This window comes from Equus caballus, chromosome 10 (assembly GCF_041296265.1).
Source record: "Equus caballus isolate H_3958 breed thoroughbred chromosome 10, TB-T2T, whole genome shotgun sequence".
Lineage (NCBI taxonomy): Eukaryota > Metazoa > Chordata > Mammalia > Perissodactyla > Equidae > Equus > Equus caballus.
The window spans coordinates 35486587-35630765 of NC_091693.1; the positions used below are offsets into that span (position 1 = coordinate 35486587).

Consider the following 144179-nt stretch of genomic DNA (forward strand, 5'->3'; position numbering starts at 1 on the left):
CTTCGAGTGTGACACTGCCCCATGGTGTCTCAGATTTCTTGTGTAACACTCACACTGGCTCCCTGATTCCATTTGTGACACTATGCCTGGCCTCTCTGAGTTGGATTTAACACTCTACATGGCGTCTCTGACTTCATGTGTCACATCCACCTGGAGTCTCTAACTTTGTATTTCACACTACCTCTAGAGTCTCTGACTTTTTGTGTAACACTACCCCTGACATCTCTGATTTCATGTGTAACACTCCCCCTGGTGTCTTGAACTTCATGTTTAACACTTCCCATTGAATCTCTGATTTCATTTGTTACATTCACCATGGCCACTGACTTTGTGTGTCACATTTCCCGTATCATCACTGACTTTGTGTGTCACACACCCCATGTCATCTCTGACTTCTTCTGTCATACACCAGCCAGTGTCTCTGACTTCTTGTGTAACAATACCCCTTGCATTTCTGACTGCTTGTGTCACATTTGTCCTAGTTTCTGTGACATTGCATTTCACATCTCCCCTCTTCTCTCTGAATTCGTGCATGACACTCCCCATGTTTTATCCTACATCTTTTGTCACAATCTACCAGGCTTCTCTGGATTCATGTGTAACACTCCCCCAGGCAACACTGATTTCACGTGTAACACTCCTCCTGGTTTCTTTGACTTCATGAGTCACAGACGCTGTGGAGTCTCTGATGAAATGTGTAACACTCCACCTGCCCTCTCTGACTTTGTGTGTAAGACTTGACTTGGCTTCTCTGACTTCATCTAACAGTGCAAATGCCATCTCTGACTTCATGTGTAACTCTCATATGTGACATCACTGAATTTGTCTATCACATTCCCCATCTCATCTTTGACTTTGTGTGTGACATACCCCCTGTGATCTCCATCTATGTGTGTAACACTCCCCCAGGCATCACTGACTTCCTGTGTAACATACCCAATTGCATCTCAGACTTCATGTGTCACATTTCCCCTAGCATCTCTGAGGTCATGTGTATCACTCCATGTACCCTCTCTGGCTTCGTGTGTAACACTCCTACTAGCCTCTCTGTCTCCATGTGTGAAACTCCCCCTGCTGTCTCTGACTTTGTGTGTAAAACTCCATGTGATGTCTCTGACTTTGTGTGTAACACTCCTCCTGCAATCTCTTACTTCATGTGTCGCACAAAACATGGCGTCTCTGAATTCATGTGTAATTCTCCTACATGGCATCTCTGATATCATGTATCAGACTCCCCTTGTTGTCTTTGACTTGATGTGTAACACTCCCACTGCCTTCCCTGTCTTCTTTTATCTCACTCCCCAAGGCCTCTGTGACTTTGTGATTCACAGTCATCATGTCATCTCTGAATTAGTGTGTAACACTCCATATTTCATCTCTGACATCATGTGTCCCTCTCCCACTGGCATCTCTGAATTCCTGTGTAATACTTGAGGTGCCATTTCTGACTTCGTGTGTAACATTCCCCCTTCTGTTGCTGACTTAGTGTGTAGCATACTTTCAGGCATCTCTGACTTCCTGTGTAACACTCCCCCAGAAGTCACTGACCTCGTGTGTAACACTCTCCATGGTGTCTCTGACTTCATATGTCACAGTCCCCCTGGAGTCTCTGAAGTCATGTGTAACACACCACCTGCCCTCTCTGATTTTGTGTGTAACACTTCCCCTGGAGTATCTGTGTCTAACACTCCCCCTGGTGTCTCTGACTTTGTATGTAACACTTGGCTTCTCTGACTTCATCTAACAGTGCCCTGCCATCTCTGACTTCACGTGTAATGCCCAACATGGCTTATCTGACTTTGTGTGTAACTCTCCTATGTGTCATCACTGAATTTGTGCATCACAGTCCACATGTTGTCTCTGACTTCGGTGTGACACTCCCATAGACATCACTGACTTCATGTGTAACACATCCATACTATTATAAGACTATTATACATGACAAGTGGAGTGTTACTGATGAAGTCATAGGCTACAAGGGGAGTGTTACAGATGAATCAGAGATACCTGGATGAGTGTTACATTTGATGTCAGAGATGACACTGGGGAGTGTTACACACAGAGGTAGAAAGGTGACTTGGTTTGTTACATAGTAATTCAGAGACACCGGGGGAGTGTTACACACCCAATCAGAGATGCCAGATGTTGTAATACACAGGAAGTCATAGACACCAGGGGAAGTGTTACAAACAAAACAAGAGATGCCTCAGTGAGTATTACACATGTGGTGTGAGATGCCAGGCAGTGTGTAACAGAAAAAGGCAGAGACACAAGTGGAGTGTTAAACACAAAGCCCAAGACACCAGGCACAGTGTGACACACGAAGTCAGAGATGCCATGTGGAGTTTGATGCATGAGTTCAGAGACATCATGTGGGAGTGTTGCACAGGAGGTCAGAAATGCCAGGAAGTGTGTTGCACAGTAAATCAGAGATGACAGGTGGAATGTGTCACACAATGTGAGAGATGGCATGGGGAGTGTGACATGTGAAGTCAGAGGCACCATGAGTAAGTGCTACACAAAGAATCAGAGATGAAAGATGGCGTGTTACACACATAGAGACATAAGGTAGCATGACACACAAAATCAGAGAAGCCAGGAGGTTTCTGATGCACCAAATCAGAGATGTGAGTGAGTGTGTTACACATGAAATCAAAGACACTAGGGGGTTAGTGATCCACGAATTCAGAGACAACATGCAGAGTGTAACACACAAAGTTAGAGAGGCACCAGGTGTGTGTTAGGCACAAAAACAATGATACAAGAGGGAGTGTTATGCACCAAGGCAGAGACGACAGGGGGAATGTAAAACACGAAGTCACAGATGCCAGGGGGTGTGTGATACACGAAGTCAGAGATGTTATTGGAAGTGTTATACACAAAGTCAGAGATGCTGGTGGAGTGTTACACACTAAGTTATAGACAGCAGGGGAGTGTGACACAGACTCAGAGACACAAATGGGAGTATGCCACAAGAAGTCATAGATGCCACAGGGTGAGTCACACATGAAGTCATACACACCAGGGGTATTTGCGATACTGGAAGTCAGGGCTGCCTGAGGGACTGTGACACAGAAATTCAGAGTTGCCACAGGGAGTGTCACACACGACGTCAGATATGCAAGGTTGAGAGTGACACATGAAGTCACAGACTCCATGTGGAGTGTTACACACGAAGTCAGAATTGCAAGGGATATTGTGACACATTAAGTCAGAGCTACCAGTTGGACTTTTACACACAATATCAGAGATAGCATGGGGAATGTTACATACTAATTCAGAGACACAGGTGGATTGTTACAAATAAAGTCTGATGTGCCTGAGGGTGTGCAACACACGAACTCTGAAATACCAGCTGTAGTGCTACACAGGAACTTAGAAACGCCAGGGATAATTATACTCAAGGTGTCACAGACAACAAGGTATGTGTGAAAGATGAAGTCAGAGACACCATGGACAGTGTGACACACAAAGTCAGAGATGCCAGAAGTGTGACACAGGAAGTCAGAAGTGCCCAGGTGAGTGATAATCTTGAAGTCAGAGACGCCAGGGCAAGTATGACACACAAAGTCATAGACCCCATGGTGAGTGTTACACTCAAAGTCAGAAATGCCACAGGGAAATGTTACATATGAAGTCAGAGACAGCAGAGTAAGTGTAACACATGATGTCAGAGATGACAGGGAGTGTGTGGCACACAAGTCAGAGGCCCAATGTGTACTGTGCCACATGAACTCAGAGACCACAGGAGGAGTGTGATGCATGAATTGAGTCAAAATGGGGAGTGTGACACACAAAGTCAGAGATGACAGAGGAAAGGTGACTCAAGAATTCAGAGACACCATGGGGAGTGTGACACACCAAGTCAGAGACACTATATTACATTTGAAGTCAGAGAATTCAGGGGGTAGTGTGACACAATAAATCAGAGATGCCAGTGTGTGTGTTACAGAAGAAGTCTGAGAATCCATGGGGAAATGTTACACTGGATGGCAGAAATGCCACATGGAGTGTTACACATGAAGTCAGAGACACAAGGGGGACAGTGAAAAACCAAGTCTGAGATGCCATGTGGAGTGTTACACACAAAGTATGAGGCAGCACAGGTGAGTGTCACACATGTATGCAGAAATGCCATGTAGAGTGTTCCACATGTAGTCAGAGATTCCTGGGGGATTGATACACACGAAGTCACAGATGCCACATGGAGGGTAACACACAAACTGAAAGACACCAGGAGGAGTGTTAAACACGAAGTCAGAGATGACAAGTAGAGTGTTATATATGAAGTCCTTGATGCCACAAGGATTGTGACACACGAAGTCACTGCCACCAGGGGTTGTGTGACACAAAGTCACAGACAACTTTGGGAGTTTTACATACAAAGTCAGAGAAGAAAGTGGAGTGTGTGACACCAAAGTAGAGAGTTGCACAAGAAGTCAGAGACTCCATGTTGGAAGTTACACATGAAGTCAGATATGACAGGGTGAGTGTTACACAAAGTCAGAGACACCACAGGGAGTGTGACACAACTCAGAGATGCCAGGGTAATTGTGACATGAAGTCAGAGGCACTACTGGGAGTCTTACACACAAAGTCAGAGATGCCAGAGGGAGTATGACACATGAGGATAGAGACTCCAGGCTTATTGTGACACATGAAGTCAGAGACATCACAGTGAGTTTTACAGTAATGGTCAGAGACATCAGGGAGCGTGTACCACATGAAGTCCAAGAGGGCACATGGAGTGTGACACAGGAAGTCAGAGACACCAGAGGAAGTGTTATAGAGGAAGTCAGAAATGCCAGGGGGAGTGTTACACATGACATCTGATATGTCACTGGAGTGCTATACTTCAAAGCAGAAAGTCTACATGGATTTTAACAAATGCAGTCAGCAACATCAGGGTGTGTGTACCACATGAAGACTGAGATGCCACATGGAGTGTTATACAGGAAGCCAGAGACACCAGGGGGAACATTACAAATGAAGCCAAAGACACAACATGGAGTGTTATACACAAAGTCTGAGATGCCAGGCAGAGGAACACACAAAGTCAGAGACTTCACAAGGAATGTTACACATGAATTCCCAAATGCCAGAGGGAAGTGTTACACATGAGGGGAGAAGTACCATGGGGAATGTAACACACAGAGTAAAAGACAACAGGGGGAGTATTACACACGAAGCCAGAGATGACACGTTTAGTGTTATACAGGAAGTATGAGACACTGGGGCACTGTGACACATGAAGTCAGAGACACCAAGGGGTGTGTTACATATGAAGTCTGAGATGGCAGGGGGAGTGTGACACATGGAGTCACAGACACCACATGGAGTGTTACACAGGAAAGGAGCGATACCACTGTGAGTGTTATACACAAAGTCAGAGATGACAGTGGGATTCTTAAGAGGATATATGAGATCCCAAGGGACTCTGACACGTGAAGTAAAAGACGCCACATGAAGTGTTACATATGAAGTCCGAGGCCCCAGGGGAGTATTACACATGAAGTGAAGCTACCAGGGGAATTGTGATGCACAATATCAGAGACAACGGGAGGAGTGTGGCACAGATTCAGAGGCACAATGGGGGTGTGTTACACATGAATCAGACATGTTACATGAAGTGTTACGAGTCAGATACAACAAGGGGAGTGTGGCACAGGACATCAGAAATGCTAAGAGTAGTGTTACACAAGATCTAAGAGATGCCATGGGTAGTGTTACACTCAACATCAGGGATGCCACAGATAGTGTCACATACGAAGTCAGAGACATCACGGCAAAGTTTTACACACGAAATCATAGACAACATGAGAGTGTTACACCTGAAATCAGAGATTCCACTAGGAGTGGCACACACAGAGAGACACCAGGTGAACTGTGACTCACAAAACCAGACACAATAGGGAGATTGTGACACACGAAGTCAGAGACAAGAAGAGGAGTGTTACACACAAAGTCAAAGACACCTGTGGGAGTTTGACACATGAAATCAGATATGCCAATTGGAGTGTTACACACGAAGTCAGAGACAAAGAGGGGACAGTTACACACAAAGTCAGAGGCGCCATGGAGAGAGTTACACTCAGAGTCAAAGATGCCAGGTAGAGTGTGACACGTGAAACCAATGATGACAGTGGGATTGTGAGACATGAAGTCAGAGATGAGACGGGGAGTGTAACACAGAGTCCAAGATGCCAAGTAGACTGTGACACAAGAAATAAGAGACAAGGGGATTGTGAAACACGAAGTTAGAGATGACATGGGGAGTGTTACACACAAAGCCCAGGACGCCAAGTTGAGTGGAACACATGATGTGAGAGATGCCAGGGATTGTGTGACACAAGATGATAGATAAGCCAGGGGTATTGTGAAGTCAAAGGACAAGAAGCAGATTGTTACACATGAATTCGTGTCCAACAGTCACCATGGCATCTCTGAATTCATGTGTCACACAGCACCTGGTCTCCCTGATTTCGTGTCTCACACTCCCCCTGGTGTATCTGACTTCATGTCTAACACTCCCAGTGGTGTCTCTGACTTCGAGTGTCACACTCTCCATTGTGTATCTGAGTTCGTGCCTCACTCCCTCCGCCATCTATAACTTCATTTGTAATACTCCCACTGGCTTTTCCAACATCTTGTATTAAACTCCCCCTGGCGACTCTGACGTTGTGTGTAACATTCCCCATGGCATCTGACTTCAAGGGGCATACCTGACCTGTCATTTCTGACTTCTTATGTTACACAACCCCTGGAATCGCCCATACAGCATGTAACATTCACCATGGTGTCTCTGAATTCATGTGTCACAATCCATGTGATGTGTCTAACTTCGTGTGTCACAATCCCCCAGGCATCTATGACTTTGTGTGTAATACTCCCCGTGGCACCTCTGACTTTGTGTGTCACAATTCCCATGGCATCTCTGACTTCATGTGTCACACTGCCCCTATTGTCTCTGACTTCATTTGTGACACTGCATGTTACGTCTTTGACTTTGTGTGTAACACACTCCCTGGCATCTCTCACTTCCTGTGCAACACTAAAATTGGCATCCCTGACTTCATGTGTAACATTCCATGTGGCATCACTGACTTCGAGTCTCACACTCCACCTGGTGTCTCTGATTTTCTTCCTATCAATCCCCCGGGTTGTCTCTAACTTTGTATGTGACACTCCCCCTGGCATCTCTGAATTCCTGTGTAACACTCCACGTGGAGTTTCTGAAATCATGTGTCACAATCACCTTGGCGTCTCTGACTTCCTGTGTCACAGTTGCTGTCTTCTCTGACTTGGTGTATCACACTTCAGTTGTCTCTGACTTCATGTATCACACTTGCCATGGTGTCTGTGACTTCCTGTTTCACACTCCCCTCTCCTCTCTGACTTCATGCATAACCCACCACCTGTCGTCTCGGAGTCCATTTGTAGCACTCTACCTAGCCTCTCTGACAATGTGTATCACTGACTTCTTATTTCACACATCACCTGTGGTCTCTGATCTCATGTGTCACAATCCCCTTGGCGTCTATGACTTCGTGTGCCACACTCCACCTGTCATCTATGACTTGGTGCTTAACATTGCTCATGGGGTCTCTGAATTCATGAGTAACACTCCCTCTGGTGTCTGTGAATTCGTGGGGAATACTTTTCTTGGCATCAGTGACTTCATGTGTATAACTCCCCCTGGCATCTCTTACTTCATGTTTCACACCCCCTGGCCTGTGTGAGACCATGTGTAATACTTCACGTGGCATCACTGACTTCCTGTGTAACACTTCCCTTTCTGTCTCTGACTTCATGAGTCACAATCTCCCTGTCATTCTCACCTCGTGTGTCTCACTCCACCCTGCTGTCTATGACTACATGTCACACCCAATGGCATCTCAGACATTGTGTACAACCCTCTCTTTGATGCTTCTGTATTTATTTGTCACACTTCCCTTGTCATCTGTGACTTATTGTCACACATTCCCTGTTGCGTGTCTGACTTTGTGTGTTACTCACCCCCTGGCATCACAGACTTCATCTGTAACACTCCTCGGAGCAAGGTTGGTTTCATCTTTAAAACTCACTGTGGTATCTCTGACTTTGTGTCACAATCCACCTGCTGTCTTTAACTTCTTGTTTCACACCATCACTAGCATCTCTGACTTTGCCTGTAACACTCCCTGTGGCAGCTATGACTTTATTTGTCACTCTTCCCATGGTACCTCCTGCTTCGTATTTCACAATTCCAGTAGTGCCTCTGACTTCATGTGTCACACACTCACTGGTGTCTATGATTTCCTGTGTAACACTGTCCCTGGTGTTTCTGGCTTCATATGTCATGCTCACCCTAGCATCTCAGACTTTGTGTCTAACACTCCATGAGGTGGCTCTGACTTCATGTGTGACACTACATCTGGCATCACTCACTTCGTCTATCATACTCCCCATGGTGTTTCTACTTTGTGTGCAACACATGCAGAGGCATCCATGAATTCATGCGTCATACACCACTTGTGTTTCTGACTTCATGCATCACACTGCCCCTGCTGTCTACAACTTCCTGTGTAACACTCCCTCTGCCACCTCTGACATGGTGTATAATACTCCCACTGGCACCTCTGAATTTGTGTGTAACCATTCCCCATAGTGTCTCTGACTTTGAGGGCCAAAATGGACCCATCATATTTGCCTTCATGTGTCACACTACCTCTGGGATCATGACTCCGTGTATAATGATGCCTGTGCCATCTCTGACTCTGTGTGTCACACTCCGCCTGGTGTCCCTGACTTCGTATATCACACTCCCCTTGGTGTTTCTGACTTTGTGTGTAACACAACCTGCACCTCTGACTTCTTGTGTCACACTCCTCCTTTTGTCTCTGAGTTCATGTGTCACACTTCCCACGCCATCTAAAATTTTATGTGTGACACTTCATGTTGTGTCTCTGCCTTCATGTGTCACATGCTACCTGTCATCTCATACTGAAGGTGTAACACTCACTGTGCATCTCTGATTTTGTTCATAACAATCCCCCTGGTGCCTAAGACTTCATGTGTAACACCACATGAGACATTTCTGACTGGGTGTGTAAGACTCCCATTGGTGTCTCTGACTTCATGTGTAGCACACTGAATGATGAGTTTGCCATCGTGTGTAACACTCTGCAGTGGCATCTCTGACAACTGTAACACTCCCCTTGGCATCTCTGAATTTGTGTGTAACACTCGCCCTGGTGTCTCTGAATCATGGGTAACAGTTCCCCTGCAGTCTATGACTTCATCCTTAAAACTCTACCTGTCATCTCTCACATTGAACAAAACACTCCCCTTGGCGTTTCTGACTTTGTGTTTAACCCTTCCCATGGCATCACTATTTTCGTGAGTCACTCTCCCCCTAGAGACTCTGACTTCGTGCTTCACAGTCCTCCTGGCCTCCCTGACTTCATGTATCACACTCCCACTGGCGTCTCTGATGTTGTGTGTAACGTTCCACGTGGCATCCGACTTCTAGGGTCACACCCAAGACTTTTGTTAATGACTTTGTCTGTCACACACCTCCTTATGTCTTGGACTTGGTGTGTAACATTTACAGTGGTGTTTTTGAGTTTGTGTGTCATAATCCACATAGAATCTCTAACTTTGTGTATCACACTCCCCGTGTCTTATCTGACTTCACGTGTAATACATCCATTGGCATCTCTGACTTCATTTGTCACACACCCCCATTGTGTCTCTGAGTTAGTGCATCACACTCACCCTGTTTTTTCTGACACCGTGTGGCACACTGCACCTTGGGTCTCTGACATCATGTATTACACTACATGTGGCATCTCTGACTTCCTGCATAACACTCCCACATGTGTCACTGACTGTGTCACAGTCCCCTTGTATTCTCTGACTTTGTGTGTAGCACTCCAGTTGGCATCTGTGACTTTTGGTGTAACACAACCCATGACATCTCTGTCTTCATGTGAAACACTCCACGTGGTCTTTCTGCCTTCATGTCTAAGACTACCCTGTGGCGTCTTGGATTCACAGACACAATGTGGTGTCCGTGAATTCATATGTCACACTATGCCTGGCATCTCAGACTTCGTGTGTAACACTTCACATGGTGCCTCTGTTTCATATGTAACAGTTCCCCTGGTGTCTGTGAAATCGTGTGTAATGCTCCACATGTCATCTCTGAATTTGTCTCATACACTGCCCCAAGCATCTCAGACATTGTGTGTAAGACTCCACGTGTTGTCTCTGACTTCATGTGTAACAGTCCCCTGTCATCTCTGACTTCGTGTGTAACACTGTGACATCTCTGACTTCAAGTTTCACATCACCCTGGCCTCATTGAGTTCATGTGTCACACTCCCCCTTCATCTCTGACTTGGTGTGTAACACTCCCCCTGCCGTCTCTGACTTCATGTGTAACACCCAATGTGGTATCTGTGACTTCATTTGTAACTCTCCTATATGACATCTCTTAGTTTGTGTATCACACTCCCCTTGTCCTCTCTGACTTTGTGTGTAACCCTACTTCTGTCTTCTCTGACATTACGTGTCACACACCCCCTGGTGTGTCTGAATTTGTGTGTCACAGTCCCTGTGATGTAGAGGACTAACTGTGTAACACTCCACACGGCGTTTCTGCCTTCATGTTTAACACTCCCCTGTTTTGTCTCTGAATGCCTGAGTAAAACTCACTCCTGTGCCTTTGTCTTCATGCCTATCACTCCCATGTGGCATCTCTGACTTCGTGTGTAACACTCCCCCTGGTATCTGTGACATCATGTGTAACACTCCATGTTGCATCTCTGACTTTATGTACTTCATGTATGACACTCCCCATATCATCTATGACTTCATGGGTAACACTGCACGTGGCATCTCTGACTTCTTGTTTAACATACCCACATGGCATCTATGATTTTGTGAGAAATACTGCCCATTGTGTCTGTAAATTCATGCACAACACTTCCCCTGGAATCAGTTACTTCATGATAACACCCTCTGCCATCTCTTACTTTGTGTTTCACAGTGTCCCTGGCATCTCTGCCTTCGTGTATAACACTCCTCATGGCCTCTCTGACTTCATGTTTAACATTCCACATGGTGTCTCTGACTACTTGTGTAACACCCACCCTGGTGTCACTGACATCATAACAATCCACGTGTTGTCCCTGTCTTTGTGTGTCACACTTCCCATGGTGGCTCTGCCTTCATGTTTCACAGTCAACCTGGCATCTTTGACTTCGTGTGTCATGCTCAATCTGTCGTCTCTGACTTGGTCACTCTACCCATGGTTTCTTTGACTTCATTTGTAAAACTTCCCCTGGCCTCTTTGACTTGGTGTGTCATAATCCCCTGGGCATCTGTGAGTTCATGCATGACACTCCCTCTTCATATCTGACTTGGTGTGTAATAGTCCCCCTGTTGCCATTTACTTCATGCATAACACTCCCCCTTGACATCTCTGCCTTCATAACACTCACCATGGCGTCTCTGACTTCGTCTGTTACACTACTTGTGGCATCTCTGATTTCTCATGTCATACTCCACCTGTCATCTCTGACTTCATTTGTAACACTCTCCCTGGACCCTCTGACATCATGTATAAGAAACCTCATGAAGTTTCTGCTTTTGTTTGTAACACACTCCCATGGCATCTTTGACTTTGAGTGTAAAACGACCCATGGGGTCTCTTACTTCGTGTGTAAAACTCACCCTTGGGTCTCTTATTCAAGTGTAACACTCCACCTGTAGTCTGTGATTTCACTTGTAACACTCCACCTTTCACCTCTGAGATCATTCAAGACAATCTCCCTGGTGTTCCTAACTTCATGTGTCACAATCCTTCTGGCATCTCTGTGTGTCACACTCACCCTGGCATCTGTGACTTCGTGTGTCAGAATCACCCTGGCATCACGACTTCATCTATAACAATCTCCATGCCGTCTCTGACTTCATATCCCACTCTGCCTGCTGTTCCTGACTTTGTGTACCACACCCCACCTGGCATCTCTGACTTCATGTATCATACTCCCTCAGGTATCACTGTCTCCATGTGTCACAGTCCCACTTTCATCTCTGCCTTCATGTGTTTACACTTCCTCATAGTGTCTCAGACATGTGTCACACTCCACGTGGCTTCTCTGACTTCGTGTGTCACACTCTGCCTGGCATCTCGAACTTTGTGTCTAACACTCCACGTGGTGTCTCTGACTTCATGTGTATCCTACCTCTGATGTTTGTAACATTGTGTGTAACTCTCCATGTGGCGTCTTAGACTTTGTGTGGTACACTCCACCTGGTGGCTCTGACGTTATGTCTTACACTCCAAGTGGCTTTTCTGACTTCAAGTCTAACACTCTCCAGTGGCAACTCAGACTTTTTGAGTTTCACTCACCATGGTGGCTCTGATTTTGTTTGTCAATCTCCCAATGGCTTCTCTGACTTTGAGTTTAACACTCACCATTGTGTCTCTTATTCGTGTATCACACTCCCACTGGCATCTCAGACTTCATGCCTCACATCCCCTTGGCCTATTTGACTACATGTGTCACTATCCCCAGGATGTCTGTGACTTCATGTGTCACAGTACCCTTGGCATTTCTGACTTCATCTGTAACACTCCCCATTGCATCTATGAATTCCTGTATCACACTCTGCCTGGCACCCCTGACTTCATATGTCACACTCCCCCTGGCGTCTCTGACTTTTAGTGTAACTCACCACACGGTCTCTCTGACTTCATGTTTGACACTTGCTCTAGTGTCTCTGAGTACGTGTGTCACACTGCCTCTGCAATCTGTAACTTCGAGTTAACACTCCCTTTACCATCTCATCCTTTTATATAACACTTCCCCCAGTGTCTCGGACTTCATGTGTATCTTTCCGTCTGGTGCATCTGACTTTGAGTGTCACACAGACCTGTCATCTCCGACTTTGTGTGTCACATTCCCCATGGCATCTCTGACTTCCTGCATTACACTCTCTTGGTTTCTCCAACTTCTTGAGTAATACTCCCCCTGAGTTCTGTGACTTTGTGTGTAACCCTCCCCCAGGCATCACTGACTTCATAATTAACACCCCCCCGTCATCTCTGACATTGTGAGTCACAGTTCCCCTATAGTCCTGACGTCATGTTTAACACTCCATGTGGCCTCTCTGACTTCATCTGTAACACTCCCATTGACATCTTTGACTTCATGTGTAACACTGCCACTGCCATCTCTGTCTTCATGTGTAACACTCAATGTGGCATCTCTGAATTAGTGTGCAACATACCTCCATGGCATCTTTGACTTTGTGAGTCATAATCCCCTGACATAGTGTGTCACACTTTGCCTGAGGTCCCTGACTTCATGTGTCACACTTCCTCTGACGTATTTGATGTCTTGTGTAAGACACTCAGTAGCATATCTTCATGTGCCACACCCCCGTTGTTTCTCCTAATCGTGCCTCAATCTCCCTCTGCTGTCTATAACTGCATGTGTAATACTCCCACTGGCATATCTGACTTTGTGTGTCACAATCCTCCTGTCGTTTCTGACTTTGTGTGTAACACTCCCCCTTAGCATTTTGGTCTTCTTCTGTAACACTCCATGTGGCAGCTCTAACTTTGTATGTAACATTCCCCCTGGTGTCTCTGACTTCATGTGTAACACTCCATGTGGCCTTTCTATCATTGTGTGGAAAACTACAATGTGGAGTCTGAGGCTTTCTGTGCAACAATCTCACTGGTTTCTTTGATTTTGTGTGTCACACTACCCCTGGTGTCTCTCCCTTCTCATGTAGCACTCCACATCGTGTGTCTGACTTCATGTCTCAGAATAACTCTGGCATGTCTGACTTCATGTGCCACACTCACCCTGGTATTAACACTTCATGTGTAACATTCCACATGGCATCTCTAATTTCATATGTAACACTCTCCCTGGTAACACTCTCCCAGGTGTCTCTGACTTGGTGTGTAATGCTCAATGTAGCTTCAGTGATGTTGTGCGTAACACTCCCCCTCCCTTCTGTGAATTTATGTGTAACACTCCACATGTTGTTTCTGCCTTCGTGTGTAACACACCCCCGTAACATCTCAGAGATCTTGCATCACACTCCACATGGCTTCTCTGACTTCATGTGTCACACTCCACCTGGCATCTCTGACTTTGTCACACTCCCTGTGGTATCTGTGATTTTGTCTGTCACAAACATACTGGTGTCTCTGTCTTCCTGTGTGACAGTACCCCTGGCATTTCTGACTTCATTGGTCACACTCACCATGGCATCTCAAACATAGTGTGTCACAATCCACCTGTAGCCTCTGAGATCGTTTGTAACACTTCACTTGGCATCTCTGACTTTGTCTCTAACACTCCCCTGAGCCTCTCTGGCTTCATGTCTCATACTCCGGCTGGCGCCCCTGCCTTCATGCATCACACCCCCCATTGCAGCTCACACTTCTTGTGTAACACCCAATGTGGCATCTGTGACTTCATGCTAAACACTCCCACTCGCATGAGAGACCTCGTGTGCCAGACACCCTCAGATGTCTCTGGGTCCCTGCATAACATGACCCCTGTCATCTCAGACTTTGTGTTTAACACTCCCACTCATCTCTCTGACGTCCTGTGTGACTTCTGCTGGTGTCTTTTACTTCATGCCTGACACTAACACATGGCATATCTGACTTCATGTCTAAAAGGCCCCTGTCGTCTATGACTTCGTGTGTAACACACCCCATGGCATCTCTTACTTTGTGCATATGTGTCCCTTGTTCTCTCTGATTTCATGCATAACAATCCCTCTGGCACCTCTGATATCACGTGTAACTCTTCCTGTGGTTTCTCTGACTTTGTGTGTCACATTCAACATGTCACCTCTGAATGCGTGTGTCACACACTCCCTTGTGTCTCTGACATCCTGTTTAAAATTCACCTTGGCGTCTCTGACTTTTAGTGTAATAACTCCCACGGTGTCTTTGACTTTGACTGCAAAACTCTCCCAGGTCTCACTGAGGTCCTGTGCAACACTGCCCCTGGTGTCTCTGACTCCTTGTGTCACAGTGCCACCGGCATCTCTGAATTAGTGTGTCCCAATCCTCCTGTACTCTGACTTGGTGTGTAACATTTCCCCTAGCATCAGTGACTTCATCTGTCACATCTCTCTCACATCTTTGACTTCATGCATAGTACTCCACCTGTCATCTCTGACTTTTTGTGTAACTCTCCCACTGGCATCTCTGACTTCGTATGTCACACTCCCCCTTTCATCTATGACTTCGTGGGTAACACTGAACATAATGTCTCTGAAGTCATGAGTAATACTCTCCCTGGTATCTGTGAACTCGTGCATAACATTTCCCCCGGTGTCAGTGACTTCATGTGTAACACTGCCTCTAGTGTCTATTATTTTGTGTTTCATACAACCCCTGGCATTTCAAGACCATGTGTAATATTCCCCATGGCATCTCTGACATCATTTCACATTCCAGTTGCATCTCAGACTTGTGTCACACTCCCTTGACATGACTGGCTTCATGTGTTACACTTCCCCGGTGTCTTTGACTTCTTATATAACACTCACCCATGGTGTCTATGACTTCCTGTGTTACACACACCATGTCCTCTGAATTCGTGTGTCACTCTTTCCCTGGTGTCTTTAACTATGTGTGTAAAACTACCTCTGGCGTCCCTGACATCATCTCACATTCCCCCTCTTGTCTCTGACTTGGTGTGTGTCACTCCCAATGGCATCTGTGACTTCGTGTTTCACACTTCCTCTGTCATCTCTGATGTCATGTGTCACACACCCCCACGTCATCTCAGAATTCGTATATTACTCTCACCCCTGTGTCTTTGAAATCTTATATAACACCCCCCCTAGTGTCTTTAACTTTGTGCATAACTCTTCCCCTGGTTTCTTTGACTTTCTTTGTCACACTCCCCCTGGCATCTCTAACTTTGTGTTTAACACTCCACCTGCTGGTTCTGACTTTGTGTGTCACACTCTGCATCATGTCTCTGACTTTGTGCATCACATTCGCCCTGTCTTCTATAACTTCATTTGCAAACTTCCCTCTGGTGTCTCTGACTTTGTGTGTAACATTCCCCTAAGCATCTCTGACATCGTGTGTAATATTCCCTGGTGTGTGTCTGACTTCCTGTGTCACACCTGAACTTTAGTCTCTGACTTCATGTGTAATATTCCACAATGCTTCTCTGGCTTCTTGTGTAACACCCCCTCTGGTGTCTATGACTTCGTTTGTAACACTTCCCCAGGCATCTCTTTCTTTATGTGTATCATTCAAATTTGTTTTTCTGACTTTGTGTGTAACAGTTCACATGCAATCTCTGATGTAGGGTGTCATACTTACCCTGGAATCTCTGACATTGGGCATATCAATCTGCCTGGTGTCTCTGACATTGTGTGCAACAGTCCTCCTGGCATCTCTGACTTTGTATGTAACACTCCATATGGCATAAATGACTTAGTGTATCACATTCTCCCTTGTGTCTGAACATTGTACATAACACTACCCCTGGCATCTCTGACTTTGTGGGTAACACTCACTGTGGTGCCTCTGACTTTGTGTGTCACACTCCCTCTGCTGTCTACAATTCTTGGTGTAATACTCTCACAGGCATCTGTGACATCGTATATAACACTCCCAATGGCTTCTCTGATGTTGTGTATAACATTCCCTGTGGTATCTTAATTTGATGGTCACAGTTGACCTGTCGTTTGTGACTTCATGTGGCATATAGCCCCTGGCATCTCCACCTAAGTGTGTAACATTCACCGAGGCATCTCTGACTTTGTGTGCCACAATCCCCCATGTGTCTCTAACTTCATCTGTCACAATCTCCCTGGTGTCTCTGACTTCCTGTTTAACACACCCACTGGTGTCTCTGACTTCCTGTGTAATACTACCCCCGGTCTTTCTGACTTCTGTCATATGCCCCTGGCTTCTTGGATTTCATGTGTAACACTCCCCTGTCACCTCTGACTTTGTCAAACTCTGCCTAGCATCCTTGACTTCATGTATCACACTACACCTGTCATCTCTGACATTGTGTGTAAGATTCCTGGTGGTGTCATTGATTTCATTTATCACACTCCCCTTTATCAGAGTCTGGGCTTCACTCTCACCCTGTTGTCTCTGACTTTCTGTGTTGCACTGCACCTTGGGTCTCTGATTTACTGTGTCAAAATCCCCCTAGCATCTCTGACATCATGTGTCATAGAAACCTTGGAGTCAGACTTTGTGTGCAACAGTGTGACGTTTCAGCCTCCATGTGTAACACTCCCCCTGGTGTCTGTGACTTTGTGGGTAATACTCTGCATGACATTTCTTGTTTCATGTGTAACACTCTCCCTTTGTGTGCCAGACTTTGTGTTAACACTCCAAATGTCATCTTTGAATCATGTTGTACACACCCCCTGGTGTCTCTGAGTTCATGTGTAATGGTCAACCTGACCTTTCTGCCTTCAAGTGTAACACTCTCCCTTGGAGATTCAGATTCCTTGTTTAACACAGTGGAGTCTCTGATTCGTGGGTCACACTACCCTTGTCATCTCTGACTTTGAGTGTAACACTCACTGTTGCATCTCTGACTTCCTGTGTAGCATTTGCCCTGTTGTATCTGATTCATGTGTAACACTCCCCCATTGTCTGTGACTTCGTCCATAACACTCCGCCTGTCATCTCTGACTTTGTGCCTCACACTCCACATGGCACTTCTGAGTTCCTGAATTACACATTCGATCTCATCTCTGTCACTGTGCATAACACTCCCCCTGTTGTCTCTGACATCATATGTAAGAAACCCACTAATGTTTCTGACTTCATGTGTAACACTCCCCATGGCATCTCTGACTTCATGTGTCACACCTCAAGTATAGTTTCTGCCTTTGTGTGTCACACTCCCAATGTTGTCTGTGTCATCATATGAAACAATATGCCTGTAGTCTCTGACATCATGTGTAACACTCTCCTTGGTATGTTTGACTTCGTGGGTAACACACCCCCTTGGTATCTGTGACCTCGGGTGTCACACTCCCCCTGGCATCTTTGACTTCATGTATAACAATCTCTGTGCCTTCTCTGACTTCTTGTGTCACACTCTGCCTGGTGTCCCTGATTGTATGTATCACACTCCACCTGGCTTCTCTGACTTCCTGTGTAACACACCCCATTTAGTCTATGACCTCGTGTGTCACACTCCTTCTGTTGTCTCTGAGTACCTGCTTCACATTTACCTTTCCACTTATAACCTTTCCACTGCCATCTCAAACATCATGTATAACACTTCACCTGGTGTCTCTGATTTCATGAGTAACACTCACCCTGGTGTCTTTGAGTTTGTGTGTAAAACTCCCCATTGGCATCTCTGACTTCGTGTTTCACACACTCCATGGTGTCTCTCATGTGCTGTATATCACTACCCCTGGTATCTCTGTCTTCTTTTGTCAGTCTCCACATGGCATCAGTGACATCGTGTGTCATACTCTCCCTGGCATATCTGACTTTGTGTCCAACACTCCCCATGGCCTATCTGAATTCATGTTCAACACTCCACCTACCATCCCTGACTTCATGTATCACACTTTTCCTGGCGTTTATGACTTCCTGTGTAAATTAACCCATGGCATCTATGACCTTGTGTGTGACACTCCCAGTTGTTTCTCTGAGCATGTGTGTCCCACTCACTCTGCCATCTATATCTTCTTGTGTAACTCTCCCAATGGTATCTCTGACTTCAAGTATAATATTCCCACTGGCTTCTCTGACTTCATATGTAAAATTCCTCATGGCATCTCTGACTTCCAGCATCACAAATGATCTGTCTTCTCTGGCATCATGTGTCCCAATTGCTGTGGCATCTGTGCCTTAATGCAAAACACTACCCCCAGCCTTTTTGACTTCGTGCATAACACTTCCCATGGAATCTCTGACTTCTTGTGTAACATATCCTCATGGCATCTATGACTTTGTGTGCAGCGCTCCCCAAGACACCACTGACATCTTGTGTTACACACCTGTTCACTTCTCCCAATTCCAGTGTCACAGTAACCCTGCTGTTTCTGACGTGGTGTGTGACACTCCACATTGCCTCTGTGACTGTGTGTGCAATACTCCCTGTGGCATCTCTGACTCTGTGTATAACCCGCCACCTGGAGTCTGTGACTTCATGTGTAACTCTCCACCATGGCATCTCTGAATTCATGTGTCACACTATGCTTGTCATCTCTGACTTCATGCATAACACTCCCTCTGTAGTCTCTGACTTCTTATGTCACATATCACCTTGTGTTACTGACTTCATGTGTTACAACCCCCATGGCATTGAGGACTTCATGTGTAACACTCTAAGTGGCATCTCTGTCTTCGTATGTAACACTCCACCTTCTCTCTCTGACTTCATATGTAACACCCAATGTGGCATCACTGACTTCATGTGTAATACTCCACCATGGTACCTCTGACTTCATGGGTCACAATCAGCCAGGCATCTCTAACTTTAGGTGTTACACTCCCTCTGGCATCTCTTTGTGTGTAACACTTCATGTGTCACACTTTCCCTGGCATCTCTGATTTCTTGTGACACACTCCCAGTGGTGTCTTTGACTTTGTGTGCAACACATTCACCCTTGTGTCTCTGAGTTCGTGCATCACACTGCTCCAGCCATCAATATCTTTGTGTGTAACACTCCCAGTGGAAACTCTAACTTTGTGTATAACAACGCCCCTGGAGTTTCTGAATTTGTGTGTAAGAATTCCCCATGGCATCTCTGACTTCGAGGTTCACACTTGGCCAGTCATCTCTGACTTTGTGTGTCACACTCACTTTTGTGTCTCTGAGCTCCTGATTCACATCCACACTTCCACCTCTAACTTCGTTTGTAATTCTCCCACTGGCATCTCGAACTTTGTGCATAACACTCCACATGGTGTCTCTAACTTCGTGTTTAACACTCACACTTGTATCTTTGACTTTGCACATAACACTCCTCATTGGCTTCTCTGACTTCATGTGTCACACACTCCCTGTTGTCTCCGAGGCTGTGAGTAATACTCACCATTGCACCTCGGGCTTCCAGCATACCACTCACCCTGGTGTCTTTCACTTAGTGGGTAACCCTCCTCCGTAGCTTCTTTGGCTCAGTGTTTAACAGTCCCCTTGTTGTCTCTGACTTCATGTGACACTCTCCCCATGGTGTCTCAGACTTCATTCATCACACTCACCCTGGCATCTCTAACTTCGTTCATAACTCTCCCACATGTGACTCTGAATTCATGTGTAACACTCCCCCTGGCATCTATGAATTTGTGTCAACACTTCTCTTGGCCTCTCTGACATGTGTCACTCTCTCCCTGTCGTCTTTGTTTCATATGTCACTCTCCTTCTGGTATCTTTAACTTTGTGTGTCACACTCCTCTGTCATCTCTGATGTCATGTGAACCACACCACGTGGTGTTTCTTCCTTCAAGCATAACACTCCCTGGTGGTGTCTTTGACTTCTTGTATCACACTCCCCGTGGCATCTGTGACTTCATGTTTCACTCTTCGCTTTGTGTCATGAACTTTGTGTGTAACACTACATGTGGCATCTTTGTCTTCATGTGTCACACTTCCCGTGGCATCTATGACTTCGTGTACAACATTCCCTGTGGTGTCTCTGACTTCATGTGTGACACTCCTCCTTGCATCCCTGACTTCATGGGTCTCACTACCCCAGCTGTGTTTGACTTCGTGTGTAACACACCCTGTGGGCTCTCTGACATCATGTGTCTTTCTCCCCTTGTGTCTCTGAGTATGTGCATCACATTTCCCCCACCGCCTATAAGTTCACGTATAGCACTCCCTTTCTAGTCTCTGACGTTGTGTCTAATATTTCCCCTGGCCTCTACGACATTGTAACATTAATCATGATGTCTCTGAATCTGAGTGTCACACATGACTTGTCTCTAACTTCATGTGTCACAATCCCCATGGCATCTCTGAATTCCTGTGTAACCTACTTCCAGATGTTTCTGATTTCCTGTGTAATATTACCCCTGGTATTTCTGACTTTGTGTCACTCTCCCCAAGTCATGTCAGATTTCATGTCTAACACTCCATGTTGTGTCTCTGTCTTCATCTGTCACACTTCAGATCACATTTCTGATGATGTGTCACACTCCCACTGGTGTCTCCAACTTGATGTGTTATACTAAACATGGCAACTCTGATTTCATGGGTCGCAATCTGCCTGGCGTCTCTAACTTTGTGTGTCAGACTCCAACAGTCATCTTTGACTTTGTGTGTTACACTCCCCATGTTGCCTACACTTTGTGTGTCACACTTCTCCTAGCATTCTGACATAGTGTGTCATACAGTCCCAGGTGTTTCTGGCTTCCTGTGTAAGAATAGCCCTGATGTTTCTGACATGTGTCACACTCACTCTTGCATCTCAGCTTTCCTGTGTAACACTCCACCTGCTGTTTCTGACTTCGTCTGTCACACTCTGCCTCATGTCCCTGACTTCATGTATCAAACTCTCCATTTCATCTCTGACTTCATGTGTAACACAACCCGTGGTACCTCTCACTCCGTGTGTCACACTCCTTCTGGTATCTCTGAGTATGTGTGTCACATTCCCTCTGACATCTATAACTTTTTGTATAATACTCCCACTGACGTCTCAGACTTTGTGTATGGCACTCCATGTTGCATGTCTAACTTCATGTTTAACACTCACTCTGATGTCTTTGAATTTAGGCGCAAAACTACAGATTGGCATATCTGACTTTGTGTGTCACACGCTCCCTTCTATCTGTGACTTTGTGTGTCAGACTCCCCCATAGTCTCTGACTTCGCATGGAGCACTCCTCCAGGCATCACTGACTTCAGTAGTCACAGTCCCCCTGTCATCTCTGACTTTTGTGTAAAACTCCCCATGACATCTGCTACTTCATGTTTCCCAATTCCCCTGTCTTCTGACGTCATGTGTAACAGTCACCCTCTCATCTGTGACTTCGTTTGTCACACTCCCCTTTGCATCTCTCACTTCGTCTGTCACACTTCTGCTGACGTCTTTGAATTTGGGTGTCACTCTCTCTGTGGCATTGCAGACTTTTTGAGTAACTCTCTATGTGATGTCTCTGCCTTCTTGTGTAACAATCACCCTGGTGTCTCAGACTTCGTTTGTAACACGACCCCTGCTGTCTCTTACTTCATGTGTTATATTTCACATGGCACTTCTGCCTTCATGTTTAACACTCCCCCGTGGCATCTAAGACATTGTGTGTCACACTCCATGTGGTGTCTCTGACGGTGTGTTACACTACCCATGGTGTCTCTTAGTTAATGTGTAAGACTCCACGTGGTATCTCTGACTTTGTGTGTCACAATCTGCCTGATGTCTCCAACTTCGTGTGTCACACTCACTCTCATGCATCTGTCTTTCTGTGTAACACATCCTGCAATGCCTCTGACCTTGTCTGTCCCCTTCCCCTGGTGTCTCTGACTTCCTGTGCCACACTCCAAGTGGCATCTGTTACTTCTTGTGTAACACATTCTCTGGTGTCTTTGACTTTGTGTTACACTCCACCTGCATCTCAGATTTCATGTGTTAAGCTCCCCTGGCATCTCTGTCTTCGTGTGTCACACTCTACGTGGTGTCCATGACTTCATGTATCAGAGTCCCCATGTCGTCCTGACTTGGCATATAACACTCCTCCTATTATTGTTGTTTTCCTGCATAACACACCTTGTGGCATCTCTAACATCATTTGTCACACTCCATCTGTCCTCTCTGATTTCATGTGTCACTAACCTCCTCATGTCTTTGACTTCATGTGTAACACTCCACCTTATATCTCTGAATTAATGCATCACAATCCCCCCATCTTCTTTGATTTCGTGTGTCACTCTCATGCTGGTGTCTCTGACTCTGGGTGTAACACACCCCATGGCGTCTCTGACTTCATGTGTAAAATGCCCCCTGTCATCTCTGACTTCGTGGATAACACTCCCACTGGTCTCTCTGACTTTGTGTGTAACACTCTCCTTTGTTCTTTGACTTTGTGCATAACATGTCCCCATGGCTTCTCTGACATCTGGAGCAACACACCCTCCAGCATCTCTGACTTTGTGTGTCAAACTTCCTGTGGTGTCTCTGACCTTGTTTTTCACACTTCACTTGTTGTCTCTGACATCGTGTGTCACACTTCCTATGGCATCATTGATTTGCTTGTAATTCTCCCGTGTCATCTCTGAATTCGAGCATAACACTCTCCCTGGTGTCTCTGACTTCATGTCTAAAACATCCTGTGGTGTCTCTGACTTTGTGCATAAAACTCCCTATGCCATCTCTGACTGTGTCTATCACACACACTGCTGTCTCTGACTTCCTGTGTAAAACTACCACTGGATTTGTGACCTTGTGTGTCACACTCCCCATGGTGTCTCTGAATTCGTCTGCCACAATTCCTCTAGCGTCTCTCACTTTGTGTTTCACACTCCCCCTGACATCTGTGACTTCATTTGTCACACTCCCCATGGTGTCATGGCTTCATCTATAACAATACCCATGCTATCTGTGACTTCAGATGTCACACTCCACCTGGTATCCCTGACTTTGTGTATCACACTCCCCTTGTGTCTCTCACTTCGTGTGTCACACATTCTGTGTTGTCTCTGACTTCATTTGTCACACTCCCTCTTGTGTCTCTAAGTTGATGTATCACACTCCCTATGCCATATATATCTTCACGTGTAAGACATCCATTTGCATCTGTGACTTCATGTATAACACACCCTGTGTCCTGCCTGACTTTTGTGTAACATTCCCCATGGCATCTGGGTCTTCAAGTGTTACACATGGCCTGTCTTCTGTGACTTCATGTGTCACAGACTTCATGGTGTCTCTAACTTCCAGCATAAAACTCTCCTTGGTGTCTTTGACTTCATGAGTAACACTTTCTCTGTTGTCCCTGATTTCAAGTCTAACATTTCACTGTGGCATGTCTGAGTTCGTGTGTAACACTTCCCATGGTATCACTGACTCCCTGTGTGTCACTCCCCCTGGAGTCTCTGACTTCATCTCTCACAGTTCCCATGGCATCTCTGATGTTTTGTGCAAGAAACCATGTGCCCTCTCTGACTTCATGTGTAACACACCCCCTGGCATCTCTGACTGTATGTGTAAGATTCCCCCTCTTGTCTCTGCCCTGGTGTGTAGCACTCCACCTTGCTTCTCTTACCTCATGTGCAACAATCCCCCTTCCATCTGTGACTTCATGTGTCACACGCACTGCAACATATCTGAATTCATGTGTAACTCTCCTACGTGGCATCTTTGAATTTGTGAATCACACTCCCCTTGTCTTCTCTGACTTTGTAATACTCCCAGTGACGTCTGTCTTCTTGTATCACACTCTGAATGGTATCTGTGACTTCATGTTTCACACTCCCCCTGCCATCTCTGAATTCATGTGTAACACTCCTACTGTCATCTCTGACATCCTGTGTCACACTCCACCGGGCATATCTGGCTTCATGTTCAAAACATCCCCTGTCGTCTCAGAATTCTTGTGTAATACTCCCAAGGCATATCTGACTTTGTGTGTCACAATTCATCTGGCGTCCCTGACTTTGTGTCTCACACTCCCTCTGGTGTGTCTGACTTCGCGTGTAACACACCCTGTGGCATCTCTGACTTCATGTAACATGTCCCCTCATGTCTCCAAGTTTGTGTGTCACACTTCCACTGTCATCTATAACTTCGTATGTCACACTCCCCTTGGCATTTCTGTCTGTGTATAACATGCCCCTGTCATCTCTGAAGATGTGTGTAGCATTCACCATGGCTTCTCTGACTTCATGTGTCACAATCCCCCTAGCATCTCTAACTTCATGTCACATTTCCCTGGCATCTCTGACTTCATGTGTCACATTCCTATGTCATCTATGAATTTGTTGGTAAAAATGCATGTGGCGTCTCTGACTTTCTGTGCAACATCCCCTCTGTGGCATCTCTGAAATCATAGCAGAAACACACAGATTTCTGCAAATTCGTGAGTAGCAGTTCCCATTGCATCAGTGACTTCATGTGTAACACTCCCCTTCACGTCTCAAACTTCATATTTCACAGTCCTCCTGGCCTCTCTGACTTCCTGGATAATGCTCTCCATAGCATATCTGACCTTTTGTTTAACATCACACATGGCGTCTGGCATCGAGGGTCACACTCGACATGTCATTTATGACTTTGTTTGTCACACACACTCTGGTGTCTCCAACTTTGGGTGACATTTACCCTGGTTTCTCTGAGTTTGTGTATGACAATGCCCCTGGCGTTTTTAACTTCGTTTGTCGCAATCCCCCTTGCATCTCTGTTTGTGTATAACACTCCCAGTGGCACTTCTAACATTGTGAGTCATACTTGCCTGGCATCTCTGTCTTCATGTGTTACACTTCCTCTGGCATCTCTGACTTCATGTGTCACACTTCCCGTGGCATCACTGACTTCATGAGTAACACACTCCCTAGAGTCTCTGACTTCCTATGTAACACTTGCCCTGGGGTTTCTGATTTGTGTCACAACCCCTGTGGTGTCTCAGATTTTTTGTGTAACACTCCTCCTAGCATCTCTGACTTTGTGTCTCACACACATGCTGGTGTCTCTGATGTCTTGTGTAACTTTACCCCTGGTGTTTCTGACTGGTATCACACTCCCCCTGGTGTCTCTGAACTCATGCACAACTCTCCCACAGGCGTCTCTGTATTCTTATATCACACTCCCTATGGCATCTGTGACTTCCAGGTTCACATTCCCCCTGTCATTTCTTAATTAGTGGATCACACTACCCCTCTTGTATCTGACAAGGTTTGTCACACTCTACCTGGTGTCTCTGACTTCGAGTGTAACAGTGACCTTGGCATCTCTGAATTCGTGTCTCACTTTCCCTTTCATCTCTGGCTTGGACTGTAACACTCACTGTGTGCCTTTTTGTGTGTCACACTTACCTGGGGTCTCTGACTTCATGTGTCTCACTGCCTGTGGTGCTTCTGACTTCATCTGTCACACACAACATGGTGTCACAGAGTTCCTGTGTAACACTACCTTTGGCATTTCTAAATTCATGTGTCACACTCCCTCTGGCGTCATAGTCTTCATGTGTAACAATCCCCCTAGTGAATCTGAGATTGTGTGTAACACTACCCCTGTTATATCTGACTTCATCTGTAACACTCCAACTGGCGTCTCTAAATTCGTGAGTCACAATGCCTGTGGCATCTCTGACTTTGTGTGTCACACTCCACTTGGCATCTTTGACTTCATGTATAACAATCTGCATGTTGTGTCTGACATCATGCGTCACACTATGCCTTGCATCCCTGACTTTGTGTATCACACTCCCCCTGGCGTCTCTGACTTTGTGAGTCACAGTCCCCATGCTGTCTCTAACTTTGTGTGTAAAACTCCACATTGGCTCTCTGACATCATGTGTAACACCCAATGTGGCATGCATCTTCGTGTGTAACTCTCCAACATGATGTCTCTGAATTCATGTATCACACCTATGTCATCATCTCTGACTTTGTATTAACACTCCCCTGTCTTCTCTGACATTGTGTGTCACACACCCATTGGCTTGTCCGACTTCGTGTATCACAGTGCCTGTTACATCAAGGACTAATTGTGTAACATTCCACATGGCGTTTCTGCCTTCCTTTTTAACACTCCTGTGTGTTGCCTCTGACTGGCTGAGTAAACTCACCCTTGTATCATTGACTTCGTGCCTAGCACTCCCATGTGACATCTCTGACTTCATTTGTAACATTCCCTTTTTGTCTCTGACTTCGTGTGTGACACACCCCTTGGTGTCTGTGACATTTTGTGTAACACTCCATGTTGCGTGTCTTACTTCGTGTGTAACACTACCCCTGGAAACTCTCAATTCACGTGTAACATTCCACATGGTGTTTCTGCATTCATTTGTTATAAACCCCATGCCGTCTCAGCCTTCATGTGTAACACTCCAGGTGTCGTCTCTGACTTTGTATGTCACACTCTACCTGTCATCTCAGCCTTCGTGTGTCACAAACATGATGACATGAAGGCTTCGTGCATAACAATCCTCCTGGCATCTCTGACTTCATGTGTCACACTCCCTGGTGGCTTCTCAGGCTTAGTGTGTAACAGTCCCCTGTTGTCTCTGACTTCCTATGACACTCTCCCCCTGGGGCTCTGACTTCTTGCATCACATTTCCCCTGGCATCTTTAAATTCGTTTGTTTTAATCTCACTGGGGTCTCTGAGTTCACGTGACACACTCACTCTTTCATCTCTGACTTCATGCATAACAATCTCACTGGGTCAACTGACTGTGTGTAACACAACCCCAGGAGTCTCTGAGATCGTGCATAACACTACCCCTGTTATCTCTGACTTTGTGTGTAACACTCCCACTTGTCTCTCTGACATCCTATGTAACACCACCCCTGGTGCCTTTGACTTTGTTCATAACACTCCCCATTGGTGTCTCTGAATTTGTGGGTAACACTCCACCAACATCTCTGAATTTATGTGTTACATTCCACCTGCTGTCTCTGAATTCGTGTTACACTCGACCTTGCATCTCTGTCTTCTTGTGTCACACTGCCCATGGTGTCTTTGACTTTGTCTTTTACCCTTCACCTGTGGTCTCTGACTTCGTGTGTCATATTCCCCATGGCTTCTGTGACTTCGTGTTTCACACTGCCTCTGTCATCTGTGACTTTGTGCATAACACTCCCCCTCTTGTCTCTGACATCATGTGTCACACTCCTGCAGTCTCTGACTTCATCTGTCACCTTCCTCCTGCTGTCTCTGACTTCATCTGTCACACTCCACGTTGTGTCTCTGAGTTTGTGTAACTCTCCCCCTGATGTGTCTGACTTCTTGTGTAAAACTCCACCTGGCATCTCTGACTTCGTGTGTTGCAATCACTCTGATCTCTCTGTCTTTGTGTCACAATCCCCCAGCATCTGTGATTACCTTCTGTCATACTACCACAGCAACTTTGACATTGTGTATAACATTCCTCGTGCTGTGCCTGACTTCATGTGTCACACTCTGCCTAGCCTCCCTGATCCCATCTATCACACTCCCCCTTTCATGTATGATATTGTCTCTAACACTCCATGTTGGATCACTGACTTTGTGTGTAACACTCTCCCTGGTGTGTCTTCCTCTTTCTGTAAATCCCCACCTAGCACATCTGATTTTGTGTGTCACACTCCCCCAGGCATCTCTGACTTCTTGTGTCTCACTACCCCTGATGTCTGCTACTTCGCGTGCAACATTCCCTGTGGCATTTATGATTTTGTGTGTAAAAACACCCATGGCATCTCTGACTTAGTCATCACAGACACAATTCTGTCTCTGACTTCCTGTGTAGCACTACCACTGCCATTTCTGACATCCTGTGTCACACTCCCCATGGCATCTCTGACTTCGTCTGCCACAATCCCTTTTGCGTCTCTCACTTTGTGTGTCATATTCCTCCTGGCGTCTGTGACTTTGTGTGTCATACTCCCCATGGCGTCTCTGACTTCATCTGTCACAATCCCTTTTGCATCTGACTTTCTGTGTCACACTCCCCCTGGCATCATGACTTCATCTATAACAATCCACTTACCCTTGTGACTTCATGTGTCACACTCCACCTGATGCCCCGACTTTGTTTATCACACTCCCCCTTGCATCTCTCACTCCATGTGTCACACATTCTGTGGTGTCTCTGAATTCTTTTGTCTCATTCCTTCTGGTGTTTGATTTCGTGCATCACACTCCCCCTTCCATTTATATCTTCATGTGTAACACTTCCACTGGCATCTCTCACTTCATGTCTAACACACCCCATGGCACCTCTGACTTGTGTAACATTCCCTGTGGCATCTCAGTCTTTGAGTGTGACACACGACCTGTCTTCTCTGACTTTGTGTGTCACATTCTTCGTGGCAGCTCTCACTTCTTGTGTAACACTACCCCTGGTGTCTATGACTTCATCCGTAACACTCATTCTGGCATCTCTGATTTCAAGTTTAACACTCCAACATACCGTGTCTGACTTCATGAGTAACACTCCCCTGGCATCTGTGGCTCCATGGGTAACATTCCCCTGGTGTCTATGATTTTATGTATAACACTCCACGTGGCATCTCTTACTCCATATCTAACACTCACCCTGGTATGTTTGACTTTGTGCATAACTCCCCATTTGTGTTTCTGAATTCATGCGTCAAATGCTCCCTTATGTCTCTGACTTATTGTGTAACACTATCCCTGGTGTTGCTGACTTCATGTGTTACACACCCCCTTGCATCTCGGACCTCGTGTGTAACTATCTGACTTGTGTCTCTGAGTTCATGTGAAACAATCCCACTGAAATCTCTGATGGCATGTGTAAAACTCCACTTAATGGCTCAGACTTACCATTTCACAAACCCTTAGCCTCTTTGACTTCGTGTGTCACAATCCCTTGGGCGTCTGTGACTTCCTGTGTCACACTCCCCTGGCATCACTGTCTTCACGTGTAACACTCCCAAATGCATCTCTGAAATCCTGTGTCACATTTTGCCAGGAGTCCCTGCCTTCGTGTATCACACTACCCTGGCATCTCTGAATTCCTGTTTAACACTCCATGTGGAGTCACTGACTTCGTGTATCACCCTCTCCCTACTCTCTCTACATCAAGCATAACTCTCCCCCTGGCATCTCTGACTTCCTGTTTCACTCAGCCCATTGCATTTATGACTTCGTCTGTCACACACATCATTTTTTTCTCTTACTTCATGTGTTCACACTCCCCATGGCTTCTCAGACTTCGTGTGTAACAATAAACCTGGTGTTTCTGAGTTCATGTGTAAGCCTCCCTCTGACATCTCTGATGTGGTCAGTAACAGTGCACCTGGCACCTCTGACTTTGTGTGTTACACTCCCCTGGTGTCTCTGAATCAAGTGTCACACTCCCCCTGGCATCTGTGACTTTGTGTTTCACATTCCTCTAGGTGTCTCTGATGTTGTGTGCAACACTCCACATAGAGCTTCTGACATCCTGTTTCACATTCCCCCTGGCATGTTTGACATCAGGTGTAACACACTCCATGGCGTCTCTTACTTCATGTGCCACAACGCCCCTTGTTTCTTTGAGTACGTGCATCACACTCCCCCTGCCATCTATAACTTTGTGTGTCTCACTCCTAATGTCTTCTCAGGCTTTGTGTACAACACTCCCTCTGTTGCCTCTGACTCTTTGTGTCTCAATTCTGATGGCATCTCGGACTTTGTGTGTCACATTTCCCATTATATCTCTGGGTTCGTGCTTCACACTCCCCATCATCTTTGACTTCGTGTGGCACAGTGTGCCTTGGGTCTCTGACTTTGTGTGTCAAACTCTGTCCTGTATCTCTGACTTCATGTGCAACACTCATCATTGTATTTCTGCCTTCGTGTGTCGCACACTGCCTGGCATCTTGGAATGTCACTGTGTTGTCTCTGATTTTGTTGTAACTCTCCCTCTGGTATCTACGACTTCCTTTGTAACACCACACGAGTCATCTCTGACTGGGTGTGTAACAGTCCCCCTGGCATCTTTGACTTCATGTGTAGCAAACCATGTGATGTTTCTGCCATCGTGTGTAACACTCCCATGTGGCATCTCTGACTTTGAGTCTAACACTCCCTGTGCTGTCTCGGACTTCCTGTGTTTTTCATTCTCCTTGGTGTCTTTGATTCATTTGTAACAATCCTGCTGTAGTCTCTGACTTCGTCCATAATACTCTCTCTGTCATGTCTGACACCTCGTGTAACTCTCCCCTTGGCGGGTCTGACATCATTTGTAAGAATGTTGATGGTGTCTCTGACTTCATGTGTGACACCTCAAAGTTTGTTTCTCAAGTCATGTGTCACACTCCCCCTGCCCTCTAACCCTTAATGTGTAACTCTCCCACAGGCTTCTCAGACCTTGTGTATAACAATCCCCCTAGCATCTCTGACTTCCTGTGTAAAATTTACCATCACATCTCAGACTTCAATTGTCTCACTTTATATATGGTCTCCAAATTCGTGTGTCATACTCCCCATGCAGTCTCCGACTTCCTTTGTAACACACGTGCTGGCTCTCTGACTTCGTGTGTAGCATACCCCATGGAATCTCTGATGTTGTGCATAACAGTGCTCAGGCGTCACTGGCTTAGTGTGTAGCACTCCTGGTTCTGTCTTTGACGTCTTGCATAACACTTCACCTGGTGTCTCTGAATTCATGTGTCATAATCCCCCTGGCATCTCTTACTTCGTGTGTCACACTCTGCCTGGCATCCCTGACGATCTGTATCATACTACCCACGTCATCTTTGACTTTATGAGTAACTCTCCAGGTGACATCTCATACTTCATGTGTCACACTCACATTGTGTCTCTGGGTTCGTGCATCACACTCCTTCTCTTGTCTTTGACTTTGTATGTCACACTGCACCTTGGGTCTCTGACTTCGTGTATCAAACTCAACTTGGCATCTCTGACTTCGTTTGTAACACTACCCCTGGCAGTTCTGACATCATGTGTAACACTCCACGTGGGATCTCTAACTTTGTGTTTAACACTCCTAGTGGTTTCTCTGAGATCGTGTGTGACACTACATGGCCGGTCTTGGACATTGGTCCCACACCCTGGTGTCTCTGACTTCATGTGTAACACTCATCGTGGCCTTTCTGCCTTCGAGTGTAACATGCCACCATGGAGTTTGGAACTACTTGTGTAACACTGACACTGGTGTCTCTGATGTGTGTCAAACTTCCCCTGGAGTATCTGACTTTGAGTGTAATGCTCCCCCTTGTGTATTTGACCTCATGTGTAACACTCCACGTGGTTCTGTCTTCATGCATAAAACTCCCCTGATGTCTCTGCCTTCATGTGTAACACTCCCCAGTGACATCTCGGACATAGTGTGTCACACTCCATGTGGCTTCTCTGACTTATTTTGTTACTCTCTGCCTGGTATGTCAGACTTCATATGTAACTCTCCATGTGGCATCTCCGACTTCATGTGTAACACTCTCCCTGTTGTCTGTGACATCTTGTGTAACACTCCCTGTGGCATCTCTGACTATGTATGTAACTCTGACTGGCATCAAAAACTTCAACTATAGCAGTCACCATGGCATCTCTGACTTCACGTGTCACATTTCCTGGGGCATTTTTTACTTTGAGTGTAACACTCATTGTGGTGCCTCTGACTTCATTTGTCACACTTCCCATGGTGTCTCTGACTTCCTGTGTCACACTGCCCATGGTATCTCTGACTCCATCTGTCACACACACCCTGATGTCTCTGACTTCTTGTGTAACAATCCACCTGGTATGTCTGATCTCGTGTTAAACACTCCACCTGGCATATCTGACTTCTATAACACTTCATCTGACATCTTTGACTTCATGTACAACAATCCATGTGCCATGCCTGACATCATGTCACACTACACCTGTTATCCTGACTTCATGTATCACATCCCCCTAGCATCTCTGACTTCACATGTCACACTTCCCCTAGAGTCACTGATGTCATGTGTAACACTCCAGATGCCCTCTCTGACCTCATGTGTATCACTACGCCTGGCATCTCTGGCTCTCTGTGTATCATGCCCACTGGTGTCTCTGACTTCATGTGTAACACACCACTTAGTGTCTCTGACTTAGTATGTAACATTCCCTCTGTCATCTCTGACATCATGTGTAACACCCAAGGTGATGTCTGTGACTTCATGTGTGACTCACTTACATGGCGTCTCTGAATTCATGTAACAACCTCCTTATGTCGTCTGTGACTTTGGTGTAACATTCCCCCTGGTGACTCTGTCTTCTTGTGTCATAGTCTACATGGCGTCTGAGTCTTCATGTTTCACACTCCCCATGTCATCTCTGACTTCGTGCATATCACTCCCTCTGTCATCTCTGGCACCCTGTCTAACACACCCCCTGCTGTCTCTTACTTCATGGGTAACATGCCACTTGGCATCTCAGGCTTTGTGTGTATCAATTCACTTTGGGTCTCTGAGTTCATGTGTAACACACCCCCTGGAATCTCTGCCGTGTGTAAAACTTCACCTGGCAGTTCTGACTTTGTGTGTCACACTCCATATGGCATCTGTATCTTCGTGTATCACACTCAACCTCGCTTACCTGACTTTATGTGCAACAGTATGGCATCTCTGAATTCATGTGTCACACTCCACTTGACACGTCTGACTTCGTTTATCACACTCCCCTTGGCGTACATGATAACGTGCAATTCACCCTATTGCATCTATGAATTCATGTGTCACACTCCCATTTCTGTCTCTGAGTATGTGCATCACACTGCCCCTGCCACCTATAACTTCATGTGACACACTTCCAATGGAGTCACTGACTTCGTGGATAACACTCCGACTGGTGCTTCTGACTTCATGTGTAACATTTCCCATGGTGTCTCTGACAGGGGTGCAACACATCCCCAAGGCATCTATGACCTCATGTGTAACATGCACAAAGACTTAACTGACTTTGTGTGCTATACTCCCCCTGTTCTTTCTCAATTACTGTGTGACAATCTCACTGACTTCTCTAATGTCATGTATAGAACTCCATGTGGCCTCTCACATTTCATGTGTAACACAACCCCTGGCATCTCTGGCTCTGTGTGTAACCATTTGCCTGGCATCTGTGACATCATATGTAACACTCCACGTGGTAACTCTCTCTTCATGTGTAACACTTCCCCTGCCATCTTTGACCTCCTTTGTAACACCCAATGTTGAGTCTCTTCCTTCATGTATAACTCTTCACTGTGGCATCTATGATGTTGTGTCTAACAGCCATCGTGGTTCCTCTGACTTTGTGTGTCACACTCTGCCTGGCATCTCTGACTTTGTGTATCACATTCCATCTGGTGTCTGACTTCATGTGTAACAATCAACCTGGTGTCTGAGTTTCTGTGTAACACTCCCTTGGCATCTCTGATTTCATCTGCTATACTCTACATGGCATCTCTCACTTAGTGTGTCACAATATCTCTGCTGTCTCTGACTTCCTGTGTCACACTCCCCCTGGCATGATGACTTCATATATAACAATCCCCATGCTGTCTCTGACTTTGTGTGTCACACTGATCCTGGAGTATCTGAAATTGTGAAAGACACTGCCTCTGGCATCTCTGACTTCATGTGTAACAAAATCCATGGTGTCTCTGACTTCATGTGTCACACACTCCCTCGTTTCTCTCAGTAAATGTGTCATACTCCTCAAGCCATTTATAACTGCATTGGTCACATTCCCACTGGTATCTCTGATTTCATGTATAACACTACCCATACTGTCTCTGACTTTGTGAGTAACATTCTCCATGGCATGTCAGACTTCATGTGTCACACACAACCTGTCATCTCTGACTTCATGTGTCACACAAAACATGGAACCTCTGGATTCATGTATAATTTTCCTATGCGGCATCTCTGGTATTGTGTATCACACACCCCTTGTTGTCTCTGACTTGGTGTGTAACACTCCCACTGGCTTCCCTGTCTTCTTTTACCACACTCCCCATGGCCTCTGTAACTTTGTGATTCACAGTCCCCATATCATCTCTGAATTAGCGCATAACACTCCATCTATTGTCTCTGACATCATGTGTTACTCTCCACCTGGCATCTCTGAATTCTTGTGCCACAAGCCCCCTGTCATTCCTGAATTCATGTCACACTTCTGCTGGCATCTCCAACTTTGTGTGTAACACTCCACATGCTGTCTCTGACTTCGTGTATAACACTCCCCCTTGTGTCGTTGAACTTGCATGTAACATTCTTTCAGGCATCTCTGACTTCCTGTGTAACACTCCCCTAGAAGTCACTGACCTCGTGAATAACACTTCCCATGGTGTCTCAGACGTCTTGTGTCACAGTCCCCCTGGAGTCTCTGAAGTTATGTGTAACACTCCACCTGTCCTCTCTGACTTTGTGTGTAACACTCCCCCTGGGGTCTCTGTCTCTGTTTCTAAAACTCACCCTGATGTCTCTGACTTTGTATGTAACACTCAACTTGGCTCCTCTGACTCATCTAACAGTGCCCCTGTCATCTCTGACTTCATGTGTAACTCTCATGTGTGACATCACTGAATTTGTGTATCACATTCCCCATCTCATCTTTGACTTCGTGTGTGACATACCACCTGTGACCTCTGCCTATGTGTGTAACACTCCCCCAGGCATCACTGACTTCCTGTGTAACATACCTAAGTGCATCTCAGACTTCATGTGTCACATTTCCCCTGGCATCTCTGAGGTCATGTGTATCACTCCATGTACCCTCTCTGACTTCGTGTGTAACACTCCCACTGGCCTCTCTGTCTCCATGTGTGAAACTCCCCCTGGTGTCTCTGACTTTGTGTATAAAACTCCATGTGGTGTCTCTGACTTTGTGTGTAACATTCCTGATGCTATCTCTTACTTCATGTGTCACACAAAACATGGCATATCTGGCTTCATGTGTAACTCTCCTATGTGGCATCAGTGAGTTTGTGGGTCACGTTCCCCATATCATCTCTGACTTTGTGACAGCCAACTGTCATCTCTGCCTATGTGTGTAACACTCATCCAGGCATCAGTGACACCATTATGTGACTATTAGACATGAGAGGTGGAGTGTTACCAATGAAGTCACAGACTACAAGGGAAGTGTTACACATGAATCAGAGATATCTGGGTGAGCATTACATTCAAGGTCAGAGACAACACTGGGGAGTGTTACATACAAATACAGAAAGGTGACTTGGTTTGTTACACATGAAGTCAGAGACACCAGGGGGTGTGTTACACACCCAGTCAGAGGCTTCAGTTGTGGTAATACACAGGAATTCATAGACACCAGGGGGAGTGTTATAAATGAAAGCAGAGATGCCTCAGTGAGTATTACACATGCAGCCTGAGATGAAATGAAGCATATAACACACAAAGAAGAGACAAGTGGAGTGTTAAACATGAAGCCTGAGACACCAGGCGCAGTGTGACACAGAAAGTCAGAGACACCAGGGGGAGTTTGATGCGTGAAGTCAGAGACACCATGGAGGTGTGTTACACAGGATGTCAGAGACACCAGGGGAGTGCTGCACAGGAAATCAGAGGTGACAGATGGAGTGTGACACACAATATGAGAGATGCCACAAGGAGTATGACACATGAAGTCAGAGACACCATGGGGAAGTGTTACACACGGAATCAGAGATGACAGAGAGAGTGTTACACACAGAGTCAAAGACACGAGGTACAGTGTGACACACAAAATCAGAGAAGACGAGGGTTTCTGATGCACCAAGTCAGGGATGTGAGTGAGTTTGTTACATGTGAAATCAAAGACACCAGGGGTTTATTGATATATGAATTTAGAGACAACACAGGGAGTGTGACACACAAAGTTAGAGAGGCACCAGTTGTGTGTTATGCATGCAAACAGTGATATCAAGGTGAGTGTTACACTCCAAGTCAGAGATGACAGGGGCAATGTGAAACACAAAGTCACAGATGTCAAGGGGTGTGTTATACACAAAGTCAGAGATGCCATTTAGAGTGTTACACACAAAGTCATACATGCCAGGGGAATTGTGATAGTGGAAGTCAGGTATGCCTGAGAGACTGACACAGGAATTCGGTGATGCCAGGGAGGTGTTGCACATGAAGTCAGAGGCAACAGGGTAAGTGTTACACATGAAGTCAGAGATGATGGGGGAGTGCAATTCATGAAGTAAGAGTTGGCACCAGGTGTCTTGCACATGAAGTCAGAGATGACAGGGATAGTGTGATACATGAAGCCAGGGAACCCAGGCAGAGCATTACACACAAAATTGGAGATGCCATGGCAAGTGTTACAAAGTCAAAGACACCAGTGGGAGTATTATGCAGGACATCAGAATGTCACAATGCCACAGGGAATGTTACAGATGATGTCAGAGACGCATAGGAGAGTGTTACACATGAAGTCAGACACTTGTGAGAGTGTTACACATGAAGTTATATATGGCAGGTGGTGTGTGATGCATGAAATCAGAGACACGGTGGGGAGTGTTACACATGAAGTCAGAGATTAGAGATAGATAAACACGAACTCAGAGTTGCCAAGGGGAGGGTTACAAGCAAAGTCAAAGACACTGGGGGGGGGGGGAGATGTGACACCTGAATTCACAAACACCAGAGAGAGAGAGTGACACACGAATTCAGAGACAACATGGGGTGTGTTACAAACAAAGTCAAAGAAACCAGGGGTAGAGTGACAAACGTAGGCTGAGATGACAGGTGGTGTGTGACATACGAAGTCAGAGACACCTGGGAGAGTGTTACACACAGATTCAGAGATGCAATGAGCAGAGTTACACACGAAGTCAAAGAGGTCATGAGGAGTGTTACACATGAAGTGATTGACATGAAGCAAGTTTTAAGCATGAATTAACAGAAACAATGTGGGTTATTTCACATGCATTCAGAGACACCATGGGGGTGTGTTACATACAGAGTCAGGGAAGCCATGTGCAATGTTACCCACGATGTCATACATGTCATGGGGATTTTGACACACTAAGTCAGAGAAGAAGGGGGATTGTTACACAGGAAGTCAGGGACAAGAGGTGGAGAATTAAATACAAGGTGAGATTCACCAGAGGGAGTGTGACACTCAACATCAGAGACACCACAGGGAAGTGTTACACACAGAGTCAGAGGCAGAAGGGGTACTATTACACATGAATCAGAGATGCCATGGGGAGTGTTACATACAGAGTCAGAGACACCAGGTAGAGTGTCACAAATGAAATTAGAAAAGAAAGAAGTATTGTGACACATGTAGTCAGAGATGTGAGGGAGAGTGTTACACATGAAATCAAGACACCAGGGGGTTAGTGACACCCAAAGTCAGAGACACCACACGGAGTGTGACACAAGAAGTCAGAGACAACAGGCTGAGTGTTACACACAGAGCCAGTGACACCAGGGATAGTATTAAACAGGAAGGCAAAGAGGGAAGGTGGAGTGTTACACATGATGTCAGAGACTCCAGGGGGATTGTGACAAACGAGGCCAGAGTCTCCAGTGAGAGTGTTACACATGAAGTCATTGATGCCTGGGAGAGTGTTATTCACGAATTCAGGGATGCCATGAGGGAGAGTTACACATGAAGTCAAAGACGTGAAGAGAGTGTTATGCACAAAGTTAGAGTCACCAGGGAAAGTGTTACACACAAAGACAGACAACAGTGGGAGTGTTACACATGAAGTGCCAGATGCCACTGGGTAGTGTTACACATGAAGTTCCAGATGCCACTGGGTAGTGATACACATGAAGTCAGAGACGCCAGTGAGAGTGTTACAAAAGAAGTCTGAGACTCCACGGGAAAGTGTTACTCTCAAAAGCAGAAAGTCCAGGTTGGGTGTTATGCATGAAGTCAGAGACACCAGGGGTGTGTGTACCACTCTAAGTCTGAGATGCCACGTAGAGTGTTGCACACGAAGTGAGAGACACCAGGGGGAGTGTTACACACAGAGTCAGAGACCACAAGTAAAGTGTGAAAGATGAAGTCAGAGATGCCTTTGGGAGTATTACACAAAAAAGTCAGAGAGGGCACGTGGAGTGTTACCCACGACTTCAGAGCCTCCAGGGGCACTGTGACACAGGAAGTCTGAGACACCAGAGGGAGAGTGACACACGAATGCTGAGATGACACAGGGCATGTGATGCAAGAATTCAGAGATGCCAATGGGAATTGAAATGCAAGAATTCTGTCACGCCATGGGGTTTGTGACAATCAAAGTCATAGACAACATGGGGAGTGTAATGCATGATCACAGAGACACAACAGGGAATGTGACACCCAAAGTCAGAGATGCCACAAGGTGTGTTACACACGAAGTCAGAGATGACAAGGGTATTGTGATACACAAAGTCAGGGATGCCAGGGGGAGTGTGACACAAGAAATCAGAGACAGCATTGGGATTGCTATAAACGAAGTCATGATGCCATGGGGAATGTTGCACATGGAGGCAGAGATGCCAGGGGGAGTGTTATACAAGACGTCAGATAGGACATATGGAGTGTAACACACAACGTCGGAGACTCCAGGGAGACTTTGACACACGAAGTCAGAGATGCCATGGAAGAGTTACCCTCAAAACCTGAGACATCAGGGGGAAAGTGACACAAATTAGAAATCCCAAAGGCAGTGTTACACAGGATGTCAGAGGACCAGGGAGTGTGTGAAACACGAAGTCAGATATTTCACAGGGAGTATGACACACAAAGTCAGAGACGCCAGGGGAAGGGTGACTCAAGAAGTCAGAGGCACCACGGGGATTGTGACACACGAAGTCAGAGACACTGTGGTATTACTTTTGAATTGAGAGAATTCAGGGTGTAGTGTGACACAAGAAATCAGAGATGCTTGTGTATGTGTTACAGAAGAAATCCAAGAATCCACAGGGGAGTGTTACACTGGAGGTTTTTAAGGACACATTGATTGTTACATATGAAGTTAGAGACACAAGGGGGACAGTGAAAAACCAAGTGCAAGACCCATGTGGAGTGTTACAGACGAATTCCGAGATACCAGGCAGAATGAGACCCACAAAGTCAGAGACACCACGTGGAGTGTAACACACAAACTCAAAGAAACTGCGGGTAGTGTTAAACACAATGTCAGAGACAACAGGTGGAGTGTTACACATGACGTCTTCGACCCCACAGGGAGTGTGGCACACGAAGTCAGAGATGTCAGGGGCTGTGTGACAGAAAGTGACAGACAGCATGGGGAGCTTTATGCAGAAATTGAGGGAGGAAAGAGGAGTGTTTCACACAAAATCAGAGATGCCACGGTAGAGAGTTACACAGGAAGTCAAAGACTCCATGTTGGAAGTTACACATGAAGTCAGACATGACAGGGTGAGTGTTACACAAAGTCAGAGACACCAAGTGTAGTGTTACAAATGAAGTCAGATACACCACAAAGAGTGAACATTCGGCCTCAGACACTACAGGGGTATTGTGACATGTGAAGTCAGAGACGCCAGGGAGAGTGTTACACATGAAGTCCGTGATGCTTGGGGGAGTGTCATACACGAAGTCAGAGACACAATGGAGGAGTGTGATGCATGAACTTAGAGTTACCAGAGGGAGTGTGACACAGGAAGTCAGACACACAAGGGGTAGTGTTACACAGGATGTGAGAGACACCAGGGTGTGTGTGACAGATGAAATCAGAGATGCCACAGGGAGTGTGACACACAAAGACAGAGATACAATTAGAAGAGGGACACATGAAGTTGGAGGCACCATGGGGAGTGTTACACACCCAATCAGAGAAGCTAGGCATAGTGTGAAGCCAGAAGTTAGAGATGCCATGCAGATTATGACATGAAGTCAGAGATAACATGGTGAGTGTTACACATGAAGCCAAAGATGCCACATGGAGTGTTAAACAGGAAGCCTGTGACACAAGGCAGAGGGAAACATGATGTCAGAGATGACATGGGGAGTGTTACACACGAAATCACAGACACCAGAAGGGAGTGTTACCCACAAAGGAAGAAACATCATGTGGAGTGTTACACACGATGTTAGAGACACCAGGGGGAGTTTTATGCACAACGTTAGATACGACAGGGTCAGTGTTACACATGAAGTCAGAGGCGCCATGTGGAGTGTGACACACGAAGTCAGAAACACCAAGTATAGTGTTACAAATGAAGGCAGAGACACAAGAAGGATTGTTACACATGGAGTCAGAGACTAAGTGAGAGTGTTACACACGAAGTCAGAGAGGCCACTTGGAGTGTTACAGAGATGCCACAGGGAGTGTGACACACCAAGTCAGAGATAACAGTTTGTGTGTGACACTTGAAGTCAGAGACACCCTGGGGGATGTTGTACACAAAGTCAGAGATGTCTGGGAGAGTGTTATACACGAAGTCAGAGATGTCAGTGGGAGTATTACACAGGAAGTTATAGATGGCTGGGGCATTGTGACTCACAAAATCAAAGAGACCAAGGTGAGTTTGACACATGATCTCAGAGTCACCAAGGGGTGTGTGACAGAAGAAGTAAGAGATGCAAGGGGGAGTGTGATACACAAAGTCAGGGATGCCATTGCATTGTGACACACGAAGTCAGACATGGAACAGGGATTGTTATACATGAAGTCATGATGTCAGTGTGAGTGTGTCACACAAAGTCAGAGGCGTTAGGGGGAGTGAGAGACACAAAGTCAGAGATGCCAGAGGGATTGTGACTCATGAAGTCAGAGACACCAGGTGCAGTGTTAAAGATGAAGTTAGACAAGCCAGGGGTATGTTACACACAAACTGAGTTACACCAGATAGATTGTTAGAAAAGAAGTCAGAGATGCCATGGGTAATGTGACACACAAAGTCAGAGATGATATGGGAAGTGTGACACACAAAGTCAAGAGATGCCATGGGGTTTGTTAAACATCCAGTAAGACATGCAGGGGGAGTGTAAGACACGAAGTCAGGCATTCCAGGCTAAGTCTGACACTCAAAGACAGAGATGCCATGGGGAGTGTTGCACACAAAGTCAGAGATGCAAGGGGGAGTTTGACACACCATATCAGAGACTCCAGGGTGTGTGTTACACAGGGAGCCATAAGTGCCATGGTCAGTGTTACACATGAAGTTGGAGATGCCAGAGGTAGTGTGATACATGAAACAAGAGATGCCGGGGGAGTGCTACAAACGATATCAGAGATGACATGTGGAGTGTGACATATGATGTAAGAGATGATGGGGGTTTGTTATGCATGATTCAGAAATGACATGGGGAGTACGAAACATGAAGTCACAGACACCATGGGGAGTTAGGTACAAGAAGAGAGAGAAGCCACAGGGAATGTTATACACGATGTCCAAGACAACAGGGGGAGTGTGATACACGAATTCAGTGACAGCTCCTAGGAGGATTATAACCAAATTCAGAGACGCCATATTTGGTGTTACACATGAAGTCAGAGACAGCAGGGGGTGTGTTAAACATGAAGTCAGAGTGCTATGTGGAGAGTTACACAAGAAGTCAGAAACACCAGGGGAGTGTTACACACAGAGCCAGAGATGGCAGAGAGAGTGTTAAACCCGAAGGATTAAATGACATGTGGAGTGTTACACATGAACTCAAAGACACAAGGGGCTGTGTTATACTGAGTCAGAAATGCCACATGCTGTGTTACACATGAAGTCCTCGATGAAAGGGGAAGTGTGACACATGAAGACAGAGATGACAGGGGCATGTGAGTCATGAACACAGGAATACAAATGGGAATGTGACACACGAAGTTAAAGATGCCACTGAGTGTGATACACACGACGTCAGAGATGACAGGGCGAGTGTGATACACAAAGTTGGGGATGACAGGTGGAGTGTGACACAAAGACTGAGATTCCATGGCATGTGTTACATATGAAATCTGAGACACCAGGGGGAGTGTGACACAAAATCAGAAACACCAGGTGTAGTGTTACACAGGAAGTCAGAGACACTAGGGGTTGTGTTACACACAAATTCAGACGTGTCACAGGGAGTCTGACACACCAAGTCAGAGACAGCAGAGGAAGTGTGAAACACGAAGTTAGAGATGCCAGGCAGATTGTGACACATGAAGTTAGAGACGTCACACTGAGTTTTACATATGAGGTCAGAAAGGCCGGGGTAGTGTGACACACAATGTCAGAGACACAAAGGGGAGTGTTACACATGAAGTCTTAGATACCAGGAGTACTTTGACACATGATGTCAGAGATGACAGGTTGAGTCTGACCATTGAATTCAGATATGCCACAAAGTATGTTACACACAAATTCAGAGACAGCAGGGGTACTGTTTTAAATGAAGTCAGAGACACCAGCGGAAGTGTTGTACACGATGATATAGACAGCAGGGTCAATGTGACACGCAAACTCAGAGGCAAAAGTGGGAGTGTGACACACAAAGTCAGAGATGCCAGGTGGATTCTTACACATGAAGTCAGACATGCCATGGTTAGTGTAACACAAGTAGTCAGAGACACCCGGGGATTCATACACAGGACATCAGCAATCCCAGGTGGAGAGTGACACACGAAGTAGGATAGTCCACGTGGAGTGTTACATACAAAGTCAGAGACACTAATTTGAGTGTTACACACGAAGTCAGAGATGCCAGGGAAAGTGGTAAAAACGATGTCATAGACACCAGGGGGAGTGTTACACAGGGCATAAGAGACACCATCTGGCATGTGAAACACAAAGTCAGAGACAAAAGGTCTAATGTGACACACGAAGTCAGAGACAATACAGGAGTGAGTTATACATGAATTCGGAGATGCCACATAGAGTGTTACACATGAAATATGAGACAGCATGGGCAGTGTTACACACAAAGTTATAGATGGCAGGGGGAATGTGATGCATGAAGTCAGAGACACGAGTGTGAGTGTGACATATGAATTCAGAGAATAAAGACAGAGAGATAAACATGAAGTCAGAGAGGCAAGGGGAAGTTTTACGCAAAAAGCCACAGACACCAGGTGGAGAGTTATGCATGAAGTCAGTGACAATATGGGAAATGTAACACATGAAGTCAGAGATGACAGGGGGAGTGTTACACATGAATCGAGAGATGCCAGGTTGAGTTTTACATATAAATTCATATAGAAGATGGAGTGTTACACAAAACATCAGAGAGACCCAGGGATTGTGACACGAGAAGTCAGAGATGCCATGGGGGTGAGTTACATATGAATTCAGAGATTCCATGTTGAGTGTTACACATGAAGTAAGAGATGGCATGGGAAGTTTTACACGTGTCACTCGAGTTGCCACATGGTGTGTTACACACAACAGCTACACCAGAGTTACTGTGACACATGAAGTCAGAGACATCAAGGGAAGTGTTATGCACAGTGTCAGATGACATCGGGAGTGTGACACATGAAGGCAGCTATGACACGAGAAGTGTGAGGGAAGACATCAGAGACAACAGATGTAGTGTTACAGACGAAGTCACAGACTAAAGGGGTAGTGTTACACGTGAATCAGAGACACCAGGGTGAGTTTTAAACATGAAGTCAGAGATGTGATGGAGAGTGTTAAACTAGAAGTAAGAGAAGCCATGGGGGAGTGTTACACACAATGATGGAAATCTCACCTTGTTTGTTACACACAAAGTCAGAGATGTCAGGGAGAGTGTTACACATGCAGGCACAGATGTCAGGTGTAGTGTTACACAGGAAGTAATAGACACCAGGGGGAGTGTTACAAACGAAATCAGAGAAGCCATGGTGCATGTTACACACACAGTCCCAGATGCCAGGCAGTGTGTGAAACATGAAGGTAGAGACAAAACGTGGGGTGTTACACATGAAGTCAGAGACACCATTGGGAGTGTTACACATGGAGTCAGTAACACCATGTGGTGTGTTACACATGATATCTGCAATGCCAGTTGATGTGTGACACATGAAGTCAGAGACATAATGTGTAGTGTGCCACACGAAGTCAGATATGACATGGGGAGTGTGACACATGAAATCAGAGATGCCACTGGATAGGTTGCACGTGAAAACATAGACAACAGGGGTACTGTGATACATGAAGTCAGGGAGGCCAGGCAGAATGTGCCAAATGAAGACAGAGATGCCACAGGGATTGTTACATGTGAAATCTGAGATGCCAAGGGGAGTGTGACACAAGAAGCAAAAGTGGTAGTGTTACACATGAAGTCAGAGATGCCTCAGGGAGTGTGACACATGAAGTCAGAGACACAAGGGCTAGTGTGACACACGGAGTCAGAAACACAAGGGATAGTGTTACACAAGAAATGAGAGACACCAATGTGTGTATGACAGCCGCAGCCAGAGAGGCCACAGGGATTGTTGCACACAAATTCAGAGACACCATGGGGGCATATTACACACGAAGTCATAGACAACAATTTGAGTGTCAGAGACACCATGGGGAGTGTAACTTAGGATGTCAGGGACACCATTGGGGAGTATGACACACAAAGTCAGAGACACAAGGGAGATTGCAACACACGAAGTCAGAGATGGCATGGTGAATGTTACACAAGAAGTCAGAGACTCCAGGGGTGTGTCAAACTCAAAGTCAGAAATGACAGTTCGAGTGTGACTCTCGGGGTCAGATGCCATGGACACTGTTACACACATCAGAGATGCCAAGGGGAGTGTGATACAGGAAGTCAGGGAAACCAGAGGCAGTGTTATAAAAGAAGTCAAAGACCCCAGGGAGAGAGAGACACATGAATTCAGAGACCACATGGGGTGTGTGACACACAGTCAGAGATGCTGCAGGGGAGTGTTATGCAGGAAGTCAAAGACTCCAGGGGAAGTGTATGCACAAAGCCAGTGACACCACAGAGAATGTGATGCACAAAGTAAGAGACACGTTACACACAGTCTCAGACACATCAGGGGAGTGTGAAACCTGAAATAATAGATGCCAGTGGGAGTGTTACAAATGAAGTCACTGACGCCAGCGAAGTGTTATACATAAATTCAAAGACACCAGGGGGAGTGTTACCCACGAATTCAGAGGGATTGCACACTGTATTACCCAGGGAGTCACACATGAAAGGAGAATTGTGACACATGATGTCAGAGATGCCAGGGGAAGAGCTACACAAGAAGTCATAAACAACAGGGGGAGTGTTACATACGACATCAGAGATGCCTCAGGGAGTGTGACACTGGAAGGCAGAGATGCCACTGGGAAGCATTACACATGACGTCAGTGAAAACATGGGGAGTGCTATGCACGAAATCAGTGATGACAGGGGAGTGATACAAATGAAAACAGAAACACCTGGGTGAGTGTTACACAAGGTGTCAGAGAAGGCAAGGAGAGTGTGACACACACCGTCAGGAACGCCAGGGGTTGTGTTACACAGGAAGTCAGAGGCAACAGGGAAAGTATGACAGATGAAGTCAGAGGCAGCCGGGGATTGATACACACAAATTCAGAGGAACCACAGGGGAGTGTTACACACTAAGGAATATGTGCCACATGAACTGTTACACATTATTTCAGAGATGCAAGGGGGAGAGTTAGACATGAAGTCAGAGACGCCACTGATTGTGTTACACATGAGGGCAGAGATAAAAGGGGGATTGTGACACACAAAGTCAGGGACGCAAGGCAGAGTGTGACATACTAAGTCAGAGATGCCACACGGGATTTTTACACAAGAAGTCAGAGAGGCCTGAAAGAGTGTGTCACACGAAGTCAGAGATACCACGGGGAGTGTTACACACGAAGGCAGAGACAGCACATGAAGTTTTACATACAAAGTCTGAAATGCCAGTGGAAGTGTGACACACTAAATCAGAGATGCCAGGGGAAGTGTGACACACGAAATCAGAGATGAATTGTGGAGTGTGAAAAATGAAATTAGAGACGCCATAAGGAGGGTGATACAAGAAGAAAGAGAAGCTAGGGGGAGTGTTACACACCAAGTCAGAGAGAGCATGGCTATTGATATACACGAAGTCATGATCCCAGGGGGAGTGTGATATACAAAATCACAGAAACCAGGGAGAGTATGACACATGAAGTCAGAGATGCCAGAGGGGTTGTCATAGAAGAAGTCAGAGATACCAGGAGGATTGTGACACAAGAATTCAGAGTCGACAAGTCCTTTTTGAAACTTGAGGTCAGAGTGGCCATAGGGAAAGTTACACAAGAAGTCAGATACCCCAAAGGGAATGTTATACACAATGTCAAAGACGGCAGTGTGAGTGTTATGAAGTTATAGACATTCATGGGATTGTGATGCATGAACTCAGAGACACTAGAGGGAGAGTGACACACAAGTCAGAGGTGACACATGGATTGTTATACATGAAATCATGATGCCAGGGGGAGTTGCCACACAAAATCACAGATGCCAGGTAGAGCATGATACATGAAGTCAGAGAAGCCAGAAGTATTGTCACATAAGAATTCAGAATTCAGAGACACCAGGAGGATTATGAAACATGGAGTCAGAGACACCAGGTGGAGTGTTACAGATGAATTCAGAGGTGCCAGGGGAGTGTTACACGGGATCTCAGAGACATCAGTTGGATTGTTTTACAAAAGTTTGAGACACTAGGGGGAGTGTGACACACGAAGTTGGAAATGACAGGGGTAGTATTACACAGGAAGCCATAGACACCAGTGAGTGTGTGACACACGAAGTCAGAGATGCCAAGGGGAACATTGTACACAAGGTCAGACACAAAAGGGGCAAGGTGACACAGGAAGTGAGAGACTAAAGCTCAAGTGTGATCCCCAAAGTCAGTGACACTTGGGGAATGTTCCACACAAGTTCAGAGATGCCAGGAGTAGTGTTATAAATGAAGTCAGAAATGCCAGTGGGGGTGTGAGACAGTAAATTATAGACGACAGGGTGAGGGTGACACACAATGTCAGGGAGGCCAAAGGAATTCTGACACAAAGTCAGAAATGGCAGGTAAACTGTTGAGAACAAGTCAGAGATGCCAGGGGGAGTATTACACAAGATCTCAGGCTACACCAGGGGGATTGTTTCACACGAACTCTGAGATGACAAGGGAAGTGTGACACATGAAGTCAGAAACTCAAGAGGTAGTGATATACTTGAATTCAGAGACAAGTGTGTGAGACAGATGAAGTCAGAGATGCCAAGGGGAGTGTTACACATGGAGTCAGAGATGCCAGGGGAAGTGTAACACACGATATCAGAGGTGCCATGTAGAGTGTTACACACAACGTCACAGACACCAGGGTGGATGTTACACATGAAGTCATACATGCCACTTGGAGTGTTACACACGAAGTCAGAGACACCAATTTGTCTGTTACACACGAAGTCAGATATGTGAGGGGAAGTGTTATGCAGGAAGTCAGAGATGCCATAGACACCAGGGGGAGTGTTACAAACAAAATCAGAGATGCCTTGGTGAGAGTTTTATACACACAGTACGAGATGCGATGCAGCATAGGACACATGAAAGCAGAGACACAACATGGAGTTTTACACGTGAAGCCAGAGGTGTCAAGGGGAGAGTTACACATGAATTCATATATGAACGGGGGAGTGTTACTCACATCAGAAATGCCACAGGTATTGAGACACATGTAGTCAGAGATGCCACAGGGATGAGTTACACACAAATTCAGAGACACAAAAGTGAGTATTACAATGAAGTCAAGAGAGCAAGGTCAGTGTTACACATGGAGTCCGAGGTTCCACGTGGAGCATTACACAGGATGAAAGATGCAGCATGGGGACTGTGACACACAATGTCCAAGATGCCATGGGGAGTGCTATGCAATAAGTCAGAGATGAGTTGTGTGACACATGATGTCAGAGACACCATGGTGAGTGTTACACATGAAGTCAAATACATCAGGGAGAGTGTTACAAAGGAAGTAAGAAACACTACGTGGAGTGTTACATGCAAAGTCTAAGATGCCAGAGGGAGTGTGACATACGAATTCAGAGACGCCAGTGGCAGTGTGACGAATGAAGTCAGATATGCCACAGGGTGTGTTACACACAAAGTCAGAGAGGTCAGGGAATGTGTTGAGCAGGAAGTCAGAGTCGACAGGGGGAGTGTTACACACAAAAAGAGAGATGCCTTAGGGAGTGTGACACATGAAGTCAGAGACACCAAGGGGAAGGATTACACACAGAGTAAGAGATGAAAAGGGGAGTGTTACACACAGAGTCATAGACAGCAGGTTGAGTGTGACATGATATCAGTGAAGACAGGGGGATTGTGATGCACGAAGTCAGAGATGCAAGTGGTAGTATTACAAATGAACTCAAAGACACCATGGGGTTAGTGATACTCAAATTCAGAGATGACAGGGAGAGTGTGACACACGAAGTTAGAGAGACACCAGATGTGTGTTATGCACGAAAACAATAATACCAGGGGGAGTGTTATGCAACAAGTCAGAGATGACAAGTGGAGTGAGAAACATGATGTCACAGAGGCCAGGGTGTGTGTGTGAAACATGAAGTCAGAGACATTATTGGGATTGTTACACATGAAGCTATAGATGGCAGTGGGAATGTGGTGCACATACTCAGAGACACAATTGGGAGTGTGACACATGAAGTCATAGACACCATAGGGTGAGTTATACACGAAGTCATACACACCATGTGTAGTGTGATACAGGAGGTCAAGGACACCAGGCAGATTGTGAAACCCGTATTCAGAGCTGACATTGGGAGGGTAGCAAAAGAAATCAGATATGCCAGATTGAGTGTGACACAAATTCAGAGTCATCATGTGGAGTGTGACACAGGAAGTCAGAGCTGCCATGTGGAGGTTTGCACATGACATCAGAGATGATAGGGAAAGTTTTACACACTAACTCAGAGGCACAAGGTGGATTGTTACAAACGAAGTCTGAGGTACCAAAGAATGTTTGACATGAAGTCTGAAACACCAGGGGTAGTGTTACACAGGAAGTCAGAAATGCCAGCAATAGTGATAGACGGGAAGACAGAGACAGTAGGGTTTGTGTGACAGATGAAGTCAGAGACGCCACAGAGAGTGTGACACATGAAGTCAGAGATTCCAGGCTGAGTGTTACACTCTAAGTCAAAGATGCCAGGTGGCAGTCTGACACACAAAATCAGACAGGCCACTGGGAATGTTACACTCATCGTCAGAGACAATGGGGGACTGTTAGACATGATGTCAGCCATGCCACAGGGGTATGTAAGGCACAAAGTCACAGAGAATGGGAGAGTGCTACTCAGGCAGTCAGAAGGGTACTGGCAAGTGTGACACACAAAGTCCAAGATGACAGGGGGAGGTTTACGCACAAAGTCAGAGACGACAGGGGGAACATTATGTACAAACTAAGAGACAAAATGGGGAGTGTGAAACATGAAGTAAGAGATGAAACCACCCGGTTTCATCATATTGCACACAAAGTCAGAGACAAGAGTGGTAGTGTGATATCCGAAGCCAGAGACACCAGGTGGAGTGTGAAACATGAAGTCAAAGATGACATGTCCTTTGTGATACTCGATATCAGAGATGCCACAGGGAATGTTACAACTGAAGTCCGAGATGCCATTGGGAGTGTTACACACAAAGTCCAAGATGGCAGGGGGAGTGTGATGGACAAACTCAGAGACCAGAGAGAATCTGATGCACGAAATCAGAGATGAGAATGTGACTGTTATACAAGAAGTCTGAGACATGATGGAATAGTATTACACTCAAAGGAAGAAAGGACACATGGTGTCTTACACATGAATCAGAGACAATCAGAGTGTGTAACACACAATATCTGAGACACCAGGGGGAGTGTTGCACACCAAATTAGAGACATCACTTGAAATGTGACTCATGAATTCAAAGACAACATGGAGAGTGTTATTCACGAAGTCAGAGATTGAGGGGGAGTGTGAAACACGAAGTCACACACACAACAGGGAGAGTGAAAAAAGTCAGAGGCCATAGGTGAAGTGTGAAACACGAAGTCAGAGACACCATGGGAATTATGATACAAGAAGTCAGAGACACCACAGGGACAGTTACACACGGAATCAGAGGTGCAGGGAGAGTGTTACACACCAAGTCACAGAGGCCATGTGGAGTGCTACACACGAAGTCAGAGACACCATGGGGAGTGTTACACATGGTGTCAGTGATGCAAGCCTGAGTTTTATGCATGAAGTCACAGACACCAGGAGGAGTATTACACACAGAGCCAGAGATGCCAGAGGCAGTCTTACACATGAAGTCAGAAGCAACAGGGGGAGTGTGATACACGAATTCAGAGATGACAGCGTGAGAGTTACACATGAGTTCAGAGACGGCATGGGGATTGTTAAACACGAAGTCATGATGACAGGAAGAGTGTGACACACAAAGTCACAAATGCCAAGATGGAGCATGACACACAAAGACAGTGATGCCAAAGGGATGGTGACACATGTAGTCACAAACGCCAGAGGAATTGTGACAAAAAAAGTCAGAGAAACCAGTTGGTGTGTGACATAGGTAGTCAAAGATGACAGGGAGTGTTACACACGATCTCAGAGCCATCATGGGGATTATTACACAGGAAGTGTATGACGACAAGGGGAGTATTACACACGAAGTCAGAACCACCAAGGGTAGTGTTATAGTATTACACAAGAAGTCAGAGACATCAGTGTGTGTGACAGACATCAGACATGCCATGGGGAATGTGACACATGAAGTTAGAGGGACCAGGAGTGTTATACAAGAAATCTGAGACATCACTGGAAGTGTGACACATGAACTTATGGATGGCAGGGGGAGTGGGATGCATATACTCAGAGAAACAAGCGGGAGAGAGACACATGAAGTCAGAGATGCCAGAGGGATGGTGATACATCAACTCAGAGAAGACAGAGGGATTGTGACACATGGAGTCCGAGATGCTATGTGGGGTGTTACAGACTAAATCAGAGATGCCAGGGGAGTGTTACAGAGGAACTCAGAGACACCAGGTGGATTGTTCCACACAAAGTCTGAGACTCCATGGGGTGTGTTACATACCAAGTCAGAGTTGCCAGGGGTGGTATAAACCACATTGTCAGAGACACCAGGGGGAATGTGAGAAGTGATGTCAGTTATGCCATGGGGAGTGCTAAACACGAAGTCAGAGACGCTAGTGAGATTGTGCTACATGAAGTCAGAGACACCCAGCAGATTGTGACACAAGAAGGTAGCCATGAAATGGGGAGTGTTACACACGAAGTCAGAGATGCCAGAGGAAGTGTGAAAGAGGAAGTCACAGATGCCCAGGGAATTGTATCACACGAAGTCAAAGAGGCAAGGGTAATGTGGCATATGAAGTCAGAGATGCCATGTGGAGTGTTACACACAAAGTCAGAGATGACACAGGGAGTGTTACACGTGAAGTCACAGATACCATTGGGAAAGTAACACACGATATCAGTGATGACAGGTGTATTGTAAAACACGATGACACAGACATCAGGAGTGTGACACACGATGTCAGAGATGACATTTGGTGTGTGACACACAAAGTCAAAGATGCCACAGGGAGACTTACACATGAAATCAGAAACAAGAGAGGGAATGTTGCACACAATGTCAGACATGACAGGTGGAGTGCTATGGATAAAGTCACAGACTACAAGGAGAGCATCACACTCGAATCAGAGACACAAGGGTGAGTGTTACACTTGAAGTCAGAGATGCCACAGAGGAGTTTTACACACAAAGACAGAAAGGTGATGTGTTTTTTTTGTTTGTTACACATGACTTCTGAGATGCCAGGGGAAGTGTTACACACCCAGCCAGTGACTCTAGGAGTAGCAACACAGGAAGAAATAGAAACCAGGGAGAGGGTCACAAACAAAATCAGAGATGCCTCAGTGAGTGTGACACACGAAGTCAGAGACACCACGGGAAATTTAACACATGATGCCAGAAATGCTCTGACACAAAGTCAGAGATGTTAGTGGGAGTGTTACACACGAAGTTAAAGATGGCAGAGGGAGCATGATGCACAAAGTTGGAGACATAATGAGGAATGTGATGCATGAATTCAGAGACTACAAGTGGAATGTTAAACACAAATTCAGAGATGCCAAGGGCAGAGTTATATACAAAGTCAAAAACACCAGGGGGACTGTTACACATGAAGTTAAAGACACCAGGGGGCATTTTACACTAGAAATCAAAGACACCAGGGAAAGAGTGACACATGAATTCAGAGATGACATGGGGTGAGTGACACATGAAGTCAGAGATGCCATGGGTGATTGTTATGTATGAAGCCTGTCATGCCATGGAGTTTGTGACACATGAAGTCTGAGACGACAGTTGGAGTGTGACACACAAAAGCAGAGACACCACTGGGAATGTTACACATGATGTCATTGACAATGGGGCACTGTTACAGACAAAGTCAGAGATGCCACAGGGGAATGTTAGGTATGAAGTCAAAGACACAGGGGGACAGTTATTCGGTCAGTCAGAGATGCCACAACACGTGTGACACATGAAGTCAGAGAGGAAAGATTGAATGTGAGACACGAAGTCAGAAATGCAACCTGGAATATTACACACGGACTCAGAGATGCCAGAGGAGTGTGACACATGATATCAGAAACAATAGGAGGAGTGTTACCAACGAAGTCAAAGAAACAGGGGTAGAGTGACAAATGAAGTCAGAGATGACAGGTTGCATGTGACACACAAAGTCAGAGATCACAAATGGAGCATGACACATGAAGTCAGAGACACCAGGGGGTGTGTTACACATGGAGTCAGAGACACCAGGGTGAGTGTTACATAAGAAGTCAGAGAGAACATGTGGATGGTTACACACCATGTCAGAGATGCCAGGTGGGCTGTGAAACACGATGCATGAGTAACCATTGAGAGCATTACACTCGAGGTCATTGATGCTCAAGGAACAGTTATGCATGAATTCACAGACTCAGGGGGAGTATTATACATGAATTCAGAGATGACAGGTGGAGTGTGGCTCAGGAAATGAGAGATGTCACAGGGAGTGTGACACACGAACTCAGAAATGAGAGGTGGAGTGTGACGCACCCAACGGGAGACACCACAAGGAGTGTAACACAAGAAGTCAGACAGTAGAGTGAGTGTGACACACAAAGTCGGAGATGCCATGGGGAATGTTATGCATGATGTCAGAGACGCTTTGAGCAGTGTACAACACAAAGGCAGAGATGACATATGGAGTGGTACGATTTCATAGACACCAGGGGGAGTGTTACACATGATCTCAGAGATGCCACGTGGAATATTAAACATGAAGTCCGAGATGCCAGGTGGAGCGTGACACACGGAGTCAGAGACACCATGTGGAGTGTGACACATGAAGTGCAAAATGCCACAGGAGAGTCTTACACATGAAGTCTAAAATGCCACGTGGAGCATTAGATGTGAAGTCAGAGATGCCAGAGGGAGTGTTACACATGAAGTCACAGATACCAAGTGGAGTGCTACACATGAAGTCAGAAACACCAAGGGGAGTCTTACACACGATGTCAGAGATTCCACATGGAGTGTTACACACAAATTTGGCAACATCACTGAGATTATGACACACAAAGTCAGAGATACCTGGGGAAGTGTGACAAACGAAGTCAGAGATGCCAGAAGTAGTGTGATGCACAAAGTCAGAGACGATAGAGAGAGTGTTCCCCACGAAGTCAGAGATGACAAGGGAAGCATGAAACACGAAGTTACATACGCCATGGGGACTGTTACACATGAAGTCAGAGATGACAGGGGAGTATTACACAAGAAGTCAGACAGAACAGAGGCAAAGTGAAATAAGAAAACACTGATGCCATGGGGAATATGATACCCGAAGTCAGAAACCACAGCTGGAGTGTGAAACATGAAGTCAGAAATGCCATGGGGAGTGTGATACAAGATGTCATACATGGCTTTGGGAGTGTTGTACATGAAGTCATAGAAGCAACGGTGAGTGTTACACTGGAAGTCAGAGACATCAAGGGGAGTTTGACAAACTAAATCAGAGCCATCCCGGTGAGTGTTACACAAGAAGTCCAAGACACCAAGAAGGAGTGTTACACTCAAAGGCAGAAATGCCACATGGAGTTTTACACATGACATCAGAGATGCCAGGGGAAGTTACCACACGAAGTCAGAGACACCACATGGAGTGTTATACACAATGTCATAGACACCAGAGGGAGTGTTACATCTGATCTCTGAGATGCCATGGGGAGTGTGACACACGAAATCAGAGGCAAGAGGTGGAGTGTGACACACCAAATCAGACACTATGGAGAGTGTAAGACAAGAAGTCAGAGATGGCAGGGTGAGTGTTATGAAGTCAGATGTGTCAATGAGGAATGTTACACATGAAGTCAAAGACAACAGGTTGAGCACTACAAACCAGGATAGAAATGAGAGAGGCAGTGTGACACACAAATTCAGAGATGCCACAGGTGAGTGTTACACATGAAGTCAAAGACACCAGGGGTAGTGGTACACATGAAGTCAGAGACACCAAAGTGTTTGTTATACACAAAGTCAGAGATGCCACACTGAGTGTTACAAATGATGTCATAGACACCAGGTGAAGTGTTACACATGATGTCAGAGATGCCAGGGGATGTGACACAAGGGCTAAGAAGCGCCACAGGGAGTGTGACACATGAAGTCAAAGACAACAGGTGGAGTGTTACACAAGAATTCAGAGAGACCAGGGGGACTGTTATGCATGAATTTAGCAATGACTGGGGTAGTGTATGCACGAAGTCAGTGACGCCATGGGGATTGTTACACTCAAATTCAAAGATGTCAGTGGGAGTGTGGCAAACACAGTCAGAGACAACAGGTGCAGTGTTACACGTGAAGTCAGAGATTACAAAGAGAGTATGACACATGATGTCAAAGTTGCCACAGCGGAGGGTTGCACACAAGGGTAAGACACTAGGGGGAGTGTTATGCACTAATTCAGAGACGCCTCGGGGAGTGTTACACATGAAATCAGAGACGCCAGGAGGAGTGTGATATAGAAAGTCAGGGACGATGGGCAGAGTGTGACACATGAAGTCAGAAACGCCATGGGGAGTGTTACAAACTAATTCAGAGATGCATTGGGAGAGTGTTACAAACAAAGTCAAAGACACCAGGTGGAGCATTACACATGAAGTCAGACACACCAGGGCGAGTATTACACATGAAGTCAGAGATGCCATAGGGAATGTTACACACAAAGAGAGAGAGGCAAGGTGATTGTTACACACAAAGTCAGGTACCACAAGGGGAGAGTGATGTACAAAGTTAGAAATGCAACAGGGAGTATGACACACGATGTCAGAGATGACAGGTTGTGTGTGGCACTAGAATTCAGAGATGCCATGGGGAATGCTGCAGGCAAAGTCAGAGACACCAGGGGAAGTGTTATACACGAAGTCATAGACGCCAGTGGGAATGTTACATACAAAGTTATAGATGGGAGGAGTAGTGTGATGCATAACTCCAAAACACCAGAGGGAATGTGACAAAGGTAGTCAGAGACGCCATGGGATGTGTTACACATGAAGTCAGAGATGCCAGGGGGAGTGCGAAAGATGAAGTCAGTGACACCAGGTGGAGTGTGACACATGAAGTCAGAGACACCACAGGGACTATTAGACACGAATTTTGAGTTGCCAGGTGAAGTGTTAAAAACGAAGTCAAAGACTCCAGAGGAAGTATGACACGTGAAGTCAAAGATACCAGGGGGAGAGTGACGTGAATCAAAGATGACAAGGGGTGTGACACATGAAGTCAGAGAGACCTTGTGAAGTGTTACACAAGAAGTCATAGATGCCAAGGAGAGTGCTATATTTGAAGTCATAAAGACCAGGGGTCATGTTACACAGGAAGTCAGAGATGCCATAGGAAGTGCAACACATGAACTCAGAGATGACAGGTTGTATGTGGCACTCGAAGTCAGAGACACCATGTGGAATGTTACACACAAAGTCAGAGACACCAAGGGAGTGTTATACATGAAGTCAGTGATGCCATTAGGAGTGTTACACACGAACTTATAGATGGCAGGGGGAGTTTGTTGCACATACTCAGAGACATAATGGGGAGTGTGACACATGGGGTCAGAGACAACAGCTTGAATGTGACACACAAAATCAGAGACAACAGGTGGATTGCGACACACGAAGTCAGAGATGCCAGGCAAAGTGTTACACTCGAAGTCACTTACACCAGGGTGAGTGTCATGCATGAATTCCTAGACAACAGGGTGAGTGTTATGCACGAAGTCAGAGAAGACAGTGGGAATGTTACACACAAATCCAGAGACTCAGGGGAAGGTTACATATGAGGTCAGGCACGAAATGTAGAGTGTTACACAGAACATCAGAGATGCCACTCCTAATGTGACACAGGAAGTGAGAGACACCACGAGGTGTTACACACAAACTCGGAGATGACAGGAGAGTGTTATACATAAAGTCAGAGACATCAGTGGGAATGTTACAAAAGAACTCAAAGGCACAGGGAGGAGTATAACATGTGAAGTCAAAGTCACAATGGGGACAATGAGACGAATTCTGAGATGAAAGGCGGAGTTTAACACAGGAAATGAGAGACACCACAGGTGAGTGTTGCGCACAAAGTTACAGACACCATGGGGAGTATTATGCAAGAAGTCAGTGAAGCAATAAGAAATGTGACACACGAAGTCAGAGACGACAGGTGGAGTGTGACAGAAGAAATCAGAGACACCACAGAGATTGTTACACACAGAGTCAGAGATACCATTTTGAGTGTGACACATGAAGTCAGAGACACCAAGAGTGTTCCACACCAAGTCATTGATGCCAGGGGGAGTGTTATGCACAAAGTCAGAGGTGCCACAGGTAGTGTTACACACGAAGTTAGACACAAGGTGGAGTGTTAAACACAAACTCAGAGGCACCAGGGGGAGGGTGACACATGAAGTCAGAGACGACGAGGGGAGTGTTACAAAAGAAGTCAGAGATGATGGGGAAGTGTTACACACAACATCAGAGACACCACAGGGAGTGAGATACACGAAGTCAGATATGCCACTTGGAGTGTTACACATGAAGCCAGAGATGCCATGGGGAGGGTTACACTGGAACTCAGAGACACAAGGGGTAGTGTTACACACGAAGTCATAAATAATAGGGGCTATGATACCTACGAAGTCAGAGATGACCATGGATATGTGACACACGAAGTGAGAGACAGCAGGGCAAGTTTTACACACACAAAGTCAGAGACACAAGGAGAGATTGACAAACGAAGTCTGAGAAAACACACAGGGAGTGTGACACACAAAGTCAGAGATGGCACAGAGCAGTGTTAGGCATGAAGTTGGTCACTCAACAGGGTGTGTGACACACGAAGGCAGAGACCACAGGTGAAGTGAGAAACGTGAAGTCAAAGACACTATGGGGAGAGTGACACACAAAGTCAGAGACACCACAGTGAGTGTTACAGACGAAGTCAGAGATGCTGAAGGGACTTTGACACACGAAGTCAGAGATGCAACAGGGAGTTTGACACACGATCCAAGAGATGCCTGTTGTACTCAACAAAGAGTTCAAACAAAATATCATGAGGATGCTCACAGATATGCGGAGAAGAATGGATGAACACAGTGAGCACATCAGCAAACAACTGGAAGATATGAAAAAAATCAGAAATGAAGAATACAATACTCGAAATGAGAAATTCACTAGAGGGGCTCAATAGCAGAGGAGAGGAAGCAGAAGAATGGATCAGCAAGCTAGATGGAAGACAGAGGAAATCACCCAAGCAGAACAGAAAAGAGAAAAAAGAATTAGACAGAATGAGAACAGTGTAAGGGAACTCTGGACAATATCAAGCGTGCTAGCATTCGGATTATAGGGGTCCCAGAAGGGGAAGAGAGACAAAGGGGCAGAAAATGTATTTGTCAAAATAATAGATGAAAATTTTCCTAACCTGAGGAAGGAAACAAACATCCAAGTTCAGGAAGCATAGAGAGCTCCAAACAAGAGATGCCCAAAGAGGCCCACACCAAGACATATTATAATCAAACTGTCCAAAATTAAAGACAAAGAGAGAATCCTCAAAGCAGCAAGAGAAAGGCGACACATGACATATAAAGGGAAGCCCATCAGGCTATGAGCGGACTTCTCAGTCGAGACCATACAGGCAAGAAGAGAATGGCACTACATATTTGAAGTGCTAAAAAGAAAAAACCTACAGCCAGGAATACTCTATCCATCAAGGTTGTCATTCAGAATTGAAGGAGAGATAAAGAGCTTCCCAGACAAGCAAAAATTAAAGGAGTTTATCGCCAAGAAACCAGCTCTGCAAGAAATGCCACAGGGACTTAAGTTGGAAAGCAATGACCACAAATAGAGATTTAAAAAATTATCAAAACAAAACAAAACAACAACAAAAAACCAGGCAATAAAATCACTTGTAAGGTAAAAATATAATAAAGGCAGCAGATGAACTACTTGTGAAGAAAATATGAAGGTTAAAAGACAAATGTACTAAAATCACCTATTTCAATGATAAGAGGGTAATGAATAGACACACACTAAACAGGAGACTATATATGATGTGAAAAACATATAATGTGGGAGGAAGGGACTGAAAAAGTAGAGCTTTTAGAAAGAGGTCAAGCTGAAGAGTCTATCTACTCAATATAGACTGTTATATGCATAGTATATTAGATGGGATCTTCATGGTAACCACAAATCAGAAACCTATAACAAGCAGGAAAAAAAGTAAGACAAGAGAATTCAAACATATTGCTAAAGATAGCCATCAAACCACAAGGGAAGAGAGCAAGAGAAAAAGAAAGGAACTGAGAAGAACTACTAAAACACCTAGAAGAAAAAAGTGACAAAATGGCAATAAATACATATTTATCAATAGCTACTTTAAATGTCAATGGACTAAGTGCTCCAATCAAATGCCATAGGGTGGCAAATTGGATAAAAAAACAAGACCCACATATATGCTGCATACAAGAGACTCACTTCAGACCAACAGACACTCACAAACTGAAAGTGAAAGGATGGAAAAAGATATTCCATGCAAATGGCAAAGAAAAGAAAGTGAGGGTAGCAATACTTATATCAGACTAAATAGACTTTAAAACAAAAACTGTAATAAGAGACAAAGATGGGCACTACATAATGATAAAGGGAAGAATCCAACAAGAAAATATAACACTTGTAAATATCTATGCACCCAACAGAAGAGCACCTAAATATATAAAGCAATTATTAACAGACATAAAAGGAGAAATAGACAGTAACACAATAATAGTAGGGGACTTTAACACTCCACTTACACCAATGGATAGATCATCCAAAGAGAAGATCAATAAGGAAACACTGGCCTTAAAGGACACATTAGAGGAGATGGACTTAGTAGCTATATACAGAACATTCCATCCAAAAACCACAGAAGACACGTTCTTTTCAAATGCCCATGGAACATTCTCCAGGATTGATCACATATTAGACCACAAAACAAGTCTCAATAAATTTAAGAAGATCGAAATAATACCATGCATCTTTTCTGACCACAAAGGTATAAAACTGGAAATCAACTACAGAAAGAAAACCAGGAAAGCCACAAAAATGTGGAGATTGAACAAAATGCTACTGAACAACAATTGGGTCAATGAATACATCAAAGAAGAAATTAAAACGTTCCTGGAGACAAATGAAAATGAAAACACGACATGCCAAAATCTGTGGGATACAGCAAAAGTGGTTTTATGAGGGGCATTTATAGCAATTCAGGCCTACCTCAACAAAGAAGAAAAATCCAAAATACACAATCTAAAAGCGCATCTAAAGGTACTGGAAAAAGAACAAGCAAAGCCAAAATCAGCAGAAGGAAGGAAATAATAAAAATCAGAGCAGAAATAAACAAAATAGAGACTGGAAAACAATAGAAAAAAATAATGAAACCAAGAGCTTGTTCTTCGAAAAGATAAACAAAATCGATAAACCCTTAGCTAGACTCACCAAGAAAAAAAGAGAGAAGGCTCAAATAAATAAAATCAGAAATGAAAGAGGGGAGATTACAATGGACACCTCAGAAATACAAGAGACAAGAGAATACTATGAAAAGCTATACGCCAACAAATTGGATAATCTAGAAGAAATGGATAAATTCTTAGAAACATACAACCTTCCAAAACTGAACAAAGAAGATGTAGAAAATTTGAATAGACTGATCACCAGTAAGGATATTGAAACAGCAATCAAAAACCACCCAAAAAATAAAAGTCCAGGACCAGATGGCTTCCCTGGTGAGTTCTACCAAACATTCAGAGAAGAATTAATCCCTATCCTTCTCAAACTCTTCCAAAAAAATTGAAGAGGAGGGGAGGCTTCCTAACTCCTTCTACGAAGCCAACATCAACCTGATACCAAAACCAGATAAGGACAACACGAAAAAAGAAAATTACAGGCCAATATCACTGATGAACATCGATGCAAAAATCCTCAACAAAATACTAGCAAATCAAATACAACAATACATTAAAGAGATCAGACATCATGATCAAGTGGGCTTCATTCCAGGGATGCAGGAATGGTTCAACATCTGCAAATCTATCAACATGATACACCACATTAACAAAATGAAGAATAAAAATCACATGATCATCTCAATAGATGCAGAGAAAGATTTGACAAGATACAGCATCCATTTATGATAAAAACTCTAAATCAAATGGGTATAGAAGGAAAATACCTCAACACAATAAAGGCCATATATGACAAACCCACAGCAAATATCATTCTCAATGGAGAAAAGCTGAAAGCTATCCCTCTAAGAACAGGAACCAGACAAGGATGCCCACAGTCACCACTCTTATTTGACAAAGTATTGGAAGTCCTAGCCAGAGCAATCAGGCAACAAAAAGAAATAAAAGGGATCCACATTGGAAAAGAAGTGAAACTGTCACTCTTTGCAGATGACGTGATTTTATATCTAGAAAACCATAAAGATTCCACTAAAAAACTTTTAGAAATAATAAAGGAATACGGTCAAGCTGCGGGATGCAAAATCAACGTACAAAAATCAGTTGCATTTCTATACACTAAGAACAAAGTAGCAGAAAGAGAAATTAAGAATACAATCCCATTTACAATTGCAACAAAAAGAATAAAATACCTAGGAATAAACTTAACCAAAGAGGTGAAAGAGCTCTACACGGAAAACTATAAAACATTGTTGAAAGAAATCGAAGAAGACACAAAGAAATGGAAACATACTCCATGCTCTTGGATTGGAAGAATTAACATCACTAAAATGTCCATACTTCCTAAAGCAATCTATAGATTCAAGGCAATCCCTATCAAAGTTCCAAAGACATTTTTCACAGAAATAGAGCAAAAAATCCTAAAATTTATATGGAACAATAAAAAACTCCGAATAGCCAAAGGATTCCTGAGAAAATAGAACAAAGCTGGAGGTAGCACACTCCCTGATTTCAAATTATACTACAAAGCCATAGTAACCAAAACAGCATGGTACTGGCACAAAAACAGACACAGAGAATTGAGAGCCCAGAAGTAAACCCACATGTTTATGGGCAGCTAATATTCGACAAGGGAGCCAAGAGCTTACGATGGAGAAAGGAGAGTCTCTTCAATAAATGGTGTTGGGAAAACTGCACAGCCACATGCAAAAGAATGAAAGTAGACCAGTCCCTTACACCATGCACAAAAATCAACTCAAAATGGATTAAATACTTGAATGTAAGACCAGAAACCCTAAGACTTCTAGAAGAAAACATAGGCAGTACGCTCTTCGACATCAGTCTGAGTAGCATATTTTCAAGTCCCATGTCTGGCTGGGCAAGGGAAATAAAAGAAAAAATGAACAAATTGGACTACATCAAACTAAAAAGCTTCTGCACAGCAAAGGAAACCATCAACAGAACGAACAGACAATGTAACAATTGGGAGAAGATACTTGCAAACCATATATCAGATAAGGGGTTAATATCCAAGATATACAAAGAACTAATACAGCTCAACAACAAAAATCCAACAATCCAATTAGAAAATGGGCAAAAGATCTGAACAAAGATTTCTCCAAAGAAGATATGTGGATGGCCAACACGCATATGAAAAGGTGCTCAACATCATTAGCTATAAGGGAAATGCAAATCAAAACTACAATGAGGTATCACCTCTCTCGGTCAGAATGGCTATAATTAACAAGACAGTAAACAACAAATGTTGGAGAGGGTGTGGAGAGATGGGAACCTTGCTCACTGCTGGTGGGAGTGCAAACTGGTGCAGCCACTATGGAAAGCAGTATGGAGCAGCCTCAGAAAATTAAGGATAGATCTACCATATGATCCAGCTATTCCACTGCTGGGTATTTATCCAAAGAACTTGAAAACACAAAGGCGTAAAGATACTTGCACTCCTGTATTCATTGCAGCATTATATACAATAGCCAAGACTTGGAGGCAACCTAGGTGCCCATCAAGGGACGAATGGATATAGAAGATGTGGTATTTATACACAATGGAATACTGCTCAGCCATAAGAAATGATGAAATCCAGCCATTTGTGACAACATGGATAGACCTTGAGGGTATTATGCTGAGTGAAATTAGTCAGAGGGAGAAAGTCAGATACCATATTATCTCAATCATAAGTAGAAGATAAAAACAACGACAAAAAAACACATAGCATTGGAGATTGGATTGGTGGTTACCATAGAGAAGTGGGGGGAGGGCAAAAGGGGTGATTAGGCTCACACGTGAGGGGTGGACCATAACTAGTTTTCGGGTGGTGAACATGATGTAATGTACACAGAATTTGAAATATGATGTACATCTGAAAATAATTTTTATAAAATGAAGAAAAAAAAAGAGATGCCTGTTGGAGTGTTACTCACAAATTCAGAGATACCACAGGGAGTGTAACACACGAAGTCAAAGACCCCAGTGGCAGTGTCATGCACGAAGTCAGAAATGCCACGAGGGAATGTTATGCACAAAATCAAAGAGAACAGGGGGAGTTTTACACACAAAATCAGAGACGACAGTGGTAGTGTTACCCACGAACTGAGAAGCACCTGGGAGTGGATTACACATGAAGTCAGTTATGCCAGTGGGAGTGTTATGCATGAAGTCACAGATGACAGGGTAAGTGTTACACATGAAGTCAGAGACACAACGGGGAGTGTGATACACAAAGTCTGGGACGCCAGGTGGAGTGCTACACACGAAGTCAGTGATGCCAGTGGGAGTGTGTCAGACAAAGCCTGAGATGCCAGGGGAAGTGTGACACACGATGTCAGAAACACCAGGGGTAGTGTTACACAGGAAGCCAGAGATATCAGGGTGTTTGTGACAGATGAAGTCAGAGACACCACAAAGAGTGGGGCAAACAAAGTCAGAGGTGCCACGTAGAGTGTTACACACAAAGTCAGAGATGCTAGAGGGACTATGACACACAATGTTAGAGAGGCCAGGTGAATTTTTGCACACTAAGTCAGAGACACAATGGTGAATGTTACCTTTGAAGTCAGAGACTCAAGGCGGGGTTTGACACACGAAATCAGAGATGCCAATGTGAGTGTTACACAAGTAGTCCAAAACTCCATGGGGAGTGTGACATTCAAAGGCATAAACGCCACATTGTGTTACACATTAAGTCAGAGACACTAGGGCATATGTACCAAAGTCTGAGGTACCCTGTGGAGTGTTACACATGAAGTCAGAGACCCAGTGGGAGTGTTACACACAAAGTCAGAGATGCCATGTGGAGAGTTACACACCAAGTTCAAGATGATATGGGGTAGTGTTGCACAAGAAGGAAGAAATGCCACATAGAGTGTTACTTACAAAGTCAGACATGCCAGCAGCAGTGTTACACACAAAGTCAGAGATGCCGCATGCAGTGTAACACACAAACTCCACGACACCAAGAGGAGTGTGACACACAAAGTCAGAGATGCCAGGCAGAGTTGGAAACGATGTCAGAGTACCAGAGTGCAGTGTGCCACACAAACTCAAGGACAAGAGGAGGAGTGTGATACACAAACCCAGAGACATATGAGGAGTGTGGCAAACAAAGTCTGAGATGCCATTGGGAGTGTGACACGTCAAGTTATATATGGCCGGGGGAGTGTGATGAACGTACTAAGAGAAACAAGGGGAGGTATGAGACACAAAGTCAGAGATGCCACTGGGTGTGTTACATATGATGTCAGAAATGCCAATGGGAGTGTGAAACATGAAGTCAGTGACACCACGGGGAATTTTGCCCATGTAGTCAGAGACGCCCAGGTGAGTGTGACACACAAAGTCACAGATGCCAGGGGGAGTGTGACACAAGACTCAGAGACACCAGTTGGAGTGTGACACACGGAGTCAGAGATGTCAGGTGGAGTTTTACACACGAAGTCAGAGATGTCAGTGGGAACGTAACACACAAAATCAGAGACGCAAGTGGGATAGTTACACAAGAATTCTGAGACACCAGGGCATGTGTGACACACAAAGTTAGAAACCACAGGGGTAGTGTTACACAGAACGTAGATGTAAACGATGTTGATATTTGGGCTAGAAAAGAGTCCATTTGCATTTATTATGGTTGCAACAATCCTTAAGAAAGATATAGAGGGTGACCTGGTGGCTTAGTGGTTGTTTCACACTCTGTTTCAGCAGTGCCTGGTTCGTGGGTTCAGATCTTGGGTGCAGACCTACACACCACTCCTCAAGCCATGTTGTGGCAGCATCCCACATACAAAATAGAGGAAGATTGGCATGGATGTTAGCTCAGGGACAATCTTCCTCAAGGAAAAAGAGGAAAATTGGCTACAGATGTTAGTTCAGGAACAATATTCCTCAGTAAAAAAGAAAAGAAAAGAAAAAGATATAAACATCCCTGCCCTGACTGCTAAATAGTTAAGGAAGACCTAGTTCTGGACCCCAAACCAGAATCTTCCAGTTGTCCAAAACCTTGCAAGGCCAGAGAATCATGAGGAGATTTCTACTCTGGAGAGGAGAGAGTGGATGACGCAACTCGTTTGGAAACACCACAAACTTCACCTGCATGTAGAGAAGCAACACATAAATGAGAATGTCCTAGTCCTATTTTGTCTCACACACACATTTGGGACTCACAAGGGTACCCTGGTCTCAGCCCTGCCCTAGTTTTCCTTGCCCAGCTTGCAGAGGCCTCCACAGAAGTTGTGGAGGTCATTTATCTTCCCATCCAGCACCTTCAAGAAGTTCTTCAATTCTGCCTTCAAGTGGCATGGTCAGTAGTTACTTTCCTCAATGTCTGTCTTTAGAGAAAGCACTTTGTCTCTCTGGTTTTGATTATCTCTCTTTGCTGCCTCTAGCTTCTCAGAAATGTATTCATACTCTGACATGAGCTGAGGTCTGAGTTTACTTTGTTTTTGGAGGTCTTTTAACTCTATCTTCTTTTCTCAGAGTTCTGACTCCAGCTCCTCAATTCTTTTCTTCAACTGGGTATGCTTCTCCTTCTCTTTGTTATCTCTTTGCATTGTTCTTCCAACTCCTCAGGATTGTTCCACAGCCAGTCATTCTCTTCAGGGCAGATAGAGAACTTCCTCTTTCACTGCTCCATGCTGGCCACTGACTCCTGCAGTGCCATGGTCAGCCAGACATTGCTCTCCTGTAGGGTCTGCAGCTTATTCTCCTATTTCTTCACATTGGCAGCACTCTATGTCACAGATCAGCTTGTCATGCTCAGACTTCAACTCTGTGTCAGTAGGGGTGAGGTGAGAGGTCTTTTCCTTGTGTGTCCCATTGACACTGGATGCCTCAGTAGAAGGTGAAGTTTCACACCCAGATTCTTGGGAATGATTACTCAAGGTTTTGATTTTCTCCTGGGACTTGTCTCTGGCTAGTTTTGCAGCTTCATTTACCTCCTAAAATTTCTCTGTAAAGTTTCTCAGCTGCTGTTTGAGGAAAAACCCAAACCAAACACCACATTGGCTCTGCTGTTGGTTCACTGCTCAAGCTTCTGTGATATTTTGATTAAAGTCATATAGAGTGTGATTGTTTTGTTTATGATCACTTTGGCTCCTTACAAACTAATGATCCAATAGCTGTTTTCTGTGGAATCTAGAAGTAGGAAATGGTGGCTGCCTGCTCACTTCTTGGCACTCAGTTCTTGGTGATGGAGTCAATCTGGAAGATATGTGCTTGTGTAGTGAAGACGGGTTGCTCTCCCATTTCCTGCACTGCTCTCCAAAGCTACTCCCTATGCAGCACGTAAGGTGGCCTGTGCCTGTCAAGCTCAGCCCTGGCCCCTCTCCACTCTGCCAAGCTGCTTCTGCTGCCTCCAGGTGCAGTGGGGAATGGGCCACCAGGGGCAGGGTGACTAAGCTGTCCAGCTCCCCCACCATGCTACTTAAGTAACCTCATGGCTTTCAACCCCAGGGTCCCTGACTGTGGTTATTTTTTTGATATTTGAAAGTCATTCATGTTTTGTACAAATATGTGAGTGTTAATGGCTCATTTTAGTGATGAGTGACAGAAAATGTTCAGAACCCATGTATTTCCTGTAAGACTAAGCTAGTAATTGGTGGAATTAGTTACCTGAATTCAGGCCCTTTGATTCCTTTCATTATGCTTCCACTTAACAGTTCCCTGACTCCTTAAAAGTAACCTTAGTTTAGCTATTTTATTCAATCTAGAAGCTATTTAAAAGGATGTTTTAAATGAAATTAGCTTGTGGTCATATTATTACTTTTTGTTTACACTTTGATAGTTTCTATTGTCACTTCACAGTGGTTACAAAATATGGCCTGCAAGAGATATGCTTTCATAACACTGTTGACTTTTTTTTGAAGCCTTAAAACCTTTCCATTTTTAAAGAGATTTACCTGGGTATTCAAACATAATGTGAATCCTCTGTTTACTTGTTAAAAATACTGTCCATCTCTCTATCTTCCCAACTACAGTAGTAAAACTCTTTAATAAATTTGTATAACAATCTTTAAGATCATTTACTCATTAACTCTGCACAATATAGTTGACATAACAGGTCTACTTTCTTATCATTAGAAAATCCTGATTATTAGGATGGCCCTTGGCTACTGTCTGGGAACTTAGTTTTTTGTCATTTTTTTGATGAGGGAGATTGGCCCTGAGCTAACATCTGTGCCAGCCTTCCTCTATGTTATATGTGGGACACCACCACAGCATGGCTTGATGAGCAGTGTGTAGGTCTGCACCTGGGATCTGGACCTGAGAACCCCAGGGCACCAAAGCACAGCATGTGAACTAAATCACTACACCACTCAGCCAGCCCCTGGGAACTAAGATTTTGAAATTGGGTTGCTTGTTTTATTATTGTCGAGTTTTACATTTTCTTTGAATATTTTGAAAAAGAGCCTTTTATCAAATATGACTTCTGCAAACATTTTCTCCCAGTCTGTGGCTTCTCTTTTTATTCTCTTGGTAGTGTCTATAGGAGAATAAAAAAATTTAATTTTAATGAAGCCTAGCTTATCAATTCTTTTATTCATGGATTGTGCCTTTAATGTCATATCTTTAAAAACATTACCAAATTCAAAGTCATCTAAATTTTCACTAGGTTGTCTTCTAGGAGTTTTATACTTCTGTGATTTATATTTATGCCTGTGATACATGTTGAATTATTTTTGTGAAGGATATGGAGTCTCTGTCTAGATTCATTTTTTTCCTGCTGAGGAAGATTAGCCCTGAGCTAACACCTGTAGCCAATCTTCCTCTGCTTTTTATATATGATCACTGCCACAGCATGGCTGATGTGTGGTGTAGGTCTGCGCCCAGGATCCAAACCAGTGCTGCAAACCCAGGCCACTGAAGTGGAATGTGCTGAACTTAATGACTATGCCCCGGGGTCGGCCCCCAGATTCATTTTTTTAATGTGGATGTCCAATTCCAGAACTATATTTTGAAAATATCTTTTCTCCATTGAATTGCCTTTGCTCCCTTGTCAAAATCCGTTCACTATATCTATGTGGGTCTATTTCTGTCCTTTCTATTGTCCTAACACAATAATGTTAGCTAAGACCTCCAACATGTCACATAATTACTTTTTATTTTTTGTGGAGAGAACATTTAAGGTTCTAGTCCCTTGTCAACTTTAAAATATATAATACTCTATTATTAACTATAAGCATCATGCTGTACATTAGATCCCCAGAACTTATTCATCGTATAGCTAGAAGTTTGTACTCTTTGACCAATTTTTCCCCATTTCCCCCACTCCCCCAATCCCTGTTAATGGACATTCTACTCTAGTTCTCTGTGAGTTTAACTTTTTTTAGATTCTACATATGAATGATAGAATACCATATAGTCATGCATTGCTTAACAACAGGGATATGTTCTGAGAAAAGCATCATTAGGTGATTTTGTCAATGGGCAGACATCACAGAGTGCACTTGCACAAACCTAGGTGGCATAGCCTACCACACATCTAGGCTATGTGGTACTAATCTTCTGAGACCAACTTTATATATATGGCCCATCATTGACCAAAATGTCATTGTACAGCACATGACTATATTTTCTTTCTGTGTCTGACATATTTTATTTAGCATAATACCTTCAAGATCCATCAATGTTTTCACAAAAGGCAGAATTTCCTTCTTTCTCTTGGCTGAATAATAGTCCATTCTATATGTATACCACATCTTCTTTATCCATTCATCCACTGATGGACAGTTAGGGGTTTTTTAATATATTGACTATTGTGAAAAATGCTGCAAAGGACATGAAAATGGAGATATCTCTTTAGGATCCTGTCTTCATTTCTTTTGGATATGTACCCATAATTATGATTCCTGGATAATATGGTAGATGTATTTTTAGTTTTTGAAGGAGCTTCCATAATATTTCCATAGTGACGGCACAAATTTGCAGTCTCACTGACAGTGCACAAGGGTTCCTTTTTCCCCACATTTTCACCAACACTTATTGTCTTTTGTCTTTTTGATGACAGCCATTCTAACAAGGGTGAGGTGATGTCTTATTGTGGCTTTGATTTGAAAATTTTTATTTGTGATTGCTCTATTTTGTTTATTTTCAAATATGCCTCATCACATATCTCCTACACTTTACTTACTCTTTGAAAAACTTAAATTATTTGTGATTTTTCTTAATCTGATATCCAATATCTCACATCACTTCAGTTCTAATTATGAAATTTTTTGTTTCAGATGATTATTGTTACATACTTTGTAATTTAGTTATTGACACTTATGTGCCATAGTAAAGTTAACAACAAAACAATGTGGAACTGTTTTGCTCCTTGAAAGGTCTAAGTAGATTTGTGGTAGATTGGTAGACAGAAAAATTTGTATTTACTTGTTCCAGGAGCCTATGCCTATAGCTGAGAATTGTTTTGTTTTGTTTTGTTTTGTTTTGTTTGAGGAAGATTAGCCCTGAGCTAACTACTGCCAATCTCCTCTTTTTGCTGAGGAAGACTGGCCTTGAGCTAACATCCATGCCTATCTTCCTCTACTTTATACACGGGATGCCTACCACAGCATGGCTTTTGCCAAACGGTGCCATGTCCAAACCCGGGATCTGGACCAGCGAACCTCGGACAACTGAGAAGCGGAACATACGAACTTAACTGCTGCATCACTGGGCCGGCCCCTGAGAACTTTTAAAAATAAAGCCTTTGTTTAGGTTTTCACAAACTATACACAATGAATACATATAACTCAAAACAAAGATGAAGTCAGGTCCTTTTTTTCTCTTACACAGATCAAGAATCAAGAATAAAATAGATTTGTTCCACTGTCTAATATTATTGCCAATTTGTTTTCACACATATTTTATCTTAAAGTAAAAACCCTGAAAGTACCAGCATCATGTAGGTATCGTCAGTTTCCATTCTCTGCATTATATAGATTGTGATATTTCCCTTTTACCTAGACAGTTGACATAAACTCATATTTCACATTCTTATTATCAGGCAATCCCTTCAGTGGAACCCAGGCTTCATGGTTATATTTCAATCTGACTTGAGGGTTCCCTTGATTTTAATCCCTAGAGTATTCTCTTATTATCTTATGGACTCAACTGGACATTTATATTTTTTCCCATTTAGTGGGCTGGTTTTTTGTTTCAATCCTGTTTTCCCTTGCATTGAAGAAGCTCTTTAGTCTGATGAAGTCCCATTTGTTTATTCTTTCTATTGTTTCCCTCATCTGAGGAGTTATGGTGTCCGAAAAGATTCTTTTGAAACTGATGTCAAAGAGTGTACTGCCTATATTCTCTTCTAGAAGACATTGTTTCAGGACTAATCTTTAAATCTTTGATCCATTTTGAGTTTATTTTTGTGAATGGTGAAAAAGAATGGTCAATTTTCATTCTTTTCCATGTGGCTGTCCAGTTTTCCCAGCACCATTTGTTGAAGAGACGTTCTTTTCTCCGTTGTAGGCCCTCAGCTCCTTTGTTGAAGATTAGCTGTCCATAGATGTGTGGTTTTATTTCTGGACTTTCAATTATGTTCCATTGATCTGTGCACCTGTTTTTGTACCAGTACCATGCTGTTTTGATTACTGTAGCTTTGTAGTATGTTTTGAAGTCAGGGATTGTGATGCCTCCGGCTTTGTTCTTCTTTCTCAGGATTGCTTTAGCAATTCGGGGTCTTTTCTTGCCCCATATGAATTTTTCAAGTGGACTTTTAAATACATTTTATTTTATACATCATTTATCATTTGTTGGTATTGAAAATTATTTTAGTGTATAAAATTACTTATTGCCTGAAGCACCAGTATCACAAAACATAAACTAGGAGAGCCTTGCCAGACTAACTTCAAAAAACACTTCTTGCCAGATATCAGATCCCATAAAAAGTACTAGCTTTGTGAGTCCAGAATGCTGTAGGTTTTTTCCTCTTCTATTCTATTCTCATAGCAATTCACTTGTGTTTTTGTCTAGTAGTTTTATAATTTTATTTTTTAAGCAAGAATATCTAATCCATTTGTGTTTTTTCCTTATTCATACAATACAAAAGAGATCCAATTTTCTCACGCTAATTCTTTTCAAATCTATTGTTCCTCACTTTTTTGAGATGTCACCCTCATCATACATTAAATTTCTTTATTCAACTGGGTTTATTTCCAAACTTTCTATTCTTTACTGTCTTTCTTTTCATGTCCCAATATAAGATTTAATTAAAGTCCCTTTAGAGTCTATTTTAAGGCTGATAGGACTAGCTCACTCATTGTTTTTGTTTTTAGAAATTTTTTAAATTCTTGCTTGTTTATTCTATTTTTATAACTATAGAGACAGAAACTTCAGCCATATATTTATGGATACGGGCTTGTTTTGAAATTGGTTTAGAAAAAACTGATCTTTTTTATCTAGAACCTTACTAATCAGAACATGGTTTGTCATTCCATTTATTTAAATCTATTTTGTTTCTTTCAATGCATTTCAGAGTTTTATAGACTGTCCTCATATTTTTTTATTCATTAATTGTTTCTTTTCTATTTTGTTATTGCAATAGGAATCTTCTGTCTTCAAACTGGTTTTTGTTTGCACATATCAAGTATATTAATTCTTGTATGTTAACCTAATGACATTCTAATTTACAAAAATTCTCTATTTATTTTAGTATTTTCTTAATTTTTAATATTTTCTAATTATTTTTAGTCTTTTCAATGTCTAAGTATCTTAGACATTGGGGAAATAGAACACAGAGAATTAAATATTGGTATATCAATATCTGTGCAGTCAAAACAGAGTAGCCAATATATCTACTTTAATGAGTGCTTACAACAGTGATGGACACTAGCATCTTTTTGTTGAAAAAGGAAATGTTAACCAAGATGGTAAAGCTATTACTTGGGTTGTGGAAAAATGTCTTAAAATCTTTAATATTTAAAAAGAAAAGGGAACGTATTATTCTTATCAACTTGACAATAGTACAGACCTTCCTCATTGTATGATGGTGTTACATTCCAATAAACTCATTATAAGTTAAATATATTGTAAGTGTAAAATGCACTTGATACACCTAACCTACTGAACATCAAAGCTTAGCCTACCTTAAATGTGCTCAGAACACTTACATTAGCATACAGTTGGTCAAAATCTAACAAAAAGCCCGTTTTATAATAAAGTGCTGAATATCTCAAGTAATTTATTAAACAGTATCCTAAAAGTGAAAAACAGAACAGTTGTATGGGTACTCATCAAAAAACACTGGCAACGCTGTACACTGTAAAGTATCATTTGTTTACTCTGGTGATTGTGTGGTTGACTAGGAGCTTCAGCCTGCTGCAGCTGCCCAGAATCATGAGAGAGTATCATGCCACATATCACTACCCAAGGAAAAGATCAAAATTCAAAGTACAGTTTCTACTGAATGCATATCACTTTTGCACCATCGTAAATTTGAAAAACTGTAAGTCAAACCATTATAAGTTGAGTACCATGTATAAATAATTTGTAAATTTTGAGCTTACATTAATGTCCTTTGTTTACTGCTTAAATATCTAGTTTGTAGCTTACTTTTATAGTAAGCTTCCAAGACAGTTGGAGTGAGTTTTCCTATTATATATCCCTATTGAACTACCTGGTGTAGGCTTTGTTTTCCAGATTGAATCCTGACTAATACACCATTTTCAAGATAGAATTTTCCCAAATTAATTAACAGGTCATTAGTGACCATTGGATGATAGCATACCACTAAGGACATGGGGTGAATAAGACCCAGGCCTATTGACACCCTAAAGGAAGTTAGCCTCATGGGAGACAAACAAATCAATGTGTGATTACAGCATGGTGTTTTGAATAACTATGTGGGTTCTGGAAGCAAGTGACAAGGGATGAGTTGGCTTTAGACTTACTCGCTTTGTGAACATGGGCAAGTTAGGCACCCATTGAGAAGGACATTGTGCAACAGGCTAAGTAACTAGATTGAAGGGTGCTCTTTGCACAACAAGGATATACTTAGGAAGAATGCCTCACAAGCATATTTAGGATAAAGTAGGGCGATCTGAATGAATGAATGAAAGATACCATTTAGTAAGATATTGCCATGGTTCAAGATGATGGCAGTAGAAATAACAAAATAGAGACAGAAGTTACTTGACCACTTGAATCATCTGTAATTATTGGTAAATTGCAGAAGAAAAGGGAAGGATAAACAAATAAGTGACAAATTTTATGGTCTTGCGGAAATTCCAGGGCAGGATGATCATTTTTCTCTCTGAATTCCTGTTGAGTAATGGTTAGCTTCAAATAGCAACCCACTTCATTATCTCTAATCCTTTAAGGTGTTCAATTCTGTCCTCTTCCCACCTAGAAGAAATGATGGGTCTTTAAAGAAGAAACAATGACAATATATTTTCTATCCCCCAGAGTTTTCCATATATCTCACATGTACAGATACTTAAGAGATTTATTTGATAAATCTGGATATATTTTTAAATATTCTTCAAAAAATGATATATTGTCACAAGTCAGATTAAGAAATATCTTTAAGAATTTAATAACTAATTCTAACTAAATTCTTTAGCTTTCCAAAATATCAACTTAATAAATATTAGCTATTAAGTAGAATAAAAATGTAATCTTACCTGCAAGAATTTGATCTTCTATAGTGTCAAAGTAGTAAACATCTTACTCATCATCTTTAGATTAAAGAGTGATAGCTTGATGATTTGAATTCAGAGATTCATTTAATTTGATTTTATGATTAAGTGGACTAATATGAAATATACAGTATAATTCATAATAATACATGAAACTCCATTTTTTTATTCTCCTCTAATGGAAGGCTTATTGCATGATTAGAAAATGAAAGTGCAGGGAGATGTCATCATCATGGTGTCATAACAGGATACTTTTGTGTCTCCAGTGACAATCTACAGTGAGTAAAACATCCATAAATCAACAAAGGCTACATTACACAACACTTCAGAATTCCAGAAAGATACATGTCAGTACATACAAAGGAGGGTGGATTCAGCACATACAGGAAGCTAAATGAAGGAACAGCAGAGGCAGAGCCCAGTATTCCAGATATCTAGCCGTGGCAACTAAATCAGCCACCCCTAGCCCCTAAAGGACTTGGTGGACAGCAACAGAGCCACATGTGTGGCTCCAGCCAGCTGGCTGCTGTGACACCTCTAGCCACAGGAGGAAGAGGCAGATACAGAAATGGAGCCCCATATCCAGGCCTCCCAGCTGTGGCTCAGAGATGGGTAGCAGTGGCAAAGATACATATAGGACATTTACATCCCAACTGCAGTGGCGCCTGTGACCACAAAGTAGTTGGCAATAGCTGAGATGGTGCCCCACATACCCAGCTCCCTCCTCCCCCATCCATGGTGGCAGAGCTTCTGACTCAAGTGGTCCTGGATGTGGTCAAAGTGTCAGCCATTCCCATGCTTCTGGTAGCAAAACTAGTGACCACAGTGACACAAAAAACAGCAAGGCATCAGTGAGCCACAGAAGTGCAGGCAGTGATGATGAGAGATACAGCAATATGCAAAATAGAGGCAGTGGAGGGTAGAACATGCAGATATTTAAATATAGCCAGAGGCAGCTCAAGTAAGAGAAACCAAAAACTAGTGCTATAGCACCACCTACTGAAAAATAAAAGGAAAGCTTCTAATCTGCAAGTTATTGAGAAATTTGAATCAAAACGAAGCTATACCTAAATAAAAAACATGTTTGCTACAACAAATGTGCTTGCAGAGGAATAACTCAGCAAGCACCACAAAGAACCAGAGTACCATGACATCACAGAAAGAAAGCAACTCTCCAGAAATGAAACATAAAGTCACAGAAGACTGTGATCTGATAAAGACTTCAAAATAGCTTTCATGATGAAACTCAGAAAACTACCAAAAAGCCTCAGAAAGATAGTTCAATGAGCTCAGCAAAAAAATCAATGGACAGAAGGAATACTTTACCAAATAGATTGAAAATCTAAAACGAACTGAATAGGAATTCTGGAGCTGAAGAACTCAATAAGTGAGATGAAGCAGGCATTAGAAAACATTGGAAATAGATCAGATCATATGGAAGAGAAAATTAGCAAGCTTGATGAAATAAACCTAGAAATAATGCAAGTAGAAGAGGAGAGAGAAATAAAACTTTTTAAAAATGTAGAAATTCTGATAGAATTATCTGACTCCATTAGAAAGGTCAACAGAAGACTGTTGAGTATCCAAGAAGCAGAAAAGAGAGAAGAAACAGAGATATTATTTAAAGAAATAATAACTGAGAACTTCCCAAACCTGGGGAAAAAACTATATGTACAAATTCATGAAGCAAGTAGAACACTCAATTATCTCAATGTAAAAAGACCTTTTTCAAAACACATGATAATAAAACTGTCAAAAATCAATGACAAAGTCAGAGATGCCATGTGGAGAGTTACACACCAAGTGTATCTGTAAAAAAATAAAAGAAAAAATAAATAAGTAGGAGTTCATCACACTAATGAGCTTCTGCAAGGCAAAAGAAACTAGGATCAAAACTAAAAGACAACCCACCAATTGGGAGAAAATATTTGCAAATCATATATCCTGTAAGGGTTTAATCTCCATAATATATAAGGAACTCACCCAACTGAACCACAAAACAAACAGACTGATCAATAAATGGACAGAGGAGATGAACAGACATTTTTCCAAAGAAGATATACAGATGGCCAATAAACACATGAAAAGATGTTCAACGTCATTAATCATCAGGGAAATGCAAATCAAAACTACACTAAGATACAACCTTCCTCTTGTCAAAATGACTATAATCACTAAGACTACAAATAATAAATTTTGGAGAGGGTGTGGAGAGAAGGGAATCCTCATACACTGCTGGTAGGAATGCAAACTGATGCAGCCACTATGGAAAATAGTATGGAGATTCCTCAAAAAACTAAAAATAGAACTACCATATGACCCAGCTATCCCATTACTGGGTATCTACCCAAACAATTTGAAATCAACAATCTAAAGTAACATATGTACCCCTGTGTTCATTGCAGCACTATTCGCAATAGCCAAGACATGGAAGCACCTCAAGTGCCCATTGACTGATGACCAGATAAAGAAGATGTGGTGTATGTATACAACGGAATACTACTCAGCTGGAAAAAAGACAAATTCATCCCATTTGCAACAACATGGAAAGACCTAGAAGGAATTATGCTTAGCAAAATAAGCCAGACTGAGACAGAAAAACACCAGATGATTTCACTCATATGTGGAATATAAGCAAGCACATGGACGAAGAAAACAGTTTAGTGGTTACCAAGGGAGAGGGGTGGGATTGGGCACAGGGGGCAAAGGGGAGCACCTATGTCGTGACAGACAAGAAATAATTTACAACTGAAATTTCATAATGATGTAAACTATTATTAACTCAAATAAAAAAATATGTTAAATTAAAAAACCAAAAACAAAAAAAGACATAGTGGCTGGAAGAATTAAAAACTGAGACTCAACAATGTGCTGCCTCCAGGAGATCCATCTCAGCTCTAAAGACAAACACAGGCTCAAAGAGAAGAGATGGAAAGTTGATACTCCAAGAAAATGGCAAACAAAAGAAAATGAGTGTAGCCATAGTCATATCAGACAAAATAGACTTCAAGATTAAAAAGGTAACTAGAGACAAAGATGGGCCTTACATAAAGATACAGACAATTCAACAAGAAGACATAATATTTATTAACTTATGTGCACCTAACATAGGACCACCAAAGTATATAAAGCAATTATTAACAGATATAAAGGGAGAAATTGACAGAAAAACAATAATGCTGAAGCTCTTAGTACCACACTTACATTAATGGATAGATTGTCCAGATAGAAAGTTCACAAGAAATCTTCAGCCTTAAATGAAACAGACCAGATGAACTTAATAGATATAGTATATAAAATGTTTCATCCATAAGCAGCAGAATACGCATTCTTCTCAAGTGCACATGGAACATTCTCAAGATAGACCATATGTTGGGAAGCAAAAATAGTCTCATTAAATGTAAAAAGATTGAAATTATATTAAGAATCTTTTCTCACCACAATGATTTGAAACTAGAAATCAACTACAAGCAGAAAGCTGGAAAAGTCACATATATGTGGAGACTAAACAGCTTGCTACTGAACAACTATTGGATCAATGAAGAAATCAAAGGAGAAATTTTAAAAAAGAAAATACCCAGAAATAAATGAAAACAATGTACCAATATCTGTGGAATGCAATGAAAGTGGTACTAAGAATAAAGTTAACATAAATGAAGGCCTACCTCAGAAAACAAGAAAAATCTCAAATAAACAATCTAACATTACACCTAAATGAACTACAAGACAAAGAATAAACAAAGCTCAAAATCAATAGAAGGGAGGAAATAATAAAAATAAGAGTAGAAATAAAATACTGACTAAAAAACAACAGAAAAGCTCAATGAAACTAACAGATCTTCAAAAAGACAAAAAAAAAAAAAAGACAAACCTTTGCTTAGACTCCCTAAGAAAAAGAGAAATAAGGATCAAATAAATAAAAGAGGAGAAATTACAATGGGCACCACAGAAATGCACAGGATTATAGGAGAATACTTAGAAAAGTTATACGCCAACAAACTGGATAACCCAGGATAAGTGGATAAATTCTTAGTATACTAGCTTCCAAAAGGGGCCCCTTTACTGCTTTTGTCCTCCCCACACCTCCTTCCCCTCTGGTAACAACTAATCTGTTCTCCTTCTCTATGGGTTGTTTATCTTCCACACATGAGTGAACTCATATGGTAACAGTCTCTTTCTGTCTGACTTATTTTGATTAGTATAACACCCGGAAAGCCAATCCATGTTGTTGCAAATGGCACAATTTCATCATTTTTATGGTTGAGTAGTATTCCATTACATATATATACCACATCTTCTTTGTTGATTCATCAATTGATTGACACTTGGGTTGCTTCCACTTCTTGGCTATTGTGAATAATGCTACGACCCACATAAGAGTGCATATATTTTTTAGAATTGTTGTTTTCATATTCTTTGGATAAATACCCAGTGGTGGAATAGCTGGATCGTACATTATTTCTATTTTTAACTTTTTGAGAAATCTCCATACTGTTTTCTACAGTGGCTGCATCAGTTTGCATTCCCACCAGCAATGTATGAGGTTTCCCTTTCCTCTACATCCTCTCCAACACTTGCTATTTCTTGTCATTCTGATGGGTATGAGGTGATATTTCATTGCGGTTTTGATTTGCATTTCCCTAAGAATTAGTGATGTTGAACATCTTTTCATGTGAATGTTGCCCATCTGTATATGTTCTTTGGAAAAATGTTTTTTCAGATCCTCTGCCCATTTTTTGAGAGGGTTGTTCATTTTTATTGTTGTTGAGTTGTATGGACATTTTGATTATGTTAATTATTCCAATCCAAGAGCATGGGATACCCATCTATTTCTTTGTGTCTTCATTTCTTTCAACAATGTTTTATAGTTTCAGTGTAGAGGTCTTTCACCTCCTTAGTTAAGTTTATTCTTAGGTATTTTATTCTTTTTGTTGTGATTTTAAATGAGATTATATTCTTGATCTCTTCTTCCTAGTTTGCTGTTAGTGTATACAAACACAACTGATTTTTCTATGTTGTTTTGTATGCTACAACATTACTGTTTTTATTCATATATGGCCTTTAATATGTTGAGGTACTTGCCTTCTATATCCATTTTATTTAGAGTTATCATAAATTAATGTTAGATCTTGTCAAATGCTTTCTCTCTGTCTATTGAAATGATCATGTAATTTTAATTCTTTGTTTTGTTAATTTTGTGTATTGCATCGATTTGCCAGTGTTGAAAGATTCCTGCATCCACGGAGTAAATTCCACTTGATTGTAGTGTATGATTTTTAATGAATTGTTGTATTCAATTTGCTAATAATTTGTTGAGGATTTTCGCACCTATGTTCATCAGCGATATTGGGCAATATTTCTTTTGTTTTCTGTTTGTTCTATATTTTCATTTTTTCCTTTTTCCTTGAATTTCTTTCTGCCATTTCAGTGTGGTGGGTTTCTGTGATATTTTCCTCACTCTGTATTTATAATTTGAGAGTCTGTTCTGAGGTTTTGTTTTGTGGCTACCATGAGGTTTGTATACAAGATCTCATAGATGAGGTAGTCCCTTTTCTGATAGCCTCTAATCTTCATTAGCTTATGTAGGTTACATACTTTTGCTCTTCTCCTTCTATGTTTTTGTTGTCAGAAATTATTCTCTTTTGTGTTCTCAGTTTGTGGCCAAATTGAAGTGGTTACAGTTATTTTTGATGCTTTCTATCCCTTCATCATTTATGTTATTGTTTCCTAAGCTATTCTGATATTGAGTTGCAATTTTCTGATTCTGTCTGTCTACCTCCTTCTTCAAAGCTTTATAATACTTTGCCTTTTTGTTTCAGGTGGGAAGCCTCCCTTCAACAATTCTTGTAAGGCAGGTCTGGTGGCAATGAACTCCCTCAGCTTTTGTTTGTCTGGTAAAGCTTTTATTTCTCTCTCATATCTGAAGGATAATTTTGCTGGATTGAGTATTCTTTGCTGAAAGACTTTGGCTTTCAGCATTTTGAATATATCAGTCCACTCTCTGCTGGTCTTTGAGATTTCTACAGAGAAATCTACTGAAAGCCTGATGGGGGTTCCTTTGTAAGTTATTGTCTTCTCTCTTGCTACCCTTAATATTTTTTCTTTGTCGTTGTCTTTTGACAGTTTTAACATTATATGCCTTGGAGAAGGGCTTTTTGTATCGCGGTAATTAGGGAGTTCTATTAGCTTCATGTACTTATATGTCCAGTTCCTTTTCCAGGTTTGGAAAATTCTCAACTATTGTTTCTTTGTTTAAGCTCTCTGCTGCTTTCTCCCTCTTTTATCCTTCTGGGATATTTATTATTCTTATGTTACTTTTCCTAAATTCTTTATTTTTAATAAACCTTAGTTCTCTCTCCTACTCCACCTGAATCATTTCTAGATTTCTGTCCTTAGGGTCACTAATTCCCTCCTATCTTCTGTTCTATTTTTAATGCTTTCCACGTTATTTTTCATCTCAATTATATTCTTCATCTCCAGAATTTCTGTTTCTCTCTCTCTCTCTTTAGAGTTTCTACCTCATTGGTGAAGTACTCCTTCTGTTCATTAATATTATTCCTGAGCTCATTGAACTGTCTTTCTGAGTTTTCTTGTAACTTGTCGAGTTTCTTCATGACAGCTATCTTGAGTTCTCTGTCAGTTAGATTGTAATCTCCTGTGACTTCAAGTAGGGTTTTGAGAGTTGTCATTTTCTTTCTGTTCTGCTGTGTTACTATAGTTCTTCATGGTACTTGATTAATTCATACTCTGCTGGCACATTTGTGATATTAACTACCTTTCTTAGGTTACTTTGGTTTTGAGCTGCTCTGGTTGTACTTGAGAGCCTGCAGTTTCCACCCTCCACTGCCTCTACTAGAGGTGTCATCAGTGTACCCCTAGTGTCACTTGTGCTTCTGAGGTTTCTCTTGCCTTTTTGCTTATGATGTCACTGCAGTCTCAGGTGCTTCCACTGATTTCACCAGGCTGTGAGCATTTCTGCTGCTTCTAGGGTTGCCTGGGTCTTGTGTTACTCCACTGGCTCTCTCTGGGCTGTCCCTGGGCTCAGGTGCTGCTGCCCCATGCACCACCTGTGCTTCTGCTCCCAGGTCCTCTAGGGGTACTTGCTTCACCACTGACAGGGGTGCTGGATTCACAGGTGTCAGTGTCATTGCCAGGGGCCCAGGGACCCAAGGACTGCTGGTGGACCAGTGTCAGGGGTGCTGCCACTGGGGTCTGGGTCAGTGGTTCCTGATGCTTCTGGTCCCAGGTTCCACCTGCCTCTGCTGGGGGCAGGGGCTAAGCCAGGAGAAGCAGTTTTAACTGCTTGCCTGTGCAGCTTCTGCTCTGTGGCACCAGATGTTGTTTTGAAAACTCAGGTCAAGGCACACCAACCCTGTTGGTAAAATCCAAGTTTTGTATACTGTCCCCACTGTTGGACAGACCTGGCCACTGCTGGGGGAGGAGGAGGGTGCATGCATGCTGAATCCATTGGGGGTCAGGCAGAGAGCAATCTTCCCTTATTTTTTCTGCCCCTGCTTACAGGTGCACAGGACAGATCCACTTTGAAACTGGCATAGAGGCCTGTTGTTTTTGCTCCCACAGCATCTGCTCACACTTGAGTGAGATAGATCCACTGAGGGAGGAGTAGGGACAAAATGGCACCTTCTGTTTTGGTTCCTGAAGTCTCTATTTGCAGGTATGTGTGCTGGGTCTGCTGAGGAACACTGGGGGACAGACAGGGGCCAAGTGGTACGTGCTATTTTTGTTCCCACAACAAAAGCTTGCAAGTGCATGTGCCAATATGAGGATACATGTTATGCATGGCTTCTTCCAGGGAAGAGGGAGTGGGCTTCTCCCCTAGTTTCACTGCCTTGGGGAGTCCAGTTCACCCACTTTCAGGTATAGATACATGGATCTCTTAGGCATCGTTTTGTGCTGTGTAGGGATCCTCTGTTGGTCAATGGGTGTTTGATTTTTTGTAACTTAGAGAGGAGAGGAAAGGAATTACTCACTCGCCATGATGCTGATGTTACTCTTGTTTGCTCTCTTTTGCTGGCTATATTTGGTTTCCATTTTATACTAAACTGTTTACCCTGTTTGGAATTTATGTAACATTTTACGTGGAAAAAAGTGTGGAATGTCACTTTCCATACTGCTGCTTTATGAGTTATTAATCCTTCCTACCTACCAGACATCTTTTGCTTATAGATAAGAGGTCTCCTGTGTTGCCTATGTCATAAGAGCCTAAACAATTAGAAATGTGGGGTAGCCTGCTAAGAGAGCAAGAAAAGTACCTAAGCAAGAACAGTTTGGGATCAGATGTTTCCATACTGAAACAAGCCCCACCAACCTTACTTGAGGTGAAATTATGATATTTACTTTGCCAAGAGGTATACTTGTAAGAAAATGCACACTTTCTAAAGTTGAGATATAATTGACATATTATATTGGTGTAAGATGTACACCATAATGATTTGATATTAGTATATATTGTGAAATGGTCACCATAACAAGTCTAGTTACTATACATCACCATAAGTATTTACAAACTTTTTTTCTTGTGATGAGAACTTTTAAGATTTACTCTCCTAGCAACTTTCAAATATGTAATACAGTATTGTTAATTATAATCACCATGTTGTACATTAAATTCCCATGACATTTATTTTGTAACTGGAAGTTTATACCTTTTCATCCTATTCACCCATTTCATCCATCCCCCATCCACCACCTCTGATGACCACCAGTCTGTCCTCTGTAAGTTTTTTTTTTGTATTTGACATATAAGTGGGAGCATGTGGTATTTATGTTTCTCTGATTTATTCCACTTAGCATAATGCTCTCAAGGTCCATCCATGTTTTCACAAATGGCAAGATTTCATTCTCCTTTATTTAGAATAATATTCCACTGTGAGTGTGTGTGTGCGTCACATTTTCTTTGTCTATTCATTCATCACTGGACACTTTGGTTGCTTCTATATCTTCATTACACCATTGTAAATAATGCTGCAATGAACATGGGGATGCATATATCTTTTCAAGGTAAAGTTTTCATTCTCTTCAGATAAATACCCAGAAGTGGTATTGCTGGACCATGTGATAGTTCTATTTAATTTTTTGAGGAACCTGTATACTGTTTTCCATAGTGGCTGCACCAATTTACATTCACAGCAGAAGTGCACAAGGGTTCCCTTTTCTCCTCATCCTTGCCAACATTTGTTATTTCTTTTTTTTTATAATAGCCATTCTAAGAGATATGAGGTGATAGCTCATTGTGGTTCTCATTTGCATTTCCCTGATGGTTAGTGATGTTAAGCATTTTTTCATGTACCTGTTGTTGGCCATCTGTATGTCTTTGAAAAAGCATCAATTCAGATCCTCTGCCCTTTTTTAACTGGATTATTTGGGGTTTTTTGCTATTGAGTAATTTGTTTACTTTATATATTTTAGATATTAACCCCTTATGAAATATATAATTTCAAATATTTTCTCCCATTAACTAGGTTGTCTTTTCATTTGCTGATTTTTTTTTAAAGATTGACACCTGAGCTAACAACTGTTGCCAATCTTTTTTTCCCTGCTTTTTCTCCCCAAATCCCCCCAGTACGTAGTTGCATATTTTAGTTGTAGATCCTTCCAGTTGTGGCATGTGGGACGCCGCCTCAGCATGGCCTGATGAGTGGTGCCATGTCCACACCCAGGATCCAAACTCGTGAAACCCTCGGCAGCCAAAGCGGAGCCCACAAACTTAACCACTTGGCCATGGGGTCAGCCCCCTGTTGATTTTTTTCTTTCTTTTTTTTTTTTTTTTTTTTTTTTGCTATGCAGAAGATTTTTAGTTTCATATAGTCCCGGTTGTTTATTTTACTTTTGTTTCTTTTGCTTTTGAAGTCAAATCCAAAAAATCATTACCAAGACCAATGTCAAAGGCTTACCATCAAAACTCTTCAAGGGGTTTTACAGTTTCAGGTCTTACATTCAAGTCCTTAATCTATTTTGAGTTAATTTTTGCATATGGTGTAAGATAGTGGTCCACTTTTATTCTTATGCATGTGACTGTCCAGTTTTCCTGACATCATTTACTAAAGAAATTATCCTTTCCTCTTTGTATTTTATGGCTCCTCTGTCATAACAAATTGATCATATACATGGGGCTCTATTTCTGAGCTCTCTGTTCTGTTCCATTGATGTATATGTCTGTTTTTATGCCAATAATATGTTGTTTTGTTGCTATAGCTTTGTAATCTAGTTTGAAATCAGGGAATGTGATTTGCTCCACTTTGCTCTTCTTTCTCAAGGTTTCTTTGGCTGTTTGGGTGTTTTTGTGGTTCCATAAAAATTTTAAGATTGTTTGTTTTATTTCTCTGAAGAATGCCATTGGAATTCTGATAGGGATTGCATTGAATCTCCAGATTTCCTTGGGTATTATGGACATTTTAACAATGTTAATTCTTCCCATGCAGGAACACAGAATATCCTTCCATTTATTTGTGTCTTCTTCCATTTATTTCATCAATATCTTATAGTGTTCTGTGTATAGGTTTTTCACCTTATTGGTTAAATTTATTCCTAGATATTTTATTCTTTTGGTACAATTGCAAATGAGATTGTTCTAAATTTCTCTTTCCGATAGTTCATTATTAGTGTATAGAAACACAACAGATTATTGTATATTGATTTTGTATTCAACAACTTTATGAATCATTTCTTAGTTCTAACAATTTTTTGGTGGAGTCTTCAGGGTTTTCTACATATAATATCATGTCATCTGCAAATAGTGACACTTTTACTTCATCCTTTCCTACGTGGATGTCTTTTATTTACTTTTGTTGCCTAATTGCTCTGGTTAGGACTTCCAATACTATATTGAATAAATGTGATGAGGGTAGGTATCTTTGCCTTGTTCCTGATCTTGTAGGAAAAGCTTTCAGCTTTCCACCATTGAGTATGATGTTTTCTGTAGGATTGTCATATATGACCTTTATCATGTTGAAGTACTTTCCCTCAACACCCACTTTGTTGAGAGTTTTTATCATAAATGAATGTTAAATTTTGTCAAATGCTTTTCGGCATCTATTGAAATGATTATAGGATTTTTATCCTTTATTTTGTTAATGTGGTGTAACACGTGGATTGATTTATTGAGGTTGAATTGTCCTTGCATGCCTGGAAGAAATCTACTTGATCATGGTGTATGATTCTTTTAATATATTGTTAATTTAGTTTGCTAATATTTTGTTGAAGATTTTTCATTTATGTTCATCAGGCATATTGGTCTGTACTTCTTTTCTTGTGTCTTTGCCTGGTTTTGCTCAGGTTAATGCTAGCCTCATAAAATGCATTTGGGGGGTGTTCTTTCCTCTTCTATTTTTTGGAAGAGTTTTAAGACATTTGGTATTAATTCTTTGAATGTCTTGTAGAATTCACCAGTGAAGCTGTCTGGCTCTGGATTTTGTGTCTTGGGAGGTTTTTAATTACTGATCCAATCTTAGTAGTACATGGTCTGTTCAGATTTTCTATTCATGTCTTGATAGGTTGTATGTTTCTAGGAATTTTTCCATTTCCTCTAGTTTGTCCAATTTGTAGGCATATAAATGTTCATAGTAGTCTCTTATGATCCTATGTGTTCCTGCAGTATTAGTTGTAATGTCTCCTCCCCCATTTCTGACTTTATATGAGTCCTTTCAGCTTTTTCCAGTGAGACTAGCTAATAATTTCTCGATTTGTTTACTTTTTCAAAGTTCCAGCTCTTGTTTTCACTGAGCTTTCCTACAGTTTTTCTACCTCTATTTTAGTTATTTTCACTCTGTCTTTGTTATTTTCTTTCTTCTACTAACTTTTGCCTTGGTTTCTTATTTGTCTAGTTACTTGAGGTGTAAAGTTAAGTTATTGAGTTTTTTTGTTGTTGTTTCCTCAAGAGCCATGTGTGAGTCATGCGTGTCAAAAACCTAAATCATGTGTCAGATACGTGGGAACCAGTGCTGTGGCACACCTACATCATGTGTGAGCCATGGCTGAGCTATGCCTTAACCACTGGTGAAAGTGTCCTCTACGATATGTGACCCACAAGAGTCGTGTGAGCAATGCCTGAATTACACCCGAACCATGTGTGAGCCATGCATGAACCACATGTGAGACACCCTTGAAGCAAATCTAAACCAGCTGTAAAACACACATGTTCGATGCTTGAATCGCACATGACCCGCAATGGAGTCACACATGAAACACAGCTGAGCCATGCATGAGCCACGTGCCAGCCATGAGTGAGTATGCGGGAGCCACGTTTCAGCAACCTGTGAGTCACATGGGAGCCACACCAAGTGCCAGTCACACTTGAACCACAGGTCAGCCTCACTTGAAGCATGTGTCAGCCACACTGGCACAACTTGCCTGCCATGACTGAACCACGTGCCAACCATGCCACAAACACATGTGAACCACGCCTGAGCAACACCACAGCCATGCATGAGCCACTCCTGCGCCATGTGTGAGCCAAGCATGACAAAAGCCTGAATCATGTGTCAGATACGTGGGAGCCAGTGCTGTGGCACGCCTGCATCACGTGTGAGCCATGGCTGAGCTATATCTGAACCACGTGTGAAATTGTCCTCTACCGTTTGTGACCCAGACGAGTCGTGCGTGAGCCATGCCTGAATTCCACCCGAACCATGTGTGAGGCACGCATGAACCACATGTGAGACACCCTTGAAGCACATCTGAACCACCTATAAAATACACATGATCGATGCTTGCACCGCACATGAACCACAGGGGAGCCACACATGAAACCCAGCTGAGCCATGCGTGAGCCACGTGCCTGCCGTGACTGAGTATGCAGGAGCCACGTTTCAGCAACCTGTGAATCACGTGGGAGCCACACCTGTTCAGCATGTCACACACGCGTGACCACATGTCTGCCACACATGGATCCTGTGCGATGCCTGCCTGAGTCACGTGTCAGCCATGACTGTGACATGTGTGAGCCACACCAGGGACATGTTTCACACATGCCTGTGTCACATGTCAGCCACACCTGAACCATCTGCCACCCATGCATGAACCCTGCACCAGCCACCCCTGAACCACAGGAAGGCCATGCCTGAGACATGTGTGAACCACACCCATGTGACATGTCACACACGCCTGTGGCACATGGCTGCCTCACCTGAGTCATGTGTCAGCCACGCCTGCATGAAGTGTGAGCCACGCCTGAGTCACGTCTCAGCCGTGCCGATGTCATGTGCCAGCCCATCCTGAACCAAGTGCCAGTCACAGCTGAACCACAAGTCAGCCTCACTCGAAGCACTTGTCAGCCACACTGGCACAAGTTGCCTGCCATGCCTGAACCACGTGACAACCATGCCACGAACACTTGTGAACCACGCCTGAGCAACACCATATCCGTGCCTGAGATACTCCTGAGCCATGTGTGAGCCAAGCATGGCAAAAGCCTGAATCATGTGTCATATATGTGGGAGCCAGTGCTGTGGCACGCCTGCATCACGTGTGAGCCATGGCTGAGCTATGTCTGAACCACGTGTGAAAGTGTCCTCTACCGTTTGTGACCCAGATGCCTCGTGTGAGAGCCACGCCAGAATTACACCCGAACCGCATGTGAGCCATGCATGAACCACATGTGAGACACCCTTGAAGCACATCTGAACCAACTGTGAGACACACATGTTAGATGCTTGAACCGCACATGAACCGCACTGGTGCCACACATGAAACCCAGCTGAGCCATGCGTGAGCCACGTGCCAGCCATGAGTGAGTATGTGGGAGCCACGTTTCAGCAACCTGTGAGTCACATGGGAGCCACACCTGCACGACATGTCACACACACGAGACAACATGTCTGCCACACATGGATCCTGTGCGATGCATGCCTGAGTCACGTGTCAGCCATGACTGAGACATGTGTGAGCCACACCAGGGTCATGTTTCCTACATGCTTGTGTCACATGTCAGCCACGCCTGAACCACCTGCCGCTCATGTGTGAACCCTGCACCAGCCACCCCTGAACCACACGTAGGCCACGCATGAGCCATGTGTGAACCACACCAAGGTGACATGTCACACACCTGTGTCACATGGCCGCCTCACCTGGGTCATGTGACAGCCATGTCTGCATGACGTGTGAGCCACGCCTGAGTCACGTCTCAGCCATGCCGATGTCATGTGCCAGCCCGTCCTGAACCAAGTGCCAGTCACACTGGAACCACAGGTCAGCCTCACTCGAAGCATGTGTCAGCCACACTGGCACAAGTTGCCTGCCATGCCTGAACCACGTGACAACCATGCCACAAACACATGTGAGTCATGCTTGAGCAGTACCACAGATGTGTATGAGCCATGTGTGAGCCATGCGTGGCAAAAGCCTGAATCATGTGTCAGATACATGGGAGCCAGTGCTGTGGCACGCCTGCATCACGTGTGAGCCATGGCTGAGCTATTCCTGAACCACTGGTGAAAATGTCCTCTACCATTTGTGACCCAGATGACTCGTGTGTGAGCCAGGCCTAAATTACACCCGAACCATGTGTGAGCCAAGCATGAACCACATGTGAGACACCCTTGAAGCACATCTGAACCAACTGTAAGACACACATGTTAGATGCTTGAACCGCACATGAACCGCACTGGTGCCACACATGAAACCCAGCTGAGCCATGCGTGAGCCACGTGCCAGCCATGAGTGAGTACACGGGAGCCACGTTTCAGCAACCTGTGAGTCACATGGGAGCCACACCAAGTGCCAATCACACTTGAACCACAGGTCAGCCTCACTTGAAGCACGTGTCAGCCACACTGGCACAACTTGCCTGCCATGACTGAACCACGTGCCAACCATGCCACAAACACATGTGAACCATGCCTGAGCAACACCACAGCCATGCATGAGCCACTCATGCACCATCTGTGAGCCAAGCATGACAAAAGCCTGAATCATGTGTCAGATATGTGGGAGCCAGTGCTGTGGCACGCCTGCATCACGTGTGAGCCATGGCTGAGCTATGCCTGAACCACGTGTGAAAGTGTCCTCTACCACTTGTGACCCAGATGAGTTGTGCGTGAGCCACGCCTGAATTCCACCCGAACCATGTGTGAGCCATGCAGGAACCACATGGGAGACACCCTTGAAGCACATCTGACCCAGGTGTGAAACACACATGATCGATGCTTGAACCGCACATGAAACGCAGGGGAGACACACATGAAACCCAGCTGAGCCATGCGTGAGCCACGTGCCTGCCATGACTTAGTATGTGGGAGCCACGTTTCAGCAACCTGTGAGTCATGTGGGAGCCACACCTGTACAGCATGTCACACGCATAACCATGTTTTGGCCACCCATGGGTCCTGTGCAATGCATGCCTGAGTCATTTGTCAGCCATGCTTCAGACATGTGTGAGCCACACCGGAGTCATGTTTCACACATGCCTGAGTCACATGTCAGCCACGCCTGAACCACCTGCCACCCATGTGTGAACCATGCACCAGCCACCCCTGAACTACACAATGGCCATGCATGAAGCATGTGTTAACAACACCAGAGTGACATGTCAAGCATGCCTGTCTAACGTGGCCGCCTCACATGAGTGAAGTGTCAGCCATGACTGAATAACGTGTGAGCCACGCCTGAGTCACGTCTCAGCAGTGCCGAAGTCACACGCCAGCCCGTCCTAAACCAAGTACCAGTCACACTTGAATCGCAGGTCAGCCTCACTTGAAGCAGGTGTCAGCCACACTGGCACAACTTGACTGCCATGCCGGAACCACGTGCCAACCATGCCACAAAAACATGTGATCCACGCTTGAGCAACACCACAGCCATGCATGAGCCACTCTTGAGCCTTGTGCGAGCCAAGCATGGCAAAAGCCTGAATCACGTGTCAGCCACATGGGAGGCAGTGCTGTGGCAAGCCATGCGTGAGCCACGTGCCTGCCATGACTTAGTATGCGGGAGCCACGTTTCAGCAACATTTGAGTCACATGGAAGTCACACCAAATGCCAGTCACACTTGAACCACAGGTCAGCCTCACTCGAAGCACGTGTCAGCCACACTGACATAACTTGCCTGCCATGCCTGAACTACGTGACAACCATGCCACAAACACATGTGAGTCACGATTGAGCAGTACCACAGCTGTGCATTTGCCACACATTAGCCATGTGTGAGCCATTCGTGGAAACAGGCTGAATCATGTGTCAGATACGTGGGAACCAGTGCTGTGGCACGCCTACATCACGTGTGAGCCATGGCTGAGCTATGCCTTAACCACTGGTGAAAGTCTCCTCTACGATATGTGACCCACACAAGTCTTGTGTGAGCAACGCCTGAATTACACCCGAACCATGTGTGAGCCATGAATGAACCACATGGGAGACACCCTTGAAGCACATCTGAACCACCTGTGAAACACACAAGATTGATGCTTGAACCACACATGAATCGCTGTGGAGCCACACATGAAACCCAGCTGAGCCATGCATGAGCCACATGCCAGGCATGACTGAGTATGCGGGAGCCACGTTTCAGCAACCTGTGAGTCACGTGGGAGCCACACCTGTATGGCATGTCACACATGCGTGACATGTCTGCCACACATGGATCCTGTGTGATACATGCCTGAGTCACGTGTCAGCCATGACTGAGACATGTGTGAGCCACACCAGGGTCATGTTTCACACATGCCTATGTCACATGTCAGCCACGCCTGAACCACCTGCCACCCATGCGTGAACCCTACACCAGACACCCCTGAACCACACGAAGGCCATGCAAGAGCCATGTGTGAACCAAACCCAGGTGACATGTCATGCACGCCTGTGTCACGTGGCCGCCTCACCTGAGTCATGTGTCAGCCACGGCTGAATAAACTGTGAGCCACGCCTGAGTCACATCTCAGCAGTGCTGAAGTCACGTACCAGCCAGGCCTGAACAAAGTGCCAGTGACAATTGAACCACAGGTCAGCCTCACTTGAAGCACGTTTCAGCCACACTGGCACAACTTGCCTGCCATGACTGAACCACGTGCCAACCATGCCAAAAACACATGTGAACCACACCTGAGCAACACCGCAGCCGTGCATGAGCCACTCCTGAGCCTTGTGTGAGCCAAGCATGTCAAAAGCCTGAATCACATGTCAGCCACATGGGAACCAGTGCTGTGGTAAGCCTGTATCATGTGTGAGACATGGCTGAGCTATGCCTTAACCACCAGTGAAAGTGTCCTCTACGATATGTGACCCACAAGAGTCGTGTGTGAGCAACGCCTGAATTACACCTGAACCATGTGTGAGCCATGCATGAACCACATGTTAGACACCCTTGAAGCACATCTGAACCACCTGTGAAACACACATGATCGATGCTTGAACCGCACATGAACTGCAGGGGAGCCGCACATGAACCGCAGGGGAGCCACAGATGAAACACAGCTGAGCCATATGTGAGCCACGTGCCAGCCATGACTGAGTATGCGGGAGCCATGTTTCAGCAACCTGTGAGTCACATGGGAGCCACACCTGTACAGCATGCCATACACACGTGACCACATGTCTGACACACATGGATCCTGTGCGATGCATGCCTGAGTCACGTGTAAGCCATATCTGCAACATTTGTTAGCCATACCGGAGTCATGTTTCACCCATGCCTGCATCACATTTCTGCCACGCCTGAACCACCTGCCACCCATGCGTGAACCCTGCAGCAGCCAGCCCTGAGCCACACAAAGGCCATGCATGAAGCATGTGTGACCCACACCTGTGTGAGGTGTCATGCACGCCTGTGTCACGTGGCCACCTGACCTGAGTCATGTGTCAGCCACACCTGCATAACGTTTAAGCCACGCCTGAGTCAGGTCTCAGCCGTGCTGATGTCACATGCCAGCCCATCCTGAACCAAGTGGCAGTCACACTTGAACCACAGGTCAGCCTCTCTCGAACCACGTGTCAGCCACACTGGCACAGCTTGCCTGCCATACCTGAACCACGTGACAACCATGCCACAAACACATATGAGTCATGCTTGAGCAGTACCACAGCTGTGCATGTGCCACACAGGAGCCATGTGTGAGCCATGCATGGCAAAAGCCTGAATCAGGTGTCAGATACGTGGGAGCCAGTGTTGTGGCACGCCTGCATCACGTGTGAGCCATGGCTGAGCTATGCCTGAACCACGTGTGAAAGTGTCCTCTACCATTTGTGACCCAGACAAGTCGTGCGTGAGCCACGCCTGAATTACACCCAAACCATGTGTGAGCCATGCATGAACCACATGGGAGACACCCTTGAAGGACTTCTCAACCACCTGTGAAACACACATGATCGATGCTTGAACCGCACATGAAACGCAGGGGAGCCACACATGAAACCCAGCTGAGCCATGCGTGAGCCACGAGCCAGCCAAGATTGAATATGTGGGAGCCACGTTTCAGCAACCTGTGAGTCACGTGGCAGCCACACCTGTACGGCATGTCACACACACCTGACCACCTGTCTGTCACACATGGATCCTGTGCGATGCATGCCTGAGTCACGTGTCAGCCATGACTGAGACATGCGTGAGCCACAGCACAGTCATGTTTCACACATGCCTGAGTCACATGTCAGCCATGCCTGAACCACTTGCCACCCATGCGTGCACCACGCACCAGCCACCACTGAGCCACGTGAAGGCCGTGCATGAACCAAGTGTGAGCCACACCTGCGGGATGTGACAGGCACGCCTGTGTCACGTGGCTGCCTCACCTGAGTCACGTGTCAGCCATGCCTGAAAAACGAGTGAGCCACGCCTGAGTCTCATCTCAGCCGTGCCGAAGTCACAAGCCAGCCACGGATGAACCATGTGCCTGCCCCAATTTAAACACACACGAGCCTCACTTGAAGCACGTGTCAGCCACGCTCGAGCCACCTGCCTGCCATGCCTGAACCATGTGCCAACCATGTCACAAACAAGTGTGAGCCACGCCTGAGCAGCACCACAGCCACGCATGAGCCACACCTCAGCTGGGTGGGAGCCATGCGTGACAAATGCCTGAATCATGCGTCAGCCACATGGGACCCCGTTCTGTTTCGTGCCTGCATCACGTGTGAGCCTTGGCTGAGCTGCACCTGAACCATGTGTGAGCCATGCCTAAATCATGTGTGAAAGTCTCCTGTAGCATTTGTGACGCACACAAGTCATGTGTGAGCCGTGCCTTAATTCCATCTGAACCGTGTGTGAGCCACATCTGAACCGTGCCAGATCCACGTGTGAGGCACCCTTGAACCACATCTGAAGCACATGGGAAGCACGCATGTTCAATGCTTGAACCACACATGAAGCTCAGGTGAGCCACACATGAAACACAGCTGAGGCATGCATGAGCCACGTGCCAGCCATGACTGAGTATGTGGGGGACAGGTTTCAGCAATGTGGGAGCCACACCTGTACGACATGTCCCACGTGTGACCACATGCCTGCCACGCATGGATAATGTGCGATGAATGCCTGAGTCACGTGTGAGCAATGCCTGCATCGTGTCACCCCCGCATCAGTAAAGTGCCGACCACAGCTGAATCACCTGTCACCCACATCCAAACCACATGTCAGCCACACCTGAGCCATGTGTCAACTGCGACACACCAAGTGTCAGCCCCACAGCAATCACGTGTCACTGCGGCCTCAACGAAGCACCACACAGCACTGGAACCCGTGTCTGACACACCTGAATCCCTTGCCTGAAACACGTGTGAGCAACGCCTGAGTCTCATGTCAGACATGCATGAGCCACGTGCCAGCCATGACTGAATATGTGGGGGCCACCTTTCAGCAACGTGGGAGCCACACCTGTACGACATGTCCCACGTGTGACCATATTCCTGGCACACATGGATAAAGTGCGATGAATGCCTGAGTCTCGTGTGGGCCCTGCCTGCGTCATGCATCAGCCGTGCATCAGAGAATTGCCAGCCACACCTCAATCACCTGCCACCCACATCCGAACCACATGTCAGCCACGCCTGAGCCATGTGTCAACTGTGACACACCAAGTGTCAGCCACACATCCATCACGTGTCACTGCGGCCTGAACGAAGCATCACATACCACTGGAACCCATGGCTGACACACCTGAATCCCATGCCTGAAACACATGCCAGCAACGCCTGAATCTCCTTTCTGACATGCTTGAGCCATGTGCCTACCATGTCAGAGCCACGCCCAAGCCATGCATGAGCCTCCCCTGAGACATGTGTTTGCCATGTGTGACAAGCTCCTGAATCATGTGTCAGCCACACCTGGCCCCGGTCTGAGGCTCGCCTGAACTACATGTGAGCCATGGCTGAGCCATGCCTGCACCACGTGTAAGCCACGCCTGAATCACGGCTCAAACACTCCTCAACTGTAGGTGACACGCACATAAGCCATGTGTGAGTGACACCTGGGTTACACCTGAACCATTTCGGAGCAGCACCTGAACCATGACTGAACCACATGAGACACACTTGAACCACATGGGAAACACGTGTGAAGCACACATGTTCAAGGTGTGAAGCACACATGAACCACAAGGGAGCCACTCGTGAATCATGGCTGGGCCATGCGTGAGCCACGTGCCAGCCACGTCTGAGTAGGTGGGAGCCATGTGTCAGCAGCAAGTGAGTCACATGTGTGCCACACATGAACGACATGTAACCTGTGCATGAAACACATGTCTGCCATGTTTGGATAATGTGCGATGAATGCCTGAGTCACGTGTCAGCCATGCCTGCGTCATGTGTCAGCCACACCTGAAACACCTGGCACCCCTGCGTGAACCACACAACAGCCAGCCCTGAGCCACGTGAAGGCCATGCATGAACCAGGTGTGAGCCAAGCCTGCATGATGTGACATTCACGCCTGTGTCACGTGGCTGCCTCACCTGACTCACGTGTCAGCCATGCCTGAAAAATGAGTGAGCCACGCCTGAGTCTCATCTCAGCCATGCTGAAGTGGCATGCCAGCCATGACTGAACCATGTGCCACTCCCCATTTAAGCACACGCCGCCTCACTTGAAGCATGTGTCAGCCACGCTCAAGCCACCTGCCTGCCATGCCTGAACCATGTGCCAACCATGTCACAAACAAGTGTGAGCCACGCCTGAGCAGCACCACAGCCATGCATGAGCCACACCTCAGCTGTGAGGGAGCCATGCATGACAAATGCCTGAATCTTGCGTCAGCTACATGGGACCCAGTTCTGTTTCGTGCCTGCATCACGTGTGAGCCTTGGCTGAGCTGCACCTGAACCATGTGTGAGCCATGCCTAAATCATGTGTGAAAGTCTCCTGTAGCATTTGTGACGCACACAAGTCACGTGTGAGCCATGCCTGAATTCCATCTGAACCGTGTGTGAGCCACAACTGAACCATGCCTGAACCACATGGGAGGCACCCTTGAACCACATCTGAAGCACATGGGAAGCACGCATGTTCAATGCTTGAACCACACATGAAGCTCAGGTGAGCCACACATGAAACACAGCTGAGGCATGCATGAGCCACATGCCAGCCATGACTGAGTATGTGGGGGCCACATTTCAGCAATGTGGGAGCCACACCTGTACGACATGTCCCACGTGTGACCCCATGCCTGCCACGCATGGATAATGTCCGATGAATGCCTGAGTCACGTGTGGGCCATGCCTGCGTCATGTGTCAGCCCTGCATCAGAAAAGTGCCAGCCACACCTGAATCACCTGTCACCCACATCCGAACCACATGTCAGCCACGCCTGAGCCCTGTGTCAACTGCGACACACCAAGTGTCAGTTCAACAGCAATCACGGGTCACTGCGACCCGAGCGAAGCATCACATACCACAGGAACCCGCGTGTGACATGCCTTAATCCCATGCCTGAAACACATGCCAGCAACTCCTGAATCTCGTGTCAGACATGCCTGAGCCATGCGCCAACCATGCCAGAGCCACGCCTCAGCATGGCACCTGACACATGTGTTAGCCATGTGTGACAAACTCCTGAATCATGTGTCAGCCATACCTTGCCCCAGTCTGAGGCTCGCCTGAACTACATGTGATGCCATGGCTGAGCCATGCCTGCACCATGTGTGAGCCACGCCTGAATGACGGGTGGAACACTCCTCAACCATAGGTGACATGCACATGAGCCATGTGTGAGCAACACCTGGGTTACACCTGAACCATTTGGGAGCCACACCTGAACCATGACTGAACCACATGAGACACACTTGAACCACATGGGAAACACGTGTGAATCACACATGTTCAAGGTTTGAACCACACGTGAACCACAAGTGAGCCACTCGTGAATCATGGCTGGGCCATGTGTGAGCCACGTTTCCGCCATGTCTGAGTAGGTGGGAGCCATGTGTCAGCAGCAAGTGAGTCCCGTGTGAGCCGCACATGAACGACATGTAACCCATGCATGAAACACATGTCTGCCAGGCATGGATAATGTGCGATGAATGCCTGAGTCACGTGTCTGCCATGCCTGCGTCATGTGTCAGCCACACCTGAAACACCTGGCAACCCCGCATGAACCACGCTCAGGCCACCCCTGAGCCACGTGAAGGCCTTGCATGAACCAGGTGCGAGCCACACCTGCGTGATGTCTCAGGCACGCCTGTGTCACATGGCTGCCTCATCTGAGTCATGTGTCAGCCATGCCTGAAAAATATGTGAGCCAGACCTGAGTCTACATGTCTCAGCTGAGCCTCACCCCTGGCTTGGGCGTGGCTCTGGCATGGTAGGCACATGGCTCAAGCATGTCAGAAAGGAGATTCAGGCATTGCTGGCATGTGTTTCAGGCATGGGATTCAGGTGTGTCAGCCACGGGTTCCAGTGGTATGTGATGCTTCGTTCAGGCTGCAGTGACACGTGATGGATGTGTGGCTGACACTTGGTGTGTCACAGTTGACACATGGCTCAGGCGTGGCTGACATGTGGTTCGGATGTGGGTGGCAGGTGATTGAGGTGTGGCTGGCAATTCTCTGATGCGCGGCTGATGCATGACACAGGCAGGGCCCACACGAGACTCAGGCATTCATCGCACTTTATCCATGTGTGCCAGGAATATGGTCACACTTGGGACATGTCGTACAGGTGTGGCTCCCACGTTGCTGAAAGGTGGCCCCCACATATTCAGTCATGGCTGGCATGTGGCTCATGCATGTCTGACACGAGACTCAGTCGTTGCTCACACGTGTTTCAGGCATGGGATTCAGGTGTGTCAGACACGGGTTCCAGTGCTGTGTGGTGCTTCGTTGAGGCCACAGTGACGCGTGATTGCTGACACTTGGTGTGTCGCAGTTGACACATGGCTCAGGCGTGGCTGACATGTGGTTCGGATGTGGCTGACAGGTGATTCAGTTGTGGCCGGCACTTTACTGATGCGGGGCTGACACATGATGCAGGCATTGCTCACACGTGACTCAGGCATTCATCGCACATTATCCATGTGTGGCAGGCATGTGGTCACACGTAGGACATGTCGTACAGGTGTGGTTCCCACGTTGCTGAAACGTGGCCCCACATACTCAGTCATGGCTGGCACGTGGCTCATGCATGCCTCAGCTGTGTTTCATGTGTGGCTCACCTGAGCTTCATGTGTGGTTCAAGCATTGAACATGCGTGCTTCCCATGTGCTTCAGATGTGGTTCAAGGGTGCCTCCCATGTGGATCCGGCACGGTTCAGATGTGGCTCACACACGGTTCAGATGGAATTAAGGCACGGCTCACACATGACTTGTGTGCGTCACAAATGCTACAGGAGACTTTCACACATGATTTAGGCATGGCTCACACATGGTTCAGGTGCAGCTCAGCCAAGGCTCACACGTGATGCAGGCACGAAACAGAACGGGGTCCCATGTGGCTGACGCATGATTCAGGCGTTTGTCACGCATGGCTCCCACCCGGCTGAGGTGTGGCTCATGCATGGCTGTGGTGCTGCTCAGGCGTGGCTCACACTTGTTTGTGACATGGTTGGCACGTGGTTCAGGCATGGCAGGCAGGTGGCTCGAGCGTGGGTGACACGTGCTTCAAGTGAGGCTCATGTGTGTTTAAATTGGGACGGGCACATGGTTCAGTCGTGGCTGGAATGTGACTTCGGCATGGCTGAGATGAGACTCAGGCGTGGCTCACTCGTTTTTCAGGCATGGCTGACACAGGACTCAGGTGAGGCAGCCACGTGACACAGGGTGCCTGTCACATCACGCAGGTGTGGCTCGCACCTGGTCCATGCACGGCCTTCACGTGGCTCAGGGGTGGCTGTTGCGTGGTTCCTGCGTGGGTGCCAGGTGTTTCAGGTGTGGCTGACACAAGTGGTTCTCTCGTGGTTCAGGCATAGCTTAGGCATGGCTCACACGTAGTTCAGGCATGGCACAGAACTGGTTCAGCATGGCTCATGTATAGCTCGGGTGTGGTTCAGTTGTGCCTCACGTGTGTTTCAGGCGTGGCTAATGTGTGGCTCAGGTGTGTATCCTGAGTTGCTCAGGCATGGCTCACAAGTGGCTGATTCCTGGTTCAGGCGTGGCTGAAGTGTGGCTCAGGCCTGGCTGGCACATGGTTCAGGAGTGGCTGGCATGTGTTTCAGGTGTGGCTGGCACATGGTTCTGGCATGGCTCACACGTGGTTCAGGTGAGGCTCACATGTGATTAATGAGTGGCTCAGGTGAGGCTGACACGTGTCTCAGGTATGACGGGCATGTGGCTCTGGCATGGCTCACATGTGGCTAAGGTGTGGCACGCACGTGACTGACACATGTTATAGGCGTGGCTGACATGTGGCTCACATATGTCTCAGGCGTGGTTCTTGTGTCACTCACATGTTCCTCAGATGTTTTTCAAGTGTGGCTCACAGGTGTTTCATGCATGGTTCAGGTGTGGCTCCCACATAGGTCAGGTGTGGCTCACAAGCGGTTCAGGTGTGGCTCACACGTGATTCAGGTGTAGATCAGGTGTGGCTCAAGCCAGGTCAATGTGTGGCTCACACGTGTTTCAGGATTGGCTCACAGGTGGATCGGGCATTCCTGACATGTGGTGCAGGAGTGGCTGAGACGTGGCTCACACATGGCTCAGGTGCGGCTTGTATGTGGCTCAGGCAAAGCTGACGTGTGGCTCATGTATGGCTCATGCATGGCTCAGGCATGGCTGACGTGTGGCTCATGTGTGTTTAAGGGGTGGCTTGGGTGTTTCAGGTGTAGCTGACGTGTTGAAGGCATGGCTGGCATGTGGCTCAGGTGCAGCACAGGCAAGGCTTATGCAGGGCCCACACATGGCTCAGCTTTGGCTCATGCATGGCTGATGTGTTGTTCAGCTGCGACTGACACGTGGTTCAGGTGTGGCTGGCAAGTGATTCAGGTGTGGCTGGCATGTGTTTCACCCATGGCTTACAGATGACTCAGACATTGCCGACACATGACTGAGGCATGTCTGACACATGACTCAGGCATGGTTGACATGTGACTCAAGTGTGGCTGACAGGTTATTCAGCTTTGGCTCGTGCATTGTTCAGGCATGGCTGATGCGTGGTTCAGGCATAGCTGGCATGTGGCTCAGGGGTGGCTGGTGTGTGGTTCAGGCTTGGTTGACACACGGTTCAGGCATGGGTGACATGTGGCTCTGGAATGTCTCTCACGTGACTCAAGCATGTCTCACAAGTGATACAGGCATGGCTTGCTCGTGTTTCAGGCCTTTTTTACACGTGGCTCAGGCAGGGCTGGCATGTGACTCAGGCGTGGCTGGCATGTGGTTCAGGCAGGGGGAAACGTGATTCAGGCATAGCAGGCACTTGTTTCAGGTGTGGATGGCACATGGTTCTGGAGTGGCCATCATGTGGTTCCAGCATGGATGGCACGTGGATCCAGTGTGGTCAGTTCATGGTGCAGGTGTGGCAAGCAAGTGGTTCAGGCATGGCAGAAAGTTGATTGAGGCATGGCAGAAATGTGGTTCTTGCATGGCGGGCACATTGTTCAGGGGTGGCTGGCATAGTGGTTCTGGCGTGGCTGGCACATGGTTGATGTGTGGTGGAAACATGTTTCAGTCGTGGCTGGCATGTGGCTCAGGTGTGGACAGCATGTGATTCCACCATGTCTGGCACGTGGTTCTGGTGTGGATGGCATGTGGATCCAGCATGATTGGCACGTGGTTCAGGTGTGGCTGGTATGTGGTACAGTCGTGGCAAGCCCATCATTAAGGCATGCCCAGTAAGTGATTCTGGTGTGGCTGGTACGTGGTTGAGGCATTGATGGCACGTAGTACAGGCATGGCCATCACATGGTTCAGGAGTGGATGACACGTGTTTCTGGCATAGCCAGCACGTGGGTCAGGAGTGGCCAGCCTGTGGATCTTGGGTGGTCAGCTTGTTCAGGAGTGGCAGGCACATGGTGCAGGTGTGGCAAGCACCTGGTTAAGGAATGGCTGGCATGTGGTTCATGCGTGACTGTAATGTGGTTCAGGCATGTGTGACAGGTGGTTCAGGTGTGGATGACACGTGGTTCTGGCGTGGCTGGCAGGTGGTTCATGCAAGGCTTGCATGTGGTTCAGGATGGCTAGCATATTGATCAGTCATGACTGTCAAGTGTTTATATAGTGTGTGACACGTGTCTCAGGTGTGGCTGACACGTGTCTCAGGTGTGGCTGAAATGTACCTCACACATGGCTGGCACATGAATCAGGATGACTGGCATATGTTTGAGGTGTGACTGGCACATGGTTCAGTCATGGCTGGCACATTGTTCAGGCGTAGCTGGGAGGTGGTTCATGTGTGGCTGGCACATAGTTCTGGCATGCATGACATGTGGTTCATGCATGCCCAGCACATGGTTCAGGTGCAGATGGCACATGGTTCAGGCGTAGCTGACACGTGACAGGCTTGGCTGACACGTGGTTCAGGAGTGGCTTGTGTGTTTCAGGTGTGGCTGACACACAGTTCTGATGTAGCTCAGAAGTGGCTCAGGCGTGGCCCAGGTGTGGCTCAGGTGTGGCTCATGTGTGGTTCAGGCTTGGCTTGTGTGTAGATCAATTGTGGCTGGCATGTTTTTCAGGATTGGCTGGCTTGTGGTTGTGGTGTGGCTTACATGTGGTTCACACATGGCTCACACGTGGTTCAAGTGTGAGTGACACGTGGTTCAGGCTTGGGTCACACATGGTTCAGGTGTGGCTCAGGCATGCCTCAGTCATGAGTCACATGTGACTCCCGTGTTGCTGACGCATGGCTGATGTGTGATTCAGGTGTGGGTGAGATGTGGTTCAGGTGTGGCTCACATTGTTCTGGCGTGGCTGGTGCTTGGGTAAGGCATGCTTGAGACATGGTTCGGGCATTGCTGACGTGGTTCAGGCATTGCTGGCATGTGTTTCATGTGTGGGTGAGACACGGTTCAGGCATGGCTGACATGTGGTACAGAGGTGGCTGACACGTGACTCAGGTGTGGCTGACACGTGACTCAGGCATGGCTTGCACATGGTTCAGGCGTGGCTCACAAGTGCTTCAGTCGTGGCTGGCATGTGGTTCACACATGGCAGGCACATGGTAAATGCATGGCTGACACATAGTTCACGCATGGCTGTCACCTGGTTAATGCATGGCAGGCATGTTGTTCATTTGTGACTGACACGTGGTTCAGGCATGGATGGCACATTGTTCAGGCATGGCTGGCTTGTGGTTCAGGAGTGGATGGCACATTGTTCAAGTATGGCTCGCACATGGTTCAGGTATGGCTGACACATGGTTCAGGCAAGGCTGACATGTTTCAGGCCTGTATGACACATTACTCTGGCGTGGCAGACGCGTGATTAACGTGTGGCTTGCATGTGGTTCAGGCGTGGGGGAGACGTGGTTCAGGCATGGCTGACACGTTGTTCAAGCATGGCTCTGGTTGTTCTGGCATGGCTTGCACATGGTTGATGAGTGGATGACATGTGGTTCAGGCATGGGTGACATGTGGTTCAGGTGTGGCTGACGTGATTCTGGCGTGGTTCGCACATGGTTCATGTAGGGAGACACGTGGTTCACCCATGGCTCACACGTGATACAGGCAGGGCATGCAAGTTTTCAAGGCATGGCTTGCACGTGGTCCAAGTGTGGCTGACGGATGTTTCAGACATGGCTGAAACGTGATTCAGGCATGGCTCACATGTGGTTCAGGAGTGGCTGACAAGTGAGTCAGGAGCAGCTGATGAATGGCTGACTCACACGTGGTTCAGGTGTAGCTCACACGTGGTTCATGTGTGGCCAGCATTGGTTCTTGTGTGGCTGGCACATTGTTGCGTCATGGCTCACACATGGTTCCTGCATTGCTCGAATGTGTTTCAGGCATGGCCTGCACGTGGTTTGGGCCTGGCTGTCACATGGTTCAGGCCTTGCTGACACATGACTCCAGCGTGACTGACACGTGGTCCTGGTGTGTTTCAGATGTGGTTCAGGCATGGCAGACATGTGATTCATGCATGGCTTGAACATGATTCAGGCGTGGCTGGCACATGGTTCAGGTGTGGGTGAGACATTGTTCAGGCATGGCTGGCATGTTGTTGAGGCATGGCTCGCATTGCTCTAGCATGGCACACATGTGATTCATGCATGGCTTGCACATAGTTCAGGCTTGGCTCGCACATGATTCAGGCGTGGCTGAAATGTGATTCGGGTGTGGCTGGCAGATGATTCAAGCATGGGTAACACTTGATTCAGGCGTGGGTGACACGTGGTCCAGTCGTGGCTTACATGTGATTCATATGTTTCTTGCACCTGGTTCATGTGTGGCTGACATGTGACTCAGGCATGGCTGATGTGTGGTTCAGGAGTGGCTTGTGTGATCAGGCGTGGATGACATGTGGTTCAGTCATAGCTCAGGAGTGGCTCACATGTGGCTCAGCCATGGTCTGGGTGTGGCTCATGCATGGTTCAGGTGTGGCTCGTGTGTTCGTTCAGATGTGGCTGGAACATGGTTCATGTTTGGCTGCAACATGGTTCATGTGTGTCTGGCACATGACTCAGGCATGGCTGGCAAATGATTCAGGCTTGGGTGACACATGGTTCAAGCATTGCTGACAGCTGGTTCAGGCATGGCTGACACATGGTTCAGGCATGGCTGGTACATGATGCTGGCGTGGGTTACAAGTGGCTGACATGTGGTTCAGGCATGGCTCATGTGGTCCAGACATGGTTGACATGTGTTTCAGATGTGGCTGACAAATGTTGCAGGCATAGCTCAGGAGTGGCCCACACATGGCTCAAACGTGGTTAACACATGACTCAGGTGTGGCCCCCACGTGATTCAGACATGGCTCTCACATGGTTCAGGTGTGGCTGGCAAGTGTTTCAGGCGTGGGCCACACCTAGTTCAGATGTGGGCCATGCATTGCTCAGGTGCGGCTGACATGTAACTTTGGCATGGCTGGCACGTGACTCAGGTGTGGCTAGCATGTGGTACAGGAATGGCTCACACATGCTTCAGGAGTGGCTCCCACGTGGTTCAGGTGTAGCTTGCATGTGGTTCAGGTGTAGGGGACACGTTGTTCAGGCGTAGCTCAGGCATGGCTCAGGCATGTCACAGTCATAGGTCACACATGGCTCAAACGTGGTTGATGCATGGCTCACGTGTGGTTAAGGTATGCCTTGTGTGATTCAGGCATGGCTGGCACATGGTTCTGGTGTGGCTGGCATGTGGTTCAGGCCTGACATGTTCAGGCATGGCTCACACGTGGTTCAGGTGTGGCTTGCACATGGTTCAGGTGTTGCTCACACGTGGTTCAGGCATGGTTGACACCTTGATCAGGTGCAGCTCGGGATTGGCTCACATGTGGCTCAGACTTGGCCCAAGAATGGCTCACATGTGGTTTAGGCTTGGTTCACACGTGATTTAGGAGTGGCTAGTGCATAGTTCTGGCGTGGCTGGCACGTGGCTCAGGAGTGGCTGACATGTGACTCAGGCGCAACTGATGGATGGTTGACTCACACGGGGTTCAGGCATAGCTCGTGTGTGGTTCATGTGTGGCTGGCACATTGTTGCAGCATGGCTCACACATGGTTTCTGCATTGCTCGAATGTGTTTCAAGCATGGCCCACACGTGGTTCAAGCATTGCCTCCACATGGTTCAGGCATGGATGCCACATGGTTCAGAAGTAGCTAGCACATCCTTCAGAATTGTTTGGCACGTGGTCCAGGTGTGTCTGGCACATGGTTCATGCGTGGCCAGCACTTGGTTCAGGCGTGGTTGGCACATGGTTCAGGTGTGGTTGGCATGTGTTTCTGCCATGGCTGGCATGTGTTTCAGGGGTGTTCAGCACGTGGATCTGGCCTGGCCATCGTGGGGATCCAACGTGGTCAGCACGTGGTTCAGGCATGGTCGACATGTGGTTCAGGCATGGTTGGCACGTGTTTCTTGGCATGGCCAGCACATGTTTCAGGGGTATTCAGCACGTGGATCTGGCCTGGCCATCATGGGGATCCAACGTGGTCAGCACGTGGTTCAGGCATGGTCAACAAGTGGTTCAGGCGTGGTTGGCATGTGTTTCTTGGCATGGCCAGCACATGTTTCAGGCGTGTTCAGCACATGGTCGGCATGTGATTCAGGTGTGGCTGACACGTGGTTCAGACATGCATGATCCATCTCTGACACACAGCTCAGGCATGTTCCAGCTGTGGCTGACATGTGGTTAACTTGTGTTTCAAGCATGATTCACGTGTGCTGCACACGTGGTTCACATGTTGTTCAAGTGTGGCTCATATGTGGTTCAAGCATGGTTCAGGGTTTGCTCAAACATGGTTCAGGCGTAGTTCAGGTGTGGCTCAGTGGTGGTTAACATGTGGCTTACACATGCATCAGGTGTGGTTCACACGTGCTTCAGGCATGGCTCACATGTGGTTCAGGCGTGGCTGCCATGTGACTCAGGCATGGCTGACAGCTGGCTCAGGCATGGCTCACACACGGTTCAGGTGTGTCTGACACTTGGCTCACTCATGACCGCCACATGGCTCATGCATGGCTTCCACGTGCCTCAGGCATGGCAGACACGTGGCTCAGGTGTGGCTCAGTTGAGGCTCCCTTGTGGCTTAAGCATGCATTGCTCAGGAGTGGCTCATGAGTTGCTCAGGTGAGGCTGACACATGGCTGAAGCATGGTTCAGGCATCACTGATGCATGGTTCGGGTGTGGCTGGCATGAGTTTCAGGAATGGGTGGCACATTTTTCAGGTGTGGCTGGCATGAGGTTGGGGCATGGTTGACACGTGGTTCATGCATGCCTGGCACGTGATTCAGGTGTGGCAGGCACGTGTTTCCTGTGTGGCCCCACGTGATTCTGCTGTGGCAAGCATGTGATTCAGGCATGGCCACAACGTGGTTCAGGAGTGGATGGCATGTGGTTAAGGCATGGCCAGCATGTGGTTCATGAATGGAAGGCATGTGATTCAGGAGTGTTCAGCACATGGTTCTTGCATGGCCGGCATGTGGTTCCAGCATGGCTGGCATGTATTTCAGGAGTGGATGGCAGGTGGTTCAGGAGTGACCGGCACGTGGATCTGGCATGGTTGGCACTTGGTTCAGGTGTGGCAGAAGCATGGTTCAGCTATGGCTGTCACATGGTTCAGGAGTGGCCATCACGTGGTTCAGTGTGGCCCAATGTGGTTCTGGCATGGCTGGCATGTGGTTCAGGTGTTGCCAGCACGTGGTTCAGGAGTGGATGGCATGTCTTTCAGGAATGGCCAGCACTTGGTTCAGGCATGGATAGCATGTGGTTCAGGCATGACTGGCACCTGGTTCAGGCATGGCTGGCATGTGGTTCCAGCGTGGCCAGCACATGGTTCTGGAGTGGATAGCATGTGCTTCATGTGTGGATGGCATGTGATTCTGGCATGGCTGGTATGTGTTTCACGTGTGGCAGGCACAAATTTCATGTGTGGCCAGCATGTGGTTCAGGTGTGGATGCCACATTTTCAGGCATGTGTGACCCATGACTCAGTTGCTGGTGACATGTGACACAGGTGTGTGTCCTATGTGGCTCACACGTGATTCAGGAGTAGCTGTGACATGGTTCATGCATGGCTGGCACATCTTTCAGATGTGGCTTACACATGGTTCAGGCATGGCTCACACGTTTTTCAGGCTTGTCTGACAAGTGTATCTGGCGTGGCTGGCACGTGACACAGGCGTCGATCACAGGTGGTTCAGGCGTGGCTCATGCATGGCTGAGACGTGTTTCTGGTGTTGCTCATGTGTGGTTCAGGCGTCTTTCAGGCATGGTTCATGTGTTCATCACATGTGGTTCAGATGTTAAATTGTGGCTCACATATGGTTCAGGTGTGGCTCACACATGGTTCAGGTGTGGCTCACACATGGTTCAGGTGTGGTTCACATGTGGTTCAGGCATGGCTCACACGTGGTTCAGGCATAGCTCAGGCATGGGTCACAGCAAGTTCAGTCATGGCACACAACCTGTTCAGGCATGGCTCTCATGGTTCATGCATGGCTTGCACATGACTCAGGCATGGATCACACGTGTTTGAGGTGTGGCTGACATGTGGCTTATGCATGGCTCAGGCGAGTTTCAGGTGTGGCTCACATGTGGTTCAGGTGTCTTTCAAGCGTGCTTCAGGTGTGCTTCACATGTTCTTCAGATGTTGTTCAAGTGTGGCTCACATGTGGTTCAGGCATGGTTCAGGTGAGGCTCATAAATGGTTCAAGGGTAGTTCAGGTGTGGCTCACACATGGTTCATGTGTGGGTCACACATGTTTCAGGTGTGGTTCACACGTGGTTCAGGTGAGGCTCAGTTGTGGCTCACACAACATTCAGTCATGGTACATGACTTCTTCAGGAGTGGCTCTCAAGTGGTTCATGTGTGCCTTGCAAGTGACTCAGGCATGGCTCACATGTGGTCCATTCGTGGCTTGCATGTGGTTCAGGTGTGGCTCACACATGGTTCAGGAGTGGTGTGCATGTGACTCAAGTGTGGCTGACACATGGTTCAGGCATGGCAGATATGTGGCTCACATATGGCTCAGTCATGGTTCTTGTGTCACTCACATGTTCCTCAGATGTTGTTCAAGTGTGGCTCACAGGTGTTTCAGGCATGTATCAGGTGTGGCTCACATGTGGTTCAGGCGTAGTTGAGATGTGGCTCACGTGTGGTTCAGATGTGGCTCAAGTGTGTCCCACATGTGGATCAGGCATGGTTCAGCTGTGGCTCAGACATGATTCAGGTGTAGATCAGCTGTGGCTCACAAATGGCTCACGTGTGGGTCACACATGATTCTGGTGAGGCTGACACATGGTTCAGGCATGGCTTGCACATGGCTCAGGCATAGCTGACACATGGTTCAGGCGTGGCACGCCTGTGGTTCAGTTGTGGCAGGCAAGTTTCAGGCATGGCTGGTATGTGATTCAGGCACTGGTGGCATGCGGTTCAGGTGTGGCATAAAAGTGGATCAGGTATGGAGGAAATGTTGTTCTGGCGTGGCCAGCATGTGTGCCATGCATGGCCGGCACATTGTACAGGTGTGGCAGAAATGTAGTCAAGGGGTGGTGGAAAAGTCATTTGGGCATGGTGGAAACGTGGTTCAGGTGTGGCATAAATGTGATTTGGGCATGGGTGGCACATGGTTCAAGCATGGCCAGCATGTGGGTCTGCTGTGTTCAGCACGTGGATACAGCTTGGCCGTCACATGGTTCAGATGTGCCCGGTGTGTGTTTCAGGATTGGCAGGTGTGTGTTTCAGGCATGGAGTGCAGTTGTTTCAGGTGTCACCAGCATGTGGTTCAGGCATGGCTGGCAGATGATTCCAGCATGGCTGTCACATGGTTCAGATGTGGCCAGCAAGTTGTTCAGGCTTGGCCAGCATGTGGACCCGGCATGCTCAGCAAGTTGTTCTGGCTTGGTCAGCACATGGTTCAGGCATGGCTGGCAGGTGGTTTCAGCGTGGTCATCATGTGGTTCAGGCTTGGCCGTTATATGGTACAAGTGTGGCCAGCACTTGTTTCCAGCATGGATGGCACGTGGTTACAGCATGTATGGCATGCTGTTCTGATGTGGATGGCACGTGGCTCTGGCATGGATGGCTCGTGGTTCTGGTGTGACCATCCTGTGGTTGAGGCTGGGCAGTTACGTGGTACAGGAGTGGATGGCATATGGTTCTGGTGTGGCCAGCATGTGTGTCATGCATGGCCAGCATGTTGTACAGGTGTGGGAGAAATGTGGCCAAGGGGTGGTGGAAAAGTCATTCGGGAATGGCAGAAACGTGGGTCAGGTGTGGCAGAAACATGGTCCAGGCATGGCATAAACATGTTTCAGGCACAGATGGCACGTGGATCTGGCATGGCTGGCATGTGTGTCACACGTGGCTGGCATGTTGTACAGATGTGGCAGAAACATAGTCCAGGCATGGTGGAAATGTCATTCAGGTGTGACAGAAATGGGGTTCAGGCATGGCGGAAATGTATTTAAGGATTTGCCTGCACGTGGTTCAGGCATGGCAGCCGCGTGGTTCAGGCATGGTGGAAACATGGCTCAGGCATGGATGGCATGTGGTTCCAGTGTGGCTGGCATGTGGTTCATGCATGGATGGCACGTGGTTCAGGCATGGCTGTCACATGGTGCAGGCGTGGATGGCATGTGGTTCAGACATTGCAGGCACATGGTTCAGGCATGGTGGAATCATGGTTCAGGCATGGCAGAAACATGGTTCAGGCGTGGCCAGCAATTGTTTCAGGCATTGCCAACACATGGTTCTGTCATGGCCAGCACATGTTTTATGGGTTTCTGGTGCATGTTTCCAGCATGGTGGCACATGGTTGAGATGTAATGGAAATGTTTTTCAAGTGTTGTGGGAACGTCATTCAGGCATGATAGAAACGTGGTTCAGGTGTGACAGAAATGTGGTTCAGCCACCACCAGCATGTGGTTCAAGCGGGGCCAGCATATGGATCTGGCATGGCTAGCACGTAGTTCAGTGTGGTGGAAATGTGATTCAGGTGTGGCTGGCACGGGTTCAGGTATGGATGGCATATGGATCCGGTGTGTTTGTCATGTGGTTCAGGCATGGCAGGCACGTGGTTCAGGTGTGGCAGGCACGTGGTTCAGGTGTGGCAGGCACATGGTTCGGGCATGGCATAAACATGGGTCAGGCACGGCAGAAACATGGTTCAGGCATGGCCAGCATGTGATTCAGGGGTGGCTGGCATGTGGATCTGGTGTGGATGGCACATGGTTCAGGCACAGCAGAAACATGGTTCAGGAATGGCTGGCACGGCTGGCACATGTTTCAGTCGTGGATGGCATGTGGTCCCACCATGTCTGGCACATGTTTCTGGCATCAATGACACGTGGATCTGGTGTGGTTGGCACATGGTTCAGGTGTGGCTGTCATGTGGTTCAATTGTGACAGTCCCGTTCTTCAGGCATGGCCAGCACATGGTTCAAGAGTGGACAGAACATCATTCATGATTGGCTGGGACGTTGTTCAGGCATGGCCAGCACGTGATTCAGGTGTGGTAGGCAGGTGGTTCAAGCATGGCTGGCAAGTGGTTCAGGAATGGCCGGCATGTGAGTCTCACATGACCAGCATGTTGTACAGGTGTGGCAGAAACATGGTCCAGGCATGGTGGAAAATTCTTTCAGGCATGCCACAAACTTGGTTCAGGTGTGGTGGAAACATGGTTCAGGTGTTGCCTGCATGTGCTTCATGTGCTTTGGTTCAGGCACGGCATAAACGTGGTTCAGGCATGGAGGAAATGTGGTTCTGGTGTGGACGACATGTGGGTCACTCATGGCTGGCACATTGCACAGGCATGGCATTAATGTGGTCCAGGCATGTGGAAAAGTCGTTCAGGCATGGCAGAAATGTGGTTCAGGCGTGGCATAAACATGGTTCAGCTGTAACAGGCACATGGTTTAAGCGTGGCCTGCACGTGGGTTCTGGCATGGCTGACATGTGGATCTGGTATGGTCAGTACGTGGTTCAGGCGTGGCAGGCACGTTGTTCAGGCATGACTGGCTCATGGTTCAGGCGTGTCCATCAAGTGATTCAGGCATGGAAGGCACGTGGTTCCACCATGTCAGGCACATTGATCTGGCATTGTCAGCACGTATTTCAGGTGTGGCTGGCACATGGCTCAGGCATGGCAGGCAAGTGGTTCAAGCATGGCTGGCAAGTGGTTCAGGTGTGGTCAGCATGTGGTTCAGGTGTTGATTGTATGTGGCTCAGGCATTGACAGCACGTTGTTCAGGCGTGGTCAGCATGTAGATGGAATGTGGTTCTGGTGTGGCCGGCATGTTGTTCAGGTGAAGATGGCACATGGTTCTGGCATGGCCAGCACGTGGGTATCACATGGCCAGCATGTTGTACAGGCATGGCTGAAACATGGTCCAGGTGTGGTGGAAAAGTCATTTAGGCCTGCCACAAACTTGGTTCAGGCATGGCGGAAAAGTAGTTCAGGTGTTGCCTGCATGTGGTTCAGGCATGGCAGCCACAGGGTTCAGGCGTGGCTAAAACGTGGATCAGGCATGGGTAACATGCTGTTCAGGCGTGGGTGACACGTCATTCTGATGTGGCTATCATGTGGTTCATGCGTGGCTTGCATGAGGTTCAGGGTGGCTGGAACTTTGATCAGGCATGGCTGACATGTATTTACATCATGTGTGACCTGTGTCTCACATGTGGCTGACACGTGGTTCTGGTGTGGGTGACACGTGGCTCTGGCACATGGATTTGGTGTGGTTGGCACATGGATTTGGCAAGGCCATCACGTGGTTAGGCATGGCTGGCATGTGGTTCAGGCGTGGATGGCACATGGTTCCAGAGTGGCTGGCATGTGGTTTCAGCGTGGCCATCATGTGGTTTAGGCTTGGTCGTTACATGGTACAGCTGTGGTCAGCACGTGTTTCTGGCACAGCTGGCACATTGATCTTGTGTGGCTATCATGTGGTTCACAAGTGGCCAGCAAGTGATTCAGGCATGGAGGCACATGGTTTCAGCATGTCAGGCACATGGCTTCAGTGTGGATGGCAAGTTGATCTGGCATCATTGGCACATATTTCAGGCGTGGCTGGCATGTGGTTCAGGGATGGCAGGCAAGTGGTTGAAGCATTGCTGGCAAGTGGTTCAGGTGTGGTCAGCATGTGGTTCAGGTGTTGATTGTATGTGGCTCAGTCATTGACAGCGTGTTGTTCAGGTGTGGCTGGCACATGGTTCAGGCGTGGTGGAATCGTGGTTCAGCCATGGCAGAAGCATGGTTCAGGTGTGGCTGGCAATTGTTTCAGGTGTTGCCAGCATGTGGTTCTGTTGTGGCCAGCACATGCTTTAGGGGTTTCTGGCATGTGTTTCCAGCATGGTCGGCACGTGGTTGAGGTGTAATGGAAACATTTTTCAAGTGTTGTGGGAACATCGTTCAGGCGTGGCAGAAACGTGGTTCAGGCGTGGCAGAGATGTGGTTCAGCCATCACTGGCATGTGGTTCAAGTATGGCTGGCATGTGGATCTTGTGTGGCTGGCACGTAGTTCAGTATGGTGGAAACGTGATTCAAGTGTGGCTGGCACAAGTTCAGGCATGGATGGCACATGGATCCAGTGTGTTTGTCACGTGGTTCAGGCGTGGCAGGCATGTGGTTCAGGTGTGGCAGGCACATGGTTCGGGCATGGCATAAACGTGGGTCAGGCATGGCAGAAACGTGATTCAGGCATGGCCAGCACGTGGTTCAGAGGTGGCTGGCACGTGGATCTGGCATGGATGGCACAAGGTTCAGGCATGGCAGAAACGTGGTTTAGGCATGGCTGGCACGTGTTTCAGTCGTGGATGGCATGTGGTTCCACCGTGTCTGGCACATGGTTCCAGCATCAATGACACGTGGATCTGGTGTGGTTGGCACATGGTTCAGGTGTGGCTGTCATGTGGTTCAGGTGTGGCAGTCCCATTCTTCAGGTGTGGCCAGCACATGGTTCAAGTGTGGCTGGCATGTGGTTCAGGCATGGCCAGCATGTGTCTCACATCACCAGCATGTTGTACAGGCATGGCAGAAATGTGGTCCAAGCATGGTGGAAAATTCGTTCAGGCGTGCCACAAACTTGGTTCAGTTGTAGTGGAAACATGGTTCAGGTGTTGTCTGCATGTGCTTCAGGTGTGGCAGCCATGTGGTTCAGGAGTGGCATAAATGTGGTTCAGGCATGGAGGAAACGTGGTTCTGGCATGGCTGGCATGTGGATCATGTGTGGCTGGCACGTTGTACAGGCATGGCAGAAATGTGGTCCAGGCATTGTGGAAAAGTCATTCAGGGGTGACAGAAACGTGGTTCAGGCATGCATGGCATAAACATGGTTCAAGCTTGGAGGAAAGGTGGTTCAGTCATGGTCAGCAAGTGGTTCAGGCGTGGCTGGCATGTGGATCTGGCATGGGTGTAATGTGGTTCAGGCATGGATGACATGTGGTTCAGGTGTGGGTGACACGTGGTTCTAGTGTGGGTGGCACATGGTTCATGCGTGGCTCACATATGGTTCAGGGTGGCTGGCACATTGACCACTCGTGGCTGGCAAGGTTTTATATCATGTGACACATGTCTCAGGCATGGCCAGCACATGGTTCAGCTGTGGCAGCCACATGGTTCAGGCATGGAGGAAAGATGGTTGAGGCATGGCCAGCACGTGGGTCTCACATGACCAGCACATTGAACAGGCATGGCAGAAATGTGATGCAGGCATGGTGGAAAATTCATTCAGGCATGCATGCTGCAAACTTGGTTCAAGTGTGGTGGAAACATGGTTCAGGTCTTGCCTGCATGTGCTTCAGGTGTGGCAGCCACATGGTTCAAGCATGGCATAAACATGGTTCAGGCATGGAGGAAACATGGTTCTGGAGTGGACGGCATGTGGGTCATGCATGGCTGGCATGTTGTAAAGGCATGGCAGAAATGTGGTCTAGGCATTGTGGAAAAGTCATTCAGGCATGACAGAAATGTGGCTCAGGCATGGTGGAAACATGGTTCAGGCATGGCATAAACACGGTTCAGGCTTGTAGGAAAGGAGGTTCAGGCATGGCCAACAAGTGGTTCAGGCATGGTTGGCACATAGTTAAGGTGTGCTGGCCCATGGTTCAGTTGTGGCCGGCAAGCGTTTCAGGCATGGACAATATATGGTTCATGCATTGTTGGCACGTGGTTCAGGTGTGGCAGCCATGTGGTTCAGGCATGGCATAAAAGTGGATCAGGCGTTGTGGAAACATGGTTCTGGTGTGACCAGCATGTGTGTCATGCATGGCTGGCATGTTGTACAGGTGTGGCAGAAATTCAGTCAAGGGGTGGTGGAAAAGTCATTCAGGCGTGGTGTAAATGTGGTTCAGGTGTGGTGGAAACGTGGTTTGGGCATGGATGGCACATGGATCTGGCATGGCCGGCATGTGTGTCACACATGGCCAGCACGTTGTACAGATGTCGCAGAAACATAGCCCAGGCATGGTGGAAATGTCATTCAGGCATGATGCATACCTGGTTCAGGCTTGGCAGAAACGTGGTTCAGGCATTGCCTGCACATCGTTCAGGCATGGCGGAAACGTGGTTCAGGTGGGGCCAGCATGTGGTTCAGGCGGGGCAGGCACATCATTCAGGCATGGCTGGCATTTGGTGCTGGCATGGCTGACATGTGGTTCCGGTGTGGCTGACACATTGTTCAGGCATAGCTGGCACATGATTCAAGCATTGCTGACACCTAGTTCAGGCTTGGCTGGCATGAGGATCCAGCATGCTCGGCATGTGTATCTGGATAGTCAGCATGTGGTTCAGGTGTGGCAGGCACGTGGTTCAAGCGTGGCTGGCATGTGGTTCAGGCGTGGTTGAAATGTGGTTCAGGAGTGGGAGTCAATTTGTTCAGGTGTGGGTGACACGTGGTCCTGGTGTGGCTGGCATGTGGCTCACGTGTAGCTTGCATGTGGTTCAGTGTGTCTGGCACATGTTTATGTCATGTTTGACATGTGTTTCAGGCATGGCTGACATGTGGTTCAGGCATGGTCGGCATATGTCTCAGGCATGGCCAGCATGTGGTTCAGTCATGGCCAGCACATGGTTTAGGAGTGGATGTCACATGGTCCAGGCATGGTCGGCACTTGGTTCAGGCATGGCCAGCTAGTTGATCTCGTGTGGCTGGCACATGGTTCAAGCAAGGCAGAAACGTTCAGGCATGGCTGGCATGTCATTCTGGTGTGAATGGCATGTGGTTCTGGTGTGGATGGCACATGGTTCCAGCGTGACTGGCATGTGGTTTTGGCTTGGTCATTACATGGTACAGCTGTGGCTGGCACATATTTCTGGCATGGCCAGCATGTGGTTCATGCATGGCCAGCATGTGTGTCTCACATGACAGCACATTGTACAGGCATGACAGAAACATGGTCCAGGCATGGTGGAAAATTTGTTCAGTCATGCCACAAACTTGGTTCAGGCATGGAGGAAACGTGGTTCTGGCATGGATGGCATGTGGGTCACATGTGGCTGGCATGTTGTACAGGCATGGCAGAAATGTGGTCCAGGCACTGCGGAAAAAGTCGTTCAGGCGTGGCAGAAACGTGATTCAGGTGTGGTGGACACGTGGCTCAGGCATGGTGGAAACATGGTTCAAGCTTGGAGGAAAGGTCGTTCAGGCATGGCTGGCATGTGGTTCAGGCATGGCCAGCACATGGTTAAGGGGTGGCCAGCATGTGGTTTAGGCTTGGGAGCATGTGGTTCTGGCATGGCTGGCATGTAGATCCAGCATGGCCAGCATGTGGTTCAGGCGTAGATGGCACATGGTTCAAACGTGGCCAGCAAGTGGTTCAGGTGTGGCCAGCATGTGGTTCAGGTATTGATTGTATGTAGCTCAGGCGTTGACAGCATGTTGTTCAGGCGTGGCTGGCATGTGGTTCAGGCATGGATGGAACATGTTTCAGGCGTGGCCAGCATGTTGTTCAGGCATGGGTGGCACATGGTTCTGGTATGGCCAGCCCGTGGGTACCACGTGGCCAGCATGTTATACAGGCGTGGCTGAAATGTGGTCCAGGCATGGTGGAAAAGTCATTCAGGCCTGCCAGAAACTTGGTTCAGGTGTGGGGGAAACATGGTTCAGGTGTTGCCTGCATGTGGTTCAGGCATGACAGCCACATGGTTCAGGTGTGGCGTAAACATGGTTCAGGCATGGAGGAAACATGGTTCCGGCATGAGTGGCATGTGGATCATGTGTGGCTGGCATGTTGTACAGGCATGACAGAAATGTGGTCCAGACATGATGGAAAAGTCATTCAGGCATGGCAGAAACGTGGTTAAGGCATGGCTGGCAAGTGGTTTATGGGTGGCCGGTATGTGGTTCAGGTGTTGATGGCACATGGTTCAGACATGCCCGGCACATGGATCTGGCATGGGTTTAACGTGGCAGGGTCAGTGATAAACACCAATTTAGAGACACCACATAGAGTGTTAAACACAAAGTCTGAGATGCCCTTGTGAGTGTTACACACGAAGTTATAGATGGCAAGGGAATGTGACACACAAACTCCGTGGCACCAGAGGTAGTGTGATACATGTAGTCAGAGGCACCACGGGTTGTGTTACACACAAAATCAGAGATGCCAGGGGGAGTGTGATACGCAAAGTCAGGGATGCCAGGCGGAGTATGACACATGAAGTCAGAGACAGTGCATGGATTATTATCCAGGATGTCAAAGATGCCTGAGCGATCATGACACATGAAGTCACAGACTCAAGGGGAAGTATGACACACGACTCACAGAACACCAGGCAGATTGTGACACATGAAATCAGAGACACCACTGTGGGTGTTCCACAAGATGTCTGAGACTTCACAGGGGAGTGTTACACTCAAAGGCAGAAAGGCCATGTTGAGTGTTACACATGAAGTCAGAACCACCAGGGGGCGTTTTCAACATGACATCCAAGACGCCAACCAGAGTGTGGAAGAATGACACATGAAGTCAGAGACGATGGATGGAGTGTCACACGTGATGCCTGAGATGAAAAGTGAAGTGTTACACACAAAATCATACACACCAGGAGGAGTGTTACACACACAGACATCACATGGAGTGTTACACATAAAGTAAGAGACACCAGGTGGATTGTTACACATGAATTCATAGACACCACATGGAGTGTGACACACAAAATCAGAGACACCATTGGGGTGGTAAAAATGAAGTAAGAGATGTCAGGGGCAGTGTAACACATGAAGTCAGAGACACCAGGGGGAGTGTGAAGCATGAATTAACAGACACTAGGTTGAGTGGTACAAACAGAACCAGAGATGCCAAGCAGTGCATTACACAAGAAGCCAGAGAGGGCACGTGTAGTGTTACACAGAACATCAAAGACTCCAGAGGGACTGTAAAACATGGAATCAGAGGTGCCAGGGGGAGTGTTACACATGAAGTTATAGGCGGCAGAGGGAGTAGATGCATAAACTCAGAGACATAAGGGAGAGTGTGACACACGGAGTCAGATATGCCACTGGGTGTGTTACACATGAAGTCAGTTACGCCAGGGGAAGTTTGATACAAGAAGTCAGGGATCTCATGCAGATTATGACACCACGTGGAAGTGTTACTCACGGAGTCAGAGACAAGAGAGGGAGTGTTACACATGAAGTCAAAGACACCAGGGGGGTAGTGACAGATGAATTCAGAGATGACAGGCAGAGTGTGACATATGAAGTTAGAGATGCCATGGCGGTGTGTTATGCATGAAAACAATGATACCATGGCAAGTTTACACAACAATTAAGAGATGACAGAGAGAGTGTGAAACATGGTCACATACGTGAAGGGGATTTTGGCAGACGAGGTCAGAGACCACAGATGAAGTGTGAAACACAAAGTCAGAGATGTCATGGTGAGTGCAACACATAGGCTCGTAGATGCAAGGTGTAGTGTTACACACAAAGCCAGAGAAAACAGGGGGACTGTGACACACGAATTCAGAGATGTCAGTGGGGAGAGTTACACACGAAGTCAGAATTGCCAGGAAGAGTGTCATAAACCAAGTCAAAGAAACAAGGGCTAGAGTGACACACCAAGTCAGAGATGACAGGGGGTTTGTGACACACAAAGTCAGAGATGACAGGTGGCATGGGACAAAAGAAGTCAGAGATGCCAGGGAAGTGTTACTCAGGAAGTCAGAGACGTCACAGTGATTGTTACACACGAAGTCAAAGATGCTTGGGGGAGTGTGCCACACCAAGTCAAAGATGCCAGGTGGACTGTTACAGAAGAAGTCAGAGATGCCATGTAGACTATTACACAGGAATTCAGAACACAAGGGGGAGTGTGACACAGGAAATCTATGACAACAATGGGAGTGTGACACACAAAGTAAGAGAAACAATGGTGAGTATTACACTCAAAGTCAGAAGTGCCAGGGGAGTTTGACACACAAAATCAGAACCACCAGTGTGAGTGTTACACAGGAAGTCTGAGACGCCATGCTGGAGTGTTAGAGTCAAAGGCAGAAGCACCAAGTGGAGTATTACACAAGAACTCAAAGATGCCAGGGGGAGTGTACCACACAAAGTCAGAGACACTACATGCACTGTTACACATGATGTCACAGAGACCAGGGGGAGTGTTACATATGAAGTCAGAGACACCACATGGAGTGTTAGACATGAAGTCTGAGATGCCAGGCAGAGTGTGACACAAGAAGTCACAAACAGAATGGCTAGTGTTAAACAGGAAGTCAGAGACATCAGAGAGTGTGTTACACACATAGTCAGACATGCCAAAGGGAGTGTGACACACGAATTCAAAGATTCCAATGGAAGTGCAAAACACAGAGTCAGAGACTCCAGGGGATCTGTGACACAAGAAGTCGGGGTGAAACAGGGAATGTTACACACAAATTCGGAGCTGCCAGTGGGAGTGTGACACACAAAGTGAGAGACACCAGGCAGATTGTGACACACAAAATCAGAGATGCCACAGTGAGTGTTACACTCTAAGTCAGTGACACCATGGGGAGTGTGACACAGGAAGTCAGAGACAACAGGTGGATTGTGACACACAGAGGACACAGGAGGAGTGTGACACAAAGAGGCTCCACAGGGACAATTACAAGGAAGTCAGAGATGCAAGGATATGTGTTACACTCAAAGTCAGAGACAACAGTATGTGTTTGACACATGAAATCAGAGCTGCCAGCGTGAGTGTTACACAAGAAGTCTGAGAGGACAATGGGGAGTATTACACTCAAAGTCAGAAGTGCCACATGGACTGTTATACCTGAAGTAAGAGATTCCAGGGGGACTGTGACACACAGAGTCAGAGATGCCACGTGGAGTGTTACACATGATGTCACACACACCAGGGGGACTTTTACACCAAATTCTGAGATGCCACAGGAATGTTACACACTAAGTCTGAGACACAAGGGAAAGTGTGAGAAAACAATTCAGAAACCCCAGGTGTAGTGTTACACAGGAAGTCAGGGACACCAGGTGGTGTGTTACAAATGAAGTAAGAGAAGCCACATGGCCTATGACACATAGAGTCAGAGACGCCATGCAAAATATGACACAGGAAGTCAGAGATGCCAGGGTAAGTGTGACATACCAAGTCAGAGGCAAAATGGGGAGTGTTACACATAAAGTCAATGACACCAGTGGGAGTGTAACACAGGAAGTTAGACACACCAGGCATATTGTGACACACAAAATCACAGATGACATGGTGAGTGTTACAAACTAAGTCAAAGACACCACGAGGAGTGTGACAAATGAAGTCAGAGACACCAGGAGGAGAGTTACACAAGAAGTCATAGATGAAAGGGGAACTGTTACAGAAAACGTCAGAGATGTCACAGGGAGTGTGACCCAGTAAGTCAGAGATGCTAGTGGGAAGTGTTACACACAAAGTGAGAGATGACAGGAGGAGTGTTACACACGAAGTCAGAGACAACTGGGGTAGTGTGACACATGAAGTCACTGACACCAGGAGGCATGTTACACACCAACTCAGAATTGACAGGGAGAGTCAGAGACCATGGGAGTGTGTTACGCATGAAAACAATGATACCAGGGCTCATGTTACCCACCAAGTCAGAGATGACAGGAGGAATGTGAAACAAGAAGTCCCAGACACCAAGGGGATTGTGACACACGAGGTCAGAGACCACAGATGAAATGTGAAACATGATGTCATTTCTGCCATGGTGAGTGTGACACACGAAGTCTGAGATGTCCAGTGGAGTGTTACAGATGAAGTCAGAGATGACTGGGGGAGCGTTATGCACAAAGTCAGGGGCAACAGGGGGAGTGTGACACAGGAAGTCAGAGGCAACATGGGCAGTGTTACCAAATCAGAAATGCCAGAGGGATTGTTACAGACGAAGACAGAAACAACAGGGGGAAGTTACACACGATGTCAGAGACAATGGTGTGACTGTTACACATGAAGACAGAAACGCCAGGGGGGTTGTGATACACGAAGTCAGGGATGCCAGGCAGAGTATGACACACAAAGTGAGAGATGTCAGGGGGAGTGTTACAGATGAAGTCTGGGATGCAACAAGGAGTGTTACAGATGAATACAGAGACACCAGGTGGATTGATACACATCAAGTCTGAGAATCCAGGAGGAGTGTAACAAAGGAAGTCAGAAATGCCAGGAGGATTGTTACACAGGAAGTCAGAGGCAACAGTCTGTTTGTGACAGACAAGCCTGAGATGCCAAGGGAGGGTAACACACAAAGTCAGAGTAACCATGGGAATTGTGACAGACTAAGTCAGGGGTGCCTTAGATAGTATTACTCACAAAGTTAGAGACACAAGGTGGATTGTGAAACAGGAAGTCAGAGACGCAATGGTGAGTGCGACACTGGAAGTCAGAGACACCAGGGGTAGTGTGACACATGAAATCAGAGACAACACTATGAGTGTTACACAATAATTCTGAGACTCCCCTGGGGAGTGTTACACACAAAGGCAGAAAGGCCACGATGTGGGTTACACATGAAGTCACAGGCACCAGGGGCTGTGTGTCACTTGATGTCAGAGAGGCAATGTGGAGTGTTACACACAAAGTCAGAGACACCAGGGGGACTGTTACACATGAAATCAGAGACACCATATGGAGGTGTACACACAAAATCAGAGACACCTCATGGAGTGTTACACACAAAGTCACAGACACAAAGACCAGTGTTACACAAGAAGTCAGAGACTCCACAGGGAGTATGACACATGAAGTCGGAGATGACATTTACAGTGTGACACTCGAAGTCAGACAGGTGTCAGGGAATGTTACACACAATTCAGAGATGCCAGAGGAGTGTTATACACAAGTTCCAAGATGCCAGTGGGAGTGTTACATATGAAGTGATAGACAGAAGGTGGAGTGGGACACAAGAAGCCACAGATGCCATGGAGAGTGTGATACACAAAGTCAGAGACCACAGCTGAAGTGTGAAACAAGAAGTCATAGATGTCATGGGGAATGTGACACATGAAGTCAGAGACATTAGGGGTAGTGTCAATCACGAAGATAGAGATGCCAGGCAGATTGTGACACACGAAGTCAGAGATACCATGGTGAATGTTAGACACAAAGTCCGAGAAAACTGGGGGACAGTTACACACTAAGCCAGAGAAGCCCTGCAGGGTGTTACCCATGAAGTCAAAGACAAAAGGGGGAGTGTTACACAGGAAGTCAAAAACACCACAGGGAGTGTGACACACGAAGTCAGAGATGACAGGTGGAGTGTGACACACGAATTCAGAGACCACAGGTAGAGTGTGATAAACGAAGTCAGCAATGACGTGGGGCGTGTGACTCACAAAGTGAGAGATGCCAAGGGGAATATTATGAAGTGGAACACACCAGGGGAAGTGTTACCCACGAAGTCAGAGAGAACAGGGGGAGTGTGACACATGAAGTCAGAGACAGCATGTGGAGTTTGACACATGATGTCAGAGACACCATGGGGTCTGTGAAACAGGAAGTATGATATGCCTTGGGGAGTCTTACACACGAACTCACTGACACCAATGGAAGTGTGACACATGAATTCACAGAAACCAGGGGGAGTATTACACATGATTTCAGAGATGTCATGTTGGTGTGTTACACATGAAGTCAGAGATGACATGGGGAGTGTGACACATAAAGTCAGAGACACCAATGGGAAAGTTACACAAGAAGTCAGAGAGAACAGGTAGAGTATTACACTCAACATGAGACACACCAGAAGAAGTGTAACACACGAAGTCAGAGACGCCACAGGGAAATGTTACACATGGAGTCAGAGATGACAGGGTGATTGTGATGCACGAAGTCAGAGACATCATGGGAACTGTTACACATGAAGTCAAAGACACAAAGGTGTTAGTGACACAGGAATTCAGTGATGAAAAGGGGACTGTGACACACAAAATCAGAGATGCCAAGGGAATATTACACATTGACTGAGAAACAGCACAGGGACTGTGACACTCAAAGTCTGAGATTCCAAGTGGAGTGTTACACATGAGGTCAGAGATGCCATATAGAGTTGTACACACAGTCAGAGACACCAGGGGAAGTGTTACAAATGAAGTGATAGACACCAGTGGGAGTGTTATGCAGGAAGTCATAGATGCCATGGGGCATGTGACATATGAAGTCAGAGACAAAAGGTCAAGGGTGACACATGAAGTCAGCAACACCATGGGGAAATTTACACATGATGTCAGAGATGCTTGGAGTAGTGTGTAACACATAGTCAGAGATGATACATGGAGTGTTACACACGATTTCACAGACACCAGGAGGAGTGTTATAGACAAAGTCAGAGATGCCACATTGAGTGTGAAACATGAAGTCTGAGATGCCAGGCAGAACGTGACACATGAAGTCACAGATACCACATTGAGTGAGACACACAAAATCCAAGATGCCACAGGGGAGTCTTACACATGAAGGCAGAAAGGCCATGTGGAATGTTTCCCATGAAATCAGAGACACCAGTTGGCGTGTTGTACATGAAGTCAGAGATGCCATTGGGTGTGCTATGCACAAAGTTACACATAGCAGGGGGAGTATAATGAACATACTCAGAGACACAAATAGCAGTGTGACACACGAAGTCATAGCTGCCACAGGGTGACTTACATGTGATTACAAACGAGGTGGAGTGTGATATAAGAAGCCAGGTACACCACACTGAGTGTGATACACGAATTCTGGGATGCCACAGGGAGTGTTATACACAAAGCCAGAGATGCCAGGGAAATATGACACAAGAAGTCAGAGCTGCCAGGTAGAGTTTTACAGACAATGTCAGAGATGCCAGGGGAAGTGCTACACACAAACTCAAGACACAAGTTGAACTGCTACACACAAAGTCTGAGATGTGAGGTGGTGTGTGATACACAAAGTCAGAAACACCAGGGGTAGTGTTACACAGGATGCCAGAGACACCAGGGAGTGTGTGACACAAGAAGTCAGAGATGGCAATGGGGAGAGTTAGGCATGATGTCAAACACACCAAGGTGAGTGTTTAACAGGAAATCAGAGACACCACGTGGAGCGCCATACACAAAATTGGAGATGCCATTGGGAGTGTTACACATGAAGTTATAGATGGCAGGGTATATGTGATGCATGAACAAAGAGACATCAGACGGAGTGTGACAAAGGAAGTCAGAGACGCTGTGGGGGTTGTTACACATGAAGTCAGAGATGGTAGGTGGAGTGTGATACATGAAGTCAGGGATGCCACTGGGTGTGTTACACACGAAGTCATATATGTCAGGGGGAGTTTTACACACGATGTCTGAGAGCCACATGGAGTGTTATGCGTGAAACCAGAGATGCAAGTGGGAGCACTACAAATGAAACTAGAGATGTGAGGGGGAGTGTGATGCACGAACTCAGAGACACAAAGGGGAGAGTGTCACACGAAGACAGAGACAACAGGGGGATTGTTACACATTAAGCCAGAGAAGACATGGCGGATTGTTACCCACAAAGACACCATGGGGAGTGATATGCAGGATGTCTGAGATACCATGGGGTGTGTCACACACAAAACCAGAGACACCATAGGGAGTGTGTCACACAATGTCAGAGATGCCAGAGGGTGTGTGACAGAAGAAGTCAGAGACGCCAGGGGGAGTGTGATACACGAATTCAGTGATGCCAGGAAGAGTGTGACACATGAAACAGAGATGGCACAGGGATTGTCATACACGAAGTCATGATGAAAAAGGGAGTGTGACACATGAAGTCACAGACGCTGGGGTGAGTGTGACACATAAAGTCAGAGATGCAAGACACATGAAGTGAGAGACAGCCTAGGGATGTGAAACATGAAGTCAGATTCGCTAGGGGAAATATGACACAGGAAGTAAGAGATGTCACCGAAGTGTTACACACAAAGTCAGAGATGCCAGAGGGAGTGTAACACACGAAGTCAGAGACACAATGGTGAATGTTACACTCAAAGTCAGAGATGCCAGTGTTAGTGAGACACGTGAAATCAGAGACACCAGTGTGAGTGTTACACAAGAAGTCTGAAACTCCATGGGGGAGTGTTACACTCAAAGGCCAAAAGTCCACATTGAATGTTACACATGAAGTGAGAGACACAAGGGGGTGTGTACAACACGAAGCCTGAAATGCCACCTGGAGTGTTACACAAGAAGTCAGAGACGCCAGAGGGAGTGTTACAGACAAAGTCAGAAACGCCATGTGGAGGGTTACACACGAAGTCTGAGGTGTCACTGGGAATGTTACACAAGAAGGAAGAAATGCCATGTGGACTGTTACATACTAAGTCAGATAAGCCGGGGGAGTGTTACACACAAAGTCAGAGTTGCCATGTGCAGTGTTACACACGATGTCAGAGACATGTTGAGTGCTACACATGAATTCAGAGACAAAAGAGGGAGGGTTACACATGTATTCAAAGACGCCACACTGGTTGTTAAACACAAAGTCCAAGACACCAGGCGTACTGTAAGGTAAGATTTCAGAGATGCCACGGGGAGTGTTACACACAGTGTCAGAGATGAAAGGACAACTGTGACACACGAAGTCAGAGATGCCACTGGGAATGTTACACATGAAGTCAGAGACACCAGATGGATTGTGACACACAAAATGTGAGACAAAAGGGGGAGTGTTACAGCCAAAGTCAAAGATGCCATAAGGGTGTGATACATGAAGTCAGGCAGAGCGTGACACATGAAGTCAGAGACACCCTGTGGAGTGTTACACACGAACTCAGAAACACAAAGTGGATTGTTACACACTAAGTCTGAGATGCCAGGGGGAATGTGACACAGGAAGTTACAAATGCCAGGGTGCTTGTGATAGACAAATCAGAGATGCCACAAAGAGTGTGACACATGAAGTGAGAGATGACAGCAGTTTTGTGACACATGAAGTGAGAGATGACATGTGGCATCAGATAAAAGAAGTCAGAGTCACCAGGGGAAGTGTTGCTCAGGAAGTCAGAGACACCATGTAGACTATTTCATACGAATTCAGAACAGAATGGTGGTTGTGACACACAAAATCTGGCATATCAGTGAGAGTGTGAAACACAAATTAAGAGACACAACACTGAGTGTTACACTCAAAGTCAGAGACACCAGGGGGAGTTTGACACATGACATCAGAGCCACAAGGGTAAGTATTACACAAGAAATCCAAGATGCCATAGGGGAGTGTTAGACTCGAAGGCAGAAATGCCACGTGGAGTGTTACACATGAAACCAGAGACGCCAGGGAGAATGTACCACACAAAGTCAGGGATGCGATGTGGAGTGTTACACACAATGTCACAGACACCTGGGAGTGTTAAACATGAATTCAGAGACACCATGTGGAGTGTTACACACCAAGTCCTAGATGCCAGGCAGAGTGTGACACACAAAGTCAGAGAAGCCACGTGGAGTGTGACACAAGATGTCCAAGATGCTACGGGGAGTGTTACACATGAAGGCAGATATGCTATGTGGAGTGTTACGTATGAATTCAGAGATGCCAGGGGAAGTGTTACACATGAAGTCACTGAAGCCACATGGAGTGTTAGACAGGAAGTCAGAGAGACAATGCAGTCAGAGACACCATATGGAGTGTTACAGACGAACTCAGAGACACCAGGGGAGTGTTAAACACAGAGTCAGAAACACCACGTGGTGTGTTACACACAAAGTCCATGATGAAAGTGGAGTGTGACACACAAAGTCAGAGACACCAGGCGAAGTTTGACACGCAGAGTCAGAATCCCAATCACACTGTTTGCAGTGTGCCAAACAAAGTTCAAGATGACATGAGGAGTGTGACACACGATTCCAGAGACACAATGGGGAATGTGACACACGAAGTCCTAGATGCCACTAGGTGTGTTAAACACAAAGTCAGAGACGATGGGGGTAGTGTGATACACTAAGTCAGAGACACTAGATGGAGTGTGACACACGAAGTAAGAGATGACACAGGGAGTGTTACACATGAAATCTGAGAAGCCAGGGACAGTGTGACACAAGTCAGAAACACCAGGGGTAGTGTTACACAGAACTCAGAGACACCAGTTAGTGTGTTACACACAAAATCAGAGACACCATGGAGTGTGTTACACAGGAAGTCAGAGACTCCATGGGGAGTGTGACACATGAAGTGAGAGATGCCAGGGGGAGTCTGACAAATGAATTCAGAGACACCAAGTGGACAGTGACACATGAAGTCAAAGATTCCAGGGAAAGTGTTATGCACGATGTCGGAGATTCCAGTGGGAGTGTTACACACGAAGTCAGAGATGCCTGGAGGAGTGTTACACATGAATTCAAAGACCCAGGAGAGAGTGACACACGAATTCAGAGATGACCTGGGGTGTGTGACACACAAAGCCAGAGAAGCCACATGGAGTGTTATACACGACATCAGAAACACTGGGGGAGTGTTACACATGAAGTCAGAGACATCACGTGCAGTGTTACACATGAAATTCTCCTTGCTACGGGCATAGTCACACACAAATTCAGAGACGCCAGTGGTTGAGTGACACAAAGTCAGAGATGCCACCAGGTCTTCATGTTACACAGGAATTCAGAGATGCCAAAGGGAGTGTAATACATGAAGTGAGAAACACAAGGTGTAGAGTTACACAGGAATTCAGAGACACCAGGGAGTGTGTGACACACGAAGTCAGAGATGCCAAGGGGAATGTGACACATGAAGTCAGAGATGCCAAGGGGAGTTTTACACACAAAGACACGGATGCCATGTGGAGTGTTAAACAAGAAGTCAAAGACACCAGGGGAAGTGTTACATTCAAATTCAGAGACACAAGAGGGAGTTTGACAGAGGAAATCAGAGACTGCAGTGTGAGTGTTACACAAGTATTCTGAAATTCCATGGAGGTGTGTTACACTAGAAGGCAGAAAGGACACAATGACTGTTACACGTGAAGTCAGAGACACCACAGAGTGTGTACAAAACAAAGTCCCACACTCCCCGTGATGTGTTACACAGATGGCAGAGACACCATGGGGAGTGGTACACACAAAGGCAGAAATGCCACATGGAGTGTTACACATGAAATCTGAGAAGCCAAGGGCAGTGTGACAGGGGGAGTGTTACATACAAAATCTGAGAAGCCAAGGTGAGTGTGACAAAAGTCAGAAGCACCAGGGCTATTTTAACACAGGAAGTCAGAGACTCCAAGGAGTGGGTGACAGACCAAGTCAGAAATGCCAGGGGAAGTCTGACACATGAAGTCTAGGTGACACAGTGAGTTTTACACATAAAGTCAGAGACAACAGTGGGAGTCTGACACATGAAGTTAGAGATGCCATGCAGATTGTGACAAACAATATCAGAGATGCCACAGTGAGTCTTACACACTGTTGGAGATGCCAGTGTGAGTGTGACACACAAAGTCAGAAATGCCATTGGGTGTGTGACACACGAATCAGAGACACCATGTGGAGTGTTACATATGAAGTCTGGGACTCCACCATGGAGAGTTATGCACGAAGGAAGAAATGCCACACAGAGTATTACACACGAAGTCAGAGACACCAGGAGGAGTGTTACACGTGAAGTCAGAGACACCACATTTAGCGTTACACATGAAGTTAGAAAGACCAATTTTAGTGTTACACACAAAGTCAGAGATGCCAAAGGAAAAGTTACAAATGAAGCCACAGACACCAGGGGTAGCATTACACAGGAATATAGATGCCAATGCACATTGGCATCTACACACAAGGTAAGAGACACCAGGGTGAGTGTTACTCACAAATTCAGAGACATCACAGGGGACAGTTACTCATGAAGCCAGAGATGCTACGGGGTGTTTTACACATGAAGTCACAGACACCAGGTGGAGTGTTACACACAAATTCAGGGATGCCACCAGAGTCTATAATGAACGAAGTCAAAGACACCAGGCAGAGTTTTACACCCTAAGTCAGACAAACCACGGCATGTGATACACATGGAGTCAGAGATGCCACAGTGAGTGTTACACCCCAAGTCAGAGACACCTGAGGGAGTAGGACACACGAAGTCAGAGATGCTAGGGGAAGTGTGAGACACTAAGTCAGAGATGCCATTGTGAGTGTTACACAAGAAGTCTGAGACCCCACGGGGGAGTGTTACCCTTGAAGGCAGGAAGGCCTCGTTGAGTGTTACATGTAAAGTGAGAGACAGAAGGGGATGTGTAGAACACAAAGTTCGAGATGCCACATGGATTGTTACACACAAAATCAGAGACCCCAGGACGACTGCTACACACTAAGCCAGAGAAGCCACAGGTGAGTGCTGACCACGAAGTCTGGAGACACCAGAGAGAGTGTTAGGCAGGAAGTCAGAGATGCCTTGGGGAGTGTGACACATGATGTCAGAGACGCAAGGTGGAGTGTTACACATGAAGTCATAGATGCTACAAGAACTGTAACACCTAAAGACTAAGACACCTTGGGGGAGTGTTACACACGAAGTCACAGACACAAGTGGGAGTGTTAACACAGGAAGTCAGAGATACCCCGTGGCATGTTACACATGAAGTAAGAGACACCCAGGGGAATTTTACACATGGAGTCAGAAATTCCACATGGTATGTTACAAATGATGTCCATGATGCAGGGGGAGTGTAACACATGAAGTCAGAGACACCAGGAAGAGTATGACACATGAAGAGACCCAAGGTGCAGTGTGACACATGAAGTAAGAGACAACAGGGGAACTGTGATGCACGAACTCAGAGAAACCCTGGGGAGTGTGACACACGAAGTCAGAGACACCACCAGGTGTGTTACACATGAAGTCAGAGACGACAGGGTTACTGTGACACACGAAGTCAGATATGCCAGGGAAAGCATGACACACAAATTTAGAGGTGCCACAGGAAGTGTTACACGCAAAGTCAGAGACACTAGGGGTAGCGTGAAACACAAAGATAGAGAAGCCAGGCGAATTGTGACACACAAAGTCAAAGATACCACAGTGAGTGTTACACACGAAGTCAGAGACACCAGGTGGAGTGTGACACACAATGTCTGAGATGAGAGGAGGTGTGTTATGCACAAAATCAGAGATGACAGAGGGAGGGTGATACACAAATTCAGAGATGCCACATAGGAGAGCTATGCACTAATTCACAGACACCACATTGGAAGTTACACACGAAGTCAGAGATGACAGTGGGAGTGTTACACAAGGAGTCAGAGACACCACAATGAGATTTACACACGAAGTCAGGGTGATGACATGGTGTGTTACACATGAAGTCAGAGACGTCACTGAAACTGTGACACACAAAGATATAGATGCCAAGGAGAGTGCTACAGATGAAGTCACAGACACCAGGGGAAGTGTTACACACAAAGTCAGAAACGACAGGGGGAGTGTTATGCACGAAATCAGAAATGCCAGCATGAGAGTTAGACATGAAGTCAGAAAGGCTAGGGGGAGTGTTACACACAAAGTCTGAGATGCCAGGGGCAGTGTTACACAGGAAGTCAGAAAGGCCACATGAAGGGTTACACTCGAAGGGAGAGACGCCAGGGAGTCCATGACACACAAATTCAGAGACTGCGAGGGGAATGTTACACACAAACTCAGAGATGCCACGAGGGTGTGTGAGGCTCAATGTCAGAGATGACAGGTGGAGTATTACACAGGAAGTCACAGAGACACAAGGAGTGTTACACTCGAAGTCAGAGATGCCACGTGGGCATGTGGCACCCAAAGGCAGAAACATCATGTGGCATGTTACACATGAAGTCAGAGACACCAGGGGTAGTGTTGAATAAGCAGCCAGAGATCCCATGTGTAGTGTTACACAGGAAGTCATAGACAACAGAAAGAGTGTTACAATGAAAACAGATGCCACGGTGAGTGTTACACATGCAGTCCAAGATGCCAGGCAGCGTGTGACACACGAATGCACAGACACAATGATCAGCATTACAGATGAAGTCTGAGATGTCAAGGGGAATGTGGCACACGAAGTCAGAGACACTGCGTGGACTTTGACACATGACTAGAGGTGCCAGGGGAAAAGGACACATGATGTTGGAGATGCCAGGAAAGTGTTACACACAAACTCTGAGACTACACAGGGATTGTTATACCCAAAGTCAGAGATGCCCAGGGGAGTGGGACAAATAAAGTCAGAGACGCTATTGAAAGTGTGACACACAAAGTCACTGATGCAAAGGGGAGTGTTGCACATGAAGTCAGAGACGACAGGTGGAGTGTGACCCTCTAACTCAGAGATGGATGGGGAATTTTACACACAAATTCAGAGATGCCAGTGGGAGTGTTATACATGAAGTTAGAGACGCCAGTGGGAGTGTTACACATAAATTTACAGATGGTAGAGTCAGTGTGATACACGAACTCAGAAACACAAGGGAGAGTGTGACACACGAAGTCAGAGATGTCACCAGGTGTGTTACACATGAAGTCAGAAATGCCAGGGGTAGTGTGACACAGGAATTCAGGGATGCCAAGAGGAGTGTGACATAATGTCAGAGCCTCCATGGGATGTGTTAGACACGAAATGCAAGATGCCAGGGCAAGTGTGACACACGAAGTCAGAAACCCCAAGGGTATTGTTACAAAAGAATTCAGAGACACCACAGAGTGTGCAACACACAAAGTGAGAGACACCACGGTGAGTGTGACACACAAATTCAGGGATGCCAGGGGAATAGTGACAAATGAAGTCACAGGTGGGACAGGGAGTGTTACGCACAAATTCAGAGACCCTAGGAGTAGTGTGAAACAAGAAGTTAGAAATTCCAGGCAGATTGTGACACAAATTCAGAGACACTGTGGTGAGCGTTACTCACAATCTCAAAGACACCATGTGGAACGTTATACACGAAGTTGGTGACACACGTGTAGTGTTATGCAGGAATTCAGAAAGGCCAGATGGATTGTTACACCTGAAGGGAAAGACGCCAGGGTGCCTGTGACACATGAAATCAGAGACGCCAAGGGGAGTGTTACACAAGAACTCAGAGGCAACACAGGACATGTGAGGCATGAAGTCAGAGATGACAGGTGGAGTTTTACACAAGAAGTCAGAGACAGTATATGGAGTGTTACACAGGAAGTCTGAGACACCACGGGGAGTGTTAAACATGAAGGCAGAAACATCAAGTGTCATGTTACACACGAAGTCAGAGACACCAAGGGGAGTGCTGCACATCAAGTCATAGACACCACGTGTGGTGACACACAGGAAGTCATCCACACTAGGGGGAGAGTTACAAACGAAATCATAGATACGACAGTGAGTGTTACAGACACAGTCCCAGATGGCAGGCAGCATGGAACACATCAAGGCAGAGACAAGATGTGGAGTGTTACACACGAAGTCCAAGACACCAGGGAAATTGTGACCAGTGAAGTCAGAGATGCCAGTGGGAGTGTTACACAAGAAGTCAGAGATGCCTGGGGAGTTTTACACACAAAGTTAGAAATGCCATGGGGGAGTTTTACACACAAAGGAAGAAATGGGATGTGTAGTGTTACACATGAAGTCAGGGACACCATAAGGAGTGTTATAAATGAAGTCAGAGATGCCATGTAGAGTGTTACACATGAAGTCAGAGGCACCACATGGAGTGTTACACACAGAGTCAGAAACACCACGTGGTTTGTTACACAGGAAGTCAGTGACACGAGGTGGGGAGATTGACACATGAAGTCAGAGACACCAGGGGGAGTTTGACACAAGAAGTCAGAGACCCAAAGTACAGTGTGACACATGAATTCAGAGATGAAAGGGGGAGTGTTACACACGAAGTCAGAGGCACTAGAGGGACTGTGAGACATGAAGTGTGAAATGCCGGTCAGATTGTGACACATGAAATCAGAGATGCAATGGTGAGTGCTACACTCGAAGTGAGAGATGCCAGGGTAGTTTGACACACTAAATCAGAGATGCCAGTGTTAGTGTTACACAACTGGTCTGAAATTCCATGGGGGAGTATTACACTCGAAAGCAGAAAGACCACATTGAGTGTTGGATATGAAGTTAGAGACACCAGGGGGTGTGTAGCAAAGTCTGAGAAGCCCCATGGAGTGTTACACATGACATCAGAGACACCAGAGGGAGTATTACAAGTGAAGCCAGAGACACCACGTGGATTGTTACACACAAAGTCCAAGATGACATGCAGGAGTGTTATACACGAAGGAAGAAATGCCAAGTGGAGTGGTACACATGAAGTCAGAGGTGCAAAGGGGAGTGTTGCACACGAAGTCAGAGATGCCAGGGGGAGTCTTACACAAGAAGTCAGACAAGACAGGTGGAGTGTGACAAACGAATTCAGAGATGCCACATGGGAGTGTTACACATGAAGGCAGAAATGACATGTGGAATGTTACACATGATGTCAGAGACGCCAGGGGGAGAGTTACCTAAGATGTCAGAGATGCCTGAGGGAGTGTTACACATGAACTCAAAGATGCTACGTGGAGTGTGACACACGAATTCCAAGATACCACAGGGAAGGTTTACACACGAATGCAGAAACATCATATGGAGTATTACACATGAAGTCAGAGATGCCAGGGGGAGTGTTACACACAAAGTCAGAGACGCCAGACTAAGTGTAACACATGAAGTTATAGGCAGCAGGGGGAATGTGAAACACGAAGTCAGAGATACCAGAGGGATTGTGATACACGAAATCTGAGACAAAAGGGGGAAGGTTATAGCCAAATTCAGAGACGCCATGGGAAGTGATACACATGACGTCAGAAACAAAAATGGGATTGTGACACACGAAGTCAGAGACTACAAGATGAGGGTTACACACGATGTCAGAGATGCCACAGGGAGCGATACACATGAAGTCAGAGTTGCCACAGAGTATTTTACTCAAGAGGTCAGAGACTCCACTTGGAGTGTTACACACAAAGTAAGAGACTCCACGGGAGAGTGTCACACACAAAGTCAAAGACAACAGGAAGACTGTTACCCACGAAGTCAAAGCGACCAGGGGGACTGTTACACATGAATTCAGAGACGAGAGGGAGAGTATTACACACAAATTCATTGTTGCCATGGGGAATGTGACATACAATGTCAGAGATGACTGGTGGAGTGTGACACAAGAAATCAGAGTGGTCATGAGACATGTGACACACGAAGTGAGGGACACCACAGCGAGTGTTATACATGAAGTCAAAGACACTACAAGGAGTGTTAAACATGATGTCAGAGCTGCCAGCGGGTCTGTGACACATGAAATCCAAGAGGCCAGGGGGAGTGTGACACACAATGTCAGAGACGCCAAGGGGAGTGACACACAAAGTCAGAGAGGCCAAGTGGTGTGTGACACACGAATTCATCGATGCCAGGGGGAGTTTTACAACAAAGTTGGGAACACAAGGGGGAGTGTTATGCATGAAGTCAAGGTTGCCAGGTGGGGAGTTACACACAAAACCAAATACACTAGTGGGAGAGTAACACATGAAGTCAAAGATGACAGGGGCAGTGTGACACACACAATGTATGAGATGCCACAGGGAGTGTTATGAACTAATTCATACATGACACGGGGAGTGTAATACACAAAATCAGAAATGGCAGGGGTAGTGTTACACACGAAGTATGAGATGCCGGGGGAGTGTGACACATGATGTCAGAGATGGCAGGGGGAGTGATACGCAAGAAGATAGAAATGGCATGTGATATGTGAAACATGAAGTCACAGATGCCATGGGCAGTGTGAGACATGTAGACAGAAATGCCGATGGGTGTGCTGCACACAAAGTCAGAGACACCAAGGGGAGTGTTACACTTGAAAGCAGTGATGCCTGGGGGAGAGTTACACATGAATTCAGAGACACTAGGGGGCATGTTATGAAGAAATCAGAGACTCCAGGGAGAGTGTTACACGCGAAGTCAGAAATGACGTGGGAAGTGAGACACATCACGTCAGAGACGACAGGGGGAGTGTAAATCGAGGAGTCACAGTCGCAATGAGGATTGTGATACAAGAAGACAGAGATGCAAGGGGGAGTATTACACATGAAGTGAGTTGACAAGAGGAATGTGATACATGAATTCATAGACGCTACATAGGAGAATTATACACGAATTCAGAGATGCCACATAGAGTGATGCACATGATGGCAGAGATGGCAGGGGTAATGTTACACACGAAGTCAAGATGCCACATGGAGTGTTACACATGAAGTCAGAGAAACCGGACGGAGTGTTACACAGGGAGCGACAGATGCCAGGGAGAGTGTTATACATGAAGTCAGAGACACCAGGGGGAGTGTTACACACCACTTTATAGATGGCAGGGGGAGTATGACAGGTGAACTCAGAGACACCACAGGGAGTGTGACACACGAAGTCAGAGAAGCCACAGGGTATGTGACACATGATGTCATAGACACCAGGGGGATGGTGATAGACAAAGTCAGGGACGCGAGGCAGAGTGTGACACACGAAGTCAGAAACGGCATGGAGATTATTATACACAAAGTCATGATGCAAGGGTGAGTGTACATATGATGTCAGAGACGCCAGAGGGATTGTGACACACAAAGTCAGAGACACTGGGTGGAGTGTTACCAAGAAAGTCAGAGAGGCCAGGAGAGCAGTACACATGAACTCACAGAAACCAGGTGGCATGTTGCACATGAAGTCTGAGACTCCCAGGGAAGAGTGACAAATGAAGTCTGAAACACCACTGGTATTGTGAGGCAGGAAGTCAGAGACACCAGTGTGTGTCTCACAGAGGAAGTCAGAGATGCAATGGCGAGTGTGACACACAAAGTCAGATATACCAGAGGAAGTGTGACCCACAAAGTTAGGGAATGTTACACACAAAGTTATAGTCACAGCAGTGTGAGTGTGACACATGAACTCACACACACCAGAGGGAGTGTGACACACGAACTCAGATGCCACAGGGCATGTTACACACAACATCAGATGCTGGGGGAGTGTTATATATGAAGTCAGAGATGCCAATGTGAATTGGAAACACAAAGTAAGAGACGCCAAGGAGAGTGTTACACATGAAGTCACTGACACCAGGGGAAGTGTAATGCAGGAATTCACAGACACCAGGGGGAGTGTTACGAATTCAGAGATGCCACATGGGTGTGTTACACATGAAGTCATAGACGCCATGTGCAGTGATACTCACAAAGTATGTGACACTTTGTGATACTCACAAAGATGACATGGGGAGTGTGACACACAAAGTCAAAGACATCAGTGGGACTGTTACACATGAAGTTATAGATGTCAGGAGGGTGTGATGCTTGAAGTTATAGACACAAGTGGGAGTGTGACACACGAAGGCAGAGACTCCAGGGAGAGTTTGACACATGAAGTCAGAGACCCAAGGTGCAGTGTGACACACGAAGTCAGAGACACCACAGAAAGAGTTACACACAAAATCTGAGATGCCAGGAGGAGTGTGACACAAAGTCAGAAACACCAGGGTATGTGTTACACAGGAATTCAGAGACACCAGGGAGTGTGTTACACAAAGTCAGAGATGTCATGGGGCATGTAACACACAAAGTTAGAGATACTAGGTGCATGGTGACACAAGAAGTCAGAGATGAAACGATGAGTGTTACATTTGAGTTCAGAGACTCCTGGGGTAGTGTGACACATGAAAGAGAGATATGAGGGCGTGAGACATATGAATCAAAGACAACAAGGGGTTGTGACACACAAAGTCAGTGAGGCCACATGGAGTGTTACACAGGATGTCAGAGATGCCATGGGGAGTGTGACACACAAAGTCAGAGATGACAGGTGGCATGGGACATAAGAAGTCAGCGATGCCATGGGAGGTGTTACAAAATCAGAGATGCCACATATACAGTTACACACAATTTCAGAACACAGGGGGTAGCGTGACACACAATATCCATAACACCAGTGGGAGTGTGACACATGAAGTAAGAGACACACCAGTGAGTGTTACACTCAAAGTCAGTGACTCTAGGAGGAGTTTGACACACGAAATCAGAGCCACCAGGGTGAGAGTTACACAAGAAGTCAGAAACACGATGTGGGAGTGTTAGACTCGAAGGCAAAATCACCACGCAGAGTGTTAAAAATGAAGTCAGAGATGCCAGAGGGAGTATATCACACAAAGTAAGAGATGCCATGTGGAGTGCTACACACGATGTCACAGACACCTGTGGGAGTGTTACACAAAGCTGGAGATACCACGTGGAGTGTTACATATGAATTCTGAATTGCCAGACACACGAATTCAGAGATGACATGTGGAGTGTGACATATGATGTCCGAGATGCCACAGTGGACTGATGAAGGCAGAAACGCCATGTGAAATGTTACACATGAAGTCAGAGACATCAGGGGGATTGTGACACACAAAGTCAAAGATTCCAGGGGGAGTGTGACACACGAAGTCAGAGACACTATGGGGAGTGTGACACAGAAATTCAGAGACGCCAGGTGGAGTTTTACACATGACCATAGAGATGCCGGTGGGAGTGTTTCACACGAAATCAGAGACACAGTTGGGATGGTTACACACAATGTCTAATACTTCAGGTTGAGTGTGACACACAAAGTCAGAAACACCAGGGGTACTGTTACACTAGGGGGTTGGAGACACCAGGGAGTGTGTGACACACGAGGTCAGACACACCAATGGCCATTGTTATGCCAAAAGTCAAAGACACGAGGTGAGTGTTACACGGGAAGTCCGATATGCCAGGGTGATTGTGACAAACAGAGTCAGAGAAGGCAGGGGCAGTGTTAAACACGAAGTCAGAGACAACATTTGGGGTGTGACACAAGACGTCAGAGACGCCATGGAGAGTGACACACATGAAGACAGAGGTGCTATGTGTAGTGTTACACATGAAGTCATAGACAGGGATGTCTCTATGTCATAGACATAGATGTGACACACAAAGTCACAGAGTATAAGAGAGTGTCACAAACGAAGTCAAAGACACAAGAGGGAGCATTATGCATGAAGTTAAAGACACCAGTTTGAGTGTTACACATGATGTCAAAGGAACCAGGGAGAGACGACATGGGGTGTATGATGGATAAAGTCAGAGATGCCACAGAGGAGTGTTACATAATGAGTCAAAGACACCAGGGGGAGTGTGACACATGAATCAGAGACACCTCTGGGAGTGTGACACACAAAGTCAAAGATGCCAAGGGGAATGTTACACACAGTCTCAGACACACCAGGTGGAGTATGAAACACGAAGTAAGAGATGCCAGGGGAAGTGTTACACATGAATTCACAGACATCAGGGGCAGTGTTACTCATGAATTCAGAGACACCACCTGCAGTGCTACCCAAGTAATCATAGATGACAGGCAGAGTGTGACACACGAAGTCAGAGACACCAGTGAGAGAGCTACACAAGAAGTCAGAGATGACATGGGGAGTGTTACACACAATGTCAGAGATGCCACAGGACATGTGACACAGGAAGTCAGAGACATCAGGGGAAGTGTTAAACAATAAGTCAGAGATGACATGGGTAGTGTTATGCATGAAGTCAGAGACAACAGGGAGATTGTGACACACGAAGTCACTGATGCCATGGAGAGTGTTACACTCGAACTCAGACACAGCACAGGGAGTGTGACACACGAATTCAGAGATGCCAATGGGACTATGACACAAGAAGTCAGAGACACCAGGGGGAGCATTACACATGAAGTCAGTGATGCCTGGGGGAGTCTTGCACCCGAAGTCAGAGATACCATGGGGATGGTTACACACAAAGTCAGAGACACCAGGGTGAGTGATATGCAGGATCTCTGAGACACCAAGGAGAGCATGACATGTGAAATCAGAGACGAATGGTCTCGTGTGACACTCAAAGTCAGAGACGCCACATGGAGCATTACACATGCAGTCAGAGATGACCAAGGGACTGTTACACATGAAGTCAAAAATGACAGGGGGAAGTTACACATGAAGTCAGAGATACCATGGGGAGTATTATGCACGATGTCAGAGACTACAGGGGGATTGTTACACACAAAGTGAGAGAAGCTACTGTGTAGTGTTAGGCATGAAGTCAAATCAGGGATAGCGTTACGCGCAAAGTCAGAGACGACAGAGGGGCTGCTACACACGAAGTCAGAGACATAACGGTGTAGTGTTAGGCATGAAGTCAAACACACCAGGTGGAGTGTTCCAAACGAAGTCAAAGACACCAGCGGAGTGTTATACAGGATGTCACAGACACCAATGGTAGGGGTACACACAAAATCAGAGACACCTGGGGGTGTGTTACACACGAAGTCAGTTAGACCAGTAGGAGTGTTAGGCATGAAGTCAGAGATGACAGGGTGAGTTTTATGCATGAAGTCAGAGACGCAATGGGGACTGTAATAGACGAAGTCTGGGACGCCATGTGGAGTGTGACATGAAGTCAGAGATGCCACGGTGAGTGTTACACACGAACTGAAAGAAGCCACATGGACTGTTACATACAAATTCAGAGACAACACAGGGAAAGTTGTACATGAATTCAGATACGAAAGTGGGAGTGTTACACGCAACCTCAGAGATGACACTAGAATTGTGACACACGAAGTCAGAGAGGACATGGCAGCGAGTTACACACAAATTCAGAGATGCCACATTTCTTGTTACACATGATGTCAGAGACAGCAGGAGCAGTGTTACACATGAAGTGAGAGACACCAGGTGGAGTGTGACACACGAAGTCAAAGACGCCAGGAGGAGTGTTACACAGGAAGTCAAAGATGCCACGTGGAGTGTTACACAAGAAGTCAGAGACACAAGAGGGATTGTTACACATGAAGTCACAGACACCATGGGGAGTGTTGCACACAAAGTCAGAGACAAAATGGGGAGTGTGACACACGAAGACAGAGATGACAGGGTGAGTGTCATGCAGGAAGTGAGTGATGCCCAGGGGTGTGTGACACACAAAGTGAGAGACAATCGGGTGATCAATACGGGCAAAGTCAGAGACACCAAATTGAGTGTTACAGACAAAGTCAGAGATGCAGGGGGAATTGTTACAAACAAAGTCATAGAAACCGCAGGGAGTTTTATGCAGGAAATGAGAGACGCCACAGGGCATGTGACACACGAAGTCAGAAACTAAATGTCTAGTGTGACACACGAAGTCAGAGACACTACAGAGAATATTAAACATAGACTCAGATGTCAGGGGGAGTGTTATAAATGAAGTCAAAGAAACCAGGGGTAGTGTGACAAACAAAATCAGAGATACCAGAGAGAGAGTGACACATTAATCAAAGATGACAAGGGGAGTGTGACACACGAAGTCATAGACACCAGGGTAGTGTTACACAAGAAATCAGAGAGGCCATGTGGAGTAGTACACACGAAGTCAGAGACACCAGTTGGAGTGTTACTAATGAAGTTAGAGTCTCCAGGGGGAGAGGGTCACATGGCGCCAGAGACAGTGGGGGACTCTTAAAAACTAAGCCAGAAAAGCCACGGAGGAGTGTTAAACATGAAGTCAAAGACACCAGGGTTGAGTTTCACAGGAAGTCAGAGATGTTCGGGGAGTGACACACGAAATCAGAGACAAAAGGTGGAGTGTGGCACAGGAAGTCAGAGATGCCATGGTGATTATTACACACAGACTCAGAGACACAAGGTGAAGTGTGACACATGAAGTCATAGACAGCAAGGGGATTGTTATAAATGAAGTATGATGACAGGGCAAGTTTGAAACACAAAGTTACAGACGACAGGGGGAGGGTGAAATGAAGTCAGAGATACCAGGGGGAGTATTACACACAAAGTCACAAACGACATGTGGAGTGTTACACACAAAGTCATAGACACCAGGGGGAGTGTTACACACAGAGTTAGAGATGCCACATGGAGTGTTACACAGGAAGTCCGCAACACCCCAGAGAGAGTGGCACGTGAATTCAGAGACACCAGGGGGAGCGTGACAAACTAAGTCAGAGATGTCGGATGGAGTGTGACACATGAAGTCAGAGATACCAGGTGGAGTGTGTGACACACACTGACAACATCAGAGATGGCAGTGGAGTGTTTCGCAAAAACTCAAAGACAAAAGTGGGATAGTTACACACGAAGTCTGTGGCACCAATGGGTGTGTGACACACAAAGTCATAAAGACCAGAGGTAGTGTTAAGCAGGAAGTCAGAGACAACAGGGAGTGTGTGACACACAAATCAGACATGTCAATGGGGAGTGTTATGCACAAAGTGAAAGACACCAACATGAGTGTAACAGAGGAAGCTCGAGACGGCTGGGGGAATGTGATATACAAAGTCAGAGAAGCTGGGGGGTGTTAAACATGAAGTCAGAGATGCCAGATGGAGGGTGACACATGATGTTAGAGATGACAGGGGAAGTGTCACACATGAAGTCATGTAGGACAAGGGGAGTGTAACACATGAACATGTGATGTCAGAGACCCCACAGGCTTTTGACTCACGATTTCAGAGATGCCAGGGCTAGTGTTACACACAAAGTCAGAGACTCCAGGGAGAGTGTTACGCACCATCAGAGATGCCACACCGAGTGTTACACATGGAGTCAGAGACGCCACAGGGGATTGTTACGCCCACCATCAAAGACACCCAGGTTAGTGTTACGCATGAAGTCAAAGACATGAGGGGGAGTGTTACACACCAAGTCAAATACACCAGAGGGAGAGTGACACACAAAGTCAAAGATGATAGGGAAGTGTGACACACAATGTCAGAGATGCCACAGGGGAGTATTACATTCGAAGTCAGTGATGCCAAGAGGAGTGTGACACACCAAGTCAGAGACAACAGGTGGAGTGAGATACATGAAGTCAGAGACCCCAAGGGTAGTGTTACACAGGGAGTCAGAGATGATGGGGGAGCATTACTAACGAAGTCAGAGAAGACACGGGGAGTGTTACACAAAAATTCAGAGACTCCATGGGAGAGTGTTACGCTCGAATTCAAAGACACCGGGTGGAGTGTTACACACGAAGTAAGAGACACCAGTGGGAGTGTTAAACACGAAGTCAGAGACAACAGGAGGAGTGTTATGCACAAAGAAAGAGATGACATGGGGCGTGTTTCACATGACTTCCAAGATGCCAGGGGGAGTGTGACAAACCAAATCTGAGATACCATAGGAGTGTTACACACGAAGTCAGAGATGCCAGGTGGAGTATTACATGCAAAGTCAGAGACATCAGAGGGAGTGTTACACAGGAAGTCAGCAACACCACGGGGAGTATGACAGACAAAGTCAGAGAAGACAGCTTGTGTGTGACACTCAAATTCAGAGACGCCACTCGGTATGTTACACATGAAGTCAGAGACGCCAGGGGGAGCATTATACACGAAGTCAGAGACACCAGGGTGAGCATTATACACGACATCAGAGATGTCAGGGAGAGTGTTACGCACAAAGTCAGCGACAACAGGGGGAGTGTAATGCAAGATATCAGAGACTCCACAGGGAGTGTGACAAATGAATCGGAGACGACAGGTCGAGTGAGACACTCGAAGTAAGAGATGCCAAGGGGAATGTTACATATGAAGTCAGAGATGCCAGGGGGAGTGTTAAACACGACGTCAGAGATGCCGGGGGGAGTGATATGCATGAAGTCAGAGATGCCATGGGTAGTGTGACATGCGAAATCAGAGACACCAAATAAAGCGTTACACACAAAGTCAGAGACACCACAGGAAGTGTTATAAACAAAGTCAAAGACAACAGGGGAAATGCTACGCACGAAGTCAAAGACAAGTGTAGGAGTGTTACACTCAAAATCATAGACACTGGGGAGAGAGTGACACACAAATTCTGAAACAACACAGGGAATGTGACACACAAATTCAGAGACGCTATGGGGGAGTGCTATGCACGAAGTCAGAGATCACACGGGGAGTGTTACACACAAAGTCAAAAGATGCCATGTGGAGTGTTACACATGAAGTCTGAGATGCCACAGGGGATTGTTACACTCGAAGGCAGAAACACCACGTGGAGCATTACACATGAAGCCAGAGAACCAGGGGGAGTATGACACACAAAATCAGAGATGCCATGTGGAGTGTCACACACGAAATCAAAGTTGACAGGGGGATGTTACAGAAGAAGACAGAGACGACAAGGGGAGTGTGACACACGAAGTCGGAGACATCAGGGGAAGTGTCACACCTGAAGTCAGAGCCACCATGGGGAGTATTACACACGAAGTCAGAGACGCCAGCGGATTATGATGCATGAAGTCAGAGATGATAGGAGGATTGTGACACACGGAGTTATGGACGCCATAGGGAGTGTTACAGACAAAGTAAGAGACACCAGGGGAAGTGCGACACTCAAAGTCAAAGACGCCAGGGGGCATTTGATTGACGAAGTCAGAGATGCCAGGTATAGTGTTATACAAGAAGTCAGAGACACCACTGGGAGTGTTACACACAAAGTTATAGACAGCAGGGGGAGTGAGATGCACGAAATCAGAGACACCAGGGGGAGTGTCACACACGATGTCAGAGGCAACACCGGGGGTGCTACACACAAAGTAAGAGACCCAGGGGGAGTGTTACACACAAACTCAGAGTGACCAGGGGAAGTGCTACGTATGAAGTCAAAGATGACAGCGTGAGTGTTATACATGAAGTCAGAGACGCCACGGGGAATGTGACACATGAATTTAGAGACAACAGGGAGAGTGTTACATACAAAGTCAGAGATGCCAAGGGGAGTGTGACACACATAGTCAGAGACACGGACGGGAGTGTTAAACACTGAGCAATAGAGGCCAGGCAGAGTGTTACACACCGACTTAGAGAGGCCACGTGGAGCGTTGCACACAACGTCAGAGCACAAGGGGGAGTGTGACACACGTAGTCAGAGACACCGGAGGGAGTGTTACACACAGAGCCAGAGATGCCAGGGGGACTGTTACACATGAAGTCAGAGAGGATACGTGGAGTGTTACACATGAAATCAGAAACGACAGGTCGAGTGAGGCACTCGAAATCAGAGATGCCACAGGGAATGTTTCACAAGAAGTCAGAGACACCAGGGGGAGTGTGACACACGAAGTCTGACAGGCCAGTTGGAGTGTGACACACAAAGTCAGAGATGCCAGGGGGCGTTACGAGCAAAGTCAGAGAAAACGGGGGAATGTTACCCAGTAAGTCAGAAATGACAGGGGTAGTGTGACGCACGAAGTCAGAGACGCCAGGGGGAGAGTTATACAAGAAGTCAGAAACACCATGTGGAGGGTTACATGCGAAGGTGTGAACTCGGGAAGCCTTTCCATCTGCTGGAGGGGCAGCCTTGGTGGACCCTCAGGTCACAATTGCCCTTTCATCCTTTTCACTGTCTGGAGGGGAAGGTAGGTGGAGGATGGGACCTGAAAGCCCTGCAGCCTTATGGATTTTCTGCTTGCTTAGTGACGCCTTTATAAGTCCTAGCTGGAACCTTGAATAAAAAGTTTCACCAGTTTTTTTATCACAAAGGGCTTAGTGTGACAGACCGGGGTGAAGGGGGTTAATTTTGCTCTATTTTATGAATAATTTAAAATACAGAAAAGTAAAGGATTCTTATTACCTGGGCTTACCGTTTTAGATCCACCTCTCTTCACCGCCTCTCACCAAGTGAGAGCACAAAGTATCAGAATGTTGTCATTTGCTAATCAACTGCCCAAGGTCAAGGGATTAGCTGATCCAATGAAAAACACCAAAAACGAAAAGCTTGAGTGACACGAATCTCCTCTTTTCAAAAAATAGACTTTAGGGGCCGGCCTGGTGGTGCAGCAGTTGGGTTCAGGTTTGCCCCCTGGATCCCGGGTGCGGACATGGCACCACTCGTGAAGCCATGCTGTGGCAGACGTCCCACATAAATTAGAGGAAGATGGTCACCAGTGTTAGCTCAGGGCCAGTCTTCCTCAGCAAAAAGAGGAGGATTGGCGGCGGATGTTAGTTCAGGGCTAATCTGCCTCAAAAAAAAATTAAATTAAAAATTAAAAAATAGACTTTATTTTTACAGAGCAGTTTTAAGTATACAGCATAATTGAGCAGAAAGTATAGAGATTTCCCATATACTTCTCATCCATTCCCCCCAACACAAGGCCTCCACAGCATCACATTTGTTACACGATGAACCGACCTCAACACACCCTTGCCACTCAAAGCCCATAATTTATCTTAGGGTGCACTCTTGGTGTAAGGGTAATTTTGGCCTCATAGAATGAGTTAGGAAGTATTCCCTGTGCTTCCAGTTTCTGGAAGAGATTTTAGAGAATTTCTATAATTTCTTCCTTAAATGTTTGGTAAAATTCAGCTTTATGTGGTGGGATAAAGTGAAGGAAATCCTTCAGAAAGAACAATACTTAAACAAAATTAAAAACTTCTGCTCTGTGAAAAACACTGTTTATAGAATAAAAAGACAAGCCACAGGCTTGGAGAAAATATTTGCAAAAAACATTTTTGACAAAGGATTTGTATACAAAATATACAAAGAACTATTAAAACTCAATATTAAAATAACTCA

The 144179-nt window shown here is 46.0% G+C and overlaps 1 pseudogene; it reads right to left on the reverse strand.

Annotated features, from left to right (window-relative positions):
- Positions 1–65778: 65778 nt before the first annotated feature.
- Positions 65779–66832, reverse strand: LOC111771732 (homer protein homolog 2 pseudogene; annotated as a pseudogene).
- Positions 66833–144179: the final 77347 nt, after the last annotated feature.